At 43.3% G+C, this 123431-nt stretch overlaps 3 protein-coding genes across 6 annotated transcripts; all 3 read right to left on the minus strand.

Annotated features, from left to right (window-relative positions):
* Positions 1-26194: 26194 nt before the first annotated feature.
* On the minus strand, positions 26195-89654 carry TOP3A (topoisomerase 3alpha). Its single transcript, XM_078586654.1, has 24 exons — positions 89290-89654; positions 87346-87524; positions 87195-87267; positions 86966-87088; positions 86738-86859; positions 86591-86663; positions 86394-86510; positions 83218-83301; positions 77513-77692; positions 75288-75416; positions 74860-74934; positions 72933-73022; positions 72711-72815; positions 71801-71835; positions 57238-57367; positions 56193-56245; positions 39599-39698; positions 32900-32938; positions 32198-32276; positions 32017-32088; positions 28913-28996; positions 27614-27736; positions 27121-27241; positions 26195-26567 (listed from the first exon to the last, which is right to left on the minus strand). Exons 1-24 carry the CDS (start codon positions 89593-89595, stop codon positions 26342-26344), a joined length of 2718 nt encoding a protein of 905 aa, XP_078442780.1. The 5' UTR covers positions 89596-89654; the 3' UTR covers positions 26195-26341.
* A 7250-nt stretch (positions 89655-96904) lies between these two features.
* Positions 96905-99990, minus strand: LOC144712280 (GRF-interacting factor 1-like). Its single transcript, XM_078586511.1, has 4 exons — positions 99710-99990; positions 98905-98981; positions 98114-98195; positions 96905-97506 (listed from the first exon to the last, which is right to left on the minus strand). The coding sequence occupies exons 1-4, from the start codon at positions 99797-99799 to the stop codon at positions 97141-97143; spliced, it is 615 nt and encodes a 204-aa protein (XP_078442637.1). The 5' UTR covers positions 99800-99990; the 3' UTR covers positions 96905-97140.
* Positions 99991-107597: 7607 nt separating this feature from the next.
* On the minus strand, positions 107598-111301 carry LOC144711987 (uncharacterized). 4 transcript variants are annotated; one of them, XM_078586160.1, is made up of 6 exons: positions 110839-111301; positions 110609-110742; positions 109395-109542; positions 108850-108956; positions 108665-108753; positions 107598-107835 (listed from the first exon to the last, which is right to left on the minus strand). In XM_078586160.1, exons 1-5 carry the CDS (start codon positions 111104-111106, stop codon positions 108712-108714), a joined length of 699 nt encoding a protein of 232 aa, XP_078442286.1. In that variant the 5' UTR covers positions 111107-111301; the 3' UTR covers positions 107598-107835; positions 108665-108711. The 4 variants fall into 4 exon arrangements, with proteins under 4 accessions (XP_078442286.1, XP_078442284.1, XP_078442285.1 ...); XM_078586158.1 differs by having other exon boundaries at positions 107598-108030; XM_078586159.1 differs by having other exon boundaries at positions 107598-107810; positions 110839-111300.
* Positions 111302-123431: the final 12130 nt, after the last annotated feature.

Here is a 123431-nt window from a genome sequence, read left to right on the forward strand (position 1 = left end):
TTAGCCGTCAACGCCGTAGGCCGGATGTTGTTTTTGGCCGGCGAGGGGGACCATTGGGTGATCCAACAGCTCGGGAGGACCCCCAAGGCCGTTCAGCTCGATCGAACGCCCTGGGAGGTCCCTTCCAAGCCGTTAAAAGGGCTCTGAAGGCCCTAATTTTATCATCTTTCTCCACCAAACATTAATCCTGTTTTTGAAATAAAAAATGAAGGAGAGGAAGATCCTCCTTATTTTAAATTTTTTTGGATTCTCTTGGTCGACGACGGTGGTAGTGTCGCGACTTGAAGGGAGAACGCATCGAGAGTTAAAGGAGTTTGAGAAACATACCTGAAGGACGACACGATCGGAGGGGAGTCAGGAGCCGTCGGTAAATCCCACCTGGTGTAGACATCAGGTAAGTTTTCGTATATCAGTTACTTTCATATACAGTTCTTGAACAATCTTGGTAGATCTGGATTTTTCTTAGAATTTTCCACTGTAGATTCATTTTAGCATTTCATCGAACACCTACTGTGTTTGATCGTTATTTTTGATTTGCCTAAGTTCCATCTTATCCTTATAAGATTTATAAAAATATTCATTCCTATCACCTAATTGATTTATTTTGAGCATTCTGTCGAACACCCAAGGGGCCTTCAACAGAACTGCCTCTTCTACCCAAATTTTGCCACGATGTCTCTCAGGCCTTCTGTCGAACACCTCACGGGCGTTTAAGAGAAACATCCCTTTTATCTTGGTTTCTACTAAAAACAATTCTAAAAGTACACTATCGAATTCAATCGGTCATTCTGTCGAACACCCGAGGGGCCTTCGATAGAAGACCATTCTTATCTTCATTTTCATTCTATAAAAATCATTTTCTTCCATAAATTAAAAGCTTATAAAATTTACAAAATATCTATATCTCCTAGTTTGATCTTTTCTTAGGAATTCGGTAGAACACCTCTATGGTGATCGACTAAATTACCCCGATAACTTCGTAAATCGACTCTTAAAAATGTATAAAACACATATAAAATATTATAATATAGGAAAACACATCTTAATATATATATATATATATATATATATATATATATATATATCACTTATATAATAAATAGTTCACCTATATAAGTAGTATTCTATAAGTACAGTTGATATTATATTAATATAACTATCCTTTACTCCTTACTCAGTATATTACAATTACTTCACACTCTCTTCTTATATATTATACATTCTTAGTATATATCTACATAAATACTTCTCCAATCCCTCTTGTTCTCTCTTAATATATATACCCATATACCTAATTCCTCTTATTTATTCTATCCTCTACTTACTAATTGCATATCTCTTCTTATACTTACTATCTTTGGTTTTATTATTATCATATCTTATTTTTACATTTATTATTATATCTTAATAACCAACAGCTCACTCATTAAATCATTCCTGTGGAGACGACCTTACTCTACCCTATACATATCTGAAAAAGTTTACAATATAAAATTTTATTTGATCAAAGCAAAAATAATAACAACGACACAAAATTAACGCCCCATTTTTGCTTCGTCACATTGGCGCCGTTCCTGGGGATTGGCATCCCTTATGGTAGATTTTTTCTGTTTATTTGGATTTATTTTCTTATATTTTTATTTTCATTTGATTAAGTAAAAATATATTTACTTACTTACTGATGGAGGACCATCCTGGAGACGGCACGACAGGACGACATCAGCCACGCCGAGCAGCTCGCGTCGACGCTCACCACCCGGGGTTCAAGTACCCCGCGTAAGCATCTCTATCTTCCCTTGTGTTTGTTTATGTTTTGCTTGTGTCTTTGGATTTCATGGACTAGGCCAATGTTGGGCCTCGCCTTCGTCTTTACTTTTGAAATTTCGGTTTTATTTTCAAATAGTAAGGAGAGGCCGAACCACGTCTCGCGACGGTTCATCCTCTCCCCACGTTCACTTGGCACCTATCCTCACTATATAAGGGGATAGCATGCCCAAGGAACATTTGATTCATTTGTTGAAAGAATTTTTACAACTCTTGTCTCCACCTATCGTAGTGAGTAGAGTAGAGGGAATTGGCTATTCCCGCCCACGTCGAGACCACTCCGTGGAGTAGAGCCGCATCCCCCACGTCGAGACCACTCCGTGGGAAACGCTTTCAACGTCTTCGTTTAGATCACTCCGAAGAAGCTAAAAGATTCAAGAATTCCTCCCTTCTTGAAGCCAAGAAGCCCTGTGTCGAGATCACTCCGAAGGGTCTCAAGGATTCAAGAAAGCGTCACCAAGGGAGAAGCATCGTCAACCGTCACCGTCAAGATCACTCCGGGTACGCGTCGCCATTGTTCCTCCCCAAGATTTCACCAATCTCCTCCAAGAACGCCCTCTCCTTGGGAATCTTGGGTTGTTAGTCCCCAAGAAATGTCCAAGAAACCTCTTCTTGGAGGTTATCATCCCCACCGCCGCCGTCGTCCGCCGCCACCATTGACCTCCTCCAAGATCCATCCAAGAAGATCAAGAAACGCCCCTCTATCATAGACTTCTTGGGTGGTTATTTTCAAAAACCCTCTTCTTGGAGGCTATCATCCCCGCCGCCGCCATCGTCCACCGCCGCCATCGCCATCCACCAAGAACCACCAAGATTTCAAGAAAACCGCCACCCTCTTGGCGTTCTTGATCAACTACCGCTCAAGAACCCCAAGGTTTCAAGAAACCACCACCTTCTTGGCATTCTTCATCTACTACCGCTCAAGAAAGATCAAGGCTTCAAGAAATCGTCACCTTCTTGGCGTTCCTGATCAACTACTGTGCAAGAAATTCAAGAATCGACACGAGCCACCATCCAGAGGCATTCTTGGGGTGATTACAAGCCAAGAACCCCATCCTCCGCCCTCGTTGTGCCTCACCCATGCGGAATCTCCCATCGCCTTTGACTACGTCGAGACCCCATTTCCCACGCCGTGGACTATCGACATACAAGGTACCCTCTCATCTCCCCTCCGTCATTCCCAGTATTATTACCACCTTCAGTGTCATCTTCCCCTATCTCGTCCGCTGCGCTCTTTCAATAAAAACTACGGATAGGGTTAGCCACATTCGTCGAGAGATAGGATCTTATTTTTGTGGTTGAAAGGATATTCGTTGATTTGAACGCCGAACATCTTAGGGCCGTCACATGCCCCTTACCTCGTAGTCGTCTAGTCGGTCAAGAGGGTCATTGGGAGTTTGATCTAGGGTCAATATCTTCCTCTTGATCAGCGGGGTCTTCTTCCCTGCTTGTAAACGACCGAGTCTTGCTCATTCGACGTTTTCTTCATCGTCATATATTCATATCATTCACGAAATTATTCATCGAATTCTTGTGGCGTAATACGAGCCGATCGATCCCGGCCGATCGTATTACATCACTTACCCATAAAAAATAAAATTGAACTTGAATTCACTTTTTTTGCTTGAATTACATGACTTTATTGATTACTATCTTGAGCAAGTGATTGTGAAATTCCATTTGTTGTTGCTGGAAGGACTTGGCAAATATTAAGGTAAAATTCTATTTGACTTTCAGATATTGGCCTATTTCTTTTTATAATAGATGATTAGTATAAACGGCTTGAGAATCAACGTTCAATTTATATTGATTTAATTCATTGGTGATATTATGATGCTTGTTTGATTGAAGTTTAATTTCTTTTCATATTCAGCTTATATATTTTTTATGCCTAATACTTGACTAGATAGGTGGATTAGGCACAACTAGATAGTGATTATCTCACTGTAGATAATCATCTTACCCTACTTCACTCGCTATTTTGAGTAAGTCGACATACATCATTACTATGGAGATGTTTTACAATGCAGTCATCTATGGAGTTTGCATAGAAGCTTACCTATGGCCTGGAATTATCAATTTCCGGGTAGAGTATGCCCGAAAGAATATCCTAGATCAATGTCTTATAGACATGACACTAGTACTCGTGCATCTTTTCATGGAGGCACAAACTTTTGGGTAGAGCCCTTCGTGATTGATATCTTACCAGTTTTTCATAGATATCCTATGGAAAGTCCTTATGATCATCTTTCAGATTTCCTCTATGCCTGTGAGAATGATCACCTTTGTCACATACTACTTGAGACAGTTAGGATGAGACTATTTTCCTTCTCCCTCAAGGGTCCAGCTCTTGAGTGGTTTAGGGGAATAGCTAGAGATCTGTATACGTGGGATGAAGTAGAGTATGAATTTAAAATGAAATACAGAGTTAGTGAAGGAACAAGCTTTCATTGCTCATAGCTTGGGGATGATTATGAGAATTCATACCATGATGGACACAGTACAGAAATCAGAGATCAAAGGCAGCTCAGACACCTCCACGTATTTGAGGAAAACCAATACTATACTTGTGGGTACCATAATTCAGCTTATGGAGAGAGTTTTCCTTCCCCCAAGCTGTAAAGGAGCTCAGAATGATATCATTCTTATCTTAGGGACGGACCCACACACCCCATGGATGAGCATCATTTTCCCCCCACCGACCAATCCATGAGGGATATGATAATGAAGATGGTGGAGCAACTAGAGCTAATCAATAATAGAAATGAAAACATGATGAAAATATTAGATATATTAGAAACCCATCATCATAGTGAAACCATCTTATCCTCTGATGAAGGATCGAGGACATAGTACATCCATCGAGCCAGCATTGTCATGAGGGTCTTGAACCATCCGTGTGCATGGAGGAGCATGAGGAGAACTTAAGTGATCACTACCCAGTCTCGAAGAACGAAGATGATCAGATTATGGATGGGGTTGATGACTCTATGTGCCCATCTACATTCCTTATTGTTGCAGATCATGACAGTGAACATCTCACTTCTACTCTTGATTCTTATGAAGAAAGTGAGGAACAAGATCATCAAGAGGAGAAAAAGGAAGATGGTGATGAAGGGGAAAATAAGGAAGAAATCATTATGCCCCCTCATCCACTTGACTATGAGAATATTGCACTTGGATACCCTTTACTAGAAGAAGTTGAGCATAAACATGTGAATCACCTTGCATAATATTTTAAAAAGTTGACTTGGAGTCGATTCACTGATATATTTAGTGGTCAAATACCGCTTGACTCATCATACTTAGTCGATGTACTTTTCATGGAGATGAAGACCTCGAAAAAGTCAACTTTAAAGTGTAAATACATTCACATGGGGATAGAATTTATTTTATGAAGTCTGGATAAATACTATAAATTCAGTGCTTACAGGGAGACAACCCAGTCTTTGCATTGAATTTGATTTTCTTAGTTAGGTTTTATCCCTTTCCTAGGTAGAGCTTACTCTCTTTTAATAAGTGAATAACGAGTTGCATGAAGATATGGACGCGATTGAGATGCAATGATGGGCTTCAAATATTGGGTTGTCATAACCTCTACATACTTATATACTCATATGTCTGAACATATACTAAATAGGAGAAAATGTGAAGCCAATCTTTAACTAAATATGCATTTATTCGTAGCCCTTCATGTCTTATGTGTCATGCATGATCATGAAGCATATAGGAACATATTTCACAAGATTCAGAATGCTTTAGTAAATTGTGAAGAGAGCAGCCTAAGTGATGAAGGATAAGGTGGAATAGTGTCCAAGTCCAAGGAGTTTTGGGGTTAGATATTTCCCTAGGGTGAGTTAAGAACACCTAGTGTTCTATTCAGACATCTCATGATCCTAGACTATTATTACCCCGTTTCTCTACTTCTCACCAAATTCGTTCATGACATCTTAAGCTCTCGTCACTTAAACCTTCCACAGAAATCTTTATAGCAAGGTGTAGAATTGATGTCAATCCTCAAGTGCTACTATTATTGACAGAGAGAAGCTCCTTGAATTATTGGGGGATACAAAACCTCCTTGGGAGAATAAGCTCCCTGTCTACTAAGGCAACACATGGGTTAGATAAAGGATTCAGTCATTACAAATAAGCAGATCCATAAATCCAAAATAAGGAAACACAGCCATTTGAATAAGGCAAAAGCCATTGTGTACACCAAGTGCACAGATTTCAAAAACAATCCTGCCACCCATGTGTTATAGCCGCCGCATCTATAGCTATTAAGTAGAGGATTGACACATTTCTTGCACCATGCCCCATCCTTAGTAGTGGGTGGTGGATAGTGACTTGAGTTTGAGTTGAAGTAAACTTATTTTCTTTACTTATATGGAGTACTGAGATGTCTGTTTAGGAACACAAAGTGAACAGAAGTATATTCTTGGGGGAATGTCTACGCATTAAAACTTCAAAGACACTAGAAAACATTTCACACAATCCTTAAAGTCACTTTTGGTGAAATTATTTCCCAAGTGCTCTCCTACATTTAATAAAACACTATATGATTTTGTTCATCCTTATGTATACCATTGCTAAGGGTCTAGCAGTGTTTAAGTAGGGGGGTATTTGATGTACCACAAATCATGCATTTTGAATCAACAATTTTTAAGGGTTTATGAAGTCATATAATGAAATGAACAAGCATTTTTATTCAATTATTCATTCATTATGTAAAATATCATATTTTGAATGTGTTTTTCCATTGCTAAAAAAAAGTATGAAACTCGTTGATTAAGTAGAAAGAAATTTTAAAAATAATAAAATAATAAAAATATATATGATCTTGACACTTGGGGGAATGTCTAGGCATGAAAACTTCAAAGACACTAGACTACATATCACACAAATCTTAAACTCACTTTTGGTGAAAACATTTCCTAAGTGCCCTCTTACATTTATTAAAACATGATATTATCTTGTTCATCCCTATGTATGCCATTGCTAAGGGTCCAGTAATGTTTAAGTTGGGGGGTATTTGATGTACCACAAATGATGCATGTAAATCAACATTTTTAAGGGTTTATGAAGTCATATAATGAAATGAACATGCATTTTTATGTTAAATTCCATTTCTATGAAATTATTCATTCATCATGTAAAATTTCATATTTTTAATGAGTTTTTGCATTGGTAAAAAAATATTATGAAGCTCGTTGATTAAGTAGAAAAAAATTACAAAATAATAAAATAATAAATACATGTAAAATTATGTAAAAGTATATAAAATTATTTAAAATAAATAATGAAAAAGGGCTCCTAAGAAACTGCCAAGGCACAGCCAAGGCTGCAACACCGTATGAGCCACCCGCAGCCCCAACTTATAACGCAGCCGCACAACGGCAATCGCCGGTGCAGCCAAGGCCAGCCTTTCTCAAAGCGGCCCTAAGGTAAGAGCAGCCCGCGAACAAAGTAAGTCCATATTAATTTGATTCAAACTATTTCAGAATTTGTATATTGCTCCAGTTTTCTAAAACGAGCAATATGGGTATGCTATAACACATTACTTTTCAGAGGATGGGGCTGGGCCACAGATTCGCAAAAGTGTGATCGCGGCCCATCGGGCCGCGATCTTAACAAAAATACAAACAGAACCAGACTGGGCTTCGAGCCAATCTGGCCTGAAGCTCGTATCGGTTTGGACTTTTCTTCAGGTTGTTGATATAATCTTGACCGTCGATCTTCTTTTTGAAGATCGAATGGTCAATATCAGCTCCTTATATTTTTTTTCTTATTTTTCTTATGTTTTCAAACGACAGCTCAGCAGGCGCGCTATCGTGGACAGATCAGATGCGCGCACATGGGCAATTGGCGCTGACGTGGCACCGCTGACGGAGTAGGGTCCATTGGAGCTAAAGAGGGTCCACGACTACAATTTACTCATAGCCATTGATCCTCTCATAGACGATCTGACGGTCAAGGATATCCTCAATTGTCTTCTTCTTCCCGCCACCGTCTTCTTCGCTAGAGCACTTATTCCAGCGATGACAAGGCAGATTTCCGTCGATTCATCGCCGTAGTCGATGACTAGATAGTCCCATATCAGTCAGGAACGTCTTTAGACTGCTTCTGACCTATAAAAATTATAGTCACTTATCTTATACCTCTGAATTTGAATTTCATATTTGAAATAAAGAAGATTGGAAGTGGGGGAACTCTTGAGCTAAACCAGGAAGACGACGCCACCGAGCAAGGAGATCTGAAGCCCCCCACGATCATCCACTCGACGACATAGTTTGGTAAGTCACGGATTTCATTTACTTAAGTCTTATCTTGATAAAAAAATTAATTAGAATTGAAGAAAATTTTTATAGAAAGCATTTTTAGTTCTCTGGTGCATTTCTTCAAACACTTGATGTGCGCATCTTCTAAATGATTTTTAAACAATCATTTTAAATTTCTTTGAACTAATTAAAATCTATAAAAATATACAATAAAATCTAGGAAGATACATTTCCTATTTTTTATACATCTTAAGATAAAATAACTAAAAAAAACTCTAGTTCCTTATCAATATCGAGATAAATCCATTTTCTTCTCTTAGGCATTTTATCAAACACTTTGTCTTCAATATTTGATTCCTACTTTTCTACAATAAACCAACTTCTAACGATTCTCCAAAAAATTCCTAAAATCACTAAAAGATCTCTACTATACATGTTTTAGGCCTAAATAAAATCGTTAGATAGGACTTCCTTTATAAAATCACTATTAAATTCTTTCTTCTTCTCTCTTAGACATTACAACAAACACCTAGTGGTGTTTGTTTATTACTATTGTGGAAAGTTCCATTGAAATACATTAAAGCTTCACTTAATCTTTGTCTATAAATTTATAAACACTTCCATATATTCTATTCAAATATTAATGATCGCATGCAATTCCTTATTATTAGTATCATTCTTAAATTCCTTCTCTCTATTATCCCAACACATTAGTTAATTCTACCTCTAGGAGCTACTCCCTATGGATATGGTCTTACTCAACACTATACAATTCTGAGTAAGTTTAAAAATTAATTTTTTATTTGATTGAAGCAAAAATAATACAACGATAGAATTAACACGCCCATTTTTGCTTCGTCAAATTGACCTCAAGCTGGCGGCATCGACGGCCCGGGGCAAGGTTGTTCAAATAAAATTTTCTTGTCTTACTTTAAAAAATGATATGATCTCGAATCGAGACCGTATCTTGGAAAATGTGATTTGCCCAAATTGTAATGCAATTGATTCAAATTCAAATATTAATGTCGAAGGAAAGTAGAGAGGATGAAAGGTTCCGGGGGGTAAGAGAAGAACGACAATCGTAAGGAGGGAAGCGAAGGATCGCCGGAAGAGGAGATGTTTCACAAGCAGACTGGTGATGTCCACCTGCGAGAACAAGGTGTCACAGAGAGGGATAGGAATCGAGAAGGGAAGAGAGCTAGAGGGAGGTAAGGAAGGAAACTCTCACAGGAGTTTCTTCATGTCCGCTGCTCTCACGAGTGAGGCCTTAAATGGGATTGATCATGGTCTGGGCTGGGCCCTTGTTGTAACTTCCTCCGAACGTAGACTTGCTGTGGATCACATCATTTTTTAGGTAAGAGAAGAATTTTTTAGGTAGGAGAAGAAAATTTTATGTGCGAATAACAGCTCTGAGTGGACACCGTTCTGGTATCAGTGGCGATTCATTAACTCGAGGCAGATATGTGCAGTTGGCATCCTCTAACGACAGATCTTCAGCATGGGAAATGTGTGTCTTTAGAGGGATGACTGTGACAGCGATAGCTGGAGTGGTTCGAGGAGATTTGGCAGTGGTTCTGAGGAAACATGTTTAAAGACGAAATTTGAAGGAGAAAACTTGAAGAAGAGATCTTATCACATGAAGTAGAAAAGAGGAAGAGAAAGAGTAGAATGGGACAAAGAAGAAAATTCCATATTCAAAAATGAGAACCCAAACGTCTTTAAATAGAGTTGAGAAGAGGGAGAGGGTTGTTTCTGTTTTAATGATGGTATGGCTGCCGTGCTCATGATGACACCTGTTCATGATGTGTTAAACACTGTATCATCATGATCTTCTATCATTCACAATGTGACACCCACCTACCGACGTGGACAGTGTCAATGGCAGCCGCCATGATGAGGAGTAATAGCCATTGTGGAATGTGTGAATGACAGCTGTAAGAGGACTCCGTTGTGGTATCCATGACGGTTCATTAACTCGAGGCAGATATGCACAGTTGGCATCCTCTGACGATAGATCTTCAGCATGGGAAACATGCATCTTCACAGGGATGACTGTGGCAACGACGGCTGGAGTGGTTCAAGGAGATTTGGTAGTGGTTTCGAGGAAACATGTTGCTTCAACATTCCCCTGATTTCTCTTACCTCAAGCTCTGGCCTTACTGCATTCTCTGAACGTAGACTGGTGGGCAACCAAATCTACCTCAAGCTCTGCCCTTACTGCATGCAGTCGTTGGCACTCTGGCCCTTCGAGAAGCTCGCTTCTCGTTACTTTGGTCTGTATGCCATCACCCAGCAGCACATTGGTGTTGTCACCTACTAGCTCGCGCTGCCCCGGATGCTCGCATCCATCCAGTCTTTCATGTGTCCCAACTCAAGTGGGCAATGCCTGTTCACGTCATTCCCCAGCCATCTCGCTGCCGGTCAAGTTTGGCAAGTCATACCCAAAAAGATTTCTGACTTCCGTCCTTCCGCCGATGGCTATCAGGTTCTCACCCAATCGAAGGGTCTTCCACCCTCCGAAGTGACTTGGGAACGGGCTGCCACATTTCATGATCAATTCCCTGACTTCCAGCTTGAGGACAAGATGGTCAAATTAGGGGGGAGCAATGATATGATCCACCAGCGAGTCTACGGTCGGTGGAAGTTACGACAAGGCCCAATCCAGTAACGTCGGCCCAGATCATGATCACTCCCATTTAAGGCCTCACTCATGAGAGCAGTGGACATGAAGAAACTTCTGTGAGAGTTTCCTTCCTTACCTCCCTCTAGCTCTCTCCCCTTCTCGATTCCTATCCCTCTCTGTGACACCTTCTTGTTCTCGCAAGTGGACATCACCAGTCTGCTCGTGAAACATCTCCTCTTACGGCGATCCTTCGCTTCCCTCCTTACCATTCTCGTTCTTCTCTTACCCCCCGGAACCTTTCATCCTCTCTACTTTCCTTGGACATCAATCTTCAAATTTGAATCAATTGCATTACAATTTAGGTGAATTAGACTGTCGAAGATACGGTCTCGAATCAGGATCGTATCATGTGGATGGTACATCAATCCACAACCTTGAGCTGATATTGAATCATAAATGGCATGGATGAGGTTAGCCCCATGATAACTGAATAATCAGATATGGTTTCTTTAGGGAAAGTCAGTCAAATGAGTCATCTCTTTTTCATCATAGGCATGGATGGCCATACATGGGCATGTTTTGGGGTATCTTTAAGACCCAATCCACAACCCATGGAACAATAACAAATATAGAATAATTTTGACAACTGAGGGCATGGCTGGACTGGTATCGCAACTGTGATTAGGTTGGATAAAAATGGTCTTGACATGGATTCTCCTTAACAAGGCTTCTAATGATGTTCGTCATCCAATGCCTTTGAATTTTTACTATCTATTGATGTCTTCATTTAGGCCTTGTAAATTTTCACCAACTGTCGTCGCCTTCTTTTAGGCCAAGTAAATTTTCACCATCTATAATATTTATTTAATTTTTTGGGCTTTACTAACTCTTGTTGGATTCTAGAGGCCTTGATGTGGATGAAGACGAGGACTCCATACAGTGGAAGACTCATAATGGAATCGAACGACATCAACAAAATATGGAAATGAAAAACCTGTGCACGGAACACATTCGTGGTTTCTTAGATTCTGGAGCAAGACTAGTCAGTCTGCTCAAGTGTACAGCCTATAGACATATCCACGCAATCCTCGACATGTTGAATCTCACCCTTCACCCTTGCAAAGTCCCTTCATCCTGTATCATTGTTGTTATGCCATCCTAATCACATCGAGAGTGGAGAGGGGGTGGAGGGTAAAGGGAGAAGAATGGGAAAGGCCCCTGAATAATTCTGACCAAGGGGAATTTGGTTCAGGGCCTTCCCCGATTTATACTAAGAGGGTATTTTTCATAAAAACCCCCAAAAATTAAGTATATCTTCTGGTGTCCAAAGACCATTCGCGTGTGATCCTCTAGGCCCATGTATCACTCTGGTTAATGACTCAAGTGGCCTAATAACATTTATTGGACTCCCAAAGTAATTAAATATATCATCATATAAATTAGTTAATGTCATATTTATTTAAGCAAATCGATAGGTTATCTCCAACACGTGGGTTTCCAAGCTACACCTCGTGCTCTAGAAGATACAAAGGAGTATGTATCAACTCACTCATGGAACCTATTCATCATCGGTTACCGTGTGTGTGTAGTCCCTCATCCACTTGATGCTCCTAGGACGATTTATGGTTTGATCAACTGTCAAATCTTAATCGATCATCCGAGCTAGTACTAATGCATTTGGAAATCATCGGAGAACTCTTGTCCAATATTTCACTACCTTAGCCAAGGACTTCATTACATTGTCTTCCTTGAGCTGTCACTTCCTATACTAAGGGTGGATGATCCCATCTTGACCACTCAATCATCTTGGTGAACTTTTTGATGCCTCCGAATTAAAACTATTTAAAATCCAATGATTAAGGACTCATAGGTTATAGTCAAAATACAACTTAAAAAGTCCCATGACGCACCCAAATTGGATGTCTTTGGTGTCTGAGGTCTAAGGAACACTTACACAACCATGACATGAATCAACCTGATTGACAGTTTAGTATAATACCACTCAGGGGTTCAAACAGATCAATTCAATGAACTCTTTCCACTGAAGAGCACCCACTATCTATCCTTTGTGTCTCCAAACTAATGGTTATAGGAACGACCATACTCATCCTCTCAGTGATGCTAGATAGTATTATTTTATCTGGATACTTTGATGTCCTTCTCGAGTATCCTTCAAATAAAAATATTTAGAACACATGCGTAACGACTAGTGATCTCCATATAAAAATCTCATCATAATTTACTAAGCCTGATCATGTGTTCATGGACTTCATTATAAGCATCAAACATGCACTGTAATGAATATATTTTATTAATGACTATGGTGGAGTGGACGCCATCGCATCGACATCGGACACGCCGCCGCCATCAACCAAAGTCAACGTCTCCGCCACGGATGCACCACCATAGTCAACCGACGTCAACACCTCCGCCACGGACACGCCGCAACCGTCTCCGCTACGCACGTCTCCATGCACGCACGCTCCTTCGCGCATCATGACACGTCGCCAACGGCAGATCAACAATTGCCCCTTGGCGTGACATGAAGCACGTCTTGCGTCTTTAATTTCTCCTCTTTAAGTTGTATTTTCTCTTTCCTCCAAGGCCTATATGTACAGGCCATTGTTTCAAGAAACAGTTAGGCAGTCATAATTCAAGAATCGAGTTTTCGTTTAACTCTTCTTGGAGGACTGCCCAAGCCTCCCTATCCCTTCTTCAACCCTACCTCTGTTGCCTCTGTCGCCGCCGCCGCCGCCACTGCCACCGCCTCGCGTCGCCGGTCGCCTTCCTTCTCCTCTCTCCATTCCTCCCCTTCCCTCTTCTCTCTCTTTCTCTCCCCTTCTTGTCCCTCGCCCTTGGTAGCCCTAGGCCGCCACCCAAGGCAGCCCAAGGCCGCCACCCCAGGCTGCCGCCCAAGGCAGCCCTAGGCTGCCGCCCCAGACCGCTCTAGGCTGCCGCCCAAGGCAGCCCTAGGCCGCCGCCCCACGCCGCCCTAGGCTGCCGCCCAAGGCCACCGCCCCAGGCCGCCCCAAGCTGCTGCCCAAGGCAGCCCTAGGCCACCGCCTAGACCGCCCTAGGCTGCCAGTCAGCGCCGCACACGCTTGTGCCACCGACACCCGTCGTCGTCGACACCATCCGAAGCTTCAAGCTGCACGCACTCCGCGTGCGCTGCACGCCCTCCGCGCTCTCCGCGCACGCGTCGGCACTCCGCACGCGCGCCGGCACTCCGCATGCGCGCCGGCGCTCCGCGCACCCTACGCGCGCTTCGCGCGCGGGGGTATTCGCCTACGCCGGACTCTGCAACAACGACATCAACTCACTACTAGGGCCATTCAACGCCCGGAATGCCCCGAATCTTCCTCGTCCAGTGGGCCTCTCAACGCCCAGATTCGCCCAGCCTCGTCACGATCGGAATTCCCCACAGCCTCTTCAAGCACAATGGTGCCGAGGTACGCCTGAACTCTCTGGTGTCAAAGTGTTCTCTGTCCAGAATTCCTCGAGAAGTCTCCACCGCCGTCAAATTTGATTTGGTTTGGATTCCCCCAAATTCTCTCTCGTTCGTCAGTTTCCCCTTGAGACGCGAATGCGGACATTAATTTTGGTGCTTCTGCATCGTCGCGGTGGGTGAAGACAGTACTCCTGCCCTCGACGAGGATCGGAGCTGCACCACCAGTATTTCATTGGTTTTAAAATCCGAATTCGACCGTGTGGATTTTTGTGGGCTGTTTTATCCCTCCTTTACCCGATCCATCCATTGCCTACCCTCCGTCCTTATCATTTCTCTGTCCCTTCAGCCATCCATTTCCTAGTCGTCCTACATCAGACTATGGAACAAGATATAGAATGTGTGATTGGCTTGGCATAGGGAGGCAGTGAATGGATTAAATAAAATATTACATATTAAAATAAGAAAGATAAAATGAATTTTGAGAAGATTAGGATCCGTAGTCAATATGGCAGCTACAGGAGATGAAACATGGAATTTGAGGTAGTTCCAATGGCTGCAACATGCACACGATGAGTGATTATACAATAAAAGGTAGGATTTACATAACATGGTTTTAAAATAAAAGATAGATAATTTTACACAACATGGTTTTACATTAAATTATGAATACTTTTTCACAACATGGTATTTAGGCATTTAGGCATGTCGTGACATGGCAGGCTATGTCTAATGTGGTGAGCTTGTGACATGACAATGTGCATATATGTGGAAGATCAGAAGAAGAATAAGGGATGGTCGAGATAGTTCATGAAAATGACTCCAGATAATTATAGTAGAAAAATGTGATTTTTTTATGGTTTTGATCCTCTTGGGAGAACCAATGGTCAAATATTCTAGGAGGGGTTATCAATGAATTTGGAAGGATGAGAAGATAATGAAGAAGTATTTTGTTATGTTTTTAAAAGATGCTGAATATGAGAGTATGAGATCTTAATGTATAGGAAGCTTAATTAGGGTGTGTATATTGGACTAAGATAATGGTGTTTTACAACTCCAAAGTAACTCCATAGTAATTAAATTCATTGAATTAATCAGTCATCTTAAAGATAGCATTGTCCTATGAGCAGCCTTTGTTAGAGAAATCCCAGAACGAGGAGAGTGAGACAATACAATAATAATGGATCCTTTTCTAGGGCTTCATTACTAAAATACTAATTCTCCTAATTATTTTCTATACTAATTGCCCCAATTCCAATTATCCGAGAGCTCTTAAGTTGAATTTCATATTTCCCTACTATGTATGCTGGTTTAAGGGTCAAAACATGAATGTGTAATATGAGACCATCCCTTAAGACATGAGAAGAGAGAATAAAGATGATACATAAGGGATGTGGGGTAGCCAAAAAGTTTATTAACATAGGGCCATCCACTAACACACAAGGAATGATTTCACATGGGAAGTGAAATGGCTGCAGATTACACTTTACACCCATCATCTAGGCTTCATGTCCATTTGATTCCCCATTGACACAATAGTTCATATAGGTGAATAGTAGGTGGAGGGTCCACACGCCAACTCACTATCATTGATGACTACCACTTGATTTGTTAGGTAGATCCTACATGGATGCAAAAATAGCGTGAGTTTGGAAAATGATCACATGATTATCGAGTGCATCAAATATTTATTTCTATCATCTGAAATGATGATGTATACCTAGTATTTGCATGGTAAAATTCATGATATCCTTCTTGATATTCGTCAAGTGTTAATGTCGACATGTATCTTCATGAACTTATTACCTAGTCATTGTACATAAATTTTTAAGTCTATAGAGAGAAGGCTCATCTCCATGCAAAGGTATAGGTTCTTATTGACATAGATGATGATGTACTCTTAGTCCGAGTATCAGAAAATTATATTAAAACTATTTATGGCACCCCCAGTGTGGTCGCATAGGGTGTTGTCCCTCCTGTCGGTCCCAAGTTTGACTTAAAGCTCTGCCTACATTAAACTTCAGTGGCAATGGGTGCCATTTTATGTGTCAAATGCTGATCATGGTTTGAGTGCAGCCAGAACTTACCCATGCCCTCAGTTTGATAAAAAATATAATGTGATTGACATGTGAAGGGAGGATTGTGATGTTGAGTTCTCTTCAGCCATTGGCTCATCATGTGACATCTTGAAAGCCCATGGGATGTCTAGCAGAATCAGATCAATTTTTTATTTCCACAACTCTCATAGAAATAAACCCAGGGTAATATGAAGGTGAAAGATTGGCACAATGTGCTTTGGAAAATCAAAATTTCACTTAAAACATTACTAGAGGTGTAATAAAAGTAGGACTTTGAGATTTAAGAAACCAGTTTTTACAAAATTGGATCCAATATTTGTAACTATTAAGTTTTGGAAGAAAAATATTACATAGTTGGATCCTCAGGGATTTCAGCATAGAATGTCATCAAGAGCTTAATTGAGAACAATTCTGGACATTTGATCATCCATAGGTAACCCTCAATGTATTTGACATCATACAAAAAAGGCACTCATGTCAGCATCACAGGATGCCGAATGAGCTTGCCTTAAACCTGTTATGGGAAGTGTACTCGGAAACTATTCCAAGAGGACCAATACAAGAAATTTCCATCAAGTGTAGGGTTCACCTGGGTTTACAACGGCTAACGATACATTCGGACTTGAGCATCTTGTAGTGGTTTCAATGTGAAACTATATATTTTTTTGACAACAGGCTTCTGTTGCATGTTAGTCACTAGGGCATTGCTAATTGTGCTGGTGTGTGAAGACATTATGAATGGCTTAGGGTGTTTCCACAATCCCAGAGACACCTTAGGTACTTATTGTACCTGGTCCTACTAGCAAGCAGATCACTGCGAGCATTTGGACCCAATTTCACCTCCAACTGCATAAAAGTTTAAAGCTTTTAATATCAACTATCCGGTGAGCCCATTGATATATATAGTTTCACATTGAAACCACTACAAGATGATCAGATGTCCTTAGATGTATTCTATACAACTACTGGGATGTTGATGGTTATTATCTTCTATGCAACTTTCTTCTCTTATATACCTTAGATGTCTTTTGGGGTACTTTAGTCTTGTACCTACCTGATTCATTGAAGAATATACTTTTTCCTTGATACCCAATGATGGCTTTGGGTGCCTTCGGGTTTTTCCTTCAAGAAGGTTTGAACAAATGGATTATAGTGATAATAGAATAATCACAGTGGTCGAGTGGCATGCAAACATGAGCAATGTTATTCTCATTATGATGATACTTATTGATTAGATTTTACCCGAGGGGGTAATAACTGGAGCTTACATCAACCCAACATCTTTTGTGATTTTCCCAGAAAATAATGAAAATATGAAGCTTTGTTGAGACAAAGAAGATGGGGCATCCTAGATGGTGAAAGGATAAAAGCCCTCTATATAATCTTGTAAAGTGAAGTATGATATATATGTTTTTAATGGCCTTACCTTAAAATTTTGTTTGGAAGACGTATTGTTAGGCTGGCCTAACACCTACTTTGTCATTTTGTTATGCTCATCAACACCTTAATGATTTTTTTACAAATATTAAATAAGAGTATTGCATCATCTGTTAACAGGGAGTTTCGGATGATAGAAAAATTGTTATTTTCAATATGAAGGCTGAAAAACTCTTATAGTGACTGGTGAAATCAAATTTAGGGTGTTAATTCGTCTTTGATATTTGATTTAACCAATAATAATTTATCAATTGTAACTCATAAAATAATTTGACTAGCTAGTGATGAGCAAGTATTGTCTCCATAGGGAAAGGATATTAGGATATACATATAAAATAGGATATAGTGATGTGATGAATACAAGGTGGTGAGAGGGTGATAAAAATTGTTTAACAAGGATGATGTTAATAATAATATGATGAATAGGTAGGAGGAGATAGATATATCAAATGAAAATGAGAGAGTGAGATCGATGAAGACGTGAAGTCATGATGGATATAAAGCATGAATAAGAAGACAGGATGATGAAATGGGTGAATGGATATGGATAGATGATGGTGAAATCAAATGGTGGAAAATAAATAAAAATGACTTAACATATGGATGCGATCAAAGAAATGATAGGTAGTTGTGAGATGGAGAAGATGATGGACTAGGTGATTTCGGGTTTTTATATGAGATGAAGGTGACGAGATTGAGATCAAAGATGGGTATATATGATGTGATATGATGTAAGATGTTGATGAGAATGAGATGATTATGAAAAAATTAATTCAGATCTAGCTAGAGATATGTGAATGAGAGAAACCAATGTAAGGCAAAAGACTAACCTTAGATCACTATGTTCTGCCAGAATCAAGGAGATTTTCTGATATAGATCGGTCTCTCCACTTCTTTATTAAACTTTCCCAATCACTCAAAAGTACCAAGAACATCTTGATGGATGTTCAAAATCCTCACTCTCTTCCAATGAGCCACTTTACAAGGAAGTGAGTCAAAGATGTTTTTTATAAATATCAAGAGCTCAATTTATCGATCCATCCATATGGATCAATAGATGACATAAATAAGAAGCTACCCTTAAAATTTCAGCTCGACCAGAGTTGTCGATCGTTAGATATCAAGCGGAATTTGGACAATTCTTAGACATTGATTTAATCAAAAGATCTCTCTCCTTATCCTCGTCAATGCCGTTAGGTCAAATTTTTACGGTTTTATCTAGTTATCGCATTAAATGCAATCATTGGCTTAGATTGCCCCAAGTCATTTTTTATCAACAGCTTGCGTCACGCCACGTGTCACTTCTTGAAAAGACAAAAATGCAAGATAACAGTTTAATATTAAAAAATACCCATTAATAAGTATGCTGCATTTGACATGGCTGTGCATTAGAAGACACCATGTCAACGCGCTGGCTTTGAAAATTGATTCATGCAAGAAACATGTGCACCACATGGACATGTAACGCCTGGTGTCTCGTAGCACGTAAGACTCCACTGTCGTGTTTTCCAACGAAAAGGGAATCATTATTGTAAGTCTCCGAGGTTTGGTATCCACATTGCATTTATTGCAAAAAAGAAGACTGTTAGCAAAAAATGACATTATGTCATCTCTAGTTGCAATGCCAAAATGGTATGTGATTAATGATTGGAGGTCTCCAACTATCAATCTTAATCTTGGGTTGGTCATCATTTGAAATTTTTAGGAAAATTCATATTTTGACTCAAAATATGTTGTGAGAAAAACCCTCAAAATTAATTTTAAATTAATAAAATTAAAAATATGATTGTAAAAAATAATTTAATCATTTTAGGCTAGATTTCATGGATATATAATCGATTGAATGCAAATAAATATGGAAATATGGTCAGGTGAACCTACTAAAAATATGTGTTATTCATGACTTTGGAGAGAGGGATATCTTATGGACGTCATCAATAAGTGTAAAAGGGTTGTGATATGGGACCACCTTTGCAAAGACCTCAGATCTCCATGAATAATAAAATGGAATTACATTTACCAATGTGGTGTAACGAAAACACAGAGAGAAGTGTTGATGAGATTGATGAATGTATTTGTGCCTGAGAATCAAAATACTTTTTATGACAAAATCCTTTCATATCACTCAAAGGGCTTCCTCGATGTCTAGATTGATGATCACATATGATTCAGGTATGTAATAATCAAAGCGCTTTAATATTAAGATAATATAAAAATATTTGTATTCCCTTAACAAAATCGCATTTCTTAGGGGAAGAAACTGATTAAGGAAAATCTCAATTCTGTTTGCAATGATCTTAGATACAACTTTGTATCAATCACTACTAATACTAATAAGTTAAAGTCTCAAAAGGATTCCAGGGTGATGGCGAAGCCCTCAACGTATCCGCATTTTTTTCCTAGGTTTAGTTAAAGTTCATGTTTAAATAAACTCCTTAGGGCCCATTATCCTCCCTACATAATGGAAGGAGAGGGCGCCCGACGGAAAAAGTCTTCTTGAATCTTTGGAAAGAAACCCGTTCTGTTTTGAGAGTAGGAGAGTGAAAGGGCGGACGGGACGGGGCCGACTTTGGCCGCCGTCCCATTCCGCCCACCCCCCGCCGTTCCGTCAGAATGGGTCGATGGAACCCTAGGCGGCGGCCGCCGCCAAGGTCCCAGGTCGGAGGACCGCCGCCCGAATCGCGGGGCCGCCGCCCGAGTAGGGGCCGCAGCCGCCCGAGTAGGGGCCTCAGCCGCCCAACCCGCGGCCGCCGCAAAAAATGGCCGCAGCCGCCCGCAGCTTCTGCCATCGCCCGCAGCGGCCGCAGCCGCCCAACCCGCGGCCGCGCGGTAGCGGCGGCCGCTGCGCGGCCGCAGCCGCCGCAGCTTCTGCCGCCGCCGCGCAGCGGCGCGCCGCGCAGCGACCGCAGCGCGCCGCAGCGGCGCGGTCACCGCAGCGCCGCAGCGACCACAGCCGCGCGCAGCAGCCGCAGCCGCCATCAGCGTAGCGGCAGCAGCCGTCCGCAGCCGCCGGAGCCGCGCACGTCGCCTGCCTCACGGGGTCGCGCGGCGCCCATGCACGGCCGCCCGCTTACCCGCGCCATGGTCCCCGCGCCCTGGGTCGCACCCCGCACAGGACCGCCCTCCCGAGAGCCCCATTGCCATGCACGCATCTCAAGAATGCGACGACAGCCCTATGCCCGTTACGGGCCTAATTCCATGGGCCACCGTCAATCTCGATGGCCCGATCTGGCCCAAGCCCAAGGCATGTTACCCCGACGGAGGTCCATTACCGCGGCCACTCTCCTGGCTATCTCCGGCCGCCGCCGCCGCTATCCCCGGCTGCCGCCGCCGCCGCCATCCTTGGCCGCCACCACCTCCAGTCACCGTCATCTCTGGCCGCAGCCGCTGCCATCTCCGGCCGCCGCCACACTGTTGCTGACCACCGCGGCTTACAGCACGACGTCGCCCATGGCCGTCTTATGCAGCTGCTAGTTCGCCGCCGTCCTCACCATCCGGCCGGCTGAACAGCCCCCTTCTACCGATAGTCGGGCCCACCAATGCCCCGAAGACTATCCGTGGAGCACAGACCACGTGGAGAACGGTCACCCTCGCTTCTACGAATTGAGGCCCCACGTAGGACCTTTCCGGGACACCCATCAACAAGCGGGACGTGCAGTCTAAGATGAACGTCCCCGAGAGGGATAGGTGGACCCACGCTCCCGCTGTAGGACGTCGACCACGTCCGTCCTGCATCACAGGATTTCCTATTTCAGGATTTGTTCAATGAGAGTTTCCTCACCGACCTCATCAATAATGTCCCAGCATAGTATAAACAAATATACTGAGAAATCATAGGTCCCTAGTTTTCCATTATAACAAAGGGAATAGACCACTTCCTTGATCATTGTGCGAGCTGATATAGCCATGAGGGCCAGGTTTTGTTCGTGTGTTTCCACACATAGAATGGAGAATAATGTATGATCTTAAAACTTGTTTTTTTTGTTTTAAGAAGATTTCAAAACTATCTGACTCTTGCATCTTACCTGGGTTCTGAATACGTACCTTTAGTAGAGAAGTATCATTGTAGCATGGCCTATGTTTAATGCACATGTAAAAGAAATACATGTTTCAATCACACTAAATTAGCCACATGATTCACGATTTACAGAAGTTATGTATCTCTTGTATTTTTATTGCTTAATCTTGTTTGCCATTCACCTTGACTTTGTGCTCATAATTTACGTTTTACTAGTGCATGAAGTGGTTACTTGACCTCTCACAAGTTTCTCCTCTAGTGCCTCAACCTGTTTGTGGATATTCTTGAATACATTTTAATTATACCATTTGAGGAAGAGTTTTGAGGTTCTGAAGTCGATAGATGAGGTTATCTATGGTGAAGTAGATATTTTTCCATGCTAGTGTCATCTCATAATTTTTAAGAAGCATTAGTATTGGAGCCCCATGATTTAAAACCTAACGAGATATTTAGGAAAGCTAGAGCTCAACTAGGGTGTAATAAAGGTTGGGAATGATCCAAGTAATAACTAGTAAGTTCCTGATAAAATGATAAAGGTGTGAATAACTTCATGCATTTATATTTATTTAAGCATCTAAATATTGAATATGTAATGTTATTAAATAGATTATTTGAATATTTCTGAATTTCATGTGCATATTTTGGCATTTTTATATAACCTTTCATGATCCTAAGTCATGAAAAAATTATTCACGATAAATATTTGTAAGTTCCATGTATGAATAATTTGATACAAATTAAATGAATAATGATTGATGGGTTTAGGCTTGCAGTTTTTAAACTATTTCTTTGGAGCATTGGGTTAACATTTTTTTGTTTTTGGGCTTCAGAGGAGCAGCAGGAGGGGTGTGGGCCACATCTTATAACCCACCACTAAGCCTTCTAACTTTTCTCCTGAAGAGGAGCAAAAAATTCAAATGATGCTCTTGAACAATGAGAAAAGAGTGTAAGGAGAAAAAATAGAAAATCACAGACTAGCATGTTATATGTATAAATATTTTCATCCTCTATATTTTTACCTTATTTTAGATGTTCTCTAGAAGTTTCTAGCCAGAAGGACAATGATCTATAGGATCTTGGGCATTCAATCCAGTTGATGCAAGTGTTTTGAAGTGTTCATCATTTACTTCTCCTTTCCGTTCAAACAAAAATGCCTCAATCTGGAAAAATAATCCATTTTTATTAAAAGGTGATTGGAACTCAAGATACGAGCATCAGCATTTTAGGAATCTAGATATACATTTCACCATCAAGTCCACCCCTTTCATCCAATTTTCCTTCATGTTACATCACTTTATTCCAATTTCTCTTTCAATAACTTTTCATTTATCTTCTCCAAAACTAACATTCTAAATATATTTCCATGATCTAAAATATCTTTAATATCATTTATTTGCCCCTCCAATACCATATTTTACCACTGCTGACTACTTGCCCCCATTGCTCTAAAAAGTAATCGCACGGCACTGAGGGTGCCCCAAAGCCCACTAGGACTTCACAAAAATTTTTTGAACCCCCCCTAACCTGATACCCATGAAAAATAACCAGAGCTTTCTGATGGCCAATTATGTTCACTCAGAAATTATCCAAAATGGATATTGGTTTATTCTATATTGTTCCTGTAATTGTAATCAAAATTTTCAGACGAAAGAAAATCAAAGAACCTCATAGATTTCACTAATCGTTGGCTCCTACCAATGGCCTAGCATTTCTTGGGATCCAAAGAGTGCAGGTTCAGAGTGCAACTTGAGGAACATATTTTATACGATGGAGGTTATACTTATCAAAGAAAATAATTCTTATTTCTAAATTTTTACGTGACTGCTTTGCTCCTACTTTCGCACCATTTTCAGCAGTGAAAAAGTCACTTCTTATTTCTTGATGTGTTTTTACCTAAAGATAGTGTTTAATCGTAAAATCATTCGTCTTTGCTTTGCTCCCAAAGTCATGTGTCAATTACAATTATTATTATAAATGATAAGTGCCAGGTGTCTGCTTCAAATTGTTGAAGAAGATTTATTATTTTTATTTTTCATGAATAAATCAGGACTTTAGAATAACACCGAGACATAAAACATTAAATAGATTTCCCAATGTTTTCTCATAATAGTTTATCTTTTATGCACTTGATAACATGTCATTGCTTCTGCCCTTAAACACTCCTAAAGTATTGCATGGGCCAAATTTTTGGATGTGGGATCCGTACTCCCTACTGAGGCCCCAATTCTTTTTATGACAAAAGAGGTAAATTTTCCCTCATGGATTTGGAACTTTTTGTCACTTCATTCCTATTTGCGATTATGATTTTGAGTACTCAAATAATCGAGACTGATGAAGAAGTATTGTTGTACTTATCGTTGATTGGTATATTGGACTGATACAAAGAAATGTTTTTGATTTTATATTATTAACAATGTAGTAATATTAGCCCAAATAAATATTATAGAAAATTCACATCCAGGAAAGTACAAACCCATGAGATATGCTAATAATTTGGCACAAAGTACATTTTTTGTGCCAGAAAAGTAAAAAGCCGGACTAATGTGGAAAGATACCAATTCACGTCCCCGATGTTGTAAACTTTTTCATGTTTGTCCATATATTTAAATATATATTATTCATGTTTGAATATCAAAATCTTGATATTCAATTTTTTAAATTAATTTCTTAATACTATAACTTCAATTTTTTGACTTTGGACGAATATAAATGTCCACCATTTCTTTCAACCAACATATTTTTTACCAAATTTGTACCCTTCAAATTACTACAAATTGAGTGAAAAATATTCATTTACTAAATTTGAATCTTGGAGCGCAAGACAAATTCATAAAAACATGACAAATATTTCTTGTTTTAAAAATATTTTATTTGGTTTTCAACAATTACTTCCATGGAAACATTTTTATGGCTTATTTAATGATAAAACAAAATAAATTATGCTTGATGTGAAATCTTGAGACATTAGCTCAGTTCATTTTAACATCCATATATTTGGAAATAATTGTGAATTCTGGGTGGATTTAGGAAATACTTGGAATAAATATTTCCAAAAATACATATTGGTGCTTTTTCAGTATTGATTTTACAAACTCTATTTCTATTATTAAATCACTGAATAAGTTACTAGAGACAAAATACCTGAATGTTTTTATATGAGTGTTTGGGTAAATTAAAATACCTGAAATGTTTCAATTTTATTGAGAAAAGAAATCCAAGGTATCTCAAATTTAAACTTAAAAAACTCTCCAAAAATGCATTTCGGCTCAGAAGCATCTGGACATATTTCATGTCCTAAAAATATACTTCTCGCTCATGTCTATGAATACGAATTATCGTACTAACTCAATTATATTGCATATATTCCGTATATTCCAACACTTATAAAAAAAACCATTGATAAGTTACCAAACATAATGGTGGAAATTTTCATTTGAACATCAGAAAAATTAATCTGTCTTGGCGGCATCAGTTTTGACTCTGATGTTTATTAAAGAAACACAAAATACCTTAAATTTGACTTTTTAAAGATAATAAAAAACCACTCTAAGGTTACATTTGGAATCGTTTAATTGTCTTTCTAAGTTAAATATGTCTATAAAATAATTCCATACATAAAGTTTAGTGACATAACTAAATGGACACATGAATTGACTTGATTACACCAACAGCCAACATAATTATAATAATCATTTAGTATATTTTAACATAAATTAAATTTAACATAAATTTTAAAAACATATTTGGATCTGATTTTACCAGTTGATCAATTGTGTCCCATTCATAAATGTATCATTTTACTTACTCAAATATTATTTCAGCATTTGAGTTACGTTGATGAAGTAAAAAATAGGTATCTTATTGACATAAAGGCTCGCTCGTGCAATTTTCTCCTAGGTAGTTAATCCATATAGTACGGGCAACTGGTCTTTTTTCCCAAAAAGCAGACATGAGATAACAAATCAAATTTTTCCTTTAAATTTCAAAACATGCCTTAAGTTCATGACACTTTAAAGGTCTTCGCAGTCTACCAAGATCCGTATTTGGATTATGAATGACCTAATGTTTTCTGTGGTCAATCTGAAAATCCAGGGTGAGATTTTGTGCATATAAACATATCTATGAATGATTTTGAAAACATTTGTCTGCCATTATGAATCATTTAGTCTGACGAGCCATACTTTCTGCCAACATAAATTGAATTAATTGGAATTCCAAGAGATCTTTCTTTTAACTTCCACAAATCTTCTGATCGGTAGTTAATACATTGTGTAAAAAACCATTTTTAGCAGTTGATGAATTTTTCCACCAACAAAAAGGGAGGACACAATTCATGTTACAAACCAAAGTAAACTGAAAATTGAAATGAACCATTTTCAAAAAAAGGATCAACAAAATCCTCAATGTAAGGAAAAATAAACCAGAGAGAAAATATGTGTTCAGAAATGATAAGAACCCCTGAATCCCTCTGGGAAAGGGAGATATGAAATATGGAAATGAAGAAAACTCATTATTTAGTCACTGATTTCAAGGGGCGGAGCGCGATATAGGACTGAACTGTTAAAGAGAGAACGCAAGGAAAATGTAAAAAAAAAGACTGAAATACCCCTGACAGTGATTAAGGATTGTATCAAAACCTTATGATCGTCTAGTCGGACAGGCATTAGCAAAATGTGAAGGATCTCCACAGGCGTAACATCTACCAGAGACAGGATCACCTGTGGCACTAACAAATGTAAAATCTCCGTCTCCTCGACCTTCTCTCCTGCCTTGAACCCCTCTCCGTCCGGTGGACGATGACCTGCTGATCCTCTGAGACGACGTTTGGCCGCCTCTAGTACCACTCCCCAGCTCATCTTCCCATCTGCAAAGTTAGCCTCAATCTCAAATCTCAACGAAGATTATCCCTTCATGAGATTCCAGGAACAAGAGTGAACTATCATGGATAAAAGAACATAGAATTTGTAGTCTGAGGTTTGATTTTCCTTTGCATTAAAAAGAACTTGAATTAGACAATGAGATCTATCAAACAGAAAAAGGCTAAACCAAAGAAGAGGTTTAGATACTCAAAAAAGAGGTTTAAAATTTTCACAGAATCAACCGCAAAAAATGGAGATAAAAAAAATAAAGAGGAAGAAAGAAGCAGGAGATATTTCCAAAAATGGTCTTTATTCAAACTTAATTTTCTTCAAAAAAGATTATTCAAAAATAATGGGTTGATTACTTGAATCGAAGAATAATCAACAACATCATGCTGATTGCAGAGGTAGAAAACATATCTTGGTTTTGCCACATATTTCATCAATTTCATGAGAAATGCAAGAGTCGAGATAGAAGAGGTTCAAATTCTCAATGAAAAATAAAAGAAATGTCAAGAAGATCTTAAGGAGTAATATAAAACGACTTTAGAAACATACTTGAAAAAGTTACACTCCTGAGATTGGCAGGAGTAAAACCTTCTTCCTCTGTTGCTGGCCGTGTTAGCTGTTCTCAATGCACAGGCCACGCCACAGTTATCACAAGAGATTGATGAGCCTTCTGCATTTGAGTGCGTTTGAGAAATTTAGGGAAAATTATAGAGTTGAAGGCAAGGAAAAATGAAAAACAGCATGCAAATTGTTTTTTTGAAGAAAATAAGGAAGACCACCCAGAGCAGTGGTCAACTTGAAGCTATTAAGAAATGAAGTCGTGTACAAACCATATACAAACTGACCAAAATGATCTGCCATTCACCTCTCTCCAAACCAAAAAAATATTAGCGCATGCAAATTTTCTACTCCATTGAGCAGAGCTTGACCAATTCTACACACCCAGTATGCAATATTACTTTTTTCCGCAGTAAAATGTTATTTGAAATAAACTTTATGAAGACATTAGACAACCTAGGAATTGGTTTGAAGATAAACATACCATTTTGGACTCGTTGGCCTCTCAAATTTTCAGAATTTCCTTGGCGAGGACCACGTGATTCTGATATAGAGGTTCTTCGCAACGAACTATTTGGAGTTTCAGTAGTGCGGGACCCCCTAGATGCTGCAATATAAAGTCTAAATCAACCAAAACCTAACGTTTCATCCAAACCTCTACCAAAAATCATTTTATCTGATTAGAAATTGCAATAAGCTGAAATAAAAGTAAACAATGGAATGATCCACATTACTCTAGCAGCACTCCTGAATTGACATAAATAAATTAAACAATAAATCTTTATTGTAATTAACTACTCAGGAAGAAAGAAGATCCTAGGCATATGAATTAAACGCAAAAGTTCCATCTATTATAGAAATGAGGGCTGAGATGACATTCATCAACGGTCTAATAACTAACAATACATAATTGGCATTTTTTGTCCAGCAAGAATGATGCAATCCTGGAAGATAAATCCATTTTCTGCTCATTTGTCTCCAGCTAGAATCTAAGAATAAAAACAATTGCATTTTTATTGAAGACTGAGTTCACCGTAGCTGCAAAAAACAGCCCAGGAAATCACTTACTTTATCATCATTAAGATACATGAATTACAACACAATACACAACAGTTTTTTTTCAAAAATAAGCTTATTAAGTTTAAATAAGGTTTGTAAGTTAAAAAGCAAAAATAACCTTACTTTGTGGAACGGTAAAAAATAAATTAAAATACACCTGGAAAGTTGCAGACAACTTCATGGTTCTGATACAACTCAACATATCTAGGAGTAGAGTTGTCATGTTAGCCCACAAGGGCATTTTAGTTATTTGGTCATTATGTATTCCTTTAAATAGGGATGCCCTCACTTTAGGAGGGCAGCCAAGAAGAATGAAGGGTCGCTTATCTCTCCTCTCCATGTCTAAGTCCCCTCTTTCCCTTTGTGATCCCCGTCCCTCGTGATTGTCCCTACCTCACTGCATCATCAGGCAGCTCATCACTGGTTAACCCTCGCCTCATCCGTTCAACCCAAATTTCTCGTTCATTCCCTTCCCTTATATGAGCACACATCAGGGTTTGTATCAGGTTCCAATAAGTTAAAATGACTTCATTTTAGTCATTCGATGCACTGTCTATCAGAATTAATTCTTTCTGTCAGAAGAAAAGAAAGGATGAAATGAAACATGCATATTAGACTATTATTCAAATTTACTCATAGAAATTTGGGTTAAAAGGCTTGTGTTCCTGGTATGTGGTGCATTTAGTGGTGTATTTTAGTTGACAAACGTATGGGTTGAAGGAACCTTGAGTGCCTGGAATACTGCGTGACCCAGTTCCACAAATATCTATGAGATCTTTAAGAACGCTGTCACATCCCCCTACGCAACCTGAAAAATTAGACCACGATTATTATGTTTATCAAAAAATTTACCATCATAGAAAATTTGATCCCAGAACCTGGCAATTTTTGCGGAGGGAAACATAATCAATACAAAGACCAACTCTGAAACTCAAAAATACAGAAAATAGAAGATTCCAGCAGGCCATTTTTTCCCGTTAAATCAATTTAACCTATTCAATAACTATATAATACACTTTAATAAGGTCAAATCTTAGGTTCCAATGAATAAATAGGATGTATGTTCTGGTGACTTCTGTTGAAGAAGAAGATAAAATGGATAGAACTTTGTTACTTAGAAAAAGAAGGGATACATGCCCTTATATAGGGCTGAGAGAGAGAGAGAGTATTAGAGATTTATCACTGTGGGATTAAGAGAGGGAACCCTTAGTGGGCTAAGGTCTAGTGGACCTAATAGGCCACACCACCTATTTCCCAACAACTTTGAATGCACAAACAAGGAAATCATTTATGAAAATAAGAGGAAGTTGACACTAAGCACAGAAAATACAAATAAAAAGTTTAGTAATCCCACTCAAGCTGATAACTAAATGCCATAATTTCCTTTGATATAATCTTCAAAAGTTTTGGAACCAAACCCCACTGTAAGACGAATAAAATTTTGGCAAAAAGATAGTCCAAGATGAAAGACACAGTATTAGTTGAAGAGATGTCTTTGTTCGGCAGTTGGGAAGGTGAGCTATAGATTGTCTTCATCTTCCTTTTAGAGCCACATCTTTTGTCCTAATAAAAGGTCTAATACTTTGAGATGTACTGGCATGGCTTATTGAAAACAAACATCTCCAATTGACAATTTCTTTGCAAGGAAAGGGAGTCCTCGTTGGACGGCGTCATACAAGATGTCGCGAATCTAGACTCAGTTTGGTGTCGAGGAACATGAACAGAGGGTGAGGAACCTATTAGGTCATGTGTGTATTGATGGAGTTTGTGTATTAATCATATTGAGAAAATCACTGCTTTTGGACAACTTTCCTTTCATTGTTAAAAAAAAAAATCCAGCCAATCATTAGACAACACACATAAATGAGTTTCAACCATTTCCCTAATAGAAGTTTGAATGCATAGCTCTAAAAGCAAAAAAGATTGTGGGGCCAATTTTTTATGATGTAACCATGTGGCAGCCTAGCCCCCAGTGCATCTATAAAGAAAAATCTTTCTCCCCCATTCTATGTCACATAAATACACTTTACATTCAAAAAAAAAAATTACATGCCCTGTTCCTGCAACCATTAGTAGTGCACAATTTGATGTCTGATATTTCCCACTGCTCAGACATGATTCATGATATATAAACAGAGTCACTGTATGGGTCAAGTGACTGATGGCTGCCAAGTCTAGAATCCATTAAGCTAGGTACCTCGGTTGGTCGAGTAAGAAAGATAAGCCATGTCTGATAAGCCATATGCTTCTTGCCTTCAATTGTTAAGTTCATTGTGTAATAGATCATTGAGCCTTCCCTTCAACCATAACTGTATCTACGGTCGGATTAGGGTCAGAGCCTCCTCTCCAGTATTTCCTTGTAACTCCCCCTTATTGCTTGGAGCATATACCATATAGATTTCACTTGCATGATTGTGCTGCCTGTACAATTTGCAGTATTTCCCCTAGATGTTCCTGTGCCTCTTGCGATAGGTACAGTGTAGGTTGTCTCATGATCCTTTTCCTCGACGCATAGTGGGAGCTGGGACAATAGTCAATGAAACTGACTGTGTTTTGACTTCCTTTCCTTGGTCACAAATGCCGCAGCTTCATTAAAATGTGTTTTGTTCTCCTCTCTCTTCACCAAGCCAGTTGTATCTTTTCTTGTACCCAAAGAAATTGTGGTCTCCAGTATCAGAGATGAATCATGAAGGATTTGACAGAGGGGGCTGTTATGTTCCAGCTTGTGTCCTGTTATGAAGTTGAACACCAAATCTCCTGGGTTGTATCTTCAGTCTGTGGAGATCACATTAGGTGGTCTACATGGGTCGATCTCTTAGCAGAGAAAAATTAGATGATTAGCATAGTTAGTCACCTTCTGCTTCCCGTAAACTGTGGTCATAGATTAGCATAGTTACTTCAGTGCTTTCAAAAGACACTGGAGAAAGCTATCAATGAAATCAAGGAAAGAGAGACCACAAGAGGAAATAGAAGGACAAGTATGCTGATACATTCCCCATTAGAGTATATGAGAAAAGAAAAAGAAGGGGGAGCCAAATAAAGAACGTTGACCAGTCAACAGGCACCAGGGGACCTGATGCCCCATGTGGTGTTGACATGGCCACTAACTCCCAGCCTTGCCTGGAAGTGATAAGGGAATAAAAGATGCCTACATATCAGAGGTGAGACCTCAAAGAAAGGCATCCGCTGTAAGTTAGACTTCTTGGAGGGCGTGGGAGATCTTGGAGAGACCAGCTGTATGAGTCAAGGGTCTTCTGAAGGCATTCGTACCATCAAAAGGAGCTAGCTACCGGAGGATCGGCGTCCACTGGGATTTCTGAAGGATTTTATTTTGCAATTGCAACATTACATCTCTAAGTTGCACCTCTTGATCTTTTTCTTACCAATTCGATGAGGATCGTATTATATGTCCTTGCTGACAATAGCAAATTCTGAAGGATTCTATTCCATTGGTATTAAATTTAATTTTTTAACTAGCATCTTATTTTCCTTTTATGCAGAAATTATGGACGCGTTAAATCACAATATGAACTCCAATAATAAAAAACTAAACAAAAGTAACAGATTAATAGTGATAACTGATCAAGCAAGAATATATCAAAAACAATTCTATCTTGCTTGTTGGTCCATGAGCACTCAAGGAGAAAATAAGACCCAAAAATGTTAGCTTTTCCTGAAACCAATTGATATCGTCAAAAGCCTTATGATTTCACCAGTACAGGAAAAATGGTCCCAAAACTAAACATTAGCATATTCATAACAGCTTCTTTTGTCAAGTGTACCCAGATGTTTGAAAGAAAGTTGGTTCTTGACAAGAAATAGTCATACCTAAATGGTTAATGTCATAATTTGGTGGAATTTCAAGTTGTCGAAACCTAAACTGGATCATGTAATATGTACCTGCATGCAAACAAAAAATATGAGCTGAGCACAGGAGAAAGGGAGTCACTCTATCTTGGCACAGTTGCTATCGATAATGAAGCTATTGGAGCAGTCAAATAGATCTAACCTGGGCCACAAGTATTACAAACGTTTGTTGTCACAGTAGCATCTGAGGTTGCCCCAGGAAGCCAAACAACATTCCTACACTGGAAGAAAAAAAAAACCAAGGCCAATGTAGAATTCAGTAATCAACTCTTGCACAATGATAAACATACCTGGGAGTTCATTACATCCAGCAACACCGGGGATTTACAAATGAATGCTCAGAAGAATATTACTATAGAAAGAAGTCACTCTAAAGATTCAGAACTAAATGGCACAAATAACGTTTTTAGAGCATCTATTTTCATCATTAAACCTGGATTGGATTTCTTAAAGCACTCTTCACTCTAAAACCAGAATGGAGCAAAAAAGTAAGATCAAACATTTATTACTACCATTTCACAATTGTTCAGCGGCACTTCACTCGCTGATTTCAGTTCTTTATCACAAGCGATCAAAGAGGTAATGCCCTCAAAACGTAAATTTATTTTCTCTATCGATGGTTACATGACAATGAACAACTAGCTCCTACGTTATCCTCAAATAATACGATAAGAAAATGAACTTGAATTTCAAACAATGACTACTAATGATTTTAATTTTTGACTTCATCCAGCCAATTAAAAAAAGGCAAGTTTCCGCCAGCAGTGCATTTACATATAAATAAACGACACCAACGGATAAGTAAACACTTCTACGATAATTTTTTTTACTATTGAGGCATAACCTGAGGGAAGCGTGTACAGCCCACCATAAAGTTACCATCCTGAAAAATATGAATACCAACATATGAAACCATTGGCATAAAATAGGAAATGCAGTTACAAATGGTATTTAAAGATCATTATCATTTTCAGAATGGAGGCGGAAAAAAATCTGGTTTCCAAATGCTGGAGGACTGTGCACTTGAGTTAAATGTCACAAAAAATAATCATGTTTATATTATTTATTATATCTGGAGGGTCACAGATTTTGTGTGATCTCCCCTATCTTTTTATTCAAAACACAACTATTTCTAGAATTAGATCTAATTATTTTGCTAAATGGAGAGGGGACATTATTAATAAATGCAATAGCTTTTCCTAACTGGAGAAGAGATATCCAGCATTACAGCATAAATTGCAATAAAGCTGCAAATTTTTACAAATGTAGTTATTGAATAAAAGATTGATTCTTCTTAAGAAAATGCTGTCTCCTATGCTTTGTCCTCTTTAGTATAGACTATAACACTTAATCAACCTCTTCATTCCCCAAGGACTTACACTGCCTGATAACATGCACTTGATTTGTGCATTCATGCATCAATTGGTTATTATCTACTATTAAAATTTGTATCCGATACAATTTTATGGCAATTGATATGGAGAACAACCTTTGAATACTTGAAATCTCACGCACACTCATCTATGCCCTCTACCTGAAGTCAGAGCAGTTAACATCCCTCTATTATCTGGTTACTCAAAATGCCCCCAAGACTTGAGTCTTCTATGTTAGAGATGGAGAGATGCAAAGTGGCTTAAAGGAGCTTGAGGTCATTGTTGAAGGACATCAAGCGGAGCCAAGTGGGTCAAAGAGAAGAGCACTTTGTGGAATTAAATGGAGGGAATATCCATGATTGTGTATTCTGACCACACCTTGGATATCAAAAGTCCTTCACTATCACTTCAGCATAACTGGGATATCGCCAACCTAAGCCCCTCATCTTGGCAAAGAATAAACCAATCCAAGAGCTGATATCGGCCGAAGGTAATGAGGTCCAGGTCAAACCTATTTAACTGACCTGAGGACCACCAGATGGATGCCAGTAATTTTGGCAGATATTTAGAGGCATTCTGGGTATAAAAAACTTCCTGTCATCCTCGTATCTCTCATTCTGGAAATTGCCCGAAGCCTTGTGAGTGAAGCATCACACTAGTATCCTCTTTACGTGTTCTCCACTTAAATTTCATGTTCATTGTCATGGGCATTTGAGATAGTGTTGTATGAATAGTAGTAGAAATCATGGATGGGACTGAAGTCATCTTAAGAGGGATGAAGGCCTAGCATAGAAAACACCCCATGGAGTTGACTTCATCTTCTTGGTATATCATTCTAATCTTCGTTTGGCAAATGGAAAGAGGTCATGCTGGAAATTTTGGCTGGCTAGAGTAACACAGATTCTCCTATTGTGAGTACTGAAGATTTCCCTTTGTTACTTTTCATTTTTGCCCTTTCTATTTCGCTGTATCTCAATGGACCGAACAACATTCGGGCCTACTTGTAACCCCTGAAGAATGGGGAGAACGATCGAAGTGATTGATTTTTTGTCTTCGCTAAACCCTAGCTGCTCCCAGGTTCACCACCATCTGGAGAGGATGTCGGCCAGGCTAATGACATGGTACCAGAGAGTCTGGGTTAATTTTCTGTCAAAGCATACTTCTGATCCTGCTGGTAGACATTCTGGTAAGCAGGATAGTGTGACACTTGGCCCCTCATCTCATGTCCCTTTGATCACGTCAAGTCACGGTTGATTGTCGAGAGGGTTAAAGAGAGAAGACATGGCAGAGTACTCTAGGAATCAGTCCTGCGAAACCTACAACTTGGCAACGATGAGGATACAAACGCAAACAACTAAGCTTGCCAAAGGTTGACGTTGAAGTGAAGACGTTGTAGCTGGCTGCGGTGATTGTTCTTCAGCAAAATCTAAGACTTGATGTCAACGGGAACAGGAATGTTAACCAAGCATGCAGAAGGTTGAAGGCTGAGGACAAATAGTAGATGGCTTCAAAAAGTACTTGTAACCCGCAGACCAAGAACCTTAACGACTCAACGACTTGAGACTATGACTGTAATCAGGACTTCAGAAGGTCTGAAAAGTAGATGTGAAAGAGCAGGAGATAATGACCCAGGTAATCTTCCCGGTTGTTCCCAAGGTTATGAAATTTAATGGCTTCAATTTGATGGATTAGAGCCAATATGCTGAATTAATCCTTGAAATTAAAGGGTTGATTCATCATCTTACAGAGGTGGATCTGAACAGCTTGAGGTATAGAAGCTGGAAGAAGGAAGATGCCTGTGTACATGCATGGTTGCTGGGCAGCATGGCTGGAGATGCATTCCAAAAGTACATGTATCTGAAGACAGCCAAGATGATCCGGTATCATCTACACAGCAGTATGAAGAAAGCCCATGCCTAGAGGATATTTGAACTGGTGACAAGAGCTACGACATCCGTACAAGGAGACATGTCTCTCACTGAATTTGCTGATGAACTTAAGGCACTGTGGCCGGAGATAGATCATCTTAGACTCATTAAGAACCCAGAAAAATGGCAATCCACTACACAAGTATCATATCTTCAGGTTCTTTATGGGACTGAACATAGAATATGAGGGACTCCGAAGTCAAACTCTCAGTTGGGGGTGTGTGTTCCAAATTCACAGGAGGCAATCCAAATAGTACTGGATGAAGAAAGTCACACAACTAATGACAAGGTGGACAGTGGATCAGGACTCCTGGCAAAAGCTAAACAACGGAGAGATTCACCAGAAGGATGAGAAGACACATCTGCACAAATCAGAGAAAACTGGGAGAAGGCACCAAGGTGTAAATCGCAGCTCAGGTCTAATCTGCATTGCTCTTATTGCAAAAAACAATCACACCAAGGATACTGGCTGTGCCCTACACATGTGATACTCCCGAAATCACACGAAGCCAGCACAGGGCTAGATCGCTGACACTAAGGAAGGTGAATCTGGAGATAGAGAGGCCTGAGGAAGTGATATTCCCAAAGTTACTATTGAAGATTATGTCAGCCTCAAGGAGGAGTTTGAAAAGCCTAAGACTATGATAAGCTCCACATCCATGGACCGATCTAGTGAGTGAACTACTTTTTCTAATCATATTCTATCATACTGGACCATTACTACTGGTGAAACAAAGCATACAAACCCATACTGCTCCAAATTTTACAATTACACTCCTTTCAAAGGAGATAGACGTGTAATCACTACAAGGGGAGAAATCCTAACCCTCACTGGTATTGGAGATCTGAAATGATAGGCCTGGGTCCTATAAAGCATGTTCTACATGTACCTGGCCTTAGGACACAGCTCATTTCTCCACAAAAATTTGTTAAATACTTGAATGTCATTTTCTTATGCGGCACTGATGGTATTTTTTGTTTATGATTATGAAAAGAACCAGGGGACTTCATCTTTTAGTGTGAAGAATGGACTTGTGTATATGAGCGATGTGGCAGAGGGTAGTCAGATGACTTGCTATTCTGCACAAGAACTGAAGTGAAGCAGACAAGTGGTGCAGATCGATCTGATACATTTTTTCCTTGGCCATCCATCATTTGAACTTTTTTTAAAAAATAGTTCTTTATACATTTGAACCAAAGGTTGATCATATTTATTTTTATTGGGAAATACAAGAAGCAATACAAGGATTATATTGAGCCTATTTTAACTTATGTTTTGCAAAGATATGTACGTATCGAATCTTGGTTGTGAGACGGGCCAATTTTCTAAGACAAATGTACATCTTTCAATGGTAGAAGTCAACAAAGCAAGATAATGTTTGCTGCAATGTGTGGAGCCTGACAGATCTTCTCCAACTGTTAGACAACCTGGCAGCAATGGGCTGCAGAAAATGGACTTAACTTTCACTAAATGATTAGTCTCATCTTTTTATGGGGTTACGAAATGGGCCCAGCAAAGGAAAGGAGAAGAAAACAGAAAAGGAAAGGCCACAATATGATAAAAATGGTACAGTAATATAAAGGTAAACAGCTTATGACAAGGCTATCAGACCAACAGGACCCATCTTCTACAACAGCTTAAAACGAAGCTAGATGTTTCATCATATTTGTTGATGATTACACTTGGTTGATGTGGTATATTTCTTTAAGTCCAAATCAGACATCTTTGGAGTATCAGAAGAATCAATTTGATATCTCCATCAAAAGACTCCACTCAAACAATCGCAGGGAATTGTTTAAAACACACAGTGTGATTCATGAATCTTCCTGTGTATATTCTTCACAGCAAAATTGGGTTGTTTAAAGGAGGATAGGCCGTGACCACTACAGCTCCATCACTGCTCTTTCGTTACAATGTACCCAAACGACGCTGGGGAGAGGCTATCTCAACAGCTGTGCGCATAATCAACAGATTTACATCAAGATCATTATGATGTGAAAGTCCTGTAGGCATGATGATAAATTTTTATCCTCACGATCAATGGAAGAGTGATCTTACACCGAGGATACTTGGGTGCACATTATTTGTACATGTTCACAATCCTCGAGATAAATTCAGCACCAGGTTGGTGAAATGCATTTTCTTGGTGTTAGAAATCCCCAATGTAGATGCAGAACACCCTTCCAGAGCCTCCAACCACCCCAAGAAAAAATGAGGGTTTCAAAATAAACATCATACTGAGTTGGGGTTGCCCAGTTTAAGTACTGGGTCTTTTACATTGGTCAAGGACCAATCACAGGGAAGTAACTTATTCTCCACAAGAGAGAATAAGTGACCACTCATATGATTCAGGTCATTTGTTCTGACGTGTGAGAATAAATGACTTACAAAATAATAAGAACTGGACGGAGTTCACTCTAAATGGAATGGAACGGAGACGTGAGCTGCTTATAAAATGTGGCTCACATACAACAAAATGTTGTAACGTAGATATTAAAGATTAAATGGGTATCTAACACTTGGGTTACTCACCAAGCGAAAAAAGATATAGGTGCTACCACCACGAGTCGAGGAAATTATTTGTATCTGCTGATGTGATATTTCATAAAAGTGACAGCTTCTTTGAGACCTCAGGGCAGACGGTTGAGAGGCCTCAAACGGTAGTATCCTAGGAAGGTGCAGGACAACCTGAGTATGTTACTCCACTGAATGACTTGTCAGAACAAAAGCCAGATTCTCAATGTGAAAATTGGGAGTCATCAAGGCATAATGATCAGCCGCTACCTGCCAGTAAAATTGTTTCAGATGAAGAAGATTCAAACAAGAAAGGTGAGAACATCTTGTAGGAGTCAGATGAAGCTGAGTTTCGACCACATGCAGTTGATGAAGATGATGGCTTGGGTAGCCAATTTCCCTGAGGAAAGGCGAGAGACAGTGTACCCAGGGCATGAGATATCCCCTCTCTAATGTGGTGGGGTATTGTCAATTGGGGCCAGGTTATCAATTCTTCATTTCAGCACTCAATTCTTTTTCTATACCAAAAACAAATTATGATGCCCTTAAAGACATGAATTGGAAAGAGGCAATGGTGGCGTAAATGGAGGCGCAAATGAAAAATACCCCGTGGGTGATTGTCCTGGAACCAACAAGTAAATGTCCAGCAGGATGTAGTTGGGTGCTGACTGTGAAGTATAGAGCAGAAAATAATTCTGGAGTGGTACAAAGAGAGACTAATAACCAAAGATTACTGACAATCCTATGGGATTAATTACGGGGAGACCTACGAACCTGTTGCAAAATTAATACAGTGTGGATCCTCATTTGTGTGGCAGCAAGTCTAGGCTGGTCACTTTACAGTATTATGTGAAGAATGTCTTCCTTCACAGCAACCTATGGGAAGAAATTCATACGGAGCTGTGTCCCCGATATTATGAGAAGGAATCAGGATAGAAAGTATGTAAACTGAAGAAATCCCTCTATGGGCTAAAGCAGTCCCCGAGAGCCCATTATAAGAACTTCTCACGCAGCATGAAGAATATGGGTCATTTCTAGAGTAATTACAACCATATTATCTTTGTGAAACACTAACTCAGGAAAGGCCTACGCCTTGTTGGTATAAGTAGATGGCATTATTTATTATTTACTTTCCTTTTTTACTTTCTATTTTGTGATATTTCACTGGACCCAATAATATTCCAAACTACTTTTAATCCCATAAGTAAGAGGAGACTGATGCAAGTCATTGAGTTTTTGCCTACCCTAAACCCTAGCATTAGAAACCCTAGCTGTTGCCATGTTTGCCACCAGCTGGAGAGGAAGAAAGCCAAGGTAATAAAACCTATACATTCTCTGAAGTGTGAGTCATCCCTTCTATCTCAACATTGTCATCCTCCAAATCCCTACCTCGCTAGCCCATTTCTTCCCTCCAGATTATTTACCCTTCTTACCACCTAGTCTTTGATCACAGAGGACAATCCTTAGCTCACACTAGATATTGAAGCTAATGCATTGTTCATTGATTTCTATCCAAACCCTAAATGACACCAGGGCGCAGCACTCATAACTATACACCACCAGAGTTTCAGATTTCAGTATTGAACATTACGCAGAAGCTAGAACCACTGGCCTCCAAAAGTTTCAAATAAAAAAAAATCTATACCAATTACTATCAGCGATTATACTTAAGCAGGAAAGAATTAATAAAATTTACTAAACAAGTTCACTTCAATTTCAAGTTTTACCGGTCTCTTCTTCAGAACCATATTAGATTCTAGGCACACATTGCAGGGGCCCACAGTCTCAGCAAGACTGCTCTGTGTATCCACACCAGCTCTGTTTGACCTAAAACAAGAAAACAACATGACCAGTTTTAGTAGGGCTGTGTAAAGAAAAAACAACCACAATACAATCAATAGAATATATTTTACAGTTTCAAATCTTACTTTCACCTAAAAGTTCTACATCTAATAAATACATCCCATCCTTAGATAAACAAAACAGAAAGAAAAACCTGTCGATTGTATACTCTATTGATTCTATTGTGGTTATTTGACCCCAAGTTGGGGGACGGGGAAGGCTTCCATTTCTGGATCGATAACTGGTCAAAGCACAGCCCTTTGAAGATGCAGTTTCCAAGATTATTTGCTCTGGCAAGAAACCCAAATGTCACAGTCAGTGAATGTTGGGGCGGGGCTTGGGTCCCAAACCTCTCTAGGACACTATCAGATTTTTGGTTCGTGGAGTTGTTGAGGATGCGAGAGATCCTCCTACCTCTCAGCCCCTCGAGAGATTCTCGGGACGGATGGGTATGGAGGCTGCCTTTCTCAGTAAAGGACACATACTTGAAAATCCAAGGGGAAGCGAGGGACGACATAACAACCGGTAATACATGCCATATAATAATGAAGCAAAAGCTCCCCCTAAAAGTGAGAATTTTTGGTTGGTTGCTGAGGAGGCGAAGATTGGTCACGTGGGTCTATCGTCAAAGATGGGCACCGACGGAGCCTGTCCTTTGTCCTCTGTGTGGCGGGGGCAAGGAAGACTGCTCACACCTGTTCTTCACATGTCCTATTGCCCGAAGAGTACGGGCATCGCAGCAGATTCCGGGGTGGATATGTCCTCAGGCGCCGAATTCTGGGCATCATTCACAACTGGTAGACACCAGAGCGGCGCGGTTAGGAGGAGAATACTAGCAGTACTCTGGACGGTATGGCTGCACCAAAATGAAGTGGTGTTCAAGGGAGGGAAGGCTTCGGTAGAGAGCATCATCTCTGACATTGAGGCGTTAATATCTTTTTGGGGGTTAGGGTGGTAAAGCGAAGGCCTCAGTGGCCATGTCTGTATATGCTGTGTACATAACATCGTATTTTTAATGGTAACAGGTGGGCCACCGGTTCTGGGTGGTCTGCCTTATTTTCTTCAAAAAAAAAAGATAAACGAAACAGAAGCCTCCAAGAAAAATTACATACAACAAAAGCTCTGATAGACGCTACTCCAAGACTTACCGAAGAAGGAAGACCAGATCTGGTCAACGGACGTTTGACCAGACTAAGTGAATTGGGCGGGAACTTCACGAATAGACCTTGAATCCCAGGTAAAGGAATATCGTTACTTGATCTTGAATCCTCATTTCTCAGAGGGGAAGGGTGGAGCTGCGGTCACGGCTCTACTGTCGGCTTGGAAGGGAGGAGTTCTACCTCGAGGAGGGAGGACCGCCAGATCGAGAAGGAGCTCCCGAGGAGGAGGAGCCGTCTGGATCAACTCCAAGATTTTCTACATTTCCGTTATTAGCATTGTCAGACTATCCATTTTGGTGGAGAGCGGGACAATATTGAATTCTATCTTTTGATACTTCGTATCAAGCTCTAAAAGAAAAAGACAAACAAGATAATATCAAAAAGAAAAACCTGTAAAACACTTCCTTTTGAGCTGGAGCAGGTATCAAACAACCCCAAGTAAAGACTGAAGAGATGATATTCTGGTGGATGAAGGTCTTTGATGAAAAAAAACAGAGAAGAACGAACTGTTAGCCAGTATCTTTATTCCAGTTATTTTTTACTCTTTCATCTCTTGTATAATTGACCCATAAGCTTTAAGTATAGAACTTTGGTTGTGAGGAAAGGAGCTGCCACAGAAATGTCCAGAAGGAGAAGGAAAGTGAACATAAAGAATGAACTTTCATAACTGTCATGGCTGAACAGCCTAAGATTTATTCAATGTGAATAGTAGCAAACTGGTACTATTGAGGAATACAAAGATGTTGATATCATTGATAGATAGGTTCTGCTGGAGGACCATCATATGAAGACTAAATATCTAAAGATTAAGCCGAGGCCATACCTAGAGAAATGGAGTCTGCTTATAAATGAAGATGCTGGACAAGAATAACATAACAAGTATGCACTAGGTGAATTTTGATGGTTAATCAGATGCTGATCAGTTTGTCATGTTGGTATCAAGAGCCACATCAAGAGATGCAGCCAAATTATGATAATGATCAAGATCTGAAGACCTGATCAAGAAACAGAGGGAACTGCTAAGTATCATAGAGGGACCCATCACTATGTGCCAGCAGAGGACACCTCAAATCTCCACCTCTTGATGGTGATGGTAGATACCATGCAAGGCACCAATAAAATTCTCAGAGAAGTCACCACCAGTCCCCGTAAAATAAAGAAGGATTTAGGGACCGCACAACCAACAAGCTGAGGCTGGGTAGGATTGCTGATGATGGTTACATAAGATCCCATGATCTCAATTGGGAGGAAGAGACTTCAGGTAAAATCAGAAGATTCAATACTCTCATGACTGCTGATGGTGGTCACAGAAAATCCCACGATCTCAATTGGAAGGACGAGACTTCAGTCATAAGATTTAATGAAAAGAATGATGAATTATACAACAAAAATTTGCCAGACTAAGAAGATGATATCCATAACGTGGAAGACAGATAAAATTCACTGTGTTGGCTGAACGGAGAGAGAAGCCAAAGGCAAATGATATGCTACAAGTCTCCAAAACTCAGACTTCCAGAGACAAAAGGCAGTTTTTCAGCAGAGATCTTTCATGACCGCAGATGATCACCCAACGCTGGTTGCAGAGGAGCTGTGTCAGACAAAGTTGAATGGATTACCGCCTCTTCAACATCTCTAGAGCAGCAGGGATGGTTTAAAGCCAACTACAAGAATTCAAGACACATCAAATTCTCTCATGATTACAAGGGATCATGAGACTTATGCCTATGCTTCCAAACATGTAGATGAAATTCAATTGAGTCAAGATTCCCTAGTAAAGTTGTGTAATTGAATCTCAGTGGAAGAGACTTTGGATCGACTGCTTCATCAATGGATTCTACACAGCATGACCCCAAATATGATTGATAAATTTTCCCCTAGTAGAGTCAATGAAGGGATAATACTGAAAAACAGAATACTTTCTCCATCCAACAGAACGATACGAGATATATGCTCTGAATGCAAAGGCATTCCAAATAAAAAGTAAAATGATACAGCAACAGTATTTTCCTACCAAATTGAAGATGATATAAAATAAATTGTCCTCTTGGCCAGTGAAGAATTCCTATTTTAAAGAGAAGTACATCTTGAAGAAATCCGCATGGGTGGAAACAGAATGCAGAGACAAGAGAGAAGGAAGTGAAGAGAGAATAGGAAGACAGTTCACAGAGTTTCCTACCACCCACCTGGGAGGCAAAGAGAGAAAAAAGTAAGCAAAGGATCGGAGGTCGACGGGGGTCGACGGGGATCGGAGGTCGACGAAGGTCGGTTCTCGCAAAAGGATCTTGTGATCGGAGGTCGACGGGGAGGTCGACGGGGTCGACGGGGAGGTAGACGGGGAAGGGGAGATAGACGGGGACGATTAGCTCGACGAGGAAGGAGATCGGAGGGCGACGGGGACGAAGATCGACGGGAGGAAGGGGACCGACGGGAGGTCGATGAAGATCGACGGGAACTTTCGTGAGGTTGACGAAGATCGACGGGAGGTCGACGGTGATCGACGAAGATTGATAGGGCGGAGGTCGACGGAGATCGGCGGAGGTGGACGCTATAAGGAAGGGGATCGGCGGTGATTGGTGGCGGAGAGCGGGGGGGAAGGTCGGTAAGGGCGGAGTGGTTTCGTAAACGGCGGAGGAGGGGAGTAGCTCGGCGGAGGTCGACGGAGACCGGCGGAGGCCGTTCGCTCTAAGGAAGGGGGTCGGCGGTGAGCGGCGGCGGAGATTGGGGAGAAGATCGGGAGCGGCGGAGTAGTTCAAGAACGGTGGAGGAGGGGGGAAGCTAGGCGGAGATCGGAGGCGCTGTGAAATCGCATTTTGACCCCTGGGTGAGCGGCGGAGGTTGAGGACCGAGGAAAGGATAAAAGCTTGAGGAGGATCGGGGTCGGAGGAGCTGAAGGAAAAAAAAAAAGCAAGCTTAAGGAAGACCAGTGGAGGAGGATCGGAGGAAAGGACCGTTGGAGGAGGTACAAAGAAGGGCAGAATAGACATGCTGGGGCAAGAGGAGTGGACGGAGGTGAGAAAGCGCGGGGGAAGGCGGTCAGGATGGGCGGAGCATGGTAACGGGCGTGGACAGCCATGGCGAAGGAGGAGTGAGGCGGTGGAAGGCAGGGGACGAGAGACGTGGAGTAAATGCTTCAGGTGTCTGGGGTGGGGGCATCATGCGCGCGATTTTCGAAGTTCGCTCGTCTGCAGGCGATGTCGGGGGGTGGGACACCGACAAGCGCAATGCCCCGACGTTGCCTCTGACCATAGAAAGACAAACAAATTTATGGTCGCGAGGCAGGTGAGTCTTACCCAAGCCGCATGAATTGTTGGGAAGATTGAAGCAGGTGAAGTGAGAGAGGAGGAAGTGCGAGAGGCATTGGTGAGGAAATTCACGGAGATGGAGGGGTCGGAAGTAAAGAGATTGGAGACGGGAGAGATAGTGGTCCGACAAGTCCCGGTATCTGAATGTGTTAGTGAGATACTACGCCTTATGGGCTAATGGGCCCTATTCTATAAGCCCATTAGCCCTCTTATCATTCTCTCTCTCCTAGGGTATATATATACCCACACATGTACTCCATTGGGGTTATGTCATTATCTTCCCCCTTCCTCTCTTGACATGGTATCAGAGCTCCAGAGCTCTTCCATCTAGGGTTTGACATCACCCTCTCGCTGTTTAGCGAACCCGAAGCGTTACCGACGGATCAGCCACAGCGCGAGCTGTAGCCAGCCCGCGGAGCTTCCGGAGAACCAGCCCTAGCCGCAGCCGCAGCCGAGCGCCAGCCGCAGCCGTGCACAGCCACAGCCGCAGCCGCGCACCAGCCGCAGCCGCGCACAGCCGCAGCCGCGCACAGCCGCAGCCGCAGTCGCGCACAGCCGCAGCAGCAGCCGCAGCCGCGTGCCAGCCGCAGCCGCAGCCGCAGCCGCCGCCGCGCGCCAGCTGCAGCCGCGCACAGCTGCAGCCGCCGCCGCGCGCCAGCCGCAGCCGCGCACAGCCGCAGCCGCAGCCGCCGCCGCGCGCCAGCCGCAGCCGCCGCCGACGCAGCAGCCGCAGCCGCAGCCGCAACCAGCAGCCGCAGCCGCAACCGCAGCTTGCAGCCTCAGCCACAGCCGCAGCCGCAGCTTGCAGCCGCAGCACGAGCTGCAGCCCCAGTTACAACAGCAGTCTCAGTTACTGCCACGGTTCCGATGTCGGAGGAACTTTACTCCACGGATCAGACTCATCAATGCAGATTTTCAACGAGAACCCTTGTCACACAAGGTTACTCATTCCCTGCCGGCGGTTCCCGACTTGATGTGTCTCTAGGGCCCGAATTTGCTACAGTGGCGTCACTTTGTCGAGACCACTCTCAAGGCTCGCCAATTGTTCAAGCATTGTATGCAAGCCCCTCTCCACCGACCCATCCGCACTATGCGGCGTGGGAAGCCGAGGAACACTTCGTCCTTGGTTGGCTCTACACGACCTCCCTGACACCCTCGTTCCGTGACCGGTTCCCTCGCTGCTCCACCGTGAAGGGCTTTTGGGACCAGGCCAACACCTTTTGCGGCCGCGAAGGGGACAACTGGCGCCTCTTTATGCTAGTGGCCAAAGCCAGCAACCTTCGCCAGGGCGCACTGTCCATCTCAGACTATGCGCTGGAACACGAGAAGCTGTGGGACGAGGTGGACTACTACTTGCCGACGGATGATCCGACGTGCAAGTCATTCCAGAACACTCTTCGCCTCCGCTTCTTGGGGTTTCTTTATGGTCTCAACAAGGAGTATGACGACACTCGGCACCGTGCCCTACATCGCAAGGAAGGCCTTCTGTCCATTGACGACTTGGTGAAGGAGCTCCAGGAAGAGGAGAGCCATTTCCATGTTCTTGGCACTCTCTCCCCGGAGGCAGCTCGTGACTCGACTGCCCTCCTCGCCCGGCCTCCCTCGCCCGCTCCCGCTCCCACCGCGGAGGTGGCCCCCTCCGTGCTGATTTGCTCCTACTGCAGCAAGCCTGGACATCTTCGCAAGTGGTGCAAGAAGCGTCAGTACGACAACCGGAAAAAGGAGGCTACCGACGGGAAAGCTATGGTCGCCTCCTCCTCTTCCCCCTCTACCAGCCCGGCGACTATCGAGCAGCTCCAAGCTGACTTGGCCCGTCGCCGTGACCAAGTGGCTACCATGCAGACTCTGACTCAGTCCACGGCACACTTTGGTGGATTTGGTGCGTTCTCTCTCTCTCCGTCTGAACAGTGGTATTGTGGTCACACGGCTCCCCACTCGCCTCTCGTATCGGATACGAGCTGGGTTCTTGATTCGGGGGCAACCGAACACATGACCCCGTTCAATGACCGGTTTGTATCCTACAAAAGGCATAGTGGGGACTGTACAGTTCTTACAGCCGGTGGTGGACGGTTGCGTGTTGCTGGAATTGGGGCAGTTTTTGTAGACGGCCTCGGAGTGGTCAGCAATGTTCTTCATGTCCCCGCCCTGCGAGCTATCCTTATGTTTCCTCAGCATTTGGTTGACAGTCTGTCTTGTTCCTTTCACCTCCAGCCTGACGGGATGTTTCTGTCTGACAAGGTGGGTCGGACTACACCGATTAGACGGGAGAACGGGTTGTTGTTGTTGGACGATGGGGGACGCTCTCGGTGCTTCCTACTTCACCGCCAACTCCGACCGGCGGATGTGCAGCGTATGGGACGTCTCCAGTTGGCTCACCGACGGCTGGGTCATCTGCCATTTTCAGTTTTACAGCGTCTCTTTCCTTCGATGTGTACTGGATTGGACCTTCAGACTATTGTGTGTGAAGCCTGTCAGCTGGCAAAGCACCGTCGTTCATCTTTCTCTCCGTCCACCTCGCACTCATCCACTCCATTATTTCGCATCCATAGTGATGTTTGGGGACCCACCCGCAGGCCAGCCTCAAGGGCCACCGATACTTTCAGATCTTTGTTGACGAGGCCACCCGCTACACATGGGTCTACTTGTTGACCGCCAAATCTGAGGTTGCTCCGACGGTCCGTCACTTCTGCACCATGGTTCGTACTCAGTTTGGCCGGGGTATTCAGCGGTTCCGCTCCGATAACGCGCGGGACTTCGTCAACACCGAGCTGGCCACGTACTTTGCTGACCATGGGATTCTCCACGAGTCCTCCTGTGTGGCCACCCCTGAACAGAACGGTATGGCAGAACGTTGGATCGGGTATGTCACGTCGACCGCCCGTATCCTTCTGCTGAACTATTCTGTTCCGTGGGCGTATTGGGGTGAGGCGGTCTTAACGAGTACCCATCTCGTAAACCGTCTCCCCTCCCAGCCCCTCGTGTTTGTCAGCCCACTGGATCGTCTCACCACGGCTTTCCCCCATCTCTCGCTGCGGACTGGACTACTCCCTCGCATCTTCGGGTGCACGGCATACGTCCACAACACGGCTCCCTCTTACACGAAGCTCGATCCTAGAGCTCTTCGGTGCGTCTTCGTCGGGTACGCTTATCTCCAGAAAGGTTACCGTTGTTACCACCCTCCGTCTCGGCGGTTTTTCATCTCGGCAAACGTCACCTTTGCCGAGCATGAGTCTTATTTCCGTGACTCTACCTCGTCACGCCTTCCGCTGGATGAGGCTTCTTCGACTCCTTCCTTGGAACCCTTTCCATTTGTGGGACCCATTCCTCCACCGTCGCTGTCTCCCGCCACGTCCACTTCTCCCTTGCCCCCTACCGCCTCATCTCCCGGTGCACCGTATCCTCCTCCTATTGCACCCCCTTCCCCCGGGGAGTCCTTCTCTCACCCCGGGGAGCTACCTCCTACTCTCGGTGCACCGTATCCTTCTCCTAGTGCACCTCCTTCCCCCGGGGAGCCTCTCTCTACCCCCGGGGAGCTAGCCTCTTCTCCCCCCTTTGCTTCTGCTCCTCCGTCGGACGATGAGTCTCCCTCGCCTACTGATGATGATTCTCGGTTGGGATGGCCCATCGCCCTTCGAAAAGGGGTTCGTCAGTGCACTCGCACACCTCTCTACCCCTTATCTCACTTTCTCTCTTTTGACCGGCTAAGCCCTTCCTACCGGTCCTTTCTTTCTCACATCGAGTCGCATCCACTTCCTCGTCGCCTATCCAATGCTCTTGCTTCTCCTCATTGGAAAGCGGCGATGGATGAGGAGATGCAGTCCTTGCTCAAGAACCACACTTGGGAAGTCTTTCCACTTCCTCCTGGCAAGAGGGCGGTGGATTGCAAGTGGATTCATGCCAAGAAGCATCATGCCGATGGTACTCTCGAGCGCCTCAAGTCTCGACTTGTGGCTCGGGGGTTTACTCAGTCGTATGGCGTGGACTACTTCGAGACATTCTCTCATGTGGCGAAGATGGAAACAGTCCGTCTCCTCTTGGCATTTGCGGCTCACTCCGACTGGCCGATACGACAGTTTGATGTGAAGAATGCATTTCTCCACAGTGACTTGACGGAGGAGGTGTACATGCGGCCGCCTCCCGGGTATACCCTTGGCCCTCCGGGCACCATCTGCCGGCTGCGGAAGTCTCTCTATGGACTGAAACAGTCGCCGCGGATGTGGTTCGGTCGGTTCTCTTTGGTCATGAAGACCGAGGGTTACACTCAGAGCAATGGGGATGCCTCCCTATTCTTCCGTCACAGTCCCGCGGGTGTCTCCATCTTGGCCGTGTACGTCGACGACATCCTCATCACGGGGTCCGATTCTGCAGAGGCTGGCCGCCTCAGCTCTGCGTTGGCCAAGGAGTTCGAGATCAAGGCCCTCGGGCCTCTTCGCTACTTCCTCGGCCTTGAGGTGGCCTACTCCCCCCGGGGGATCTTTGTGTCACAGCAGAAGTATGCCGTTGACCTACTGGCCTTGACCGGAATGACTGAGTGTGCACCGGTTACTACTCCCATCGACCCTAACGTCAAGTTGGGTAAGGGGGAGGACTCAGCACCGGTGAACGCATATCAGTACCAGCAGGTGGTGGGGAAACTCCTGTACTTGACCCACACCCACCCCGACATCAGTTTCGCCGTCAACCTCCTCAGTCAGTTCATGCACTCTCCGCAGGAGATCCATCGTCAGGCGGCCAACCGGGTACTTGCGTACCTAAAGGGCTGCCCCGGGAAGGGCTTGTTCTTTCCTCGGAGTATGGAGCAAACCGTGAAGGTGTACACTGATGCGGACTTTGCCGGCTCAGTTGTGGACTGTCATTCCACCACGGGGTACTGCACTTTTGTCTTCGGAAGTCTTGTCAGTTGGAAGAGCAGCAAGCAGGACAAAGTGTCCCTCTCCAGTGCTGAAGCCGAATACCGGGCACTTGCCGATGAGGCCTCTGAAGGCCAGTGGATATACGGGATCCTCCATGACCTTCGTGTGGAGTATTCAGGCCCGATCCACTTCTACTGCGACAACAAGTCGGCAATCGCTTTGGCAAAGAACCCTGGCCAACAGGGACGGATCAAGCATATGGAACTCCACCGCTACTTCTTCAAGGAGCGCGTGGATGAGGGCATCTTTGACTTGGAGTTTGTTCCATCCGCTGATCAAGCTGCTGATGTCCTCACCAAAGGACTATCTCGCCCTCTCCTGCAACGTGCAGTGTCCAAGCTCGGCATGGATGACATCCACACTTCGCTTGCGGGGGGGTGTTAGTGAGATACTACGCCTTATGGGCTAATGGGCCCTATTCTATAAGCCCATTAGCCCTCTTATCATTCTCTCTCTCCTAGGGTATATATATACCCACACATGTACTCCATTGGGGTTATGTCATTATCTTCCCCCTTACTCTCTTGACAGAATGCATTGCAGTGTGTGGGTGGAGGCAGGTGATTGGGGAAGCAAGAGTCATATGGCAGTGCATCATCTGGACAGGGAAGGTCAAGGATAGAGCGTCGAGGCCGGCTATTATTGACGTCAGGGGAGTACCAGCTGTATATCGTTCCACCCGGAATATGGAGGCATTAGTCCAATCGTTTGGGAGGCTGCGAGGGGTCGTTACGTCGGGCCTAGAGTCGGGTGACCCAGACCTGGCAGTGCTGGATGTGGCAGTGAAGGAAGATGCGGTGTCGTCGGCGCGGGTTCTGCTACAGGGTTGAAAGGGCACATATAGTGTTAGAGTTCTAGAGCGTCAACCACCAGCCCCACCTGATATAGAGGGTCAGGAGTCCCGATATGGGGCGGTTGGAGGCGGGAGGCGAGAGAGGTTGTCTGCAAGGGAAGGGGAGATGGTGATGGATGCGAAGGATGGCAAAGGTGAGGTGGAAGAATGGGAGGCAGGAACCAGGAAGGTGATGGAGAAGGGGAAGAATGTAGCGGAGAGCTCGCGGGTATTAGAGGACATGAATGGAAGTGATGGCATGATGGAGACACAGAGTTCGGGAGCGGTCGACTAGAAAGGGGCCAAGAGAAAGGGCACAATGCGATTGTCAAGAGGGAGGCGGTTAATAAGGGTGATTTATTGGGCCGTTGCATTGGTTATGAGAGGCAGCAACTTTATATCAAGAACGTTGACGGAGAGAAGATATGGCTGGAGGTGGGGAAAGGTGGGAGGATGCAGTTCCCCCGAGAATGGATGGCAGTAAGAGTGGGTAAGACAAGGCACAACAGGACGGAGAGGAAAGCAAACAAACTGAGGAGCAGTGCAATGGAGGAGAGTGTGATAGAGGAGACACTCGAGCCGGAGAGGGAGGCGGTGGTGACCGAGGCCAACAATGCAACACGAGACAGAAATGTGGGTGTGCTCGGAGGCTTCGCGGAGACTCAAAAGGACGGAAGGGGTCTATGCCAGTCTCCATGAGATGCATATCATGGAATGTGCGGGGGCTCCGGGATGCCAAGAGGAGAGGGATTGTGGGCAAATACTTAAGGGAGTGGGGTGCCACGGTGGTGTGCTTGCAGGAGACGATGTTGAAGGATTGTGGAGCAGGGGACTGGCGTAGGGTTGGAGGGAGTCTGCTGGAGGGGTTCATTTCGGTGAATGCAATCGGGCGATCAGGGGGAGTGCTGGTTGCTTGGAACGAGGCGGTCTTTAAGGAAGGAGGAGGCATGGCGTGGTCAATTCACGGCGGCAGTAAGGTTGACACGGAATGATGGTTTTGGGGTGGTTATGGCTTCAGTTTATGGACCTGTGAACACCAGTCTGAGGGAGGGGCTATGGTTGGCGGAACTGGTGGACAAATTCCGAGGGATGCCACTGTTGATTGAGGGGGATTTCAATGTGACCCTTGGGGCAAATAATAGGCCTAATGGAGAGGGGGGGCGAGACCAAGGGTCGGAGGAGTTCTGGGCTTTTTTGGCGGAAGCAGGGTTGCAGGAGATGGGGCCAATTGACTGTTGTTTCACATGGAGGAGTTCGGGGAGAGCGGCTTCTAAGTCTCGGCTGGATAGGTTCTTATGCTCAGTGGAGTTGATGGAGAGATTCTTGGGGGCAGATGTAAGAGCCTTGCCTAGGCCTATATCGGACCATACGCCGATCATGTGGCAGTCTCATGAGGGCCATGGGCGGACCACATACTTTAAATTTGACAAGTCGTGGTTACGAGAAGGGGGTTTCAAAGAGGAGGTAAAGGACATATGGCGGACACATTCGGAGCAGGAGCCAGGTGCGAGCAGATTGGCAACTCGCATAGATGGGTTAAGAGATCACTTGAAAAGCAACAAAAGGAGGATAAGGGAGGCGAGATGTAAAGTGAGAGTCGAGGCCCTCACAAGAATTAGAGAACTGGATGAGGTGGAGGACGGTTGGACATTAATAGGTGCGGCGACTCAGGAGCGAAAGAAGTGGAGATTTGTGGTGGCAGAGGAGGATAGGACGGAGGAAATGGACTGGAGACAAAGATCCCGGCAGATATGGTTAAAGGAGGGGGAAGCAAACACAAGGTTTTTCCACCTTGTAGCAAATGGACGGCGGAGAGTGAATCAGATATTAGCAGTGAAGGTCGGATCGCAAAGGGTTACAGGGACACAGGCAGTGGGTCGAGCAATGGCGGAGCACTTTCGGTCGATGTCACGGCGGGGGGGTCGGAACAGTTGGCGGTGGACGGGCCAAGGGGCGTCTCAGTTAACACAAGGGCAGAGAGATGGGCTGGTGCGGCCAATTGACATGGAGGAGGTTCGGGCAGCTATGGCAGGGCTGAATGGCGAAGGCGCCCCAGGACCGGACGGCATACCGGTGTTTTTCTACAAGGAGTTCTGGAGTGAGGTCAAAGATGATGTGGTCGCCACAATGGGGGAGCTCAGGAACCCTCAAGCAAATATGGAAAGGATAAACAAATCCTTCTTATTCTTACTACCAAAGCGGCAAGGAGCAGAGAATGTGGGTGACTACCGGCCCATATCGTTATCCAACTCCATATACCTCATTGTGGCAAAGGTACTGGCTAATCGATTACAAGGGGTACTTGGGGACTTGGTTGGACCGTTTCAGTCTGCTTTTGTTCCGGGGAGACAGCTTGCTGACTGTGCAGTCATGGCAGGGAGATTATTGCTTCGTAGAAGAAGAATGGGACCAAGGGGTTCATGTGGAAGGTAGATTTTGCAAAGGCATATGATTCTTTGGATTGGCGGTTCCTATGGGCAGTGCTACGAAGGCGGGGTTTCCCAGAGGAATAGATCAAATGGGTGAAGCGATGCGTGACGTCTCAGTCATTTGCCGTGTTGGTAAATGGACGCCCAGAAGGGGGGTGGATCAGACCGCAAACAGGGCTCAGACAAGGATGTCCACTAGCGCCGATGCTTTTTGTTTTAGCAGTTGATGTACTAGCCATAAGTACTTATTTGGTATGTGGAAGGGGTTGTATTAGAGGTTTTCGGACGCCGAGCCAGCCATTGGGCATCCCTCTGTTACAGTATGCCGATTATACATTGTTCTTCATCGAAGGATCGGTAGAGGTGGCCAAGAATTTGGCGGCACTCTTGCGGGTGTCTGCAGATTGTTCGGGACTGCACATCAACAGAGGAAAATCAGAATGTGTGGGTTTTGGCCTATCGATGGAGGAGGAGAGCCAGTGTACCAGGGCGCTTGAAACGCCAGTGGGTACATTGCCTATGAGATACCTAGGGCTACCCCTATCTGTTGATAGCCTACAACAAGCAGACTGGCAACCAGTGGTGGAGAAGGTGGAGAGACGGTTGGAGGGTTGGAAGCAAAGAGTCTTGTCGCGAGGGGCGAGACTAGTGTTGCTGCAATCGGTATTATCAGCAATTCCAACTTTTTATTCATCCGTGTTTAAAATCCCGGTGGGTGTTGAGAAACGCCTGAGCGGGATCATGCGGAGATTTTTTTGGAAGGGGCAAATGCAGGGGAAGGATGTGGCATGGCGCTGGTTTCATGGAAGGACATCTGCACGCCACCTAAACAGGGGGGACTTGGGGTGCCTGACCTAGATATACTGAATGTGGCGCTATTGACGAAATGGGTTAGACGGATCGTGGAATGGAGGATGACTTGATTAAGGAGGTGGTGAGGGACAGATACGGATCCAATTTGGATTGGGAGAAGTTGATGCGTAATGTGAGGGGGGCGTCGGGGTTTTTTGGAGAGGGCTGAGGAAGGTGTGGCCATTGGTCAGGGTGTTTTTTCGGGCACAATTGGGGAATGGCGCCGGTTTTAGGTTTTGGATGGACAATTGGTCGTCACATGGGCGTCTCCGTGATCTTTTCCCTCTCCTATATGCCCTTGCCCGTCACCGGCATGCCTTGGTAGAAGAGTGTTGGGATAGAGTGTGGTGTCCAACCTTTGCGGCCATCTTATCTAGTCAGCGGGTGGAGGATTTTTTAAGCCATCAGCAAACTCTGAACAACTGGAGGCCAATGGAGGGGACAACAGATGGGTGGGTTTGAGCATCGGGTCCGTTTTCCAGCCGAGGTGTTTACCAGAGGTTGAGACCACACCACTATGAGGACCCAATCATCTTAAGGGCATGTCGCTCAATCTGGAGGCAAAAGATTCCTCTAAAGGTCAGGGTGTTTGCATGGCTGCTTGCGAGGAAGCGGACAATGACCCGCGTGAGACGGCGAAGGTTTTTTCCGGCTGAATCTTCACTATGCCTTGTGTGTACGGAGGAGGAAGAGGAGTTCAAACATCTTTTCTTCCACTGTCGGCTTGCTCGCAGTTATGGGCCACACTGCCGCAGCGCCAGCATGGAAGTGACAGGGAGCGGGGGTTGAGATTCGCGGTGCTTTGGGCGATATGGTCTCACCGCAACAAGGTCGTCTTCAAGGGGGCGGCAATGTCGTGGAAAGGGCTATTAATGATGTAGAGAGGCTGGTTTTTTGTTGGTTTGGTCCTGGATGAGGTGGTGGATATGGGGGGAAAGATGGGCCTATGCTTTTTGGCCTAGACCCTTCCACGCCCGTGTGTTTGGAGGGTCACCAAGTTGGGTGACCTTCTATATTTAAAAATAAAAAATAAAAAAGAAAGAAGTAAGCTAAACTCAACTTCAACAAAGAGGAGTTTCCCTCTCCTCAAATATGATTAGGAAGCTCCAAATAAAGACACTAATACCTGTATCAAGCCCTGAGCAGTTGACCGATGAGGGACAACGGTGGTGGAGAATTGCAGGCCACAAAGGAATTAGGGAGGCACATCTGCAGATTCGCTGGAAACTTCAGGTCCATCTTGTTGAGTTATGTTGTACTAACTATGAGCCTAAGGCCATGTAAATGTAATAAACTAACTCTAGGCTGATAATGAAACTGCTAACACCTCTAGAAGACTGCTAATGGACCACTGGAAGGCCCATTAGCAGCCCTGTAATGGTCCCTTAAGGACCAGTACTCTCCCACTAAGGGCCCATAAAGGGTCCCATAAAAGTCACCTTTTCAGCCCCAACCCTTGTGCACTCTCTTTCTCTCTCTACTTTCTCTCTCTAGACTTTCTCTCTCCTCCGAATTCTGCTGTTCTACACATCTCACCATCTCTCTCTTCATCTCTTGCTAGGATCATTCTCTCTCGAGCAGTAAGGGTTGATGTCGGCAGACACAGGGAGCGGGTCCGTGGGCCTGCAGGAATCTGCAATTCCAGTGCTTGGAGATGAGGGTTGATGGTGGTGATGGTTTATGGTGGCAGTGAAAGCTGACAGTGGCGGTACATCACCATTGGCAGAGGAATCGGGCAGATGGGTCACCTGCATGGACTGGCCGCATGGACTAATTGGGGAAGCATTGGCTGATGGAGGTGGGTCACCGGTGTGAGGACACATTTGTGTGGCAGCAGCAAGTCAATGGCGGGGTTAAGAAACAAACTGACTGATGGGAGGGGTTGGATGGCAGAGGCCAGGGTTAAAGATGATGGGGCCCGACAGAGGATTCCGACAGCGGAGGTAAGGTTCAATGGTGGCACTGAGAAGCCACCGGCAGAGAAATCAAGGAGGCCAGCAGGGTTGACCTTGACGAGATGTCTAGGATGCTGGCAGACGGGTTAGACGGCAGTGGCGAGGGTCAACAGCGGTGCTAAGTCATTGGCATAGGTGGTTAGGAGTTTGAATGGAATGAAGTAAGTCACCCGCGCGACAGGAGGTTATCATGTTGGCAGCAAGTCAATGGCGGGGTGACAGAGGGGCTGGATGGCGCACTCATGGGTCGAAGGCAGTGAGCAGCCAGCAGCAGAAATTAAGAGGTTGAATGGCATGAAGATGACTGGATTTTGACAATGGTGATCAGGCGTGTGATGACTGACAGTGGAGACGGCATGATGGCATACTATGGGAAGGGAGGATGATGACCATGAGGAAAGTTGTCGGCGTTGGGCAGTGGCAGCAGTGGAAGGCTGCCGACAGCAGGTCAGGTAATTCTGCTGGGGGGCAGTGGACTCAGTTAAAATCTGTAGACAGCAGCCCAGGAAGGATGGTAGACTACGGATATTAGATACAAAGCAGGCCGGGAAAGTTGTTGAGTCGAGACATGATCCAAAGGAGGAAACACTCAATTAGCAGAAATTAAGGAGAAGGAGCTCCATGGAGGCAAAGAACACCAGGAGGCAATGAATGATCCACTAACAAACTGGCAAGCATGTGCGACATCCGAGTCAGTGGAGCTGCAGAGGGTGCAGCCACAGGGAGGGGAGCCGTCAGTTCAGATATGAAATGTATTTCATGGAATTGGTGACAAAGATTAAATATATAATGACATCTAGAGTTTCTTTTCTAATGGATAACAATACCTAGATCAAAAATAGAGAATATTTCATCGATAAGTAGGCCTTGTAACTGGCTCTTGGCGGACTTGCAAAGAGTTTGAATAGAGTCCTGGGTGTACAATAGTATCAAAAAAAGAACAGCGTAGTAAAATTACAATAAAGACAATTATAAAATTACAAAAACCATTAAAGTACAACAAGAGAACAGCGCTCAACATTGGGGTTTCATTTACCTCTCAAAGAAAATCTCCATGGCACGAAAAAGTTTCTCTTTGTTATGCTTTGCCTAACAAATGTCAACAGAGTAAAGGTAGCAGTAAGAAATAAAACAAGTGAGCATTATAGTGTAGAAATGATATGATTTCAGAGATTATACAAAGTGGGCAACATGTAATGGCAGAAATACAAAGAAAGAAGGGTAAAGAGGATATAAAAAATTTCTAACCCATCGAAACAAGATTCGGATAAAAAAAGTCATTGTGAACCAATCATTCTTTTGACGGACATTGAGGCCCAAACAGCAAGGTTATCGCTTGCTTGTGCAAAATATCTCTTCATTCAAAACCAACATTTTGATATTGCATGTCATCCAGAAATGTTATGAGGTTGCATGTGCACACACACATGCTGCACAAATTTTTAGGAATATTATAATAAAAAAGTATGAGTTTTTGTTACCTAGAAAAACTCTGAGGTTGCATGTGACCGTCATAATATGTTTCTTAGGCTAATGACAAACAGGCAAGATATGTCTCTCTCTATAAGTCCTGTCACATATTAAAAAAAGTATCCACAAATTTAGTTCTTTTTTCAAAGATCTCTGTTCTTGTTATTTCTGCCTCCTGTGGTACTAAGTCTGAAGATACTCTTAAAGAATCTGGAGAGCTCCGCCCGATAAGTACTAAGGTTGACGCGCACCATTTTTTTTAATCATAAAAAGGGAGGATCACCCGACGAATCGGCGAACCTCCAGTAGAGCTTCATAGGCCAATCGTGGTCTATCCAAACATGTTCTCTCTCCATCCACAACTGGAGGAAAACCAGGCCGCCTTAAGTCCTCCAACTCATCGATAGCCATATTGGTAGAAGCCGTCCTTCCCCATACACATACTATCAATTTTTTTTGAATAAATACACATACCATCAATAGATCATGAGGGGAAGCAAGTTTTTAACAATTGAGCAGAAGAGTATCATGAAACCACCCTACTGTCATTCTTTGATAGATAAAAAAAAAACATAGATATATGTTTTCAAAGTACAAGTTCATGAGCTTACATCTAAGAAACAAGCTTTCATCTGCTGCAAGCAAGTCTCTAAAACCTCTGATTTAGTTTTTGAACCAAGACAAACATCTTTGGTATCATGCTCCATCCGGGACCGTAGGTATGGTTTCCAAAGCTCGTATCTGGGTAAAATGAAATAAAAATCATCATAAGCTAAAAATCTCAATCTTTGACCAAAAGTAGGACGAACACTGGTATTTTCACTTTTACAATTATATATCAGGAACATTATTTTAATATTGCTAAATGAAACCAAATCTTGAGGTTAGCCTAGGCCATATACCTCAACAAAAGACAAGGGAAAGCCAAATCTGATAGGGTTTAATTTAAAACACTGAAATTTTAATGGAAAATATGATAACCTTGCTGCTTGGACTGTTGAATCTCTGATTGCAGTTCTGCTACATGATGAACCTCGTATTCAAAAATGTATGACCAGGAAAGGATTTTTTAAAAAAATGACTAGGGAAGGAAAGTCTTATTTTGGATATCTTCTTTCCCAAAATCTAAAACTAACCTAAATTTTTGTTGGGTTCAGTAGGTCAGAAACTATGTTTTTGGTCATGCTTGTAGGCCAAAGTAAAAGTCATAACCAATGTCAGGAGTCAACATAAAAAAAGTCAACCAAGATTTATGATAGTCAGTTGCAAGTCAGTTGCCTAGCCAGGATGGCAAGCCAACCAGACTCAAAGTCAACCAAACCTAGACTTCGTCCAATCCTACCCATTGTCAAATAACCTGACCCATCGGAGAGGTACACTCTGGGTCAGATATGGTTGGCCAAATTGAGGGTAAGATCAACAAAGGAAATGTGAGGGAAAGGACAAGAACAGGGTCAGGTCACCCCCTGGACAGCCTAGTAAACCTATTTACTCATGTTAAGAGTCAAGAACCCCATTCCATTAGCACAGCCCTTCCCCCTAGGCAGAGCCCTCTGCTATGGGAGCCCATACAACCTGCTCACCCACCCATCCCCCCCCCCTGGCAGAACCCTCCGTTGTGGCAGCCCGACCAGGGGGGTTATGAGTACCATGAATAAACCCAGAGGTTTTCTCTGCGAGCCAGTAGCCAGACAGAGTACCCGGGAGGGAGCAGCGACAAAGGTGGGATGGCCCAGCAGTAGGACCCAACAAGATGCATGAGTTGCAAAAACAGGACAGAGGCAGCAAAAACCACACAAGAACAAGGGCCTACGGGTCACAGGACAGGGTTGACCCAGACAGGGACAATTGCCCAGTGAAGTTTGTCCACATCTCACCAAGTGGGAGCCAAAACGCACACCTGAGCAATGATCGAGGCGATGGCCATATGGCCCACAGAGGACAGGGGGCTCTGAGAGCAGGGGCAGAGGGTGCATGATCTCACCAGAGAGGGCATGCAACTTCACCAAGGTCACCAACTTCAACAGTCCCACCAGAGAGGTTGGGAGACTTGGAGGGCCTACTTAGAGGACTGAGCCAGCAATCAAGGAGAGTTTGGCGACAGTAGAGCCTGAAAGGCGGTGACTGCATGATCTCAAAGAAGTGCAACATGGAAGCATTATGAGGGGGAAAGTGTATGATTCAGGGGTCTATTGCAGGTCATTACGCCAAGAACTGTAGGGAGCCGCTGATCTGTCCAGGATGTAGAGGCATGGGGCATCGGTGGTGCGCCTGCCCCCAAAGAGAACGCAGGTCTAAGGACAGGATGTTGTCAGGACTGCAAGTAGCAGGGCTGGGTCTACCTTGTGAGGATAGAGAAACTCAGATGTGGTGGAGGATAGAGAATAAAAAACAAGCTCCTCTATAGGTGCTTGCTTGGGGATGTGGTCAAGGGATCCCTGTGCTGACTGTCGTCCACCAAGAGCTACTGACGCAAATTCTGGCCCTGAGGAGCGCAGAAATATGGAGATTGGATACAGGAACTTTTTTTCTGTGAGGGACCTCAATGGCAGCATATGCAATGTGCTCCGAAATTGGATACAGCAAGTTTAAGGGGATATAGAGGTGAGATGGCAATGGGTGCCACCAGAAGATGAGGCTTTGGGGGATTGGCAACAACTCATTTCATCTAAGGCACGGGATTTCCTATGGGCTATGGAACACAACAAAAGTTGGAGATTATATCCAAGCCATTTGGGCGACTCCGAAATATCATCTCAATCAGCTTGGCGTCGGGGGACCCCAATGTGTTGGTCCTTGAGGTGGAGATGACGGAAGGACTCCAGCCACCAGGGCTTGCCTGGTTTCGCGTCCTTGAGGCCAAGTTCCAGCTCAGACTGACAGCACGGCTCCTCCTGTCAGCACCACAGAGAGCAGGGAACCATGAGGCGTGTGGACACCATCATGAGGAAATTCTTCTGAACAGGAACTGAGGCAGGAAAAGGCAGAGGTTCCGCTAGGGTTTCCTAGGAGGTGGTTTCCCAGCCATTGGAGTGAGGGGGGCTGGGCGTTTTACACCTGCATGACACAAACAAGGCACTACTTACAAAATGGGTCTGCAGGATTATGGGATCAGATGAGGATATGGTCATGCAGGTCGTACGAGACAGCTATGGTACACAGATGAACTGGGAGCGGTGCTCCACCTCATTTAGAGGGACATCTTCATTTTTGCAACGCATTGAAAGATTTCTCCTCATGTCCAGAGGTTCTTCGAAGCCAGGCTCGGAAACAGTTCATTATTTCGATATTGGACGAATGACTGGTCCACCCGACACAATATGTGAGGAGTTCCCACACCTCTTCCAGCTGCGAAGGAACCCCCACACAACAGTTAGGGAATGCTAGTGTAACACATGGAACCTTATCCTGGAGGGCGTACTTTCAGATCAGCAGGCGAAAGAATTGATGAGCATGCAGGTGCGCTACTACACTTACGGCCATCGAATGAGACACAGGATTGATGCAGGTGGAAAGGCAGTCTTTTAATTTGTGATGCATACAAGATTTGAGAAGGCCCAACGGAAGAGGAACCTATTGTCAGTACCTAGGGAAGAGTCCTTGCAGTATTTTGGGCTATATGGCTGCACCGTAGTGAGGTGGTTTTTGAGGGACGGGTTGTATCGGCGGACAGCATCCTACATGATGTGGATAGCCTCATTTCATTTAGGTTTCCGAGGCAAGGATGAGCAGAGAGCTGAATCTTTTTTTTTTGAAAACATATGAGGCAGTCACCCGAACAAGTCAGTAACCACCTGACAAGTACATGGTTCGAGCCCTAGGGCATTATTACATGCATACATTTTCCTCTTCCCTCTCCATCCCCATCACGAGGAAAACCATGATGCTATGAGACCTTCTATCTCATGGGCGAGCCTGTCTTTAGAGGCCTTCCCCTCTCGGAAGATCACCTCATTTCTGTGTAGCCAGATTCCCCAGAGCACTGTCAGCGCTCGGCCCCCCTCTTCTCTACGTCTGGAACCAGTCCTCTGCATGGACTCCCAAAAGGCCTCCTCTGGTGACGCATTCACCGCCAACTGTGCTTGGGTGGCCCAAATTGTGTGTGCGAACGGGCATCCAAAAAATAAATGACTGCAATCATCGTCGTCTCTCGTGCACAACACGTATACCGTCGGGGCATCTAGTACATCCTCTTGAGAAAGACATAAGTCATCAGTCTCTTTCGGAGCAAGAGCCACCCAAAAATCTTGATCTTAAGCGGAACCTTAAGATGCCAGATGGCTCAACACACCTGGATCGTATTTTTGTCTTCCTTGTTGCCTTGTCGGCTCCGCGCATAGGCTTTTCCCACTGAGAAAGGAGCTCTTGTCCAATCTCAACCATTCGATTCCCTAGGGTTAGGGCAGATCTGATTTAGAGCTTGCGGCAAGCCCAAGAAATCAGTTAGTCATTGGTCTGACAAGGCTCATTCAACCCTCGAATTCCAGGTACTGTCCCAGCATTCACCTAATGTAGTCTCGGGGCATTGTGCGACTGCAAATGGCCGAGAGAATGTTTCTCACAAGGGCCGAGGAACGACCAGGGGTTTGTCCAGAATTTAAAGAGAGAGGCATCGCCTATTCAGACAGAGTAGAACTTGCGGACCTTGGGGAAGATTTGTCTGAGGCCTTGTCAGAATGCTGACGCTCCCTTGATTGGGCTATTTTTTTATCCCATTTTAGTCCCCGACCATACTTGTTTCTCAAAATCTGTATTGTGAGGTCATCGGGCACTTTGTTAATAATGCTGTATTCATGCTTTGGATACGCAATACTCTTAGTCCGCCATGTTTGGTGGGCCTGCATACGGTATCCCATACAACCAGTGCGAGCCCTCGACTATGGTCGGTACCAGTGCCTTTCTGGCGGAATCGTCTCATCAAGCCTTTTAAGTCTCTGGCCGATTCCAGCAGGCAGCTTGAATGCAAAGAGATAGAATATAGGGATTGCTAACAAGACTGCCCTCAATAGCACCAACATACCGCCTCTGGACAACACTTTTGGCTTGCCATCCTTCCAACCGCCTCTCAACCTCCTCCATCACTGGCAGCCAATCCGCCCTAGTCATCCACCCTCTAGTTAATGGCAGATCCAGGTATCTTATAGGGAGGCTATCGATCGGTGTTCCCAGCGCCTTTGCACATTGAGCCTCCTCTAGGGAAAGGACACAGCTCACAAATGCAGACTTAGACCGATTGATGCGTAGGCCAAAGAAGTCCGCGAACAGGTCGAGTAACATGGACAGGTTTTTTGCCTCCTCTTCAGAGCCTTCTACAGAAAAAGTAGTGTCGTCTGCGTACTGCAGTATCGGGATAACCCCACAGACACTAGCCGTTTGATAACCCTTCAGAAGATTGTGTGTACATGCTAGGTTAGTGCATGTGGCGAGTGCGTCTACCGCTAGCACAAAAAGTAGGGGTGCGAGCAGGCACCCTTGCCTCACCCCCCTTTGCGCTTGTATACGCCCGCCTTTCGGCCTTCCATTCACTAACACTGAGAAGGAATGTGTTGTGATGCATCTTTTCATCCATGTGACCCATTCTTTCGGGAAGCCCCTCCTTTTCATTGCCGCCCAAAGGAATCCCCAGTCAAGCGTGTCATGTGCCTTAGCAAAATCAACCTTCAACATGAGACCTTTAGTTCCATCTTGTTTCTATGTCGCTAGGATCTTGCCTGCTGCTACGGCACTGTTGACCAATAAAAGGCCCGGTATGAAAGCTGATTGGGAGGGTCCTACAAGTTCCCCAATCACCTCTCTCAATCTGTTTGCCAAAACCTTTGCAATGGTAAGGTATATGGAGTTAGACAAGGATATTGCTCTTAAGTCCTCGATTCGTTCCGCGTCTTGCTGCTTGGCGAGTACAACCAAATGTGCCCGATTTAGTATCTTTATACTGCATGTCCCTTGTCGGAACTCTTCAAGCATGGCCATCACATTTGGTTTCACCAACTCCCCGAATACATTATAGAAGAAAACTGACAATCTGTCCGGGCCTGGGGCACCCTTCACCGTTGAGGCCTTTTATTGTCTACTTGACCTCTTCCTCCGAAAACAGACGAATTAACTCCTCCTTGTGTTAATGCCCGCCGGCGCCCCCGAGCCCGCACCCCCCCCCCCGGACGGACTCCCCCGCCTGCGGCCCCGAGCCCGCAACCCCCCCCCCAAGCCGTCCTGCTGCATGTCGGGCTCTGGCCGGGGAGAGGCTGCGGAGGCTTTTCTCCGCCGACGCCGCGCAGTAGCAATACCTCCCACCCGCGGCAGGGCTGGAAAAGCCCGCAGACTCAACAGTCTAAACGACCGATGTCGCCGCGGCGGCACCAGCCGCGGCAGCTGCCTTCCCACCCGACAGCCATTACTGCTGATCGGGCAGGTCCGAGGGGTGGCAGACCCGTCGACCGCCAAGGAGGCCCACACCGACAAGGCCAAGTCGGTACAGATCTTCGGCCCCTACACGCAGCCCCCCTCGTACACGCCCGCATATCGATCACCACATCCAGCTGCTCGGGCCGGTCGCAACTGGCAAGTTTCGGATCCCCCGACTGAACCGACCCAGGCGACAATTCCAAAAAGGCGTCGGTCCTATGCCGAAGTAGTCAGGGAAAGGCCGATGTCCCGCGCGACGAGGAAGAGGAAGCGGGATGGACTAGAGCTCTACGCCGCCGAAGGCGCCGCCGGTCAGTTGCTCTCAGCGCAGCCACCAGGGAGGGCGAGCGGCGGTGCTTCCGATGCCTCTCACGAGGACACTTTATTCGGGAGTGCCGGGAGCCCGTCGTCTGTCGTCTGTGCTTCCACTCGGGGCACCGACAGGCAGTCTGTCCGCAGGCGCAGACATACCATCGGGAGCCCGCCTGGACGTGGCCCCCACCAGACCTGCCGGCTCTATGCCTAGTTGGAGAGGTGACTAGCGGTCGGCCAAAGGTGGAACAAGTGTTGCGACACCTTCAGTCCAAATGGCCAGAAACGGGGAGTGCAGAAGTACATCAACTTTCCTCGGGCGATTTCTTCATGCGCAACCTGACGAGGGCCAACCTCCAAGCACTACGGGGACGGGAAGAGGAAGTCAACGGAGGCGGCCGGATTATATGGCGCAGGCCAAATCCTGCGGACGGGGCGAGCAAGCTCAGCCAACATATTGTGCCGCTTATACTTCGGGGGATCCCATTCGGGCGCCGGACATGGGTGCAAGTAGCCAAGATAACACGGCCTATTGGAGCCCTACGTCGGATCGTCTCCAACGGCCTCAAATCAGGGGACCCGAATAGTGTGGCGGTCGAGATTGCAGTCCCGGCCGGGGCGGCCATCCCGCCGGTGGTCGTCAGCGAAGGAGATGGAGTCGCCTACATGATCCAGGTTGCGATGCCCCTCCCTCCGTCAACGCAACCGAGATCCAGCGGCCAAGCAGGCCAAGAAGACAGACCCGCGGATTGGTCGCCGGAGGTGGACAAGTCCCCCCCCCAAAGCAACACCCCAAAGCAAGACAGTGTCGTCCCATGACCACACGGAGCCGTCACCACTAGCGACGGAGCAGTCGCCGTCTACTCGGAGGAAGCCGCAGGCCAACACAGAGGCGGCAAGGTCGAGGCACTTCCCACCCTCCACCACGGGTCCGGCGACTCCCTCCGACGACCCGCCCACCCTCAACACGGAACATGAGTCCCCCATAGCCACCCGGGGGACAGTGACCGTGGAGGGGGACACGACGCCGGCTCCTACACTAACGTCGACTACGCCTCCTTCGTCGGGCCCAATCTCCGCCCGTGTTCCCCGGGATTCAGGCCAGCCTCAACCCCAGGTGGTGGACAACATCCAGAGCCCTGCGACGCTTCAGCAAGCGGGTTTGACCGCCACAAGCCACAGCCACAATCGGGAAGATCGGGACCACCGCAACAGGGTCAACCGAGCGGTGTATATGGGGCGTGCAAAGTGAATGCTAGGGGCGCAACAGATCTACTGCAAGGGTAGCAATCGGAAGCCAAGCACGATCATGTCCCGGCAAGAGGTCGATACCTACCTGGAAGAGCTCAATGGGACCACGGTCCGACCCGTGATATCCCCAGACGCGGGAAAGATCGCTAAGGCGGCAGGGGTGCAACTGCTGCCGCAGCACGAAGAGGTCCAACCGGCTCCCCCATGAAGTGCATCTCGTGGAATGTTTGTGGGCTCCGAGATGCCCGTAGGCGACGGATAATCGGCCATTATCTCCGGGAATGGGAAGCTACAGTCATTTGCCTCCAGGAGACCATGCTGGAAACGTGTGATGCACGCACTTCGAATGTCTTGGGGCAGGGACACCTCCAGGGCTTCGCGGCACGTCCGGCCACGGGCCGAGCCGGAGGGGTGTTGGTGGCATGGTCTGAGGATCACTTCGAAGAAGCTGACAGGTGGATAGGGCGTCATTTAGTGGCGGTAAAATTGTCGCGCCGTATGGACAATTGGCAATGGGTGGTCATCTCGGTGTACGGCCCGGCGTCCCCATCCAACCGCGCAGAATTATGGGAGGATCTGGAATCGTTGGCGGGGCGATTCCGGGGTCTCCCCCTACGGGCAGGGGGGGACTTCAATGTCACCCTAGAAGCGGGAGATCGACCAAATGGCGCGGGAGGGCGTGACTGTGGGTCACAACAGCTCTGGGACTTCATCTCCACCGAAGGTCTTCAGGAAATGGGCCTGTCGAATAGCACGTATACGTGGCGCAGCTCCACCCATCCTCAATCCCTCTCGAGGCTGGACAGATTCCTCTGTTCGACGGAACTCATGGAGACACACCCCTCGGCTGAAGTTGTCGCGCTGCCAAGACCAATGTCTGACCACTCGCCAATAGTTTGGCGGCCAAGACCGGATGGCCTACATTATGTTACACTGTGTTGTACTACCTATGGGCCTAAGGCCATGTAGATGTAATAGTCTAACCTTAGGGCAAATTAATGGAAAGCTAACTCTCCCTAACTTTAAATTAATGGGCCTGTGCAAGGCCCATTAACTGCCCACTAAGGGTCCATTAAGGGCCCATTAGTGGGGGGGCCTTAGGGCCTCACATATTAGGCCCATTAAGGGCCTAATATGTCTGGGCCTGATTTACATCAGGCCCAGCATCCAACGGCCAGACTTCTGGCCGTTGGTAACTGCTGCCCCAACGGCTATATTTTTCAAAAATATAGCCGTTGGAAAAGAATATTCCTGTTAGGGAATATTCCTTTCCTACAGCAGTTTTTTCCTTTCTCTCTTTGTTTGTTTCTTGAATAAAAAGGGGCCATGGTGAAGTAATAAGATGATCCTTTTGAAGGTGCCCTAATTCTGTCTCTCTCTCTCTCTGCGCACTGTTTCTCTCTCTTCTTTCTCTCTCCTCAGCGCTTCACACATTCCACTTATTTCAAGCTGGATAGATCAATGCTACGAGAAGACGGGTTCCGGAACGATGTCCAGCCGTGGTGGGAGACATGGCTGCACTCCGCGGGCGGAGCCCGGGACCTCCCGTCCAAGCTAAGTAGCCTCCGCTCGTTCCTAAAATCGACCCAACAGCAGAGGAGAGCGGACCGGAGCCGCTGTAGAGATGCAGCCTTGGAACAGATAAAACAGTGGGATGATGTTGAAGATACTAGACCCCTCACGGGGGAGGAGATGCAAGAACGGCATCGACACAAATCCACGGTGACGGAAGAGGATTACAAACGAGAAATGGATTGGCGGCAGCGCTCGAGACAGCTCTGGCTCAAAGAGGGGGACGCGAACACCCGATTTTTCCACATGTGTGCCAACGGTCGGCGAAGGAGGAACTGGATCGCCAGGGTGCGTGTGGGGGGCACGGTGCACGCGGAGGCGGCAGAGATTGGCCAGGCTCTTGTACGACACTTTTTCGCCGTCTCCCGGAAGGGACCTAGACATGTCTGGCGATGGTCCGGCCGCGGAGTAGCCACGCTGACGGAGACTCAAAAACAGGGGCTGACCACCCCATTCACGGAGGAGGAAGTTAAGGCGGCTATACAAGGCCTCAACGCTGAGGGGGCCCCGGGACCCGATGGCATCCCAGTCTTCTTCTACAAACAATTTTGGCCCACAATCGGTCCGGACCTGCTGCAGGCCATGGCACAACTATGGAGGGGGGAGCTCAACATGGCCCGGTATAACCGATCACACCTAGTGTTGTTGCCTAAAAAGCAAGGAGCGGAAGACATCGGTGATTTCCGCCCCATCTCCCTCTCGAACACCATATATCTCCTCATGGCCAAGGTGCTGGCTAATCGCTTGCGGGAAGTGATTGATGGACTCGTCAGCCCCTATCAGTCAGCCTTCATCCCGGGCAGGATGATGACAGACAGCACCGTCTTGGCGGGGGAAATCGTGGCGGCATGGAAGCGAAGAGGAACCACTGCATTCATATGGAAGGTGGATTTTGCAAAGGCATATGATTCCTTGGATTGGGGCTTCCTGTGGGCAATGCTGCGCCGACGAAGATTCCCCGAGTTGTGGATCCAGTGGATGAAGCAATGCGTGACAACCCACGCGTTCTCTATCCTGCTTGATGGACGTCCACAAGGGGGATGGATTCACCCGCAACGAGGGGTTCGACAGGGGTGCCCGCTGGCGCCACTGTTATTTGTCATTGCCGTGGACGCCTTAGCCGTATGCACTCAGCAGCTCTGTGGGAGGGGATTGCTCCGGGGATTCCAGACTCCTAGCCAGCCCCTGGGAATCCCTTTATTGCAGTATGCCGACGACACAACGTTCTTCATCGAGGGATCGGCTGAGGCGGCGGGGACCGTCTCCACTTTACTTGACATGTTTGCTGATTTTGCAGGTCTTCGACTCAATCGGCAGAAATCATCATTTGTGGGTTTGGTATGACACCGGAGACGGAGCGACGGTGCGCAGCCACTCTCGATACCCCCATCGACACCCTCCCAATCCGTTACCTGGGGCTCCCTCTTTCCGGGGGGCGGATCCGGGACCAAGACTGGCAACCAGTTCTTGAGAACATGGAGCGGCGTCTGGAAGGATGGAAGTCTAGACTGCTGTCCAAGGGGGGGCGGCTGGTTCTCATCAAGGCGGTGCTCTCGTCCATCCCAACCCACTACTTGTCAGTATTCCGAGCACCAGGGGCTGTCCAGACCCGCATGGAATCCATTATGCGGCGCTTCTTCTGGAAAGGCAGTCAACCAGGGGATTGTCGGGGAGCAGCGCGGGTGGCTTGGAAGGACATATGCCAACCAACCAGAATTGGAGGCCTAGGCATTCGTGACATTCAGCTCTCCAACCAGGCTCTCCTGTCCAAATGGGTCTACCGTATGCTCCAGCCATTGGACTGCTTGACGACTCAGGTCATTCGAGATTCCTACGGAGCCTGCCTGGATAGGCACAGCCTGGGCAGACTCCAACGGCAGCCGTCGGCGTTCTGGCGAGGAATATCACAAGTCTCCCAGCTGACTTGGCAGCATTACACCCCCCAACTCGGCGACGGGGGACTTTTCGCTTTTGGCTCGACGATTGGTCGGGTCAAGGGAGGCTAAAGGAGAAATACCCCCGCCTGTTCGCGCTAGCACAGGATCCGCGCGCCGCGGTCCGGGTGTGCTGGCACGAGGGATGGTCGCCGACTTTTCGAGGGCACCTGTCAGATCAACGACAGAGGGACCTCCAGGAGTTGAAGCTTTCACTGGGGCAGCTTACGCCCACCGAGGACGGGGCCGACCAGGTCGTATGGAGGGGAGCAGTTTTCTCCGCGAGAACGGTATACTCACGGCTCTGTCAGTCTCACTCCCCGGCTGTCCCAGACCTCCCCGGGGGGTGTCGCCTCATCTGGAAGCGGAAGATCCCCTTGACCGTGAAGATATTTGGCTGGTTGCTACTGAGGCGTCGACTCACTACGCGAAGTGTACGGCAAAAATGGAGACCGGGGGAATCAGCCGAGTGCGCCCTGTGCAGAGGGGAACTCGAGGACTGCGACCATCTGTTCTTCCGCTGCCCCCTGGCACGGGAGGTGTGGACTACGAAAGAGATCCCGGGTGTGGCCACCCGATCGGTAGAGTCCTTCTGGACATCGCTCCGGGGCGGGCCATACCGGAGTGAAGCCGAGTGGCAAAGACTCTTTGCCATCCTTTGGACCTTGTGGCTTCACCGAAATGAGGTCATCTTCCGGAGTCGACTACCAGTAGCTCTGGCAGTCATACAAGACGCCAGGGCTCTCGCTTCAGTGTGGTGCCGCGGCATGTAACCGCGTTTCGCCTCTAGGCATCCATACCTTGTAATGATTTACATAGTTATGGCAATGGGGGCACCGTCTTACTGGTGACCCCCTTTTTCGTTTCAAAAAAAAAAAACTCCTCCTTGTATGAGGGGTCCGGAGTCCGAGCCCCCTTTCCGCACCACATCCACATATTGCGTCTACCTTTCTAATGGAAAGTGCGGAAGTGATCAGCAACTGCATGGCCCACCGGCTGGGCTTCGACATGCTCATGACCTCTGACCGTCAATTTCCAAATACAGTTGGTCCGACGTCTCACATTTGCTGCTAAGTGGAAAAATCTCATGTTTGCACCACCAGCTTGTAGCCATAGCTGTCTGGACCGCTGTCTCCGGTCCATCTCGAGTTTCTTGTCTTCCACGGCTGTCACACCCCTCCACTTCCTTCATTCATGTGATTCTGATTCTTCTTCTTCCAAAAACCACATATCCTCGAGATCATCTAGTTGTATGATTCTGCACAGAGCTTCATTTCTTGTCTTATTTGTGTGCTCGTGTACCCGATTGCGAAACTCCACGAAATGTTGCCACAGCCCGTATATTTTGGCGGCTAACATTTCCATCTCTGATCGTAGACGGGGTAGTGAGTGCCATTTTTCCTGCACCTTTTCTTTGAAGCCAACCTCTTGCAGCCACGATTTGTCTACCTTGAGGTAGGTGGTCTCCTTGTTGTTTCATTTCCGGGCCATATGATTGGTGTATGACCAGAGAGAGGGCGCAGAAAAGACGGAAACGTTCGACTCCGCTGATAACGGTCGACTGCTGCTATTTCAAAATAGCAGTACAACGGTCGACTCCTGCCATTTCTCGACAGAGGGTAGCCAACGGTCAAGCACACAATGGTCACATTGAGGCCTATAAATAACTATGTAATACAGTAGATCACTTGAGGCTTTTCTTACTACATTGCGTCTCCCAGGGCGGCGGCTCCGCCCGTCACCCTGTCTATCCTCTTATCCCCGTCTATCTCTTTTTATCTCTGTTGTTTCAGCCTAAATGGCTTGTTGATGAAGATCGTGAGATGCCCCCTCTCTCTTCTTCTTCTCTACTTCTATCTTCTTGGTTACGGGGCATCTCACGTTTCTTAACAGTCTACCTTGAGGTAGGTGGTCTCCTTGTTGTCTCATTTCCGGGCCATACGATTGGTGTATGACCAGAGAGAGGGCGCGGAAGGGATCTCACGTCCGCTGGTGGAGAGAGCGTAATCTTTTGGTTGGCTGTGTATTTCTCATTCATATAAATTATTGATTTCGGGTTGATCACCGGGTTATCTTTCACCTTTATGTCAAAAAAAAGAACCCTGTTCCATTATGCACTTCTGTTCCATTCCATTATGACAGTTGTTTATTACAGTTGCAAATTGAAATTATTATATCGGATTTGAGTCCTACAGGACCCAATAATGTACATTAAATAGGGATGTAATCCCCTAAAAATGATAACGGGAGTTTTACCTTTTTTCCGAACCAAAATGTGTCTTCGCCTTGCTCTTTTCTCATCTTTCTTCTCATGACCCTTCTCTTGTCCAGAATCTCTGATCTATTGGTGTCTAAGAAGTCCTTCCATCAGAACTATCTAGGAAGGGGGTAGAGGAGATGATTTATTTCTCATCACTTTAGTGAGGCCCTCTAAATGAAAATGAAGACGCCATGTTCCCATGAAGTAAGCAATTCGCAACCTTAGGGAAGAAGTTGAGAGACTCGAGAATATGCTCAGCTCCGCCTCTATGGGGAAATCAGGTGACCATTTACTCTCAACTGATTTTCACTCATCTCCAATAAAGCTGGACTGGATTGTTGATTCTGGGGAAACTGACCATATGACCCCAAGCTGTTTTATATACTTCTGCATTGTATCATACCCAAAGGAAGATAACTATTGCAGGGGGTGGCAATTCGCCCAGTGGCAGGAATAAGCAAAGTACTTAATCAGACGGTGAGTAAATGATACCAAACTCGGAGAGAACTCCAACCGGAAAGGTCTGTGATACACACTCCTGCATGCCGGTGGTGCAACTCTTACTAGATTTCTCAAGTTATCGTTTGACGAGGTTATTTCCAGATACAAAACGTATCATAGGCACAGGCCGCTTCCTCTCCAATTGCCATGTTAGCTCAGTCTGGCCCTATTTGACTATTTTTATGCCCAATGGAGCTGTCATATCGTGCTGCTTCCGTGTCCAGTACATACCCCTAAATCCTAAAGGAGAGCAGCCAAGAATTAAATCTTTAGAAGAAAAAAAATTCCAGTACCCTGTCCTCTGGATAGGAACCATTCTTCCCCTTTGATACCCTTTCTCATGAGTGTCTTGAGCGGTCTTCAGCAGGTTCTGATTTGGATTGATCTTTCACACCCTCTCTAAATCGATAAATCTCTCCCTTCAAGCTAACTTCAGAGATCTGTATCCATCGCATAAATATTGGAAAAACAGAAGTTAATGAAAGATTTGATCTTCAAGGTTCATACCACTACTTTCTCCCATAACTCATCCTACCATTCCCTTTCTCCAATTACCCTCGCCAACGGTTGTCAGGTCATTAGCCTCAGGACTGCGTCACCTTACCCTGACCTTTCACTTTCATCTGCTTTACATGTCCTAACTGGCTCTGACACGATGTTAAGCTCAGGCTGCCTCCATGATTTCCAGTGCAGCACTTCCATGTGCTAAGATTTATGCGCAAAGAAAAGGATGATCAAATAGTGGAAAGACTAATTATGTTTTGTCAAAAGGCCTTTACGTGACCACTTAATATAAAATTGATCCCTTAAGGGCATGAATACAATAAGAGAGTACAAAGAAAACATAAAAGAGAAGCAAAAAAACAAGGCAGATACAGAATTCTAGAAGTACATATCAAGAAGGATGAAAAAAATTATAATAAGAAAGGATGAAAATATTACCCCATGCCATCATAGCCAATCACCAAGGCTTCCCCCTGAAATAAATTGACATTCCCGTGAGTATAAAAATACACTAGAGGACAGTGATTTATCTTAGCTGAAAATTAAAATTCAAAGTGGCAAGAATAAAAAGCTTTTCACCTAAAGACAAATTATATGAATATGCAATTTCTCATAGGTTGTATTAGCTTGATCAACAGGTGTCCACCTGATGACATCCAGATGCCATTTGTTTCTTAATCAGATCTTGACCATTTTTTGAGAGCCGAACCTCATTAAATTGTAATTTCAACAATAGATTATTAACATGTTGCAGTAGTTTGATAAGGTCCCTTTAAGAACTTATCAAAGCTCCAAGAAGATAAGGAGTTAACTGCATGTGCAAGCAAGAATAAAGGGCGGGAAATGCTTCCTATAAATAAGGGTCAAAAGGCGGAAGCGGAAAAGATATCTTTTGAATTCAAGAAATCGCGGAGCAGTTGTTCAGGCGGAGCGGGAGATACTCCGAGCTTCCAAGGAGCGGGATTGATTCGATCCCTCTCAGTTCTTCCTTGCAGGGAGATTTGATCCAAACTATTATCTACATTCTTTCATTTCAAACTCTACTCCTTTGTTGCTGCTCTTGAGAACTATTGTGTTGAAAGATCTGTCGATCTACATATTAAGGAGAAGATCCAATCAAGGATTGTCACATAGTTAATTTTTTTAAAGCATTTCAAGTAAATATCAATTTATATGAAGAGACAATGAAAACTGATCACTAAGAGAGAACAGACATTTATCCCAGTGCTGAAAAAAGAAGAGGAAGTATGATTGATGGCCAATTGTCATTGCATGGTAGATATCCGAGATGAAAAAAAGCTCAAGCTTGAGAAACCAAGTGAATGAAGCAGGCACAATAATAACACACAAGATTTGTAGGTGAGAAACGGGTATTTGTGTCTTTAGTCGCATAGCAACGATCCAGTAACTTTTTTATGTGATCGTGCATTGTTGCATCCGTCCCAATGCCCTCCTAAAAACAAGAAATAAATGTTTTGAGTTTTTTTTTGAAAAAAAAATGTTTTGAGTTATTAAAAAAGGAAAATGAATTAGAAGTCAACAAGAGATTGATATAAAGGACTATCACAACCTTGTCCATACAGGTTAACAAATCAGATTCACTTAAAAGGGGAGGTGGCCGCGTCACACCAGAATCCAGCGTTAATGTTGTCGGCATAAACTGAAAGACAAGACAAAATAAGAAAGACGGCAAGACAAAATAAATTAAAATTAAAAATAAATAAATAAATTCATGTTTTAAGTTAAAATTGAGATAAAATGATGTGATTTTTATAGGTGCCTTTTCAAGGTGCCTGAATGACAAAATGATGTGATGTTATATCTTTGGAAGAAAAAAATGAATCCCTGATGAGATAAATATAGTGTACCTCCAACGAGCTCAGGAATGTTTCAGAGAAACACGATAGAAAAAGTCACTGATATGATCTGCCGGTGTGTCTATGTCCTGAAGAAGACCTGACAGGGGCCCAACCCAGAATTCCAGGCTGAGCCCCCGTTGGTGCCCACTTAAGCCCTTCCTCTCTGGGGTTAGGGCAGGAAGAAAATCATCTGGTGAGTCTCTCTAGTACCCTCTCCTCGGTATCATTCCAATCGTGACTCTCCCTCTCTATGCTCGCAGACCCGACATCGTTCCCCCTTTGAGCAGCGACTGTTCGTTGGCGAGCCTTCGCCATCCTCTCATTATTCCCATTCTCTACTCTCCAACCTGGGAACTTCTCTCTCGTCTCTCCCTCTCTCGCCTCTCCGTGAACGACATTGGACACATCTTTGGTTTTTGGAATATCCTTTGTGGTGGAAGTCTCGTTACAACTGTGGATCTATCACGCTCCCGAGCCAGTAATGTATTAGTGATAAAGCAACAATGACAGAAACGGGATACAAAAAGAGAAAGGTATGATATCACACTTCCTATAGCTCCACCTCTATGTGATATCAATGAGTCCTTCATGCATTTTGTTTGTGTGGATCATTGGGCGGGGTCCGCTTCTTGGGTCATTAAGAACATATGGATTGGGTCCATCTCATAAAACTTGGTTGGTCTCTCGATCATTGGTTCGTAAAATTTTCAGAAGCAGCAAGGTATTTTGTCAGCCAGTTTCCGCCTTACTTCCTGAATAATAAATAGTTTTTCTTAGTGTGATTCAACACGCAAACTCCGTGGACATTCCATTTTTCCTTTTTAGGCTATTAATCCTGAAATGAAATGATAGAATCAAAAAATTGCTAGAATCGTGAACAAAATTCCCTCCAGGAAATGTTAACAATGTATTCGTTCACAGAATGCTGCAGAAGTCCGAATGTGGAAATTGGGATAAACTTGAAGTAAATGGATAGTATCGGTAGGATCGAGACAACTCCTCTCCTCCGGACGAGCTCCTCCTCGAACACGGGCGTCTCCTCCTCTCCGGACGAGCTCCTCCCTCCAGGCGTCAGAAGATCTAGCTTCTCCCGCTCTGGCCTTCTCCCGTTCACTCTGGATCGGGCAAAACCAAGAAATGTCGAATGCCGTCCTACCTGACTGGAGGTCGTTATTTATAGAGTTGAGATCTTGGAGCGCCTGGTTAACTTGCCTGGTCAACCTTGCGTTGACCAGGCCCCCTTTTTCTTCTTTCATTGATACTTGTGTGAATAAAATCTATCACGAAAGGACACATCTCGGATTTAAATTTTAACCAGGAGATTTCAATGCAGGATAAGGAGATGAGTGATTATGTGATAAGAGCAAGTCAGTAGGGAGATGCTTGAAAACAATTAAGGGTCTGAATGTTTGATATCATTGCTTACTGTTGCGTCTCTACTTGGCAGATGTAACCTATCACTCTCACAGGAATTTGACGAAATGTTCATTTTTTGTTGAAGAAAATGTTCATATCATAACTGCAGGGTCTTTCTTGAGAAAAATAATAATAAGCTAAGGACTTGAACATGTTACTTTGTGCAACTGATTGAAAAATTCAAACAGAGATTATTAATGAATAAAGACAAAGAGAAGAAACCTGCTGTCCAATCTCGTAGGTTGGAATAAGTGAACCTCCCCAGGTTTCAAAGATGTAAACATCAAGATAATTTTTCTGGATCAAAACTAAATCAGTCACATCTTCCAATTACAGAAACCAGAAATGAAATGCTAAAGATGAAATTGTTCAAACAAATGAAATCAAATATTAAAATAGTATCAACTAAATGTGACCTACTCCGTTCAACAATATTCTCACGTGAAAAAAGATTTCCATGCTGCCCAAAATATAATAAAACTTTAGAATAAGAAGGCAAGAAATAGCATAACCATAGTGTTTTAAAAACCCAGAAGAATGAGTACCAAAATAATAATAATAATAATTCTCTGCTGTGAACGAACTAATATCCACACCAATGACATTTTCGCATGTGAAAAGAATCAAATTTTACGAAGAAGCAAACTTACAGAAATGATTGCCCGCCCAGATGCAGAAAATTGTTCCCCTGCGATGTCTATTTCTACAGATGTCTCAGCCCCCACAGCAGGCTGGGAGACGCACGCAAGAAAATGCCGCACCACAAATCCATACAGACGCTGAATAATTCAAGAAATCCCACATTTGAAAATGTCACTCATTGATTACATTACTATACTGCAATAATCGGTAAAAAATCAAGGGTCAAAAATATTGAAATAAAGAGATGTTACGCAGTGAAGAAAAAACCTCTTAACACTCAGAAAATAACAGAGAAAGTTTCAGAGAGGGTGCCAACAAGAAGAAACAAAATAAAAGTGATGAATCTTTCAAAAAAAAGTGATGAATTTTGAGCTAAAAGGAGAAACATATGGAGACATTGATATCTGAACCACCATCTATGAGTGACAGATTAAATTTGAAGAAACATAATGATTTACATCATGTTAATTTCTATTACTTTGCTACTAGAAATGGGACTTTGAAATCCAAGAGATTTTTGGTAGAAAATGAATATTAATGTATGGCATCATGCATGAACGCAAGAACATGGTTACTGTTCAAGTGTTGGATGGACAACCTTTCAACATTATCTCTCGGTGGAACTGATTTCCAGATAACAAAAACTTAAAGATACAAGTTTTCAGGACAAACCCCCATTGCCTGTATCAACCTTATAGTCAATGTCTGGTACAGCAAAACAAGGAAACTTCTTTGCAAATATGATTACAAAGAGCTGTGTATTACCTAGCTCAGGTATACTATGGATATTGGAAAAACTTCCTTTCAAATCAAAAAACATTCCAAAGTCCAGTGTATTCCTCAATTTATAAGCGATATGGGTGGACATAAATAAAAAAGAAAAAAACCAACTATATAATAGAAAAAAACACTATGGCGACAACGGGTCCTGCTGAGAGTGAGGATTTTTGGATGGCTGCTAGCAAGAAGAAGGCTGATGAAAAAGGTCTTTCGCTTGAGACTACATCCAGAGACATCCTCACAATGCATGCTATGCTCAAATGGGGAGGAAGGCTGCAACCATCTCTTCTTTGAATGCTCATTTGCTCGCACGGTTCAGGCAAGCCAGATATTACCAAAGGTAAAGGTGGGCTCTGAAGAGGCCTTTTGGGATTCAGTCTAGAATTGCAGTTGTAGCATTGAAGAAGGTGGCCGTGCGTTTGTCGTGTTGTGGGCCATATGGCTGCACAGAAATGAGGTGCGATTCAGGGGAAAACGGCTTCTACAGATGGAGCTATATACGAAGCGGAGGGATTTAAGGCGGCATGGCTCTCTGGGGGTCAGGAGGATAGGGGAGACTTGGAGTACGGTTGGTTAAAGGATGATGGGACTGTAAGGTCATGATGGGATATTCAACGTTTTGTTGGGTCTTCATCCCTTTTATTGTTCGAACAAAAAAAATAGAAAAGACATTTCATTCAAAGACTTTTGTATTTCATGATGATAATTGAAGTCATTGAAAGCTAAATTCCCCAAAAATATTCACAGAGATAAATATTTTTTCTTTTTTTTGAAATATCACAGAGATAAATAATTAAAACTACAAACCAGAAACAAGACTAATATATTGTCCAGACCTCTCACTTTTGTGGCAACGCTAGATGAAGACAAAGACCGATATATAAAAATACTAAAAATTTCAGCACACTTTCATTCGAACAAAACAAATGAAGCTAGTTTATAGGACAAGGATGAACAACTTCAAACTTTTTTTCAAAAAAAAAGAAATTCAAACATTCCTGTTGATCTCAAACTATAGAAATATTAAGTACTCTTACAAAGGTGCTTCGTCCACTTTTAAAGGCAAGAAAAACAAATCTGCCAGAATTTCAGTTTTTCAGGACAATTACTTGCCAAGTTATGTTAAAGGTTGAAAATACATAATATCTCTGCAAATGAGAGAAATAGAATGGGAATAAAACCGGAAGAATTTAGTCTTGTCCTCTGTAACTCTATTTGTCAAAAAGGATCTCCAACTTAAAGCAGACTTTCTTAAAAAAAACTGGACAACGCCTGAGGTTCTAAAATCAACATACGTAAATGATCAAAACTGATATTCTTAATGCAGTTTGGGAGTGAAACATAGATAAATAAAAATGGAAAACAATAATTAATTGATTTTCTTAAGAAATAATTTATTGAATATTCTAATTCGGGCTCATTTGAATCCCACAGAAGGGAAAATGTGACATACTTTGTGATCTTCGCTCCAATTTGATTCCCCTGGTGAAAATTTTGTGGGATGGATTGGCGGATGAGCCTTGTCATCATGTCCTCCATTCTGAGGATTTCTCCATAATCTTTCTTCAGGATCCATGAGTCTTTGGGCATAAGCTCCCCATTCACGATGAGGTAATTGATCTTGCACGATTGCCTGCATAAAATTTGTGAAGGATCTAAATTTACTTTTCCTAAGCAATGAGAGGAAGATTATCTGAAAATGGTGATCGATCCTCACGATATGATACAAACACACCATGAATACACACAGGACCCGGAGGGTCCCCGCACCATCGGTTCACGTCCCTTTAAACCAAAAAGTGGCAAGACTCGCCACAACTTGTACAACTCTATCCAGTGGCACCTTCTTTCCCTTGAAGATAATGTCATTCCAATGCAGACATTTTGCCCAAAGCACCAAGGGTCATCTTCATTCCTCCTGCCTCCTGGCTGCACCGCCTCATAGAGAGTCCCAAAATGTCTTCTCTGAGGAGACATTCACCCCTATGGTTGACTTGTGAGCCCCGCACTGCCCATACAAATCCCCATTCGAAGAAAAGATGGGAGCAATCTTCTTCACCCCATGTGCACATAACACACTTCCAAGGCTTATGCAAACCATCTCTTCCTAACGACTCGCATCACCTGCCTTTCTCCTGCGGAGCACTTTTAAGGGGATATCAGTTACTCCTCTATGTGTCTGTGTATGATCTGTGCATGTATGCCCAGTGGAAGGCCCCAAAGTAGGCAGCATTCCTGCTCGGAGGCCTGCACCCTAACTGCATAGGGTGCGCAGCCACGCGTGAACATGGGGAAAACCAGCATACTTTGGACTCGGGATATAGGTAGCCAAGTTTGCCACGTGGACACCTGATACGTTCTTGAAACGTACCTGTGAAACTTGAACAATTGAACAACGCAAATCCTGGATTATTTCACTAGGACGAGTAGAGAGAGGTGTAGAGAGAGAGAGAGATCCAGCAGGGGAATGGCCGATGTACTTCCTTGGAGCAGCTACCGCGTTATCCTGCTGGAAGACGTTGCTATCTCACTGGAGTCGGCGAGGGTAAAGAGGGGAATGAAGAGTTAACACCAGGGAAACAGGGAGGTTACGGAAAATCAAGAAGGGAAAGAGAGGAGTCACGGTGAAATTCTCGTCTCCTCCGGTAGTCTTCCTTCCCCATATATATATATACGGGAGGAGGCCCATTGGTTTGGGCCAAGTTGGCTGATAGAAGGGTTTTGATGCCATACAGGGCCGGCGTTTAGAGTAACAGCAGCCCGGTATCATATCAACACCACACGCATTATAGGCGGCGATGCCCATCCCTGATCTTTAAAGTCAATACCCACATGGTGCTTGTGTTCACCAGCTCGCGGCAGATCAGGCAGGTCACACGCGCTAGCCGTAGGGGCCGCGCACGCGCCGTTGAGGTCAAGGTCTCCAAGGCCTCCTCTACTGATCCCTCAATAAAAAACATGGTCTTGTCTGCCCATTTCAATACAGGGATACCTGATGGGGCACTCAAGGTCTGAAATCCCTTCAGCAGGCTATAAGAGCAAGCCTGGATCATGATTATAGCAATGCATCCACTACAAATACAAACAGCAGTGATGCAAGGGGCCCTCCCTGTCTGAACCCCCCGTTTTGAAGTTGAATTTTCCCCCCATCTAATTTTACATATGATAGAAACTAAGTGCAACATATCCTCAGAAAATGCTGAATATCGGAATCCGCTTTCAGAAACGAAAAAGGATTGATTGCCAATCCAAATGAATCGAAGATGTGTTAGAAGTCCTTTTTTTAATTTCCCTTTTTTTAGGTTTCGTGTCCCTATATTAGAGTAAGGAACCTCAGTATTGGTTGAGCTTGACTTCTCTGTTCTGCTAAAAAACTGCAGGGTTCCTCTCACCACCCTGCTCCACACTCTCCCTTCATCTCCTCTCCGCTCCACCTTATCTCCTTCGTCATGCCATCTCCTGCAGAATAAACATAGTTTCTACCTCGAGTTCAACATTGTTTCAGAGAAGCATCAAGATTCTCTATCCGATACTCCAATCAGCCGCCTTGTTAGAGGAACAAGGTAGAAACTTATGCCCTGCGATCTCTCTCATGCTCATGCTCCATTTATTTTTTAAGAAAGATAGGAAAGATCACACAAAATTGGTGACCTTCCCGTTGTAATATGTAAATATCAACATTAAGTACATAAATGGCCTACACTGCTGCACCATGCCCTGGCCATGGGCCTTTAAACCATGCAGAGGTAAAACACACCTCTACTTGTACAACAACATCTGTCGAGGCTTCCCATTCATTGAAGATGACTTCGTTCCTGAGCAGCCATAATGCCCAGAGCACTGCAAAGGTTCGACCATGGCCCTCTTGTCCCCTGCGTGGGACGTGTTGTATGGAGTCCCAAAAAGCCTCCTCTGAGGAGATGCCCACCCCCAGAATCAGATGATGGCTCCACACAGCTTGGGCAAATGAATTCTCGAAGAATAGATGGCCACACTCATGCTTATTATCCATCTCTCTCATGCTCCAATCAACCACCTTGCTCTTCTTGTTCTTTTATAGGATAAAAACCACCACCTATGCCCTGAGAGAACAACTCTGGAGCCAAGGAAGATGTGGCTGGGGGCCTTCATCACAATTTGCAAATATAACGCAGCCAAGGGCTTTCTCGACACCAGCAAATACTTGGTGTTGTACATTGCCATTGACCCCTTCCTGCTCTACCACAGGGATGACTAGATAATCTTCGAAACCAACTATTACTCCCTTGGTCCACTAAGGACATTTTAGACTATTTTCTTGTTGTATGTCTTTCCCTATAGGATCAGGTGAAGTAACCCCCATGAGTCAGTCGACCTACTGTCTCCAATAACTTGAAGTCTCTCCCTCACATACCAGTGATCTCCTATCCTGTGATCATCACTACCTCACCATGTCTTCACATAGATCCCCCCTATATCTATCCTTACCCCATATGATTAATTCCTCTCATCCCTCATTCCCTCAAAGGAATAACAATTGCTCTTAACAAGGTGATGTTTGGGAGAGTCATTCGTGGAACCTACACCAAGGACGCCAGTGTCGGTGTGGATCTTGTGGGCATGGTTAGAAATCCTTTTTTTTTAAAGAAAATAAGGAAAACCACCCTTAATTGGTGGTCAACATGATACCATTACCAATAGAAAATATGTACAATCAAAACACATATATGACCTAAATGATCCACCAATCATTTCCCTCCAACCCAAAAAAACACAAGTGTCTCAATGTGGTGAATGATGCTCTCCATTGACACCCGCCTCCCCTTGAACACCACCTCATTCCGGTGCAGCCAGAACACCCATAGCACCGCAAGTAGCCTCCTCCATTCCAGTCTGCTTCGGTACCTACCAACAGTGACTGATGTCCACAATGCCTCGTCGGAGGAAATAATCACCCCTGGTTTCTGTTGTGATGGGAGCAGTCTTCGTCGCCTTGGCCACACAGGGAACACTCAATGGAAGCCGTAGGATTCCACCTCCTCCTAAAGACCCGCATGAACAATGTTCGAGTCTCAATAACCAGCCGAAGAACCGCACCTTTAGAGGAACTTTTTGCCTCATCAGCGTGGAGCATGAAATGATGGTTGTCGAGTCTCCCCCCGCTTCCCCTCGGATCTTCAAATATGCATCCTTCACCGAGAAAGATGGCCCTCGCCATACCCAGCCATCTTGATATACATTCGACGGACTGATATGCAAGAGGTTCTCTTGCATCTCCATCAGTTCCTCAAACTGTGGCTCTGATAACGCCCCCTGCATGATAGGGACCCAAGCTCCAAACCAGCATTTATCGATCGTGGCTTTTGGATTCCTCGCTAGAGCAAAAAGTCTTGGATGTTTCAACTTCAGGACGCCTTGATTGGACCAGGTGTCGATCCAGAATCGAAAACCAAAAACCCAGATATGATTGCTGAAAACAAGGGGGGCAGTGTCAGAGACATTAATGGCGATTGTTTGGAACTAAATAGCTCTTGAGCAAAGTCATTTAACCCACGGGCCCTTTATAGGATGTGGAGAAGTCCTGCAAGACCAGGGAGCATACGAATGTAGTCTCTAGTCTGACGCTAGATTAAAAGTCTGCGATGATATCCATCTTCGTCAGGTTCAGCTTTGCCGCCAAAAGTTCCATTGTCATGGCAGTGCTTGGCATGCTCAGCACTATTGCCACAAGCCTCAACTTTGGCACGTAAATCTTGAACAGTGACAACTCTAGAGCCTTTGCTAAGATGGCCAATATGAGTCACCACATCTGCAAGTAAACTGATGCCCTTGATGCACCCGAGAGACAACATGAAGCTTTGGCAAATGGTCAAGTAAGCGGCATAGGTGTAGCTCTCACTGTCCAAAGCATTTGTGAGCCTGGCAGCGATATCTTCTGTGCACTTGGAAAAAGGAATTAGCTGCGTATCTGTTAAGATCTCTGCAATTGCGGTCGATCCGAGCCCCATCTTCCCAGAATACAGAAACAATACACAGAAAAGGAAGAGTACCAAATGGAAATACACTGATCCAAACGAGGAAGAAGTTCACAATACAATGCACTTCCAGTTGAAGGGAACAATAGGCAAGAAACGAAAGATCAGAAGAGGGAAGAGGACAGGATTGCGACGAGGCAGATTGCTCTCGTCGCTCACTGAAGAGGAGAATATCCCACTCAGCCAATATCGCTAACTGACTTCGCACATTTTGAACTTCTTCTCCTCGTTATTTATAGGCGGAGTCCCCTGCCTATGGGTTTACTTGGGAGTCATCCGACGTGGCAACCCCGCTTCTCCTTTTCTTTCTCCTTTTTTCCAGATATGTACGAGGGAGACTCGTATCAGTATCACCCCTAAATCTGCACAGGGTCAGCTTCCCCATGACCCGTCTCCCTATTGATCTTGTAGTTGGATTAGTAAATAGCCACGAGGATGTACTCCATCTGCCTCATCTGTAGCTTATTTCATAATCAGAGAAAAGAAATCTGCAGTGATTTGCTGTGCAATTCATGAACCCATTCACCATACCTTAGTCCTTCCTTTCTTGCTGGAAAAATTAACTTTGTCAGATTCTCAGCACAATTTTCATCATATATCTCATGACAACTATCATCCAGGTAAGTCAGTATTCGTTCTAACACATGTGTCCTTGTGGCCCTCTGGAGTCCTTGTGACACTATACTGCAGGCATTCCTCCATCACCTTGGCAACTTCTAAAAATGAAGGTCCTGCTCTCTCTACAGCCTCTTCTCCAGCATTTTCTTAGCTTCCAGCGATTCTCCTGGGAGCCTGATAATTGGAAAACCTTACATAGTGTGATTTTACGGGTGGAACTTCCCCACCAATCATCCGGAGAGTTGACCATTTTATCTTATTTCCTTTCTTCTATCCTTAATCATAATACCACTTCCATGTTTTGAATGGAAAACCCATTCGTCCGCTTAAGGGTAGTGTTGGAAGTGGCGTATTTGTAATTTTCATAGTTTAAATGATTGGTGAGATGCAGAAACCCACAAAGACAGACAATAAGGTTAAAGGAACTTGTTTTCCCATATTCCATTGTCCTAAATAAAAGAATCAAATGAGGAAAAACGAAAAACATAAACAACGAAAGCATAGCTTATTCAAGCAGAAGACATACCCGTAAATCTGTATTAACTGAGAAACTATCGGTCTCTGTTCTAGGATAACTGATAAAACCAGCCTGGTAGAGTTCTTCAGCCACCTGCCAGTTCAAGAATCTATCACAAGCACATAAAAATAATGTATGACTTTCAAAAAATACAGAAGAAATAGAAAATCCGGAATCATCACTAAAGTTACACTTTCTCAAATTTGTTGATTATCTTAGAAAAATACCTCAAACTAGATTTTTTTATGAAATGCAAATAAGATAAATGAATCACGTTATTCAAATCATAGTCTGCCTTGTTGTGTGACTACATTTACAAAGCATGCTGGGGTTCGATCCAAGGAGGTGCGTGCATGGGATGTTTGTAGTGGGGAAGCAAACTCACAATGCGATGGGCAATAAAGCTGTACCATAATGAGGTTGTGTTTAAGCAAGGGTTGTTTTGAAGAACGTTGGCCTACATGATGTAGAGAGTTTATCTCATACTGGTTTCGGAGGGAGTGAAGGATGGAAAAAGAGTCATTCTGGTCTGTCATGTATTTTACGATTATATACATTATTAAATACGGGTTGATCACCGTTTTTGCATGATCTTCCCCCTTTTCTTAAAAAAAGACAAACAGCAATGCCTCAAATCAACAGATAATCTCAAGAGCCAAATGGCCAAAGAGCCCTAATGGACTTAGAGCACCAAAGACACCCTTGAGTTGATAGGACTGTATCATTATGGCAAATGGCCGACAGGCTTAAGTTATTCTTCTTTTTAAAAGGTACTTAAACCAGATCTACCCAAGTGACTCTATTTTCAACACCTTAATCTGTGGGAGAGACAAGGTAGAACACCATATCCTTAGTGCTTGACAATACGTTAGCCTAGTTACGTGCATGTATGCAGTAAACATATACACCTAACCTTTTGTCTGCCCACTGAATGCCTAGCTATCGGGAAACCCCCTTAATCATGTAACTCTATATTTAAACTGGTAAACAGATATGATCTTGAGTAATTGTCTTCCACGGATCCCACAGAACTATGCATCAACTAAGAATATTCATTTATGGAAGCAGTTTGTACAATTGGAAGCACTTTATATTAGAGGATTGGGAGAAGCATTTGACCAAAGAACTTGTAGAACGATCAAGTACAGATTTCAAGATAAGGAAAATTGAGGAACAAGTTATTTAAAATGTTTCCTAAGAATGTTGGGATACAGACCCGAGTGACCCATATAAAGTCATCCAACCTGAGAAACTCATCCGACTCAACGGACCTGTATGAGGGGACAGGATAACCTGACCCGACCCATCTGACCCACACATAAAACCGATAATGGGTGAGACCAAACGAATGTAAGGTTCCTGTATAATGGGTCAAAGCGACCCGACGAACCTGACCGACCCGTATGACGGGTGCGGCCTAACAGACCCAACCCACGTGACCCTTCCGTGAGACTTGGGAGACTGATTCGATGCAAGGTGCCCGTGTGAAGAGTCCCAACAACCCGACCTGAGCGACCCGCAATGAGTCTCCGAGCCGAGAAACGCGTGCGACGTGACCGGCCCGTATGACGGGTGCGGCCGAACAGACCCAGCCCACGTGACCCTTCCACAAGACTTGTGGGCCCCCTTTGGGATACATATCCACGGTTATTTGCGCTAACCCAAAATCCTGAAACCACAGTGGGTGAATGTTGGGATAACATTTTGAACCCGGTAATTGACGGCGTTTTGTCAGACCAAAGGGTAGCTGAATTCATGGACATGCAGCAGGCCTTGCACCACATCCGACCATGTTTAGGAGCAAAGGACCGTTGGGTTTGGAATAATGCCCCTTTTTCAGTCAAAGAAGTCTATACAAGGATCCGCCAAGGGAATGAGGACCAAACGACCATATCGACGTGCCAAGCTATATGGCGCCTATAAGCCCCCCTAAAGGTAAAGATCTTTGGGTGGCTACTGTACTGCAAGAGACTGGTGACTCGCGCCTTCCTGAAACGGTTGTACCCAGAGATACCGATGATTTGTATCTTTTGCACACAAGGAGAAGAGGACTGTGACCATCTGTTCTTTGCATGCCCTTTTGCACGATCAACTTGGGCTACTCAAACACATCTGGGAATCAATACCATATCAGCTGAGGCCTTTTTGGAATCCATGCAAATAAATGGAAATAGACGAAAAGAGGAAAGGGGCCGCGCACTGATGGTGCTCTGGGAAATATGGCTACATCAAAACGATGTGGTTTTCAGGGGGAGGCAGGCCTCACAGGACGGACTCACCCATCAGGTCGAGAACCTCATTGCGGCATGGTTCCCGCGAGGGGGGAATAGAGAGAGTGGTTGAGCATGTATCACACGGGCTCTAGGGCCCATGTACTTCTCGTGTGGTTACCGACTCATCAGTTGACTGCCTTTTATTTGTTTCAAAAAAAAAATTTGTTTCCTAAGAACAGTGCCATCAGAAATTCAGAAAAATGTTACATCCAAGTGAATTGACAATTAGATGTGGGGAACTTATGGACTTGATGTAAAGGAAATGTAGCTAACCCAAGGACACAAGTCTGTCATAAAAAAAAAAAATTTTGAAGAATCATAATTCCAAAGAGTGTGATTTTGAAATAATTACCAGTCAAGAATAAAAATCCAAAGAGCATTTGGATACAATAAAACATAGGATGACAAATTTTATCACAGATCTGAATTCTGAAAATGAACAGGTCAAGAGTTAAATACGTTTCAGATATGGATGAGGCTATCCAGATTATCATACAAGGGGAAGGCATGATCACCCTACTACATGAATATTAAAGGCTGATGCATTTCCATTCTCCACAAAGAAAAGAAAATCAGACCCATTTTCCACTCTGTAGTATATCACAGACTCATTTTGTTTGAATCTTGTCAAACCCTTTTCATTATTTCAAAAATGGAAGTGGAAGGCGGGCCATACGGCGACGGGGGCCTTAAAAGGTTGAGAGACTGAAGTGATATAAACGTGTTTTAAAGAAAAAGCATCATACAATCATCTTTAGAATGCCTTTTGTTTTAAAGAAAAAGCCTCAAGCAATCTAATGATAGTTAAAGGAATATTGTCCTAATTGAATGCATAATGATAGGGTGTGGTATTTCAATGATTATAGTCTCAACTTAAAATCAAATACCACACAGAAGCTGAAGGATTATTGCCTTCATTGTACGTTCAGAACTCATTCTGAAGTATCGAGACGCCCGCTTCTGAAGTTCGACTGTACTCAACGGAAAGGGAGGATACTTCAGTCTCTGCTGTTTCTTAACATTGGTGACCTGCAAACGTGAACATCCAACTAATTTGAAGAAAAACAAAAGAGGAGGTTATCAAACAAATGAGGATAAAAAAAACTTACTGTGGCGAGTGGCTGTTCAACACACATCTCGTAAATGATAACTGAACAAGTATAATCAAACAGACGACCTCGTCTGAAGAGAATAGTTTTCACGTAAGATAAAAGGTAATACAACAAGAAGGGACATATTAGAGTCTACGGCCCTACATCCAATTAAAAGAAGCTGTTCCATTCTCAGACGTATGAGAGCAATTTATCGTCCAAAATTCTTCGGGTTCATGGGCCTGTATTTCCCAATAACGCTCAACAATAAAGCCAAGAGTTGGAAACTGCAAAAGAAAGACCAGAAACATTCATATCAGATTAAAAACTAGGGACACTTACCACTGTGGATTTCCAAAATCGAAAGAACAGGAATCTCTGATAAAGTTGAACCTGACAAGGTCCATAACTTAGAACTAAATTCCTGTTTTCATCGACAAAATCAAAAACAAACGCATCCTTCAGCAACATGGTCTGGAATCTAGTAAATGAGGCACCAATTCTCAGATCAATCTCCTGCAAAAGTTTCCAAATTAGTAAACCCAATTTTTTGTCATAAAGGGAATCTCTAGGGCAGTAATCAACATTTTAAATGATAATTGATTACAGCGCGAGAGAATACCTGCCTCGCATCCACAGCATCTGCTAGTAATTTATTCGGTCGAACAAGGTTCTGTGCTGAATGATGTATTTCTCTGTCAATCAGAAAACTATCAGAATGGTATAAAGGAGGAATCACGCAGTAAGACTGAAGTTCGGCCTATTAACGATACCTGTCAATAAGGGCAGAGAAACGTGCTCTCCACACATTGAGATGTTTATTGACTGCAGTGCACACCTCTAGCACTTCAAATGCAATGTTTTCTCCTTCTGTGTCACAGTCTAACCATAATACAAGCCACTGACAACTCCTAGATTCTTCTTCCAGAGTTTTCTTTATATCTAACTTGTCCTACATCCTCCAAGTGCACATACAACCAAAGATTCAGGCTTACCACATCGTCAGACGAGAAGTTTTTTAAGAGAAAGTTACTCAATCATATGAAAATTACTTCCGTCGCACTTAACTAATGACAATCAGACTTCTCATTTGATTCCTAGAGCATGGTATTACTACCACACAAGTAAAAGTCTGAAATCTCCAACATGACAGTTATTGCACCCCATCTTTGCACACAACTGTTGATTAGAGATATTTCTGTTATTTCTGTTTATTTAATATCGTTAAGTCCTAAGTCTGTAAATGGGCCATATGTTATAAGTGGCCCATATTGTTTACTTTATTTTTAAATGGTTGTATGTGGGCCACAGTAATAAGTGACCCATGTGACTGTGCATCACTTGACTTATTCCAGGAATAAGTCACATTGGTAAGTGGGTCGCTCCAACTTACGCTATTGGCTGGTATTTTAGCCAGCAAGAAGGAATAGAAAATAGAGAAACTGTCTTCACATCCTCTCAACAAAGAGCAGTGAATAAGATAGTCCGACAGGGAGAAAAGGTCTCTGTAACTCTGTCTTCAAAAAATAAAACTCTGAATTGACTCTAAGAGAGAGGAACTAAAATCCTGTTTTTTGTTGTTCGAAACCTAGCCGTCAGAAACTGTCTGTTGTCACTAAGAGAGAGGAGCATCCAAGGGATTCCTTGAGGACATCAGCCTGGATTCATGTCTAACAGTAACATTTCTTCTTTGTTCAGGATGCCAAATATTTTGCAATATTTTATACTGTAATCGAAAATTACTACAAAAATGTGGAAAGCATTGAACGCAAGATTGGGATCCTCGTCTTCACATCCTCTCAACAAAGCGCAGTGAATAAGATAGTCCGACAGGGAGAAAAGGTGTCTGTAACTCTGTATTCAAAAAATAAAACTATGAATTGACTCGTCCTTAATGTGTGGCAGATCAACTCCTTACTTCAGGTAGTTAAGAGAATCACTAAAAAAATAATTGTAATTGATCTCTATCACTAAAAAAAAATTGTATTTTCCGTCGTTTCCTCACTTTCTTACGTCTGTGTCACCCTTCAAAATCTTTGACAATAATCTCGCTGTTCCCAGGATAAGTGACAAATTCCCTCCTAAACCTACTGTCTTCAAGTCTATAGGAAATAACCTATTCAACTCGGGTTTTTTACAGGATTTCACTTGGCTTTGACGATTTATTTTTAGTTTTTTTTTTTGAATGAACGATTTATTTTTAGTAAGGGAGACAACAATTCAGGGAGTTAATTTTAGTGCAAGATTGTCGATCAAACTATACATGAAATGTGGAGCGAATAATTTACTCCGCGGCGGTCGCCATATCTCTGTCGTCCTGCCATTGCATCTTCATTCAATTGATTGATACTCAGTTATATCCTTGCCTTTTCCGGTTGTCTTAATGGTTGCAATCGTCAATACCAAATCACGCCAGCAGAAACGCTGTGAGAAGACAAACCCGGCCAGGCATACTGAAAGATGAGACAAAATCTTCGCCAGGGAACGTAATCGACCATCACGTAAGACCTTTCCATGAAAAAGACAAGGATCGACCGTGGGACACATTGATCCAGCCCAACGCACTGTTTTCGAGCATATACGGTCAAACAAACTCAACGCGACACCGGAATCCCGCAGCAAATAAATAAATCCCAATGAAAAATATTAAACAGAAGAATCTAGCATCGAAATTAGCCCAAAAATCTCAGAAAAAAAGGAATTTCACGGCACATTACCTGCGGAACATACTTGCGGACTGGAGCGCCGTAGAGATCGGCAGGATCGCAGGAGTGCCACCGGCGAAACCGATCATCAAAATCAAGCTCCATGAGGTGACCAGTGACAGATGTCATCAGCATGTGGCAAGCTTGGCCGCGGATGGTATAATCAAATTCGAAAACCCTGTTGTAGCGGGATCGTCCCTCCCGCGATCTGAACGATCCTCCGCCTCTTCGAGATAGAATTTCCGCCACCGATTTGGCGACCGACGGCTTCTCCGCCACGTTCAGAACGCGAACTGGCCTTCCTCCGCCGGGATTCATGGCGGCGCCGCCGTCCTTCCCGCCGCGATTGTTTGAACTGCTCCCGCGCAAACCCCCAATTTAAATAGGCGACTCCGGAAACTATCAAACAAAAACCCCTTTTTAATATGCACTGAACTAGATAACGGCACGTCTGGGACGTGACGCCCAGTCGGGACGGGACGGGACGGGTGACGATCCGTGATGGTCGGTGACGTGACGACAGTTTTGTCACGTCACCGTCCCGTCACACATCCGAGGATTTCAGAAAAATCCGTCACGTTGGTGTCACCGTCACGGTTTACGTTTACGGCGTAAACAGTCCCGTCACGTTTACGGCGTCCCCTTCGCCGGAGGGCATCGCTGTCACGTGTGACAGGATAAACAGTCATGCCGAGGAGAGAGAATTGGAGGGGCATATCTCCAATTATCTTTGGAAGTCAGCCTTTTGCACGTGCAAATTAATGCAGATACTTTTCTGCAAAATGCCAAGAAATCTAGTAAGCGACATCACGTGCCAAAATCATAGGCCATCGAAAAGCTTAAATCTAACCAATTTTAAAGTTTTTTTGTCATTTTTAAAAATCCGTACAGCCATCATTCGTGACAGTCGTCCCGTCATGTCACTAGTCTGAGGTCCCCCGCCATCGTCACGCCCAGTTCATCATCCGTCACCGTCACTATCACGGCCCCTAATTTCATCACCGTCATCGTCACGTCATCCGTCATGTTACCGTCACCGTGACGTGTGACGTGATGGATGACGGCTGCCATTCCCTACACTGAACTCAAGACCCAGATCTCTTTTTAAATAACCATTTCGTATGACTTAGAGACACTTTTTTTTGTTTTGTTTCTCTTGATTCATAATTTTGTTTTATTTCGTATTAAATAGTAAATGGCATTAGATGTCACATGACCCACCGTTATTGGAAGAATGAACATTTTATTTACTTGCTGTTATTGTTATGTATCCCAAAAATACGAAATAGATGGAGATCAAATCCCCGTCATTAGTGAGTATTTATCAAGGAGAAACAATTTGCTTGTGATATTTTCTATTGGAGTATGTATTTTGCTCTAATTGTTAATCTAGGGATTAGCAGCACTCGTGTGAATGATTGACACTCGCGGCACGAGCACGAGGGATGTAGTTGTGCGCTTGATTTTTCATCAACGATGAACCAAGTTGTCCAAATAATATCCAGCAGACGAGGGACTGTACATACATGATAGTCGATGCTACAAATAGTTTATTGAGTCGATAAAGTCCTTTGTATTATGGAGCCACCGTCGATCGCTTGCCACGCCTTTCACCAAACGAGAGGAGGTTCGCCTGCATGTGTCATCCTGCGATCACGATCCCGATGTCACCCCGCCCCCATTCCTAAGGGAGGATTCACAGATCCCCTATCCTCTATTTCACTTTCAACCCAGAAGTTCTCATATGTGGGTTACTTGGCGCAAGTGAATTCCGGCAATCATCGAGTTATTGGCCGGGCAGTTCCTTCAGTACCCCCAACAAGAAAAACGCTTGCAGTCATAGCCTTCTTGTCTTGCCAAAAGGTTACCGAGAGTCCTCTCCAGAAAATCCGATAATGGATGGATCAGCCAGGTCTTGATTGGGCAACTTCCAGAGAGTTCTCAGTACTTATGACAAGTTTCTATGATTAAATGTGTTTTTATTTTTTAATCTTCTAGAGCATGAGGCGTAACTAAGCACCCCTCAAGCTGGAAACTCAACCCATGCATTGGGTTAAATCGACCTATGGATAATTAATCTTTTTGATATAGCTAATTAATTTGAAAGATCAATGAAGAGAAATCCAAGAAGAGAAATGGTGTAAATAGTGTGAGCGTCAAATCCAAGAAGAGAAAGTATTGAAATAGTGAATATTTAGATTATTATCTATTTTTTGAGGAATTTTCTATTTTTAGGAGTAGAGTCTATATTAATAAAATCAAATTTTATGAAGCTGGAGTAGTAATGATACAATTGTAAGAGTGCAACGATGATGGTGGAATGATTAGGGGGATCATTAAGATGATGTGTCGAGAATTGGGCGGATGTCTATAGGTCAGAAACATGAAATTGGAAATCCGCTCCGCTTCAAGGTGATTAGTTTGTTCAATTTTAAAGAACCACTCTGATTCCCTTCTTAATCTTCTACAATGCAACTTATTTTAATTTGTGGATTAGTCAATATCTAAAATCTCATAGCATGTTTGCTTATCTGAGCTTAAGGGAATTTGCTTGAGTTAGAATCTGTTTGATTTGTTGAATCACTCCTGATTATATGTACAATGAGTTATATGGGCAACACGAAGATATGGAGACGAGAGCCACGATGCTTCATCTAATGGAGCTGTTTGCTGAGCAGAATGGGACTCAAATATATGAGATTCAGAGCTCACATTGATGGGTCATCATCTGTATAGAACCGAGCATGGAAGATGATCAATTGGATTAATCAGTTGGCAATGTCGGGAGTTGAAATCCAGGTTGAGAAGAACATGGACCTCTTATTCAATCCTCACCAAATCCATTCGTAGATCTCATTCTTAATGTTAACATGAAAAAATTTCAAATGACAATTGAAATAATGAACATGCTAGCCATTATTGAGGTGAACCTTTAGAACGACAAGCCCTGAGTACTCTTCATGAGTAAGGACCAACAATAAGACAAAGGCTAGGGAAAGAATCATGTCAAAGAAATTAGTGAGAAGAAGGATCTTAGTGAGAAGGGCGCATGCTTTCACTGAGATATCCAAAAGAAACATGTGAACTACTTTCACCACCGGCTGGAACAAACAATGTTTGAGCAAAGAGAGACATCTTAATAAAAGATGAATTTCTTATATGAGAAGATGGCGGGGGAAATTTTTTCTTGGAAAAAGTTAATCTAAACAAGGATTCAATTCCAAAATATCTTAAAGTACATACATAGAAAATTTCTCTAGTTAGGAAGAGTAGTGACTTGAATTCCAAAAAGTAAGACATCCCAATTGACATAACTACATGCGAAATTGATAAAATACACTTAAAGGAGGTTAATCCTCTCACTTATGATTCTAGTTGTTAGATATGGCGAGTAACAGTTTATTCTAAAATCCAATCCATGAACCAAAATCAAGTACGATACATAAATGAACTTCTCAAAGGCATAACATATATAGAGTGCAAGTAAGTCTCTAAAATAAAGATCGGTGCAAAAAGGCAAGTTGTCATGTTGATAACACATGACCTACTAGGTTAACACCATACAGTATATATGTCTTTTATCGGGTTTTTATGATTTATATTCCCTTATAGTATATACTTTCTAAGTTGGAATATATTTTTATGTATATGTATTTTATCTGATTTTTATGATTTATGTTCTCAAATGATTTATTTTTCTATGGTGGAATATATTTTTATCAATTTTATTGATATTATGTTCTAGAAAATATTTATATTACAATCCAGCATCGATATTTTATAAAAATTATGACATATAGTTTATTTAATGTAAGTTATTTCATATTTGGGTCATAAATGATGGAAATATATGTGGTCGGCAAGCCAAACACACATTCCACATCTCGTTTATGTTCATGAATACAACATATTCATTCTAATGCACATATGATGCTTATAAGGAAGTCCATGAATACATTATTAAACTTAGTGAATTATGATGAGATCATAATACGGAATCACTAGTCTTTAAGCAGTTGTTCTCAACATTCCTATTAAAAGGATACCCGAGAAGGACATCAAAGTATCCTGATAGAATAACACTATCTAGCGTCACTCATATGATGAGTGTGGCATGTCCAGTAGCCATTAGTGTGGGGACACTAAGGATAGATAGTGGGTGCTCTTTAGTGGAAAGAGTCCAGTGAGTTGATCCGTACGAATCCCTGAATGGTATTACACCGAAACTGTCAATCATGCTAATTCACATCACAGTTGTGTAAGTGGTCCTTAGACCCGAGACATTAAAGACGTCTTGTGGATGGACGATGGATGGTTGCACTTTGACTATGGCCAACGAGTCTCTGATCATGGGATTCTAAAGACTCTCAGTTCAGGTACATCAAGAAATTCATGAAGATGATTGAGTGGCCAAGATGTGATCGTCCACCCTCGGGTATAAGAGGTGACAGCTCAAGGAAGACGATGTGATGATGTCCTTGGCAAGGCAATGAAATATCAGGAGAAGAGTTCTCCGATGATTTTGAGAATGCATAAGTATTAACTCGGATGACCGATTAGGGTTTGATAGTTGACCATACCCTAAGTCGTCCAAGGAGCATCAAGTGGATGGGGGATTATACCTACACTATAACCGATGATGAACATGTTCCATGAGTGAGTCGATACACACTCCTTTGTATCTTCTAGAACATGAGGTGTAGCTTGGCACCCAACGTGTCAGAGACTCGACCTATAGATTGGGTTAAATCGATCCGACGTTACTCAATCAATATGATGATATAGTTAATTAATTTGGCAGGCCAATAAAGGTTATTGGGCTGCTGGAGTCATTAACTACACTGATACATGGACCAAGAGGGTCACACGGAAATGGTCCTTTGGACGTTAGAAGATATATTTAAGTTTTGGGGGTTTTTATGAAAAATACCCACTTATTATAAATAGAGGAAGGCCCTGAACGAAATTCACCCAGGCCAGAATTGTTCAGGGGTCTTTCCCCTTCTTCTCCCTTCTTCCTTCTCCCCACACCCCCTCTCCATCCCCGATGCGATCGAGACTACGCAACGACGACGATTGAGATTGAACACGGCTCGTCAACGAAAAGGAGGAGATTCAACGTGTCGAGGATCGCATGGATACGTCTAGAGGCTGCACGCTTGAGCAGCTTGACTCATCTCGCTCTGGGATCAAAGAAATCACATATGCGATCCGTGCAAAGGTATTTTGTTACGTGGTTTTATCGATGTTCAATTCCGTTATATCTGAATATTTTGATTTTTTCATCCATATCAAGTCCTCTAGAACCCAACAATAAATACACGAGAGTCTCAACCATCAGCGAAAAAAGATGAAGCAACAGAGGCAATGATGAGGGCAGAGTATTTAACATATTGAAAAATTATGATTTTTTTAAATTCTAGACTTGATACCTAATGATCTAGAAAACACAAGCTAAAAAAATTTAGGGTATCTTTATATTTCTCCCTCTTTGTTTTTATGTTCTTGTATATGTAAATTGAGGTGCTTATCTTTATTTTTGTGGAAACTTCTCTCTTATTTTTGTGGGCTAATTTAAAGAGACTGAGTTTCTGAGATCCATAAAGCTTGTTCTTAGCGTCTTGGGTGTCTGACAACTAACATTATTTATTTTCTTCACTGTGAACTTAAACATATAATATTATCCCCATTACATCACATCTTACAGATTCCAATCATCTCTTATCTCTTTGACATAGTAATGACATCATCATTTTACCATCATCATGGTTACATAATTTTTTCTATCATCACGTACTAACTATTTATCTGTATATCTTCCCATTCATTTACCATCACTTAAATATGTGTCTCGCTTGCACTTATCTCCTAGTTTACATAAACATCCCCCATCTACTATAATTTATATAAATCATTTTAATCTAATCAACCTCGCATTTTCCATAGCTTTATCCCGTATTTTACTCACATCTCCCCTCATATCGATAATCACTTTTTAAAGAATATTAAACCTTAATTATCATTCCATGCAGGAATAATATGTACTCATCACTAGCTATAGTTTTTTACTAAACTTAAAAGCACCGACAAAATGTTTAAAGCCTAATTTTGAGATTATCACACACACAATCACAAGTAGATCTGCAATGCTTTCCATTGATGGAACTTTTTCCATCATAATATGTCCTCCATAAATGACATCCCCAATCAAATAAAAGTACCCCGAATCTATTTTGAGGATGTGGTCATGTTTACTTGCGGTATTGCACCATTGTTGTCTAATAACTTTAATGTGCCGTCTTCATAGAGTTTTGTCTTATCTTTTACCAAAGGTAACATATTTGATACTTACTACAGAATCACCTTAATAGACGTGTTGCTCCATTTGAATGAAGATCACATAAAGTATCTTAATAATGGGCTCTTTATTCCTAATTTAGCTGTATTATTTATCCATAACACTGTTGGTATCTCAGGTCAAGGGAGCACTTACACAACTGTCGCATGGATAAACCTCGTGTATAGTTAGGTATATAATATTAAAAAAATAATAATGATCAGTTTGGTGGCCTCTTTCCCAAAAAACACCCACTATCTACTCATAGTGTCTACACCTAATTAGTTAATGTTATCAACCATCTTCATCATATGGCCGTGAGAAGATAGAGTTATTCAATTTGAAAATTTTGGTGTACTTCATGCATATCCCACAAATAGAATGTTTAAATTACATATTTAAAGATAAGAGATTATCATGTCATGATCTTGTCCCAATTCACTTATAACGTCAAATGTTGCTAGATTTCATTTAAACAATACAAATTAGTAAGAGTTCTATTGGCTTGCAGGCCACATTTTCCATCACATTCATACTTAATGAGCTTATGTACTAACCGAGGACATCCTTAGATTACACATCTCAATATTAGTCTCCTAGATCGGAACAACCATTTCAATACTTGAGAAACTTTATTAGTTACATAGTTTTTTATTGCTTTTTCATTACTTAATTTGGAAATGATATATATGTTCATTATTATACAAGACATGGCTTTACAACATGACTCTGAAAGGCTTAAAACACTCTCTAACCCAATTACGATGACCAAACTATGAAAATGATCAAGCAACCCATCTTGGATTAGATTATTCAATAGTCCTCTGCCCCGTTCCACAAGAGCCATATTAAAGCCAACAAAATAAGACTACCAAATATGGAGATGGAATTAGGAATGAAGATGAAGATAGAAATCTTATCAGAGACAGAGATAGTTATATATATGGATTTATCAAATAAGGATCGGAAATGATGAAGGAGATGAAGATATAGATAACAAAATTAATGAAGTTGAGATATCAGTAACATGAAGATTGAAATGTGATGTAGGGAGTATCCGGAAGCCGGCCTATATATTCTCTTTATGTGCCATACCAGTAGGTAAGGCCTGTCCTCTCTACTTAATGCTCCAAACTCTCAATAGGTAACCCGGCCCAACACATTCCATGTGATTAGGGGGCCCCATGTTCCTCCCTGGGCCACAGGACAATACAGACAAACTCACCCATCAGGATCAAATTAGCCTTCCCTATCCCCCAACTTCCCAATATTAACAAATGAAAGCGCATAGAGCCAAACTAGAGTGTAGTGAATCACTTTTAGAAAGGACAAAGTTCACAAAAAACTAAAAAAAGATGTTAAAGAAAGACACAGTGACAGATGTTAGTCTGGCACATTAGAAAGATACAGTGAAGGGGAGACATAGATGTTAAAGAAAACTATTCAGCATATGAGAGGGGACATATGAAAGGGATCATATCCTATATTCATTAATTGCCCCTCTCACCATAGCCCAGAGATAGTGTCTAGTTCCCATCCCCACCATGCATCCCTGAGCTGCCGCCTCGGCCGTCTGCAGAGCCGGGCATCTCCGGTTTGGTGGTGGTGCTCCGGGCCCTGCCGAAGTCCGCGAAGCCAGCCGCTGCCAGCGGGCCGCCTCCCGCCATTCCAGCATCACCAAACATCATGTGCAGGCCATTGCTGCCTCCTGAGCCCATGCCCATCTGGCCGTGGAGAGCATGCTGATGTTGATATGGGGACATGGATGATGATTGTGCATATAGCATGGGGGATCGTCCCATCATTAATGACTCTGGCATTGACTGCATGGGCTCCTGAGAATGCTGCATGAATCGCCCACTTGCCTGGCCCATCGTACTGGATGGAAATGGCTGAAAGAGGTAATTTCACATGAGGAAATTGGGGTATAAGTTCTGATGGAAGGATTTTTACTGGATCTTCCCTGGGTCCAATCCCAACTCAATGGATGCTTGGATTGGATGACAATCATGGATGATGATGATCAAGAAATAAATGCTCTATTTGAGTTTGAAAAATGATGGACGAGGGATAACATTGGTATCTCTCGGAAACCAGATGACAATAGAAATGACTATTCGTCATCGATCAATGGATGATGGTGATGATGCTCTCAGAAACCGGATAACCATAGTAATCATCACCGCCATCCATTAGTCGATGAGGAATAGTTGTTGGCATCGTCATTGAATTTCTAAGAGTCCTTCGTCATCATCATCCATCAGTTTCCTAAGGTAGGCTGGATGTGTCAAAGTTGATGCCTTGAGATCCACATGGAATAGCAGAAGAAACTAATAATTCAATTCACTGGGTTGGATTTGGCCTGTAGTCGCTAACCAGGTGAAAATCAAGAAATACTTTTAGAGTCCATATTAATTGCAGATGGCATGATGATGCAATGGGCATTATAGCAAGTGGATTCCAGCTGCAAATAAATTAGAGGAAAGATTACAAATTCACCTGTGGCAATGTCGGTGCATGGGGCTGAGAATCCGCTACGGCTGCAAGGTACATCAGATTTCTTTGAAGCTTTGCTTGATTCCTGCGGTGTATACATTAATTTATCATTTTATCAACATTCAAGGTTATTACGTTTTTTTTTAAATAAAGAGTAATTACGAAAATAACAACATCATTCAAGGAACATGCCTATACTTCTCTCTTTTACCGGAATAAGATATGACTCAAGAACATCTTCATTAACAAGAAAAAATGATCAAAATGCTAAGTGGTTCTCAGACGTCAAAGTTCTCATGATAATCAAAGACACAGGATAAATGCCCAATTAGCAGAGATGGGTGTAGGTGAGGCGGAACATCCCCAATTAAATGTTAAGTCGCAACATCTGACACATCCTTTTAGAGGTACGAAGGTAATTAATAATGGAAGAACGATCAAATGGGAAAAGTTAGGATAAACGATAACTGATAATTATCAAAGTACTAATCGTAGAAAAAAAATCAACTCAGAATAATGTAGAGGCTGAGAAGGGGAGAGAGATAGCATGAGAGGGAAAGATAGTGATAGAGAGAGAGAAGAATGAGGATCCAAAAAGGTCAGCATGTTCCTACTGACCATGATATTGCAGATTTAAAGATGATAAAGATATCCATATTACTTCATGATGCGTTAAGATGCAATAATGAAAACATATCTCTAACTCGAATAAGTGACTACAAAGCTTCCGATGCAAGATATTCACATTTTTATGATTTAACGGCAGCATTAAAAGGTGTTTGCAAAGTACTTACGCAGCACACTCATCCACTTTCCCAGAGCTTTGACTTTCCATAATTGCAAGAATCAGCTGCTTGTTCTCATCCAAATACTGGACATAGCATGAAAATACAAATTACCCTTTCAGAGAAAAATGTTAAAAGATAATCATGCGCAACGAGGGATACAAAGCAGAAAATACACAACCAGATTGATAAATAACCTAATAAACTGGCTCCGAAAGAGAGGGACAGAATAAGCCGTCCAACATGAATCGCTAGGCCGGGAAACGATGAGAAAGATGAAGCCCACCTTCTCCTAATCACTTATTCCCAGACGAAAAAATAATTGATCAAGAAACCCGTCTTTTCCCGTGTGAAAAAAGATACGAAAGAACCTCTCATCAGCCCAGGATGATAAATTGACGAGTGAAGAAACGATGAGAGGGATGAAACCCATATGATCAGACCTTCCCAGCACCTCGTATGAAAGGGACAGAAGAAGCTAAGCCAAGAAACGATGAGAGAAATGAAACCCATCAGAAAAGAGACATGATCAAGCATCCCTTCTTTCCCCAGATGAAAAAAAGAGAAGAAAGAACATAATGAGAAGGAGTTAATAAGCCCTCCTTAAACCCAGAAAAAAAAAAAACCACTGAGCCAAGAAACGACGAGAAGAAAGAAACCCATCTTCTCGTCAACTCCTCCCAGAAGAAAAAAAATACGATCAAGAATGCCCTCTTTTCAGAGCTGAAAGGAAGATTGATCGACAGGAAGGGCCAGAAGGCTTCAAAGAGAAAAGAGAACGAAAAAAAAAAAAAGAGAGAGAGAAAGTCTCAACCTGCTGGATGAGATCGCTGGTGACGTTGCTCGGGTGGGGATTGAAGGCCATCATTGTACTCTGCTGCACAAACTGCTGATGCTGCTGCATCTTTTATCGCTTCCCCTTCTTCCTTGTATTTGCTTCTTTCTCTCTCTATCGCCTCTGCCCTTAGTCTGAACTTCTCCAGTCCACACTGCCTGTCCCTTGCCGACTGGCGCACTTTAAACCGCAGAGAGGCAGAGACCCTTTTTCTCGCGTTTCTCTCTCTTGGGTCGCCACCCGGAAAAAGGAATATCTTGACTCTAGAGAGAGAGAATCTAAGAGAGCAAGAGATGTGCAGAGATATCACAGAACTCGGTAGAAGTCCGAGGGAAGATACTGCTTCCACACGGTTCCGTCTCTCCCCTTCTCTCTTACCCAATACCCACCTCGGTTTGTGAATCTCTGTCTTCCTCTTCTCTCTCTCTCTCTCTCTTTCTTTCTCTCCCTCTCTCTTTCTCTGTCTTTCTTGCTCTGTCTTTCTCTCTTGCTCTCTCTTTCCCTCTCTTTCTTTCTTTCTCTCTCTCTTCCGCTCTCTCTCTTTCTCACTGTCTCTCTCTCGTTCTCTTTCTCGCTCTCTCTTTCTCACTGTCTCTCTCTTTCTCTTTCTCGCTCTCCTTTCTCACTGTCTCTCTCTTTCTCTTTCTCGCTCTCTCTCCCTCTCTCTCTTTCTCTTTCTCGCTCTCTATCTCTTTCTCACTGTCTCTCTCTCTCACACTATCTCTCTCTCGTTCTCTTTCTCGCTCTATTTCTCACTGTCTCTCTTTCTCTTTCTCGCTCTCTTTCTGACTGTCGCGCTCTCTCTCACACTGTCTCTCTCTCTTTCTCTTTCTCGCTCTCTCACCCTCTCTCTTTCTCTTTCTTGCTCTCTTTCTCACTGTCTCTCTCTTTCTTTTTCTCTTTCTCGCTCTCTTTCCCACAATATCTTTCTCTCTCCCTCTCTCTCTCTTTCTCGCTCTCTTTCTCCCCCCCCCCCCCTCTCTCTCTTTCTCCCTCTGTCTTTTTCTCTCCCTCTTTCTCGCTCTGCCTTTCTCTTTCTCCCTCTGTCTGTCTCTCCCTCTGATTCTTTCTTTTTCACTCTCGTTCTCTCTCTTTCACTCTCTGTCACTCTCATTCTCTCTCTCGTTCTCTCTCTTGCACTCTTGTTTCGTGCTCTCTCTTGCACTCTCGTTCTCTCTTTCACTCTAATTCTCTATTTCTCTCGTGCACTCTCATTTTCTCTCTCGTTCTCTCTCTTTCACTCTTATTCTCTCTCTCGTTCTCTCTCTTACACTCTCGTTCTCTCTTTCAATCTCATTCTCTATCTATCTCTGTCACTCTTGTTCTCTCTCTTTCACTCTCGTTCTCTCTCTTTCACTCTCATTCTCTATCTATATCTGTCACTCTCGTTCTCTCTCTTTCACTCTCATTCTCTATCTCTCTTTCTCGTTGTGTCTTTCTCCCTCTGTCTTTCTCTCACTAGCTGTCTGTAGCTCTAGAGGGATTTCGCAGAAACGTCGCTCTCGTAAAAAGAAGCGCGCCGTAGCTTCAGACGCGACAGGAACAGTTTTAAAACAAAGAAACTACGACCGCCACTTGAAACGTGGTTCTCTTGCGGCATGTTGTAAAGATGTAAACAAAGTATATGATAATGCAAGTCTCTCGATCGGATAATATCCTGTCGTGCATGATAGAATCTTTCACCAAAAAATCACGGGATCTCTTTGATCTCCAGAATCGACTGAGAAGATCTTCAAACTTCTTCCATCGTCTGTTTAGCTGAAGAATTGTCCAACTATAAGAAACTAGTACAAAAATCTGTACAGCAAAAGATAAAAGCTCAAGTTTTGCCGACACTGGGTGACCATGAATGGAGAATAAACAATGATCTTGCACTCATCTGAACAGATAATTATAAAAAAATGTTACCAAAATCAGGGGTATTTCCTTCTCTCGTTGTGTTTACCTCAACAGAAAAGTAAGTGCACATAAAGAAGATATGTGCAAAGCTTAGATTTTGTTGACTTGGAGCAACTCCTGGATGGGGAATAGTTTAGGTTTTTGTTCATTAAAAAAGAATAAAGTTTTAGTGGATTGTGTTTTGCATTGCATGATTTTTTCTCAGAGCCAGTATTTCCTGTGGCATGAAATCATAAAGATTGGATTTGCTGGCAGGGGCAATGAAAATAAGTGATGGGGGTCGTTTCTTCTTTAAAGTAGTAGTTAAGAAGAGAAAAAGGCTAATACAAAGAACAGTTGATTTTTCCTCAACGTATTGATTTCCTCCGAACTCAAATAAATTGTGCTGATAAAAAGATAAACCCATAGTTACTATAATTGAATCACTTCAACGGGAATTCTAGTAATGGCTTTATAATATATAATTATATACATATTGTCCATATAAGACATTATTCCAACAGCCAATCCATGGATGGAAAATAAATGGTGGACATCTTTTCATAGTATAGAAGATAAAAAATAAAAAATCTATACCTTCTATCTCCTTGTCGGAATTATCTCCCAAGCTAGACAATTTTGTGTGACTAAAAAGATAAAGTTTTGATTTTGCTTACATGGGGGACACTTTAGTCGAGGATAAGGATGGGTGTTTGTTCCTTTGAATAAATAATCAACAAATTATAAAGTCTGTAATTTTTTTCTGTCTAATGGATTTTCCCAAAAACAAATAGCAGACAACTTGATGGCTAAAGAAATAATCTAGGATTGTGCTAACATGGGGCTGACCCATGCATGGTGTACATATAATGTGCATTTGTTCATTTGAGGAAGTTATCACCAACAACAATACAAAAATATCAGCCTTCGTATGGTTCTACATTGTCGGCATCATCGCCATGACAAGATAACCAGATAACTTATGCTGCTCAAGAGATAAATCTGTTGCTTGCTGACATGGGGAGATCCATGTTAGCAAATATATTGATTGATTTATAGGTAAATAGATAGATTAATAAATAAGTAGATATACTGACTTTTGTAATAAATTGCAAGACAAATATTTAGATATAAAGAAATATGTAGACTGTTTGATCGAGATATGGGTAGATAAATAAATAAGTAGATCTATTGATTTATGTTATAAACTGCAAAAAAGATGCTGAGATAGAAAGAAATATGGTTAGAAAAATAAATAGACTAAAAACTAAGCCGTAGAAACACTGATTTGTGCAGTAAATCGCATGAAAGATGTTTAGATATACAGAAAGAAATATAGATAGACTGCTTGATCGAGATATGGATAGATGAACAAAAATCAAGAAACATATAGATAGGCAGACAGAAATATACATCAATCGGTGAAACGGCGGAAGCTTATATTGGAATGGGATTTTTGTTCATTGTTAGTCGTCGTAGCCGTTCAGTGAAGAATTATCGTCGGTAGGCAAAGACGTGGGTGTGTTAAATAAGGATAATTCATCGTCTTTTCTCCCTCGTCGTGCTCATCCAGAAGGCATATTCTGGTCAGAGATATCGGCAGATTCTTCTTCCTTTTTTCCTACGGAAGAAGAATCACGTGCCCTGTTTTCTACTTCGTCGTTTTTCTCTGCTTTCTTTAAGAAAGATGTAGGCTTAGCGGTGGCGGCTGCGCTAAGTCGTAGATTTTTATTTTATTTATTTTTGCGTCTGGGGAAGATTGGAAAGATGTCGTTTTCATCTGTAGAACCATGAAAAGACTCTCCCTTTTTTCTTTGCGTTCTATGTTGGGAACTGATGAACTGGAATTCCAGCTACTGCTACAGGAGTTAGTGATTTTTTGAGTTCTCTTTTTTGGCGTACACCCGCCTCTTCAATCATCTCTTCTTGCAGTGCTGTTATGTACTAATAATAAACTTTTCTGCTATGTATGCCGACTTCGATGGCAAAAAAGAGGGTGGAAAAAAGTTTCATCTGGGTTTCATGGTTTTGTCATCCAAATCCGTTTATTACGCATGGTAAGCCTGCCCGGGTCTACTATTTTGATTTTGATAATGGTAAATCTACTTTCGACAGTCGCCATAGGTTATTGATTACATGGCATGTTCAAGACACTCGGTTTTTTCTATCAAGTAAAATTTCAAATGCTAAGGAATAAGAGAAAGAAGGATTAAGTCATGGATAAATAAGTCTTGTGAATCAGAGAAGAAGATGAATAAGAGAGAGAGAGAGAGGATTTTTTTCTTTGACGTTGAATATCCTGCATGGGACGTATATAATAATGAGACGGAAAAAAGACACCATGTTTACCCTGAAAGAAGATTATTATAATCCCATGATGCCTTAATAAAGTTAGGATGCTCTTAGCACTTTTATGAACGAACAAAGTGATACTCGCCTGTATCGAAGTGACTGCTGCCTTGGGTAATTGACAATTAATGACAATGTACATAAGAAAAGTTAGATATGAAATCCAAATCAAATTGCGATTCTTGGGCATGAAACAAATTATAATATATCAGTATGATGCCAAATCATTCTTTTAATAGATATCTTGGAATGTTGTATACGGTAGATAAGTAAAATTGCTTATATTTAATAGGAATCAAAGTTGGCAAAACCTTTTGTGGGCCGCTCAAGCAAAGACTATGAAATAACTTCTCATGACTCAATAATGGGATAAAGTGACCCTCGAATGAGATGTAAACTCAGTTTTAGATTAATAATATTCATATGAAAATTTAGTTTGTCTTTCCCATGCATATTAAGGCACACCGTTATGCTTAATTTCAGAGGAAATCAAAGTCTAATCTCAGGCTGGAGAAGAACATTTTCAGACACATTAATGACAATTTCAACTTGGATATTAGTTATGGATGATGTAATACTCTGAGAAGGGTGGTTGAACTTTGCAAGTATGTGTAATCTCATCCTTATTTATTTTTAGTTTTTTTATTATAAAAAATAATATAATACAATAATATAGTTAGAACTAATAGGAAAGAAGAAAAAAATACGGATCACAGTTTGTATTGTTTTGGGCCAAACCTTTATCTAGTATGAAAATAGATTATCCTTATTCCATTTGTATATATTCTCTCTCTGAAAAAGGTGCCTAGATGTGGTATTCCATCTGGTTTTAATATACACATTTCATCACATTTCAGTGGCAAAGAATATAAAACTACATCTATGTTATGTACAATTTGTGAAAGTAAGTCTGACTACTCCGTAAGTTCATATGGGTCCAAAAAATAGAAAATTTTAAAATATGATACTGAAATCCAAACTTAATGCCTCCCAGAGGAGATCTCTACAAAATATTGTTCCATAGTACAAGTTAAAATTTTTATAAGGTGAATCTTGACTGCACAAGAAAAACTGTTGGAATAACCAAACACTAAATTTATCATATCATTTTTTATTGTACTACTCACTTCATCAAGCCGAAAAAAGGGATAGATGAGTAATTGTAGAATTACAGAAATATTTCATAGCCTCCTCTTAAAACTGAAGACTACATACTTTCAGATTTTTTCTCACACTAAGAGAGACTCACCATTGGTGAAACAAAACTCTACATTCTCAAAGAACGTGAGTTGACACATAAGGCTTTGTAAATTTAAATATATTTTTTTATATTACCTATGATGTATTTTTTTCCTTCCATAACTTGGGTAAGATCCATGATCAAATACAAGTAATTAATGATATTGAAGACTCAGTTACAAGAAATTTATCTATAGTGATTTTAGTAAAAATTCAAAATAGGCATTGCTTCCCACAAATACATGATCTATCTAAACTTGTCAATGAAATCATATCCAGGCCAGTCCAATTTTTTTATGAAACATAGCATTATTTCTTCAATAGTGATGTACACGTTGACATCAAGTGTTGTGCCTCTCTGAACTTTGCACAATCAATAACATATGCATTATTGGGAGGGGATCTCATGCATTTTGTGCTTAATCACTCATTCAAAACTCATCACTAAAACCATGAAATGATATTTTTACCAAGGTATAAGTCTGATGACCATATGGGAATCATATATTCAAAAATATTCTTACTTTTGCCAGTCTCCAGTGCTGTCGACCTGCTCTCCTGAAATAAAGTGTTTCTAATAAAAGAAAGTATGAGTTGATTCATGTATAAGGATGTTATTTTTCTTGTGTTCTGTCATGATGTCATTGATTGGCGTGGCGAAAATTAACCAAGGCCAAAATTATTCAGTTCCCTTCCCCTTCTTGTCCCTTCTCCCATTGGCTCTTCTACATTCTCTATGTGATCAAGACGGTATAATGACAACGATGAAGCGTGAATGGGGCTCATAAAGAGGAAGGATGAAATTCGACATGCCAAGGATCATGTGGATACATGATGGAGCGCGCCAGCCAGATCCACCGGAGATGTCTTTGGAGCCACCATCGTCGTCATCGACAGCCCCGCTGGTTCGCGTCCATCCCGATCGGCACACCAAGGCGCAAGATAGGCACCCGGCTTCAAATACCCCGGGTGAAAGCACGTCGGTATCTTTCTCGCATTTTGATTTCATATCACCTTCATCGTTTTATCGTGTTCGCATTTTTCGCTTTCGTCACGTCATTATCCGTCGTGTCGTGTTTGTCCCTTAGTAAGGGCACTTGTGCCCTTACTAAGGCACCCCTGCATTTAGTAAGGGCCGTCGTGCCCCTATATAAGGGGGCGCAATGGCGCCCCAGAACTCAGACCAGGTTTTATCGATATTGAAAGTTTGTTGAAAGCGTGATCTCACCAGAAGATGAAGAGAGGAGAAGAAGGAGAAGAGAAAAGGAGAGGTGAAGGACAGAGGGGGAAAGAAGAGGGAATAGACGAGATAAGGACAACACAAAGATAGAACCGGTTTGGCGCTGTCGATCTGCTTCGGCGGATTTTCCCTGGTCTATCTCTCAAGCTGGACTACCGTGTGCCACCGCTTGACTCCGTTCGTTCGTCCGACGGGCTTCGCACAAAGGCACATCATCTGCGCCCTCGGCGTATTCCTGCTCGACCACGCCACTTGATGCCGCGGCTAATAGTGACCTTGGTCCATTTGGTTGTCGCGGAATTGTGCTGCGACCTTCTGCAAACGTACACCCAATGCCGCGCATTGGTCACGCATGCATCTTGTGTCTCACCGCATCTGTCAGCATTTCCCGATGGGGAGATCAATATCCCCAGCCGCGCAAGAAGACTTATGTGCGACGGTTGCACCGTCTTGCCCACACCGATACCGCCCGATCTCATTGGCATTCCAGGTTGCTGCTACCACGTGGTTTCCAACTACGAGCATGTGACTTCACGACACTGCCATTGACGCGCCCGCTCGCACACTTCCACACACAGCAAGTCCTGTGCATACCTCCATGTGCTGCCTCACTGCCCTCCCGGTCACTACATGGACTCACGCCTCTACTTGTACGCCGCTTGTTGTCGCTCGCAATTGTTGACTGCCCCCCCTCGTGTTGTCCCACCACAAGGCTGCATCCGCCGAACATGGCTGTTGCTAGAGCCACCTCGCCATCACTCCTACTCACTCTCTTTGCCTCCGACCTCTGACGTCATGCTCCTGTGCCGCACCCACCACGAGTCAAGAGACGTTGTGCCATCATCGGCATGCTCCCACCTCACCCATCTGCACCAGCCCCCGCACCGATGAAGATATCAATGACGATCGACCTGCCGACGAGGTACTTCATTCCTTTACTCGTCAATTTTATTACTGTATTCAGTATACTTTCGGCGGCACTCCACCGCACTCGGGTTAGTTTAGGTGGGAGATTTTATCGAGAAAACTATGTCACGAGTGAATTCTTCGTTACAGGTCGAGCCCGTCTGTTACTTGCGAGCGTCAACGAATTATTTGTTCGACATCGTAGTTGCTGTCATCGCTCCGACGTGTTGGGTTTTAGAGGCCTTGAGATGGATGAACAAATCAAAACATTCCGCAGAGAAAGACTTGAACGGAATCGAACAACATCATTAAAACTATGAAGCAAAGTACCATTACGAAGATCGCATCAATGATTTCTTGGATCCCGGAGCGAGCCAAGTCGAGCTACTCAAATTTGCAGCCTCTAGATGTATCCACGCGATCCTCGGCACGTTGGATCTCCTCCTCCTCAATTGAGCCCCGTTCATCCTCGGCAGGGTCAAAAAATGTCATTCTAAAATTGCCAAAATTTGAAAATTGAAACCCTTCCAGGTTCTTTCTTTAAAGGTTCTCACTTACTCTTACAATAGATGCTTCCTATTATCCTTGTTGTCAGATAGGTTTGTCCATGAATTTAATATCCAATTGACCATTTGAACATATTAAAGGTCAAACATCATGGATCTTGTCAACAACGATCATTTACCTTCTGAACATATTAAAGGGCACACATCATGGTTCAATAACTAGGCGTTCATAAAAACCAAAAAACTAATGTCCTTCTCATCAGAAAATTAGCTACCTGAAAAGATAATTCTTTCAGCTTATCAAATGGCTAATGCTTTATGATGTTTGGCAACAGTTTGGTTCATTCTCGCCAAGAGATGCTTCCAATTATTCTTGTTGTCAGATAGGTTTGCCCAAGAATTTAATATCCAATAGACCATTTGAACATATTAAATGGCACACATCATGGTTCAACCATGGCTAATGCTTTATGATGTTTGGCAACAGTTTGGTTCATTCTAGCCAAGGAACCTAAAATAGCCTAAGGGAATGAAAAAGCCGGTCAAAGCCGGTCATATCGGAGATATGATGTCTTTTCCCAAATTTTCTTCTTTCTCATGCGAAAAGGAGCCAAAGAGTGTTATCGGGCAGGGAACAAGACATCTAAATACTTTATTGTCTGATATTTCTCCCACTTATGTTATTCCTTTATACGTAGACCCATTAGGAGGCCAACATATTAACCTTTCTCTTTGAGACCAACTTAAGACATAAAAAATAGATTTTTTTTCGAAATTTGGAAATCAATTTCCTTCACTGAACTATGCACAGCTTACCATGAGATAACCTTGATAAGGCGTACCCCACTGGTGGAATAGAGGCCTCAAAATTTACAGTTTTCCTTGAGGTAATCCACCAGTTCTTGCTGCATAGCAATAATATATAAATCAGGTTTCCATCTGAGGTGACAGAAGAACCAAACATAACATACTTTTAATTATCGATGATCAAAACTACTTACAATTATGCACAATATAAGGCATCCGGTCGCCCCAGGAAACAATATATACCAGAAGTGGAGGCTGTGGAACTTTGCCCCATCGATGAACATGATGGGCAATCCTGCAGCTGCATTCAAAGCAATGATTAAACTTCAAAGTGACGATCAAAGAGAGGTGTAGGACAACTCGTTGACGAACATTTACTTCCCATTTAGCAATTAACTTGTGATATCTGAGCTGGAGTGACGATCCAAAAGAGGATTCAGACTTGAAGAAACCAATGAAATTTTTTGGGAAAAAAATTCCACCAAAACAAACCAAATTCACTTGTTGCTTTGGCATCCAGGAGCCTAAAGTGTCAAATATATCAAAGGATATTTATGGAAAAATATAAACTAAATCTTATAACTCTTTCCATTCTCTGTTCCATCATGGTTAATAATCAGCATTCAAGATGTTAAAGCCAATTTTCGTATTTTCATGATTATTTCCACACAAATCATGCATGTATTTTAATTGCAAATGTATCTGCATTGCTGGAGAAGTAGGACGAAAAAATAACCACCTGGTGGATGAATTGAGCGAGTAATGATCATAAACGCCACCGATGCCGCAAGAGCTGTGCTTCGAGCAAGCCATCCAGGGCCAAACAAGTAGAGTGCTAAAACACCAAAAGCAGCGCAACCAATCTGCGCCATGAACATGTTGTATTTCTGCAAAAATCCATTTTCCGATTATTTCAAAATCAAAATCTTAACTTACATCAAATTAATGTCAACTTTCAGTAAATGTAGTAAAACACTGCACAACGAGACAATGAAGCCTATCGTCCAAATAAATATTACGCATCTCCGCATGGACCCATTGAAGAATGCAAAACTATGGGCTCAATGTGATGACAATAATGAATCAAGAACAAAAAAAAGTTGTTGAACAAAAAAAAAGAGGAAGGTGGGTTTATTCATTGTTTAATGAGTTTTACATTCGATCGCGCCATCGAGCAGGATCGGGCCAACCAAAGAGTACCGCTCAATTTACACGAGTATATGAAATAGAGAGAGAGAGAGAAATAGATAGAAAGACAGACAGAGAGCGAGAGATAGACAGACACATAGATATAGAGAAATAGAGAGATAGATAGATAGATAGATAGACAAATAGAGAGAGAGTGAGAGAGAAATAGAGCGAGAGGTAGATTAATAGATAGAGAGAGAGAGAGTGAGAGAGAAATAGAGCCAGAGGTAGATTAATAGATAGATAGAGAGAGAGAGAGAGAAATAGAGCCAGAGGTAGATTAATAGATAGAGAGAGTGAGAGAGAAATAGAGCGAGAGGTGAAGTAATAGATAGATAGAGAGAAAGTGAGAGAGAAATAGAGCGAGAGGTAGATTAATAGATAGAGAGAGAGAGTGAGAGAGAAATAGAGCGAGAGGAAGATCAATAGATAGAGAGAGTGAGAGAGAAATAGAGCGAGAGGTAGATCAATAGATAGAGAGACTGAGAGAGAAATAGAGAGCGAGAGGTAGATCAATAGATAGATAGAGAGAGAAATACAGAGAAAGATTAATAGATAGATAGAAAGAGAGATAGAGAGAGGGATCGATAGATCTGCAGAGGCATGGATAGATGGATAGAGAGATATATGGACAAAGATACACAGAGATGTGGATAAACATGCAGATACATAGAGAGAGACTGATAGATAGATAAATAAGGAGATTAATATATACACCGTAAGATGGATATACACAATAGATAGAGAGAGAGCGATCATACATACCCTGGCCCCCGGAGCGGCAGGAGTGGCGAACAATACAGCGCTGACAGCACCAAGTGGAGCAACGGTGAAGGCCAGCCCACTGGGAGCGATCATCTGGTCCAGTTTCCCCAAGACTGCCATCGCAAGAAACGCGCCTGCATCGTTCGATCAAAAACCCAGAAAACCATCACAATCTCCCCTCGAATCGATCAAAACTAGAAGACCCGTCTCGGGAAAGAGGAAGAAAAAACCTGCAGAAGGCCAGACGACATCGCTGAGGCGGCCATCAGGGGACGCAACCAGAGATAATCTGAAATCCTTGGACCCGCTGCCGCCAGACAAACCGCTGGCGCTACAGCACGTTGCGCTGCCCCTCGGCCTTCGGAGGGGAATCAAGAACGGATTTTTAACTTTGATTGGGGTTAAGCGGAGACGGGTTGGAGTTGTGGGGAGATGAGAGAGAGGAGAAGGTGGAGAGGAGGAAGGCGCACGGAGATGGAGACGTAGTAGAGCGTCCATCGCCGTGGAAACTTAGCCTCTGCTCAGACCCATTTGCTGTTTCTGGGTAATTATGGGAAGTGGAGAAGGTGGTGGTGGTGGTGGTGGCTCTTTGAGCTCGGCGTTGGGCGTCCGTCTCTCCGCCATTCGTACGGGCGCCTTGAGACGTTTCCACCAGTCTTAAGTGGCGTTTGGGATCTGGGTATGGACGCGTCCTAGGCCACAATCTCTCGCTCTCTCTGTATCTTCCCTCTCTCTTTTTATCTCTCTATCTCTCCCTCTCTCTGTCTCTCTCTCTCTCTCTCTCTCTATCTATCTATCTCTCCCTCTCTCTCGCTCTCTCTCTCTCTCTCTCTCTCTCTCTCTCTCTCCCTCCCTCTTTCTATCCCTCTCTCTCTCTATCTCTCCCTCTCTCTCGCTTTTCCTCTCTCTCTCTCTCTCGCTCTCCCTCCCTCTCTCTCTCCCTCTCTCTCTCTCTCTCTCTCTCTCTCTCCCTTTCTCTCGCTCTCCCTCTCTCTCCCTCTCTCTCCCTATCTCTCTCGCTCTCCCTCCCTCTCTCTCTCTCTCTCTCCCTCTCTCTCGCTCTCCCTCCCTCTCTCTCTCTCTCTCTCTCTCTCTCTCTCTCTCTCTCTCTCTCTCTCTCTCTCTCTCTCTCTCTCTCTCTCTCTCCCTCTCTCTCGCTCTCCCTCCCTCTCTCTCTCTCTCTCCCTCTCTCTCGCTCTCCCTCCCTCTGTCTATCTATCTATCTATCTATCTATCTATCTATCTATCTATCTCTCTCTCTCTCTCTCTCTCTCTCTCTCTCTCCCTCTCTCTCGCTCTCCCTCCCTCTCTCTCTCTCTCTCTCTCTCTCTCCCTCTCTCTCTCTCTCTCTCTCTCTCTCCCTCTCTCGCTCTCTCTCTCTATCCATCTCTCCCTCTCTCTCGCTCTCCCTCCCTCTATCTATCTATCTCTCCCTCTCTATCTCTCCCTCTCTCTCCCTCTCCCTCCCTCTCTCTCTCTATCTCTCTCCCTCTCTCTTTCTATTTCTCTCTATCTCTCCCTCTCTTTTTATCTCTTTCTGTCTATCTCTCTCTCCCTCTCTGACTATCTCTCTCACTCTCTCTATCTATCCCTCTCTCTCTCTATTTCTCTCTATCTCTCCCTCTCTTTTTATCTCTTTCTGTCTATCTCTCTCTCCCTCTCTGACTATCTCTCTCACTCTCTCTATCTATCCCTCTCTCTCTCCCGAACCCTCACTCTTTATTTCTCTCTATCTCTCCCTTTCACTCTCTTTCTATCTATCTATCTATCTATCTCTCTCTCTCTCCCTCTCTCTCCTTTTAATTCTATCTATCTCTCCTTTTCTCTCTTCCTATCTATCTCCATCTCTCCCTGTCTCTCTTTCTATATCTCTCTATTGCGTCCTCTCTTTTTCTAGACCCTCTCTTCCTAACTCCCTGTCACTCTCTATCTCTTCATCTCTCTCTCAATCCTCTTTTTCTGTCTCTCTCTTTCTCTATCTTTTCCTCTCTTTCTATCTCTCCCCATCTCTCTGTCTCTCTCTTTCAATCCCTCTCTACCTTTTCCTCTCTCTCTCTCTATCCTCTCATTCCATCTCTCTCTCTCTCTCTATATCTCTCTATCTCTTCCTCTCTCTCCCTGGATCCTCTCTATCTATCTCTTTCTATCTCTCCCTCTCTCTTTCAATCTCTCTCTCCCTCTCTCTTTCTCCACCCTCTCTTTCTATTTCTATCTCTCTATATTTCTCCTTCTCCCAGCTTTATCCCTTTCTCTTTCTATCACTCCCTCTCTCCCTCTCTCGCCCACCTCTTCTTTCATCTCCCTTTCCATGATAAACCAAAAAATGGGGCAAAGTTATATCGTTTAGGGCTTCTAATCGACACAATGGCATTAAGAACCCACATAGAGCAAGTGATACTTGAATTTTGAAGTTTAAGATTTATTTTTAAATATTTTAATATAATCATCATGTAAATAATCTAATATTTTAATATTTTTAAGGAATTTTAAGTTTAATTTTTATTCTCCACACATTCATATAATTATCAAGTTCACAATATTTATTCATACACTCCAAAATGAACTATCATTACTCATAGAGTCCACAATATTGACTTTCATTCCACATTTGAGAGCCTTTGGGAAGAGAATAGGAAGCTGGTAATGATGGAAATATATGTAGCCGACAAGGTAATTAAACATTCAATTTCTATTTTCATGTTCATTAATAGAACATATTCATTATAGAGCATGTGTGATGCTTATAACGAAGTTCATAAATACATGATCAGACTCAGTGAATTTTGATGAAATCGTAATACAAAGAACACTAGTTGATGGCGCATGCTATCTCGAATCTTCGACGATGTCGTCCGCGCCCCCGCCACCGTCGCCAATAACCGGGTGAAAGTATCCTCATTATCACATTTTGATTTTCAGCATTTTCGTCAGTCGTATTTTGTGTTTTCTGCGTATTCGTTGATTTGTTTTCGTCGCACTGCGATGCGCTCCGTATCGTTTTTTATCGTCATGGGAGGGGGTCAGTCACTTGAAACCCCTCCCTTGACTTTCCTTTCTTTATTTGTTTAATTCCCATCATGGTAGTAAAAGAGGGGGCCCATTATATAAGGGCTCCTCTTTTTGGACCTACCCCCCTTCCCCTTGTTTAAGAGCCCATTAGGGGCCCAATAATTCCCCTACATAAGGGAATAGTGGGTAGCCTAATTTGACTTAGATTTGTTTTCCTTGTTTTTTTTAACTGAATTTTCTCCAAGGAAGACAGGTCTCCCCTCCCGCACAGGAAGAAGGGGGGGTGAGGAAGGGAAGAGGGAGGCGGAGGAAGGGGAATCGACAAGGGGCTTGGGGAAGATTTCGGGGAAATGCTGGCGAGAAGCCTCAGCTGCCTACTCCCATCACCCATTCAACTGACCGTGGAAGACAAATTTGCAGCTCCGATCGCGCCGGCAGCCCGCCTCTACAACGGCCGATCGCAGCTGACGGACAGGAACGCCCTATCAGCAGGAGAATTTGGTATTGGTGCGAAATTTGGGCGGCAAATTATGCCAACTTGCCGCTGCAATTGCCGCTCACGGGCGGCGAGTTTGGGACGCGTGTCAACTTGGGCGGTAAATTAGCGAACGCCCGACCTGCTCTTGGATGATCCTCAGCCGAGTCATTGCTCATGTGGTTCTTGGTGGTGAACGGGACGCAGATTTTGGTGGATATCCCCCCATCCACCACCACTTTGATCGATCTTCAGGCAGCTCTTGAGGCTTCAGATATTGATTTCGAGGGTCCCCTCCCCCCTTTTCTGCCTGTTCTGGACGGCTAGACTCGACGCGGAATGTAGAACGCGCATACCAGCCACCGGTGACTATCGCCGACCTCCTACGAAGGTTTGGGTCCCCGCCAAGTGTTGACGACGGCCAAGTCGAGTCTGACCCACCGTCGTCGAGCAGGACCTACGCCCGTCGACCTGGTGCCGACCAATTCAGGATTGACCCACTACCGTCAGCTGCTTCGATTCCATCACCCAAGCAGGGTCTCCCCCTAGACGAAGGTTGACCGACGCCCGTCAATCGGTACCTCAACTCGACGCCCGTCGACTTGCGAACCAACGACCACGCCGCGTCAACGTCTCATCCGGACTGCCCGGCCGTACGAGTTGCTGCTGACAGTCACCTGGACCGCGCCCTACTGCTGAGATGATTCATCGCTCGCGGCCACCATCGGACCCCGTCCACACCAGTCTGTCGGGACGTGCCAGCCAGGTCCCTCACTGCTTGAGCTGAAGCTTTGTCTTGCGTCGTTTTCCTCGATCCCTCCTTCACCCTCCACCGAGCGTTCTCTGGCTTCTCTCCATCGCACTCGCTCCAATTGCCGCATCGATGAATAGCCTGAACGACGAGCCGCCCGACGACGAGGTACACCCTCTCTCCGCCGTTTTTTATTTTAACTTTTGTAGTATTCCACCACTCTAGGGCTAGGTAAGTGAGAGAGGAAAGAATTGAGAGAAAACTACGAACGTAATTCGAGCGCCTTACGGGTATGGACGAGTCTGTCCGTTACGTGCAAGCCATATAGATTGAATCCGTTCGGCCGTAGACGTCTTCGTCACTCCGACGAGGTTCAAGAGGCCACTGCCGCCATCACACGATGATCCCATCCAAGCTTGGAGCTCGGCGCCTCCCTCGAGTTGGAGCCTGCACCTACGACACGTAGGGTGCATCTTCATCACGTCGTACTTACATTAACCCGTTATGGTTTCATCTGTCAGACAATGACACCGTCGACGTTTGATACCACCATCTATTATATGTACCGAGCTATCATACTCAATGCCGACCAGACGACGTCCGCCATCACTAGTCTTTATGCTTGTATTATAAATATTCATAATCAAACAATTCTCGAGAAGGATATCAAAGTATCCAAATAGAATAACACTACTTAGCATTAATCATATGATGAGTATGGTCAGTCCTGTAGCCATTAGTGTGGATACACTAAGGATAGGTAGTGGGTTCTCTTTAGTGGAAATAGTTCACTAAATTAGTGTGTACGAATCCCTGAATGGTATTATACTAAACTACCAATCAGATTGATTCATGTAACAATTATGTAAGTAGTCCTTAGACACGAGACACCAAAGATGTCTTGTGGATAGACAATTGTTCTTTGTCTATGACCTATGAGTCTCTAATCATAGGATTCTAAATAGTCTTAGTTTGAGTGCATAAAGAAGTTCATGAAGATGATTGAGTGGCCAAGATAGGATCATCCACCCTCGGTATAAAAGGATACAACTCATGGAAGATGATGTGATGAAGTCCTTGGCCAAGGCAGTTATCATAAAAGAGTTCTCTGATGATTCTCGAACGCATCAGTACTAACCCATATGACCGATTAGGGTTTGACAATTGACCATACATTAAGTCATCCTAGGAGTGACAAGTGGATGGGGGGCTATATGTACTAGGTAACCAATGACGAACAGGTTCTATGAGCGAGTTGACATACAGTTCTTCGTATCTTCTAGAGCACGAGGTATAGCTTGGCAAGCAACGAGTTAGAGACTCAACCTATCGATTGGGTTAAAATTATCTGACATTAACTAATCTATATGATGAGATAGTTAATTAATGTGGAAGGCCAATAAAGCTTATCGGGCCACTGGGGTCATTAAATAGACTAATACAAGGCCAATAAACATTTATTATTTGAGAAAATAATGACCTTGAAAGTCTAAGTTCTGGCCTAGGTGAATTTTGTTTATGGCATAGGGGGTCATTATTTTTTCAATACATGTATCATTATGCAAGGATTTCATGCAAATATTATCATTTTTTCCATATAATATACCTTCTTAATATGGAAATATTTAGGTACCTCCACCAAATCCATACCACATGAAACTTTATCGTTGCATTTTTCTACTGGTCCTCTAATGTAGGACCTTCAAATAACTCATTGTCTTCTTGAGAAAAAAATTCTTTTTAATGTTCTCAAAATGAGTAATATGATGAAATTCATGTTAGTGAAACCTTCTATTTCAACCAAATTTCCACCTTTCATTATGGGGGATCCTTCTTTTTGATCTCCTATCATGTCATTTGATACTACGTCAAGTGGATCCATTACATGTAATGTAGAAATACAATAATAAAAGTCTTCCTCTAATTCAAAGGGTTTAAAAGCATGCATCATATTTTATTTTTAAATTATGAAATATTCAGTTTCATTTGGTTGAATATCAATATTATGCATCGAAGCAATATGAGATATGTAGCATGGTTCTTTGTCCATCCAATTTATGTTTCTTAGGAAATAAAATTTCTCATCATACTCAGTTATTTATGTACTATCTCCCATACACATGAAATCACCTTTTTGGGTATGACATATTTTATAATGAAATATTCTTGCTCCTAACAATATCTTAAGTGTAGGAACCATTATATTAAGTCATGTGCACTTAAAAACACCATTCTCTCTAAGTATTCAATCCATGAAACAATATTTTCATGGGTATTATCAACACGATCAAGATTTTTCTCCACTCCAGAATTGGTCCATTGATCTTGATATGACAAAACTAACGATAAGTAAGATGTTTCCCCAAATGGAGATTTCTACTCTCATTATATGTCCCATATGTAGCAGTTTAATGATGAGATGAAAGGTCATAAATGATATCAGGTGTGCATTTATGGTTTTCGTAATTCAAATGACCATGGTTACATGTTGAATGTTCATAGTCAAATGTATGATATGATGGAGTTTGAGTGTATTGTTGACCATTTAGGGTGTCGCTTTCGGTTCAAGACTGGACCTCTTGAACCTTTGGTTCTCACCTTTAATCTTTTATCTCCTTAATATTGGCTTTAATTTTTCTCTAGCTTCTCTTGCTGTCACTTATTTTCCTCGAGCTATCCACTTAAAAACTATTGCCTCTTCATGAAAAGTTCCCTCAAGAGAGAATTAGACCAATCATTAGAATAATAAGAAGGATAATTGGATGGTTTAGAGGGAGGACGAGCCCTGTGAATAAAAGTGGATTTAGTACAATGAGACCGATTCACACCAAAATCTTCATTAGAATGCCTATGTTTTTTATGAGAAGAATTTAAATTAGGATGGTTAGATTCATGAGCAAAATATTCATCTTCATGCATATCATCATCGTGAAAAGCATAATTTATAAAATTTATGAAGATATACTTTTCAGAATTTTTAAATGTAAATTGAAAGGATTTCTATGTACTGAAAATTATGAATATGATGATGGAAAAGAATACATTATATACTATTATAACAAGCATATTCCTGATATGATAAAGTCTCATGGTTTTTAGTTGAAGGTCAAAACTCATAATTAGGGGAGTTGATTTTAGAATATGAATGATGATAATTAGAAAACTCATGGCTATACTATTCATGAAAATTAACTATCTCATCTTGATAAAAATGATTCTCATTATAAAAAAATCATCATACGAATGTTGATGTTGTTTTTCCCCCATAATCATTGGACATGTTCCTTTGACATTCAAAAATTAATATTTGTGATGAAATCAAATGAAGTGTAAAATATTAAAATAATGAAGGAAATACCTCAAGTATGTGGCACTTCATTTACTTCTATTTCGCAAAATTATCCACTTCCCAAGTTAGATAGAAAAATGAGAGTTAGTGAAATGAAAAAAATAACATAAAAATTTATTATAGTTTTTATTCAGATTTTTATGTCACAGTTCCTCCCTGAAAACACTACCAATTGATTAACCAAAAAATGTGTCTCACTAATTTGAATTAATTGTGTCGTTGGCATTTAGGCTTTGGCAAACTATGGAAAGGATCGGATAATCAAGGGGTCATTCCATATAGAAGAAGTAATTCAAAAAAATATGAGTAATTTTTTTATTAAACATGTAATAAATAAATAAATAAATAAAAATTTAGAGGAACTATTTTATGGGGTTTTAGAATTTTTCTGGAATAAAAATAGAATGTCAAAATGGAGACGAAGAGGACCGGATATTTTTAGGATATTTTTTAGAAGATATTTGATAGAAAGAAAATTTAACTGTAGAATAAGGAGAATGGTATAGATACATGAAGTTGTGAAATTTTGGGGAAAATTGATTTTTGGAGCAATTTTGAGAGGGATATGGAATTCTTAGATAATAATAGAGATCATAAACATGATGCAATAACGTTTTTGTGTTTTTACTTTGATATTGAATGAAATACAATGCTCTTCAGCATTGAAAATCCTCATAGGCCATGTACATTTCACCTACATCTTTGTGTTTTAGAAACGTTTAATGGAATTGAAAGACAAAGAAGAAAATTATAAAATCAGTCCAAGACGTAGAATTTTGGACTCCAAAATATCCTCTATCCTTCCATGCCTACTAGGGTTGGGAGGGTTTCAGTCTTATTTTTATTTCTCTGCCTGTAGTTTTTTTAATAATCTAACCACGTGAATATGGATGGATAGAGGGTCACAGGAAGCGACTACCCCAAAAATTTGGCCCCAATCTATGAATTAATTTCCAGATGTCGTTAATCTTCAAATGACTTAATTTCCATCATCTGATGAATTTACTCTCTCTCCACCTGGGTACCAGCTGGATATGGTGATGGAAACATATGTGGCCGGCAAGCCAATCACACATTCCACATCTCGTTCCATATTCATTGATAGAACATATTCATTATAGTGCACGTGTGATGCGTATAATGAATTCCATGAATACATGATCAAACTTAGTGAATTATGATGAGATCGTAATAGAGAGATCACTAGTCTTTAAGCATGTGTTCTAAACATTCCTATTCGAAGGATACGCGAGAAGGACATCGAAGTATCCGGATAGAATAACACTATCTAGCCTCACTCATATGATGAGTATGGCCGGTCCCGTAGCCATTAGTATGGCGACACTAGGGATAGATAGTGGGTGCTCTTTAGTGGAAAGAGTTCACTGAATTGATCCGTACGAATCCCTAAATGGTATTATACCGAACTGTCAATCAGGTTGATTCACGTCACGGTTGTGTAAGTGGTCCTTAGACCTGAGACACCAAAGACATCTTGTGGACGGACGGTTGTACTTTGGCTATGGCCAACGAGTCTCTAATCATGGGATTCTAAACAGTCTTAGTTCGGGTGCCTCAAGAAGTACACGAAGGCGATTGAGTGGTCAATATGGGATCGTCCACCCTCGGTATAAGAGGTGACAGCTCAAGGAAGATGATGCAACGAAGTCCTTGGCCAAGGCAGTGAGATATCGGAGAAGAGTTCTCCGATGATTTCTGAATGCATCAGTACTAACTCGGATGATCGATTAGGGTTTGACACTTGACCATACCCTAAGTCGTCCAAGGAGCGTCAAGTGGATGAGGGACTATACATACACGGTAACTGATGAAGAACAGGTTCCGTGAGTGGATTATACATCACGTGTCGGAGTCTCGACCTATCGATTGGGTTAAATCGATCCGACGTTAATTAATCTATATGATGATATAGTTAATTAATTTGGAAGGCAAATAAAGGTTATTGGGTCACTAGAGTCGTTAACTAGACTGATACATGGGCCTAGAGGGTCACACGCAAATGGTCTTTTGGACGTTAGAAGATATACTTAAGTTTTGGGGGTTTTTATGAAAAATACCCACTTAGTATAAATAGGGGAAGGCCCTGGACAAAATTCACCCAGGCCAGAATTGTTCAGGGGCCTTTCCCCTTCTTCTCCACTCTCCCCACAACCCCTCTCCATCCCTGATGTGATCGGGACGACGTAACGATGCCGACGAAGAAAGAACGGGGCTCGTCAACGAGAAGGGGGATATCCAACGTGGATACGTCTAGAGGCTGCACACTTGAGCAACTCGACTTGTCTTGCCCCGGTGATGCCGGACGTCGTCTCAACGGCGTCCGACCGTCACCGAGGGTAGGAACTCGGTGTCGTATCACTAACTAATCGATTTACGTCCACGACGTCAACCGATGGATATGCGGAGAACAGAAATGCATGTATGACGATAACGAGGATGATGGTCCGACTATGGTACGTGCAATGCGCCGACAAGCTATGAGAGCCAATCCGAGCGGGACGGGTCGCCTAGCTAGGTTGAACCAGCCTCCAAGTCGCCCGAGGCGGGTCGAGGGCGCGCACGCCGTCGAATGGGGTAACTCCCACTGGAATGCTCACACGCGTCGGGGCGTCCCGACTCGTACCGGACAGGTAAGACGCTCGTCTTTGTTTTGTCGTACTCTCAATCTGTCTCACTCACCTATCTAACCCGAGCGCGGTGGAGGCAGTACGAAAGAATACTGAGGGAAATAAATGACGTAAAGGGGCGAGTGAAGCAGAGTACCTTCGTCGCGCTGGCGACGGGATCTTCGTACCAACTGGTTCCGGAGGAGGGAGTTGTCGGGGGCGCCGGAGGTTGACTGGTGCGGAGGGGCGGCGGCGTCGGTGTGAGCGGTACGGGAACCCCAGCGTCGCGCGGATCACGGACGGCGGGTACGTCGCGAGGACGGTGGCACACGGCCAGCGGGCGCAGCAGACGGCGCACGAGGCGCCGGCGGGGGGCGAGGACGGCACGGCGGCAGCGCGGACAGCACGGCGGCGCGGCGCGGCTGGCGCGCGGCGGCGCGCTTGATCGGCGCTTGGCGGCGCGCGCGTCGGCGCGGCGGCGTGCTGCTGGCGGCGCGCGCGGCGGCGGCGCGTCGGCGTAGCGCGGCGGCGCGCGGTCGCGCGCGGCGCGGCAGCCTTGGCGCGGCGGCAACGCGCTGGCGGCGCGCGGCGCGGCGGCGCGCGGTAAGCCTTGGCGGCGGCGCGCGCGGCGCGGCAGGGGCGCTCGGGCGGCGCGCGAGCAGCAGCGGCGTGTGGGCGGCGCGACAGCGGCGCGGCGGCTCCCTCCCTCCTTCCTCTCCCTTTCCTTCCTCTTCCCTTTCCTTCCTCTCCCTTCTCTTCTTCCTCTCTTCTTCTTCTGCTTTCTCCTCTTCTTCTTCTTTCTTCTCTTCTTCTCCACGACCCGACCCTTCTTTCTCAAAGTGCAATTCTTCAAAAATTAGGTCAAGGTGAGGGAAGCGCCCACCTCTTCCCCTTATATATGGGTGAGATGGCCCTTCCTTAGTCCAATAACACAAAAGAAAAAAGGAGAGAAAATAAGCAAGAAAATAGGAAACGGGCTTGTCAGGCCCAACATAAAAGAAAAAGGGGGAAAAGGGTTCCGCCTATGGGCCCTTCCCCCGCTACACGACAATACGAATAAAGGGAAAAACTATAAGATAAAGTAACCGACTGTAACGGTGTGCTCCGGTGGTCGGCGTCCGCGTCATGCAGAGTAACGGAATGCGGGGTCCCGTGTTGCTGCGGCGGCTCGTCGTGGTGGCTGGACTCGTCTCGGTGGCGAGCTGGGTAGTGCCGGCTCCTCGGGTGCTGAGTCGGGGAAGTCCTGCTGCTCCTCTTCTGCTGGCTCGATGACGACCGGTGGTGACGCGCCATCACCCGGGATCGAAGAAATCACGGATGCGTCCGTGAAAAGGTACTTTGTTCCATGGTTTTTTGTCGATGTCGTTCGATTCACAAAAGTCTTCCACTGCGCATCGTTTTGATTTGTTCATCCATTTCAAGGCCTCTAAAACCCAACATATGGATATATGATTGTATGTGCTGTTGATATTATCCCAATTTTTTTCTGCTGATTAAAGACTAGCACCACACGACCTGCAATCAAAGATGAAAATAATGAAGGGAGAACAATGGAGTCTGATGATTCATTTGATGCCATGTGGATCTCTCTCTTTTAGCGAGCCAAAATGTGACACCTGTCTCTACGAAGGAAATAAAAAAAGATAAAACATTTAATCATTCAACAATAATGTACTTTGGTAAATATAAAGTGCAACATAATGATATCCTATGTTTCCTCACACATATTCCGTCACACGTAACGGGTATGTCACATACATCTGACTACATTTACTACATTAAAGAGACATACATTTTTTCATTGGCTATCGCATTGGACTTTGCCGATCCATTGAATGCACAAGTTTGATCGGAATATTTTTGATCAGTTGATGTGTTTCCTCACACATATTCCGTCACACGTAACGGGTATGTCACATACATCTGACTACATTTACTACATTAAAGAGACATACATTTTTTCATTGGCTATCGCATTGGACTTTGCTGATCCATTGAATGCACAAGTTTGATCGGAATATTTTTGATCAGTTGATGTGTTCGTCTTGAAAAAATATGATAATTATGGTGTCATAATTGTACTAACTTCAAAGAATGGACCAATGTGCTACATGTCTCTCAGAATTAGAAAAAACATGCATATTATTGGATGATTATGGCATTGGGAATTGTGATGCCGTTTACAATTATTTCCAGAGCGAATAATTGGCTGAAAATGGGCCAAATAAGTGGCAACATGTAATAGGTGCCGATTTAAACTTGTAAAATAGAATAAATTCATTAATTAAATCTAAAATTTTGTTTTAACCTTCTAAAACTAATTTCTAAATACATTCATTACTATAAAATTCTAAAAAATGAAGTAAATCTAGATAAATTATTTATTTCATTTTTTAATTCAAAATAATAATTATCTGACTTGTAAGCTTAATTATTTAATAAATCTAAAATAGAAAAATAACTAAAATAACCTAAAAATGTGGAAAAATCATAAAATCATGCTAAGGGGTGTTTTTTTACCAATTGAGATCATGAAAATATGGAAATTTACATGCACATTTTTATGTAATATGCATTATATTTTAATGGTAATTTGTGTGTTACCAACACTT

The sequence above is a fragment of the Wolffia australiana genome, chromosome 14 (genome assembly GCF_029677425.1).
Source record: "Wolffia australiana isolate 7733 chromosome 14, ASM2967742v1".
NCBI lineage: Eukaryota > Viridiplantae > Streptophyta > Magnoliopsida > Alismatales > Araceae > Wolffia > Wolffia australiana.

Excerpts from the sequence above, each read along its gene's own strand:
- LOC144712280 (XM_078586511.1), bottom strand. The coding sequence starts at position 99,799 with ATGCAGCAGCATCAGCAGTTTGTGCAGCAGAGTACAATGATGGCCTTC. Across the intron at positions 98,196-98,904 it reads AAAGTGGATGAGTGTGCTGC|GAATCAAGCAAAGCTTCAAA; the intron begins GTAAGTACTTTG and ends TATACACCGCAG. Across the intron at positions 97,507-98,113 it reads ATGCACCGACATTGCCACAG|CCATTTCCATCCAGTACGAT; the intron begins GTGAATTTGTAA and ends TACCTCTTTCAG.
- LOC144711987 (XM_078586160.1), bottom strand. The coding sequence starts at position 111,106 with ATGGACGCTCTACTACGTCTCCATCTCCGTGCGCCTTCCTCCTCTCCA. Across the intron at positions 108,957-109,394 it reads TCGCTCAATTCATCCACCAG|CTGCAGGATTGCCCATCATG; the intron begins GTGGTTATTTTT and ends CTTTGAATGCAG. Across the intron at positions 108,754-108,849 it reads GCCTTATATTGTGCATAATT|CAAGAACTGGTGGATTACCT; the intron begins GTAAGTAGTTTT and ends ATTGCTATGCAG.
- TOP3A (XM_078586654.1), bottom strand. The coding sequence starts at position 89,595 with ATGAATCCCGGCGGAGGAAGGCCAGTTCGCGTTCTGAACGTGGCGGAG. Across the intron at positions 73,023-74,859 it reads CCTACGAGATTGGACAGCAG|TTTATGCCGACAACATTAAC; the intron begins GTTTCTTCTCTT and ends CTTGTCTTTCAG. Across the intron at positions 28,997-32,016 it reads TTATGACATTAACCATTTAG|GTTGCGTAGGGGGATGTGAC; the intron begins GTATGACTATTT and ends CTAATTTTTCAG.